The following is a 135,241-nucleotide window of genomic DNA, read 5'->3' as shown; positions in this document are numbered from 1 at the left end:
ATAGGATTGACACAATAATAATTTATTAATATTTTTGAGCCGAGGTAGAACGATTCAGTTGAGTATAGGTGTGGGCCAATACAGCTGAATCGGTGGCCAAACGATTCAGGGCCGAAACAAATACTGACAACGATTGATTAAAACTACACAGCTTTTTCTTTTATTTATTGTTATTATTATTATTTTTTTTACTTTCACCAACTTTTGCTTTCCATTTTTCAGTACCACCGATAGAAGCTACTATGTACGATGCATGACACATGTCCTCCATGCCCACATCCATGAAAGGTGCAGGCATGAAGCTGAAAGAATATAGGAATTAAGGACGGTCTTGTTCTTTTATAACAAGGGAATGAACCAATTGCTAAAGCATGCATGCATGGAACTTTCTCGCTTTCAAAAGATCTGAGACAATTCAATATAATTTGGCGATGTGGTCTCTCTCTCATATTTTTTTTTTTATTTTTTATGATGAGGATCCTGCCTATGAATAACAACAGATCAGGTCCAATCACATTGCACACTTTAGCGTGCCGCTGCACTTGATCTGCCCTCCATCTTTTACTGGGCCCTAAGGCTGACGAGCTGCATCACAGAGATGGAGGGTGGTCAGGTGCAGCGGCACACTCAATGTGATTGGAGCTGATTTGTCCCTCCTACAAATGGGGCCAATGAATGAGCCCCTCCTCTTAGTAGATCCAGGTGGCCCTAGCCCGCAAAGCTGTGATTCTAAGAAGAATCGATCCTAGGCAAGACAGGGTTTGCTATGAAGATGTACAACCAGATTCTGACTTATCTATTTGATTTAAGAGATACATTAGATTGTTCTCAAAGAGTTTATCTGAATCAAATTACAATCGATCTGATCGAGAGATGAATTAATTTTGAGGACACAATAACAAAGATGGGGGCCTATTCTAGACTCCAAATGGTACAAGTAGACCATTGATTTGTCACAAACACACAGCCCAAATCCAGCCATCAAACAAATCCTTTTGTCAAAAACGAAATCTTATTAAAATACACAAGAGAAGCCACCAAATAAATCCTTATTAATGACATTGAATATATAAGAGCAGAAAACTGCCAAAAACGTTTCTTAGAAGAATGGAGAAACCGATGAAGGTAGAGAATTTAGGGATTTGACTTATTATAGGTGATCTTAAACACTAGAAAAAGGGTTTATTTGTTGTCTTAAGCATAGTTTAAAAACTTGCCGGGTTGACCCGGTGAATCGGTTGACTCGGTCACTTGGTAAAAAACCAGGTTTAACTCGGCTTTAACAAAACTCAGCCGAGTCATGCATATATATATACATATATAATATATTTTATATATAATTACATATATTATATAAAATATAATATAAATATTATATATATTATATGTAAAAATATGATTATATATGCAAATATATTAAAAATATCATATAATGTATATTATATATAATATATTGGTAAAATACTATAAAATATAGATAATAATCATAATATATGCATATATTTATATAATTTATATAATTTATATAAAATATAAAGTGAACACGACCCTGTCGAGTCACTGAGTTGACCCGGCCGAGTGATGAGTCACTCAAGGACGAGCCCAGTGATGATTCACTGGGTTTTAAAACCATGGTCTTAAGTTTTATGCCAATTCATGGAGGCTTACGCTACAAGGATATGTTTTTAAGAAAATGTAAATATTTTTAATTCATGAAATCCAAATTCTCCAAAATAATTTCAATTCACGATGAATTGACCAAAGTGGTGAGCTTTAACAAGACACTTTTGAACTAGTGTCAATTCTTCTAAGATGGAAAAGTAAGACCTGTTTCCTAATGGCTTTCTTTTGGATATATAGAATTTTCATACCAGACTGCTGTTTATGCATGCAAATGAGAGTAAAGAGTTCCACGCCTCACAAACAAACACATAAAAGTATGGTCACTCCCATGTGGTTCTATATATATATATATATATTTTAAAATTCCCAAAGAACAATTCCTAGTAGTTTTCCACTGTCACTTCCACGCCATACCTCACTTCTCCCCCACCTAATCAACCTCCAACAAGAGAAAAAGAGAGAGAGAGACCTCTGCATGGGGACAACAGATCCGGTTGGAAAACAATTGAGTTCCTTTTTGTTTTGATGCACTTTGAAAGAAAATATAATTAATAAAGGAAAGGGACCAGAAAGAAGCAAAAAGGATAGATTGCACTGAGACATGCGCTTATGGTTTTTGTCAAGGGATGAAATTTGCCGTTTTACAAGGGGTCTCTCTTTTATATATACGCGATCAGCGGTGCAGTTTTTTTTGCTTTTTTTCTTTACTTTTAGCGGCAATCTTGACGGCCGCTAAAACCCTGGGCAGAAAACTGGACTTTTGGCGGTCAAGAACCTCGGCTAAAAGTTCAAAATTATTATTTATTTTTTTTGATGAGCTCGGTTTGGATGAAAACCCATTCTAAGATATGGGTTCCACCTCTCCATCTTGCCCCCTTGTATGACCCAAAAGGCATATATATATATATATATATATATATATATATATAGTATTGTTTCAATGATATCTTGTTTTACTAAGTCTATGTTTGGGAGCCGGGTATCCGAAACGGAGTTGGGATTCTCCGCTTCAAGTTCAATGTCCTCATCTCTGCCGACCCATCACCATCCTCATCTCTATTTTTGTATCCCTCCCAACTCCGGCTCCTAAACAGAGCCTCATTGTAGTCAAGAAATATGTGCAAAGATAAAAAGAGGTGGTGGGGGTAGGTTTGATTCATGAGTTGGGTTCTATCACGGATCCCATCATTTGAAATAGGATGTGTTCCATCATACATTCAATCCTAGTCATCCAATCAATGACTAAATGGTTCTGATGGATGGCTAGGATTGAATGTACGATGGATGGAACACATCCTATTTCAAATTAATGGTGGGATCTGTTTCCGATACAATGACCCTTGGTCGAGAGCAGATCAAGTGATCTGCCAAATCACTTTTGGCATCTTCACCATCTACAATATGCACAAAGACCATGAGATCCTTGTGAGATGAATCAATGGACGGTGAAGATGTTAAATCACTTTCTTAAAGTGATTGGACAGATCTCAGCCCATGTCCCAGAAATTTTATTCATGAAGTACTGATTCTAACCTGGTTCAAAGGGCACTCTTATTACCAGCAATTTTCTTCATGAATCATGTATTTCACTTAGGACTTGGATTTTTTAGGTCATCTCATTTTATCTAGCCATTCAATCGTGGAATGTTTTGGTAATTATGAAATATGAGCGTGTCACTTGTTACACATAGTGATGGTACAGTGATTTTTTTTTCATTTCTTGTGATCCCATCAACCGATGACTTGTTATACCTATTGATAATGCAAAGAATAAGTTTTGTCTATGCATCCCCACAATTCAAATGAGACTTTTGTTCTCTGATACATGACTTGAGACAATGCAAGTGGGATCTTATACTTCACCACCATGAGAGGTGACAAGTATCACAGCATTTCTTGCTTCTTTTTTTTTTTGACAGAGAAAGCTGGGGTTAGGCAGACCCCTACCAGTTATACAACTAATACCATTGGGATTCGAACTTGCAACATCCCAACACAAGGTGACGTGCACTAACTGCTTCTGCCAGACAAGCAGAATTTCCAACAAGTTTTGGAGGAAGCCAATCAATCAATTTCAAGTGAAATTTTAAAGTAGTTAATGATTTTTGTTTTCCAAGCCACATGTATGGCAATAACCAAGGAGAAATGTCAACATCAGCAGTAAGCCTCCTACACATATGACAAGCTGCATTCAAGCAGTGTTGTAGCCTTGCTTTCCCCTCTTTATCAATTGAATTTTGATGGATAAGATCTTGTTGTCAGTGCACTAATTTACTCTCAGTGTAGGTTTCCAAAGCATGACATTCTTGTTGCTATCAGGAATTTCCCTCATGGGGCCTTAGGCCAATGCTTGCCTTACCAAATATTCCTTGCAACTTTTCTAGGAGAAATCCAAATACATCACTTTCTCATTGAATTCTAGCCTTTGTGGGGTAAAATGTTCACATGGTTCATTTCCATGAGCTTTGAAATTCTACCATTTGATGGACAAGCTCAAAGCTCAAGAACCTACTGAAATGCCCTTACTGCCCTCGAATTTCAAAATGGAAGACGTGCATGGCCTTTGACACTCCATAAGCATCATCATGCTTTCTTAATGTTGGGCTTTTCTTTTCCAAATTTTAAATTTACGTAGCACTGCCTTCTTAGGGTTGGTGCAAACTGGAATGGAAAACCCTAAGAAGGTCAACAAATAGAGTGGTACAAATGGGCTTAGTAAAAAAAATTATTCGAAATTGTCCAAACTTGTCCAGGCAGTGCTCTTGGCTAAAGTTGGGCTGTCAATTTTAACTAGTTGTGGTCTTTAATTGGAGCCAACTTGAGTCAAGACTGGATCACTTGGCCAGTCATGTCATAACCATAATAAAGGTTGTTCCTGGCAAACCACAGAGGGATAATAGCATAACAGAAATGTTTTTGCTAATTCAAGGGTGGGTGTTTGAGAGCGGCCCTGCTTCTCGATTTAAACCATCACGTCTGTCTCATATTGGGTAAATCGTCCCGATACAAGGCAAACGGTACCATCATCCCAAAATAGATGGTCACCTCTCAATCAAGAAAGATACCTGGAGATGGAGCTGGTATAATGAGGGCTTGCTCCTACTGCTTGAGAAAAAAGCATGAGAAGCCACGTGTCTCTCTCTCTCTCTCTCTCTCTCTCTATATATATATATATATATATATAGTACGTCTGTTAAATGAGTTTTTTTGCCCTTCAGGTATTTTTTTTGCAATTTCAACCCCATAAATGTGTTGGGCATGGTCGATTTACAAGGAATCCACACTTCGATCATGTGTTTTCGATGGGAAAAAATGACATTTAGAGCCTCAAAATTTTACAAAGAATTTGGACCATTGGGTTTTTGAATCTTATAAAAACCCACCCATGCGTCAGAATCCAACATTTCAAGAGTTGATCCCTATAAAATCAAGTACACAGATCATATCCGTACAATCAGAATTTATAAACAAAATGAAAAAAAGACTAAAAAGCTCATTTAGCACCTGACATGTAAGTAACTACCTCTCTCTCTCTCTCTCTCTCTCTCTCTCTCTCTCTCTCTATATATATATATATATATATATATATATATATATATATATATATATATATATTGACTAAAATATGAAAACTAGAAATATGGGCATTTCCAACACTTTTTGCAAATCGAACCATGTGGATGTGCTTGGCATGGTGAATTTGCTAGGAATCAACCATTGGATCATGTATTTTCGATGAAAAACTATGATTTTTAATGCTTGAATATTTATGAAGATGATGAGCCATTGATTTTAAAGCCTTAAAAAAATCTTGTTTATGCATCAAATCAAACTATTCAAGAGTGGGTTCTCATAAAACCAAGCATGCATATTACATTTGTACAGTTAGATTCAAGAGAAAAGAACAAAAGATCCATGAAAATTGTGGTTCACACATTAATTAGTTTTCATAGTTTCAATTCTCATATTCCAGTGATTATATATATATATATATATATAGAGAGAGAGAGAGAGGTGTGTGTGTGGCCTTCTAGTATTTGGGTTTGGTTGTTGTCGTGAAAGATTTATGTATGTTTGTATATGTTTTATTTAATATTTGACACCAAAATTTTTGTTTAAGGTTTACTATTTTAGGAGCTTTTTTATAAATATATATTTGTTGGTATTGTAAATTATTTATATTTATTTTATTATCTTTTATTTAATATTTGATAGTTTTGTCTTGGGGTAATGAGGTTAGGTTCGATTGTACACAAGCATTCAATTAGTGTGATGAGGTAGGAGTTGACTATGCACAAGCATTTAATTAGTGTGATGAGGTAGGAGTTGACTATGCACAAGCATTCAATAAGGGTTAGAGAAGGTAGTTCGTTTTCAAAGTGGTTGACACAGGTAGTTTTGTTAATTGAATGCATAAAATATATATGAATGACCTTTTTATCACATGTTATTTTAATTAGATAAATGATATATTGGGTGGTTGGTGTACGCAGTTAATGATGACATCTGAAATTACTAAAATACATTATTGTAGGTATATTAACCTAATTGAAGATGTATAGTGGTCTCAAAACATAATAACTTTAAAGAATTTATGGCTTTGATTTCTCATAAAACCAGATATGTGAAAGAGCTATTGAGTCTTCGGTATAGTTATTCTTCAAATGAAAACAACTAACAAATACAGATAAATGTTTTGAAAAATAATCAATGTTATTTAGTGGTGATGTTTACTTGTAAGCTCACAAATTTAAACATAGAGCAGATGTTTTCGTATCTAAACAAGAAGCAGTTGAAAGTAATGTACAAAAAACAGTTGATGATGTAAATGATGGAAATCTTGTGAAGAATGTATATATATTTTAGGCACCATCTATTGAGCTTAGTCATTTGGTGAACATCCAACTATCCCAAATAGTAGGAGACATTGATGCTATTAACATGCACGCAGAAGGCATGCAGTTGCACAAACCAATTAGGGATATGGATCTTCGACATGAACACAATGAAGAACTTTCACGATTAATTGATGTTGTACATTATCAGATGATATAGAACTATGTCAGCAAACTAGTGTTATTGATCTTCATCACAATAATTTTAATAACATTCATCCTTCCAGGAGATACGTCATATTCAAAAAATGAGTGTAGTTGAGATGTGTATGCTTAGATGGATGTGTGAAAATACAATAAAAGATAAGATTCAGAACGAGGAGATACGTAAGAAGGTAGGCATTGCACCCATTGAAAATAAGATGAGAGAGAATCATTTAAGGTGGTTTGGACATATTCGGCAAAGGCCTAATGATGCTCCAGTTAGAAGGATGGAGAAATGAAAAAAGAGGTCGAGGTAGGCCTAGGAAGACATGGTTGGAGATGACAGGAAAGGATATGAATGCTTTGAACCTCACCGAGGACATGGCATTGGATAGAAATGATTGGAGGAGAAGGATTCATGTGGAAGACCCAGAATGATTTTTTTTTTGTTCATATCGCCGACCCCAATTGTTTTGGGATGAAGGCGTAGTTGTTGTTGTTGTTGTTGTTGCATCCTTCCAGGAGAGATGACATAATTAGGTACAAGTCGTTGAACATTGCAATTTATGTTTGAGATGTAAGTGTGCTGATAAATGCATATCATAAAATTTAAAAATATGATAATGTTGCATGCATGAAAACAAATGAAGTGATAAATACAATTACTTTTGATTTAGTTTATGCATTCAAAAAGTCAGTTCGTCATAGCAGTGACCACATTGACACTAGAGAATCATATTACGATTATACTATGTCAGATGATAATGACTCAGAAATGATAAAAGAGGACCAAGAAACTGATGACACGAGGCAATTAATGAAGGATGTAAATGATGCATAAATGCTAATTGGAAAGTCAAACCTATGGTATGTTGTAGAAGTTATATGAGCATTTATTGGGCAGTAAAATTGTTTTTGTTTTTATACTAATAAGACGAGACTGAATATGTTTTTATTTAATGGATTCTCGTACAATGAAGAACAATTAAAATTCATTAAAGCAAATACATCTTAGTTGATTGATGAATTACATAACAAAAAACTTAATGATAGGGACTTTTTCCAACGGCTAACAACAACCTCAAATGATAAAGACATTTTTGTCAGGCAAAGGTTTAATAATCTAAAATATTTGCATGAGTTTTTGAAAGATCATGTAATCAATAATAACTATAAATCAAAATTCGTGAGGAGCGACAAAAATTGAATGATTGCTGTATGCATGAGAAATAGCTCGACAGACTATGGGTGATTGCCACTGAAAAATTTATTACGCAAAGGTGTGCGAAGCAGCGTTCCAAGAAAATAGTATGAAATAAAGCATATATGTGGTGGATCATTATGCAACCTTCGAGTGAAAAAAATATCTATTATGTGGATTGAAAGTGTTATTCGCAAACGCTTGCACGATAACCTAAAGATGACTCCAAGAAAAATCATCAATAATATCATTCGTGAGGAAGGTATAAAAATTTGTTACAAACAAGCATGGTGTGGATGTAAACACACGAAGGAAGAGCTATATGGTTCATATGGAGAGTCCTTCAACAAACTTTCTGTCAATTTGGATCATTTGATGATGAGAAACTGAGGAACGGTAGAGTTCATTAAGACTGATAGTAAATATCAATTTAAGTACATGTTCTTATCATTCTGTCTATGCATCAATGACTTTCTAAAAAGGTATCCTCCAATTTTTATGGTAGATGGTACATTCCTAATAAAATACATGGGTATATTGTTGTTGTCTCATAATATTGATCGTTGTGGTGAAATATTTCTAGTAACATTTGTAGTTGTAAATAAGGAGTCATGATATGATTTTTTGAGTCTCTGAAGCACAAATTCAGACACTTCGACGAGTTTAAAAGATCGAACAAAATTGACTATTATTTTAAATAGGCACTGAATGCTAAAGTATGTCATGCCCCACACCTTTCTTAGATGTTATGTTGGATATTGCACGAATCACTTGACAATTTTTTTTTAAACAAATTTGATTCATCACTCAGTGCACTTTGGTGGAGTAGAGTTCGAGAAGCCATGAAACCACAATACAACTATTTTCTTGAAAAAACTGGAAGCAAGATACAACCCACATGATTATATTACTACCAACGTGAAAAAAGATGAGTGTTTGACATCTAATATAACAAAGTACTTCAATTATTGGATTTTCTTCATATGTGACAAGCCCCTAGTGCCTCTTCTGGAGAGGCTTCATCTCATGATAATGACATTGTTTGAGAAAAGAAAGAATATCAAGCATTAAATGTCAACCAGTGTTGTTGTGCCTGACGTAAAAGAAAAGTTAGAGACACAGAAGAGAAATGCATAACTATGTGTGATTTTCGTACATTGCCATTGACGTATGTACGAGGCTTGCAACCGATCTCATGGTTACAGTGTTGATCTTGGGAAGATGCAATGTTCACGTGAAGAGTGGCAAATGAGTGAGATTCCATGCAAATGTGTTTGTTAAGAATTATTTACTTTTATGTATTTATCGAGAGTTTTTAAAAAAAATGTCATAATGTCTTATGTCTTCTATGTGTATCTTAGGCCTTTCAGGATATGTCACCTAAAGAGAAACGTGGCAGCAGTAAGGGAACCAAACCCCCCAACCCGAAACAAGGATCCAATTATTGTAAGACATATAATGAAATAAGTTATGTGTGTATATAATTGGTGATACTACATGTATGTGTTTGGCCATAAAATAAGTTGATGACAACCAGTCACATAGACGTGAAGTTGTAGAGTTGCCCAGGCATGATTTCTCCATAGACACTTTGTTGGTCAGTGATGTAAGTGTTAGTTTTGCATGTTTATTTGTTTATTTGTACTCATTTGAATCTAACATGAACATATCATATATGACGATTATATAGCATTTGTATAGATTCATAAAAAAACTTATTCAGAATCATAATCAAGATATGATAGTAGAAAAATGAACAAACAAATACCATTTACCTTACTTTTTATTTTTCGATGAGTTTTTTAAAGTGATAGTTCTCATGTTTTTCTACCGATTAAGAGAAACTAATTGCTTAACATTATTCACAACAAATGGTTGAATGTCCTAATACGAAAAGAGTATGTTCTTTCTTGAAGAACCAAAATGTGTTAACCTTTTGAGGAACATGACAAAGTATGCATTGAACAACATTGCATACTTATATTTACGTTTACACCATATATGATACGTGCTTATGTCTTGAACTCGATTTATGTTGCATATCTTAATTACTCTCAACTAGGGCAATCAACAATGGGTTCTGTGAGAGAAAGTCATGAAATAAAAGAAGTTCAGGCGTTACAATTCCACGGGGACCATATATAATGAACATAAAAACATCAAATTTATTACTTATTTAATAATATCTTTATTTTTCTCTTTTATTAAGTAAAATTAATGTTAAGTTGAAGGTTAAATTTTTTGAAAAGTGTTTTGGCTACGACACTTACTCTAATTGGATGGTATGTCCTGTGAATGATATTCCTCAATAAGACAATGAATAATTACTCTACACGTGTTTAAACTCAATATATGTGTGTACATGTTAACTTTGTATATGATCGTTACATAATTGATTATGGTATATTTGACTTGATGTACATGTTATACTTAGGCAGAAACATGAAATTCAATTTCACATATGTACGTATTTACAAGTCATGTTTTGTTGCATTATAAGTTAATTAGTTGTTTTGCCAATAACCCTTTTTTCAAGCTGATGCAACAAACTATAAAAAGTGTATGGTCAAATACAAAGAGAATTTGATAAAGTAAAATGAGAAAATCTAAAAAAAAAAAGCAAAAGATGAAGCAACAAAGCAAAAATAACCACAATACAAAACAAAGGCAAGAGAAATGAAGCCAACTACCACAAAAAGTTCAGAAGCCAAACAAAAGGCAGAGGACGACAAACAAAAGGAAGCAAAAGAGGAGGCACTGGAGGACCTTGATGAGGAAGATGTCACGAAGAAAATATAAGATTTTCGAAGTCATTGTTGACAACAATCTAATCGAATGTTTTGTAAATTATTGATGTAAATTACTTTGATTACAAAGTAATACATTTTTATTGTTTATTGTTACACTTATGTAAAATTTACTTTGATTAGAAAGTTATGCACTTTTATTGTTTATTGTTATATTTATGTAAAATTTATTTTGGTTATAAAGTTATGAATTGGTTATGTAAACACAAGTTATACACAATTATATACTGACATATATATAGGTCATAGTTCACAGACAGAGGACATCTGCAAATAGATGCTTATGTTACCTATGTTCGCAAGTATAGGTAATAGTTAACAAATAAAAGACATTCGCAAATAGAAGCTTATGTTCGCAAATATAAGTCATAGTTCACAAACAGAGGACATTTGCAAATAAAATCTGCTCTCGCAAATATAGGTCATAGTTTGCAAAATGAATACATTCGCAAATAAAAGCTATGCTTGCAAATACATGTCATAGTTCACAAAACGAGTATATTTACACATAGAAGCTTATGTTCACAAGTATATGTCATAGTTATCAAATAAAGAGCATTCGCAAATAAAAGCCTATGCTCGCAAATATAGGTCATAGTTCACAAAAAGAATACATCCGCAAATAGAAACCCTTGTTCTCAAATATAAGTTATAGTTAGCAAAAGAAAGGCATCCGCAAATAAAAGCCTATATTCGCAAACATAGGTCATAGTTTGCAAAAGGAGTACATTCACAAATAGAAGTCTAATGTTAACAAACGAATGACATCCACAAATAGAAGTATATGTTCGCAAATATAAGTCATAGTTTGTAAACGGAGAAAATCCGCACATAGAAGCCTATGTTTGTAAATATAGGTCATAGTTTGCGAAATGAGTACATCCGCAAATAAAAGTCTATGTTCACAAATATAAGTCAGATCACAAAAAGAGTACATTCGAAAATAGATGTTCATGTTGCATATGTTAGCAAATATAAATCATAGTAAGCAAACGAAGGACATCTGCAAATAGAAGCCTATGTTTACAAAAGGAGTACATCCGTAAATAAATGCCTATGTTGTCTATGTTGGCAAATATAAGTCATAGTTAACAAATAGAAGACATCTACAAATAGAAGCCTGTGCTCACAAATATAAGTCATAGTTCACAAACAGAGGACATCCGCACATAAAAGATTATGTTTGAAAACCATATATGTCTCATAAACATGTTTGTTTCACCCTTTGTAAGAAAAAGCCATGTTTCCTATGAAAGAGAACCTCTTTCATAGGAAAAAACATGTAACAAATGCCCCCTAAGAAAAAAATCCTGCTATCTGGATAAGCAGACATACAAACACACCGATAAAGATTCAAATTTTTGAAGACGCTCACTTTTAACAATGTGGTGAATCTTTCCAGGTCTTAGTAACAGAAGAACAAAAAAGATTAATTGCATGCAAAAGGATGGTTTATGGTACTCAAACATAAGAACTCTGAGTCATCCATTCATGAAAACAAAAAGAGAAAAAACAATTCAAAATAACTATAACCAATCAAGATAAGCAAATGTCTCGGAGGCAGCAGAAAAAAGCTTGATTTTCTCTTCTTTTTTCTCTAAAACAAAAAAGCACCAACATCCTTCCTTCAGCTGTAGGTAGAATTTAAACCTTGCCATGTGAAAAAAAACAGCAGTTTGCGTTTGAATTCATCATGAAGTGAACAAAAAGTGAATGGGTATATCACAAAGTTAATTGCACCTCTTGCAGTGCCATACTGCCTTTTGAGTTGATGACATAAGGTCATCACTTTACGTTTCACATTTGGTTCAAGCAGATGCTGAATCTGCTCCAGACGAGGCTGCTCTTTTCTTTGCAAAGTACTCCTCAGCTCGAGCTAAGTTCTTTGCAACAGAGGGCTTCACCCACTTTTTCCGTCCAGGCAGTACAGTTAGAGTGCACCCAGCAGCTTCAAGCTTCTCCTTAGCCGATGCTGAGAAGGAACGGGCTTTCACGTGCAGCTTCGTACTCAATTCACCATCTCCTAAAATCTGTTTATCCGGTTTGAATTAGATTTGGGCAGTAAACACTTGCACACACACAACCTAGAAAGATCCTACCTATTACAGTTATCTTTACAGGCAAAGAATTGTTACAAGAAACAGGGCATGCTACATTCTCACAGGCAGTTACTTCACATATCGGGCTACAGAGTTGATTATAATTCTGCATTACTATTCTGATGCAAGTTTTTTGCAAATGATGTAGTTTAGAAGTATCAATCATTACATTATTTACATGTTTGTACTTTCAAGGGAATCTCCTTTTTTTCCTGAGGGGTAAGGGGTGTGGGTTGCTACTCAGGGAAACCACATTAACAGAGAGAAACCTGTCACACTGGAGATTCCTACCGAGTTATGCTCACTCCTCCGACAGCATAAAACCCCAAGGCCATCCCCCTTACCCCCAAGGAGACTGCAGCTTTGCGTTGCGCAAAAGGGATGCCCCCTCAAGGGGGCAAACTCATCTTTTAATTTTTTGCACATCTAATTACAAATATATCGACTGTACACAGCTACTACTCAATATGAGCTTGCCATATTAGAAATTGACAGCACTTAACACCCCTATCTGTCTTAGTAGTTACTGTATCATTGAGGTAGATCAAGTTACCTAGTTGGTGCATGTACTTTGGCAGTGAAGGTGGGAAACGTGGCATATGTAGAACTTGTCAACTTTCAGCAATTTATTGGAAAACCATGAAAGATTGTGAAACTGTCCAAACAGACCCAACCTTTATTCCATAATATCCTGTCGATTAATGAAGGCCCATCTTTTTTTAAGAAATAGACACTGAAAGACCTTAATTTATATCTGTTCTACCCTTGCTTCAAAAAAAAAACCTTATGTTCAGTAGAGGAAGGACAATTTAGAAATTTTACTATAGGCAACTTAGTTTTAAAATACAGTAACCTCGGTCAATAAGACTTACATCCCCATTCGTCTATTTCTTAAAAAAGTTTGGGTCTTAAAATGTTTACTTTTCAAAGCACAGGCCAGTTTTTGGAATATATGGTAAAAGATGGATCCTTATGTCGATACTCACTTTTCTGATTCATTTGGGGCTCAAAATAATAACACGATAGTCACCACCAAATTATTATTTTTCATAACTGAAACATGTAGTAACTTTAGGGAGGAAGAATCAACTGCTATGGGGCTTTTAAATAAACATATCAACACTTGAATCTTTGACATAAGAAAAAGGAATTGACCTTTCAACATAGGCTTGCTACAAGCACAAGAAAAGCTAAAACGACATACCTTTAAAGGAAGTCTCCTTTCCCTACCAGATGGGTTTATCAATCCCTTTGCCTTTAAGGTCTCTAGTGATACCTCATCCCCTTCTTTAAATCCTGCACATTCTATATCTTTCAAGTTCACTGGGACAAACTTAGGCAAGCCTGCATGCATACCTGGAAACCAAAGGATAGGACACGATCTTTAGCACATATAGAAAAGGTGCTGCAAATATTGTCCTTGAAATGTTTGCGTCAAGGAAAAACTCATGATATTGTGAAAAGAACAAAAATGGTTTGGGAGCATATGAGGAAATTCTCAGAGGATTTAAAACTAAAAAAGAAAGTTAAAAGATATCACAAATGAGCTAAGTCACACGAACTCGGCTAAAAGGTCGACGCACCCGCGTCGACACGCCCCGACACAGGTGCGGACATGGGTGCGGCTTCAGACACGGGGCGGACACGGTCAACTAAGTGTCGGACTCGATCAACGCACCGGGGCCGAGTCCGTCCACATTTTGGACTCGGTCAACTTTGACCGAGTCTATTTTTGTCCATTTATTTTGGTAAGTTTGTGTTGTTACTTCAATAGAATTACTTTTTTATTTTTGCTTTAAAATTTACAATCTTATTATTGTTATATATATATATATATATATAACCGTGTCCCCGTGTCCAAAAAATTTGAAATTGCTCCGCACCTGTGTCGCACCCGTACCCACACCCATGTGACATAGCAAATGAGAAACTTTATATAAAACTTGATACAATATAAAAGACCAATAAATCCACATAAAACGGTAAACAGTATGTTAAAAGAATGACATAATTTGAATTTATCATGACATTAGCATAATTTTTTTTTTTTTCAAACTTACCACAATAAAATTCGAACTGTCTCCAATGTTTATTGCACAGGTTTAAACATTCACTATTATGATACATCCACATGCTCAAGAAAACATATATCATTGTACATGATGCACTAACAGAATAATACTTGAGACTTCACATGAAATATTAATAATGGAATAATGCTCTCGTTTATCATGGAAGACCAGTCACTTTTCCAAACATCTTTGTATATGTAGGAGATCAAAGCACTCACGAAGTGTTGGCATTTTTTAGTTAAAATCTAATTAAGTGAAAAGAAATGCACCAAAAGCAGCAATCAAAATCATGATAAAGGAACACCTCTAATGAAAAATCAAAGTATGAACATCCAAATGACAACTAACACTATTAATCTGTGTGTTTCTTGCTGAATCTTTCAGGTTGGGGCAAAAGTAAACAAGATAACCAAAAAAAGTCATGATAATTTCACAAGATAAGCTAAGTTACCAAAGTTAGATTTTTCAATTATGTTGACAAGCCAAAACATGGCAAAAATTACATCAAACAAAGCAGTGCCTCAAATCACATGCCATGATTTCACCGTGCCAGAACCAACATTTCCAAATTTCCAATAACACCAAATATTTTGCTAAATTTCTAAGAGGAAAAAGGTCCAATTTAGCAAATTTATCACCTCTATATGACAATCTTAGTGCCCACTCTACACACTTCGGAAAGTTAGAACTATGATATTGGGAGAAACTAGGAAGATATTGGTCTTTCAACCCAAAACTGTTGTCATAACATTACTTCAGTCAATATGTATTCCCTATATTCCTCTACTATAGTTACTGTAGACACAAACAGTTCAAATACCAGTATGGAAGAGTGGTTAAACTGTGTCAGGAGCATTAGGTAAAATAACTTTGCCTCCCAAAACTGGGGTATTGATATTATTTCAACCAATATATATATATATATATATATATATATATATATATATATATATATATATATATTCCTCCACTAAAGTTACTGTAAAATATGTAACAGTGGCAAAACTGCATTAGCTTTCAATAAAATAGCTTTACCTGACCTCCCGAACAACTGCCCAGAAAAAGCAGACTGGCCATAACTAACTAAAGTGTGTAAGAATTAAATTCACATATAGTCTCCACGTGTATTCAGCTTCTACGATGCACACCAGTCTTCCAATTAGACAGGCAAGACTACTTCCAAAGAATTATTCTTCTTGAATGCCTAAACCTATTCTTTCATTGTGAAACAACTGATTTCCTTCCACGAACAAATTACACTGGTTTCCATGACCAAGGAAAGGAAGTAAAAAAGGTAAACCTAAGATTGAGGAAGGTTCATTAAGACATACTAACTAATGATGCATTCGATTATCGATTGATGTAAAGATACTTATGCAGTAGTAGAATATACCAATAAACTCAAAAGTGATAAAAGAAGAGAATCCAGAGACCATACTATTGTTAATTAGTAGAGTACAACACAATGTCACGATCATGATTCATAGAACTCCAGCAGCCAACTGCTGGAATTAAAAGCTGGACATAGACAGCTTAACATAGAAAATGGTTATGGAGACATGATTTTGGAAACTAAACCTCAAAATATTTTCTATTGGCATTAAATCAAGAGCTGGGCTATGATCCACACCAGTAACCAGCTAATGTTCCAATAAGGAAAACTTTAGCATGAGGAGTTGGTTGCAAAGGTGTTAAAGCAAATGATGGCAGCTTTTGTTCAGAGTAAGGCTGTCTTTGGACCATCAGTCAAAGCATGAAGCCATAAACAGATATTGCAGAAAGCAGTAACAATCCTAGGGATATTTTCTCTTCAGAACTGGATCAAACTAGAATTAGATTCTTGATCCTTTCAATAGGAGGAGAATGGTCAGAAAGTGTTTGGAGATCATGTTACTCCAGCATGGTACCTGTTGAATCATCAGCAGTCTGCTAAATGACTTGCATAGACAAATACTAGGCAGTGATTTCCTCTTCCACTAAAATGATCCTGCTTTTAGATGGACCCATATTAAGCTTCCTCTGTTTGTTGAATGTTCTACCACACAGTATTAAAACATGGTATCAGTGCACATTTAAGGAGAACCAGTTAGAACTGGTCAATTGGGATTGAGGGCTACAACAGGCATATAGAAGAGTTGTCATGCCATTTTGCTTGAACTGTCTACGGCTCATACAGAAGGCTTAGGAACGTGGTCATCAAACCATAAGATGCATTTCAACCATACATGTGAAACAAGACAAAGAAAGCAATTGCAACCCATAATACAAAGCAGAAGCTCAAAGTAAAATAAAGTAGGATGACTGGTTCGGTCAAAATGGTTAACGGATAGAGAACAGAACAGATAAGTAGGCAGTAAAGTCTTGCATTTCCAGCGTGCAGCACGGTACCCATAATATCAGCTTCTTTTACATAACAGTAAAAACCAAAAGCCGCTACTGGTCAGGTCAATCACAATTGGTATTAGGATTTAAGATTCAACATTCACTATAAGGGGAGCCGGTAACCACTCCTTATCAGATTCGCAATGTAACCCAACATGCAGAAACATTGATATCAACCTTGTTTCCACAAAGCTGGTGACTACAATCATAATTCAATAACAATAATTGTTGCTACGGATCATTATATCTCAAAATGAGACATCATAGTTTTCAGAAACCAAATAGGGCCTAAACAACGCATGTTTCGTGAGTTGCGATCTAATCATTCTTGATAGTTGGTAACATGGTATCAAGAATTTTTACTAATTAAGCAACAAGGTGATAACAGCTAAACACGTTTGAACTAAACGCCTGGCACTTCCATGTCCTCCAGCATCCATTCACTATTCACTAGGATACCACAACGAAAGAGATGAATGAACACTAATCCTAATGCTTTCTTGATGCCATAATCATGAAATTCAGCCACCGATTTCCGAGCATGGTAGAATTCAAAAAGGAAGCTAGCAGAAACTGATGAGCAGATGGAAATGGGAATGGAGAGAATCAATACCCCCAGCAATCCCTCGCAGTTTCGGGATTCGTCGGTACAGCGGCATCTGCCCGCCCTCGAAACCGGGCCTAACGCCAGGCCCCGACCGGGATTTCTGGCCCCTCATACCGAACCCGCAGCTGTTTCCTTGCCCGGCTGCAATACCTCTCCCTTTCCTCTTCTGCCTCTTCCTGGAACCAGGCTGCGGCCCCAAATTGTTGAGCCTAAACCTACCTATAAACCGAACAACCATCAGAAACAAAAATATCAACCCACAACCATTCTCATTTCGAAGAAAACCCCAACAAAATAAACTATGATAGTTTGACCAACAAGCTCAGTAGAGTAAGTCACCGAGAGGAGCATTCGTTTCAGAGGCAACGGAGGAAGAAGAGGCTTGGCAGACAACGGAAATGATAGGTTGGTTCTTCCTTCTTCTCAAAACCAATGTGGGCAACGATGGAATTGAGCTTCCCTACGATAGAGATTCTGTGTTTTAGAGAGAGAGAGAGAGAGAGCGATTGATTGTTACTTTTTTCTACCTTGAGAGATGAGGAGTAACAGAAGGGCTTTAATTGCGAGGCAGGAGTGAAGGAGGATAGTAGAGCCGCCATCTTCTTCTTCGCCTCTCCCTGCTACTAATGGAGAGAGATGAATGGATAAAGCTCTCAGAGGAAGGCAGTTATCTTGCGATGCACATCCGCAGTCAATGGGTCGGGTCTGTTGGGTAATAGACCCGATCTGAACTTAAGTTCCCAGATATGGACATGAAATGCCAACCCAAATTAGAGTTGGGTTTCAAGTCGGATCGATCCAAACCTGACTTGAGCAATACACTGGCCGGGCTTGAATATGCATGGAAAAATGCACGAGGACGCAAATGCGTAGTTCAAAACCCAGTGTTGCGTTAAATAACTAGTGGGGGTCTGCCTAACCCAAGCTTGCCTTTAAAAAAAATAAAATACCTACATTGATTCATGCCTACCACAGCTTACATGGCTTTTTGTAGGATTTTTAAAATCTTTTTATTGAATCTGATCATATAATATAGATGCCTTCTACGTGTTTGATTTTATAGGAATCGACTTTTGCATCAGATTCCAATACAAGAGTGGGTTTTTATGAGGTTTGAAAGTTGATGGTGTAAAATTGTTACAAATATGTAAGGATTAAAAAATTATATATTTTTTATCAAAAAAACACTATCCAAATGATGTTTCCTAGCAAGTCAATCATGTCAAATGCATATGCAAGGTCAAATATGTGAAAAACAACCTAGAACGCCTATGTTGGCTTGAGATAGGTAAGAAACAAAGTAGGCAGCTACCTGCTACTATATAAAGAGAGAGAAAAAGAAAGAAAGATTTGAAGAGACAAAGATCCAAAAATCAATCTTTCTTGTAATTGATGAATCTTTGTTTGATTGATCAATGCCTGATTCCCTGACATCATGATTTATAGCTAACTCTAACCACTTAAATCTCAACTCTAAACAATGATCAAATCAGGAAAGGCATCACAATTTTGTTACTCCTGTTAATTTACTGCCTTTGCATTGGCTGCTTGATGCTATAACCTCTTGCTTTTCAGTTAGCCTTTACAAATACTTAATTTGTTTACATGTGCTTTTCACTCAAGATGCTTGATTGTGGTCAGCATGTTGTTGTTGTTTTCTATTCTTTAGACCTCATTGAAATACTCAAAGTAATTTTTCTCATGCATAAATGCATGAAAGCCAGTTCAGAGGCATCCATTCATGCATTATGTATTTATTCACAATAAAATTTAAGGAAAAACATAATTCTTTATTTATTCAAGCATTCATGAGTCTCATCCAAAGCAAAATAGAACATGCATCAACCATAAGTGTCCAAGAAAAGTGAAGAAAGAAAGAAGTCAAGCATTAGTAACCAGGTTCTTGCATCCGACAATGGCGGTGGTATGCTCCCAGTATTCCATTACTATATCTAAGTCTGATGCCCATAGATATGTCCCTGCCATGGCTTCCTGAAGACTCTCATCCAACAAATCATTGGAAGACAACGTAAAAAAATTGGCGATAGCATTGATCAAGAATATAAGCAACTCGATAATATGGGTCGAGTAACCAAAGAGCATGACAGTGAAGGTGAGCCTTGGTGAACTTCACCATCTCGTAGCATGAAGAAGGCAATATGTGTTAGGTATAAGAAGGAAGGGAAGAGAGAATTCAAATATGAAACGTGGGTTGTTTTCCTTTTTTTTGGAAAAAGTGGTTTTGATGACGTGGAATAGTCCCATATTGATTGTGTTTGAGTTTGTTGTGGGCTTTATAACTCACATGTAAACTCTTACATTTGTTCTTGACAATAAGAGGTTGGGATGACTACCACACACACATGCACGCGTGTCCGCCCGCCGTGCCGGGCCGGTTCGGGTTCGGGTTCTGGTAATTGGCTCTTTAGGGCCATATCCAATCAAGACCAAAGTACCTTTTTGCCCAAAGTTTCTGTGGATATTTGGATTCTTTAATGGGTTATGAGAAATGATAACGGGTCACGACTCCTCGTAATTTGTGCCCGTTATGGCTCTTTGGATTCCTTTAACGGATCTCGACTCTTCGATTTCCGTTAACGGGTCACGTCTTCTCGGATTCCGTAACGGGTTCCTTCCACGCTTTGTAACTGTTCGTGGGTTTTAAAAGTGTGGTTAGGGTTGGGGTTACTCAGATTTGAGAAGCTCTAATTCTTGAAGAAGAGTATGTGGTTTTTCATTTCCATGTTGCTCTCTCTCTCTCTCTCTTGAGTTATCCAGAAAGGATTTTTTCTGCAACTTTGGTTCGTGGAGGTTGTTTTCGAAGGACGATCCGTCGGAGTGCACCGGTCTGATCGTCGAGGCTATTGTATCCTGGAGGAAGGACGTCGGACTCTGTTTTGCACTGTATGTGGAGGCGAATCTTCTCTAAGGGGAGTACTTTCGTACGTCTTAGCCGTTTATACAGTATTAACATGCTTCTATTGTTTATATTATGTTTTGTGCATATGTTTGTTCATTTGCATATGTCTGGATTTTGGTATATGGTGGAACCCGACATGTTTGCTCCCTGTTATGGTTTCGATCGTTTGTTGATCATGATGTTTATATTGTTATATTTCCTGATTTATATCATGTTTTATATCATGTTTTATATCATGATGATGATTGTGAAACTGTGTGATCCGAAAATCGATACAACAATATGCACTACAATAAAATACACTTTTTTGCTGGCGCACCCGAGCAGTTGCTCTAGCAAAAAGCTTCTTTTACTGGGGCAGAAATTGAATGCACCAACGGAATAGTTTTCTCTGGTGCAAAAATTACGGAGCCAATGAAAAACCTTTTTGTTGGCGCGCACTTGAGTTGCACCTGCAAAAACTTGGTTTCTTTGGCCCAGCTCCAGCCTACGCCAGGAAATCCCAACAAAAAAATGTTTTTGCTAGCACACAGTAATGTTGCGCAAGCAAAATCTTGGTTTCTCTGGCCCAGCTCCAGCCTGCACCAGAAAATCCCAATAAACTTTTGGCGAGAGAGAATTTTTTTTTCATTTCTTCCTTTTTCCCCTCTCGCTGCTCTTGCGCAGTAGTGAGTTGTCGCCCACCATTAATGACAAGAGGAGAGGTTTCTCTCTCATCTCTCATCTCTCATCTCTCTCTCCATTAGGGTTTGAGCTTGGGAGTATGCTACTTTAGGATTTGTTCTCCTACTTGAGTGTGGCTATTAACTAGAATTTCATATGCTTATTGCTTTGTTGTTAGCTAGTTGTATTACAGTACTTTGAATGTACCCATTAAACTTGAGAGCTTCTGAGTCTTAAGATATTGTGGAATTTTGTAACTTTTATAGGTTGGATCAAGTTGATGGAATGATTTTCCTATTTCTTTAATAAATGGCTTGTATCTTCTTCTTGTTCGGAATCTTCCTGTCTAGGCATCCCCAATTTTTACATGCATTGTCTCTTTTATCTTGCAATTTTGGTGCATGCATCATTAATGACTATCCAAAGTCAAACCAGTAGAAAGCGTGAAGTGTTGTGTGTCGGTCAACAAGATTTTTGGGGTTGAAATATGGCAACTGAAACAGGGTTAGAGAAATAGCCTCTAAGTGTACGGTTGTGTTATCGACATCACTGGAAACTGACATTGTCTATAAAAGAACTGCAAAAAAATTGAAGTAAACTAACGTGCAAAATTTTAGCTAACTGATCTAAAACTAAACTGACTAGTTTCTTATTGGTTATCTTGCTAACCTTAGACCATATGTTGTTAGCATAATGGAAAATCGTTTATTTTTTATTGAGTTAATTGTTACATATCTTTATTGTGTCATTCTATTATCCTTATTTAAGTTTCTGTTTGGACTAACCTCTAGAGAAAACTCCATTGTTAGAGAACTTTGTAAAAGGAGATGATACTTATAGAAATTCTAGATTCAAACGAATACCCTATATTCAAAGTATAAATTATTTTCATGGAAACAACTACTTTGAGGTAACACCGTATAGCTCTTAAATAGTCATCTATTCTACGTTATTTAAATGGAAGTATTGCTACATTTGTTTTCAATCCTGATTTGTAGGTCGTAGTCCTGCTCTCAACATTCTAAATTTTAATCACAATTGTGACTTGTAAGTAATTATAGGGCTTTCTTTGGTTTTAGTGGCATCACTTCCTCTAGTTTTCTCTTTTGTGTTATCCTCTCTGTTGGTGGTTGTCTTCTTTAATAGTGTCTTGGTTTTTTTATCAGAAGAATGATCATTTTCTCCAAATAATTATTTTTTTGTCACCCGACATTGCTTATCTTTGTCTATACAAAAAAAATCATGTTCTTATTTGTCTATATTTTGGTTAGCATTTGATTATTTACTGAAGTGTCAGAAATTTATTTGTATATTTCACATTCTCTTTAGACGGTCATGAAAAGTAGAATAGGCAGCCATTGAGTGAGGCAGTTGAAAGAAAAGGATCTTAGATGCGTATTAGCACAAGCATGACACAAAAATCACTCTCTCAAAGTTTATGCAAGAATAGAATTGAAAGATAGTGTGGAAGTCACTTCCCTTAAGCCATGTGTATTGACCATAGTTGAATATAAGATTTTGTGCATTCATTCATGTTTCTCTTGTAAGGGCAGATCCAACGTCATCCTTACTTGGATTAGAACTCTATATATTTTTTTTAAGATGAAAGTGGATTATATTTTTGATATCCTGCAATCGCAACCATATTCTTGGTTCTAATTATATATTCTATATCTGATCATCATCAGTGCTTTTGTTGTTAATTTATGCAACACAAAGTGCATTTCATTTGATAATCAATGCAAATGAGTACAATAAGTATTGAATACACAAAGGAAGTAGAGAGACAAAGAGAGAAGTTAGGGTTAAAGGAGACCTAAGAGAGGAGAGAATAAATATTCAATATTGTTATATCGTATGTGTGTAAAAATCAGAGGGTCGACCCCTTTAGAGTACATCAAAAAGAAAAACTAAAAGAAAGACTAGAATACCCCTTATAAAGTAGGGTATATACATAATAGTCTAATAAAACTACTTTACACATACTTATTCTATACAATATCACATAGACTTTCAATACTCCTCTTCAAACTTGGAAGGATGTAATGGAATCATTCCAAGTTTGGAAAGAAAAGAACTAAAATGTAAAGGAGGAAGACTTTTTTTTAACATATCTACTATTTGATTCTTTGAGTTGATATGCTCTGAAGTTATAACCATGTCTTTATAAGCACTTCTTGTATAATGGCAATCTATTTTAATGTGCTTGGTGCACTTATGAAACTTTGAATTCTTGGCAATATAAACAGTACTCATATTATCACAATATAGATGTCACATGAAATTCTCAACTCTTTTAATAGCCATCGTATTCAAATAATCTTAGCCACAACTTAAGTCATTGCTCTTTATTCAGCTTATGCAGTGGACAAAACAATCATTTGTTGCTTCTTGCTTTTCTACGAGATCAAAGAACTTCTAAGAAAAATACAAAAGCCTGTAGTAAAAAGTTGATCTCTAGTGGAGTCACCAAAATCAGCATCACAGAAAGCTCTCAACTTTTTGCCATACGAAGATGAGAAAAATATGCCACAGTGCATAAAATCTTTAATATACCTAATGATCCTGAGTACGGTTGCAAGGTGAATTGATATGGCAGCATTCATAAATTGACTCACTACATGAACTGCATGAGTTATATCAGGTCTAAATATAGACAAATATGTAAGGCTCCCAACTAACTACCTGTATAGTACATGATCCTCTAGCTGAACACCATCAGTTGCCCTCATCTTCAAGTTTGCTTCCATGAGAGAATTTATTTATTTTGAATCATCTGTTAATCTTACTTTGACAACCAAATCTGCAGCATACTTATGTTGGGGCAAGTACAATCCTCTTAGAGAGTAGATTATCTCAAGCCCAAGAAAAAACTTTAAACGCCCCAAATCTTTTATCTCGAATATATTGGCCAACTTTTTTTTGGTCTCTTTAGTCTTCTTTATGTCATCTCCAGTGATAATAATATCTATATAACGAAGCAATATACATTTTCCAAGAGCAAAAGAAGACACAAACAAAACAGGATCATGATGACTCTGTTCAAAACCAATTGACCTCACTGTTGAATAGAACTTTTCAAACCAAGCTCGAGGTGCTTGTTTGAGACCATATAGAGCTCTACGAAGCCTGCATACTCTGTCTTTTGGATCTGAGTATCCTTATGATAATTCCATATACACTTCCTCTGGTAAATTCCCATTCAAGAATAAATTCTTGACATCTAACTTCCAAAGATCCCATTGCTGCATCGGAACTACTGCTAGCAGCGTACGAATTGTTGTCATATGAGCCATAGGAGATAAAGGTTTTACAAAATGAATTCTGAAATGTTGATTGTATTCTTTAGCTATCAATCTGGCTTTATACCTCTCCATTGACCCACCTGCCTATGTCTTTACCTTATACACTCATTTGTTAATAATAATTTTCTTTGGAGGAGATTTACTAGTTTCCATGTCTCCATTCTTTTAAGCGCATTTATTTCATCAACCATAACTCTTTGACACTCCTTTCCTATTTCTTCTACATAAGATTCAGGCTCAACATATGAATGGATTAAGGCTAAAAAAGCACAATGATGAGGTGCAAAAGACAAAACAAGACTGAAGTACAAAAGGTCTAAAACTTTTACGTATCTAAGAAGATGCGAAAAAAGAAGATGGTAACTCTAAGTTTTGTTGTTGTTGTCTCATATCAGCTATCGCAGGAATGAGATCAAGATTAGCCTATTCACTTTCCTACTCTTCTATTTGATCTAAAAATGAGATTTTAATCATACTTTCATGCCTCCTTAATTAGGTTTGACAATACCTATCATCTCTAGTCAGAACTTGCTCCCCTTGACTCTCCATCCTCTCTCTCCCACCTTTCCTTTCTTCAAAGGGAACCAAGAAGGACAAGTCAGTCTCAGTTTTTGTCTTTTCTCTATACTGACAGAAATATAGCTTATTCTTCTAAAAAACATGTCTAGATACCCACACCTTCTTTCAAACTGGATCATAGCACCTTTATCTTTTTTTACCATCAGTGAAACAAAAAAAATCAACATTTTATAGCTTTAGAAGATAATTGGTCTTTGTATTTGTCAACTAGCAAAACAAAACATACACAACCAAATACCTTCAATATATCATAGTTTGAAATTTTTTCATATAGTTTCTAAATAGGGGATACGCATTTAAGTACTCCAGAAGGCATACAATTTATCTGATAAATGCTCAGTTGAACTGCATCTACCCAAAACACTTTGGGTACTTCTCCACCAAATATAAGAGCTCTAGCTGTCTCTAAGATATGCATATTTTTTCTCTCACCTACATCATTTTGCTCAGGAGTACAGGGACAAGACTTTTGGTAAACCACACATCTCTCTTGCAGAAATCTTTCAAACGCATAGCTAATGAATTCACCACCAAAGTCAGTACGCAAGGTTTTAATCTTAGCTGCAAATTGATTCTTAACCATGGCACTGAAACTCTTAAATTTTTTAAAAAGATCACTTCTATTTTTCATAAAATATATTCATACAAACTTTGTACAATCATCTATGAAAGTCGTAAAATAGGATGATCCTCCTTTTGACAAAACAGAAGAAAGACCCTATACATCTGAATGTACCAAATCAAAAAGACTTTATGATTCTCTATCGTTAGACTTGAATGGTAGAGCATGACTTTTGGTCAATCTACAACTCACACAATCTTTAACATGATTTGATACAACTATCTTGGATTTTTCAAAACTTTTCGAGGACACTAAACTTTGCAACCTAGGGATGAAAATATGCCTCAGTATCTGGTGCCACAAAATAGACTAATTCAAAATTGAAGTTCCACGTCTAGTTACAAGCACTTTTTGCTTCCTTATATCAATCCAGTTCAGGTAGTATAGATCTCTTTTTCTATGGTCAATCTTAAATTTCTTTCATGATAACTAATCATGTACAATACAACCAACATAAGAGAGTATACCATTATAGTTAAGTTTGATAATTTGACCCATAAAAATAAGATTCATAGCAAGGAGTGAAACATGATAAACTTAAGAAATATTGAATTTACTACCAGGATAAGAATCACAAATAATTGAATTGAACAAGAAGTTCCAGTTGTTGAATCTCCTACTGAACATGTTCCAATCTTTGAAGTTGTCTGTTACCCATCACTTCACCACCAACTGATTGTTCAACCTTGGGTACTACGCCCTCACCCTCAGTAGAAGCTACATATGCACCACCTCTCTTTTTCTTGAGAATGGAATAGTATTTTTTTATATGACCAAAACCCTTACAATAGTGACACTAAACCAAATTAATGTCACATCTTCCACCAAATCTTGTCTCTCTTCCTCCTATAGACCTACCTCTACCTCTTTTACTCATTTTGCCACCCATATGACTAGATATAACCATGACATTATCCCTAGAAAAGAGTGATCCAAGAGACTTTATCTTAATATCTTTTGCAATTAACTGAGCAATAACTTGATTTATGGATGGTAAGTGAGAACGATACAAAATGACACTTATTATTCCATCAAATTCTAGTCTAAGAGTCATGAGAAACTCAATAACTCTATCAGTTTCTCTGTGTTGTTCAAGTCTTAAACAAGTTTGACATGATGTGCAAGGCAAACCTTTCGTATATTTCTCATATTTTTTCTGGCCCTCCATAAGTGCAAGAGCACCCCAGATTTTCTGAATATCATAATAAAATTCTTCAATTGATTTACTTTCTTAGCGCATACTTCTTAACTCTTGAGTAAGTTGATAATGCCTTGCACAATTCTCATGCCTATAGACTTGTCTGAGATACACTCAGACTTCTTTCGCCTCATGAAACTTAGAAATGCTCATGACAATTATCTATTCCACAGACCCAAGAATCCATGCCTTGACACTCGCATTGTTCATGACCCATTCCTCTATAGACTTATTAAAACCCTCATCATAGGCCTTGGATTTTATTTTTGAACCATCCAAGTAGCCTCCCAAACCTTTTTCTACAACCACTTCTTCCATGAAATAATGGTCAATATGCATAATTAGTTTCATTCAACTTCACTAGAATAATTTGAATTTTCGCTTTCTCCATAGTTCACACAACCCCAACTACGCAATACTATGTAGCTGCACTGAAAAACAACAAACCAAGGTCCAAGATAGACAATAAGGCAGTACACAAACACAAATTTCAATATGCAAACAATTATATCCACCAAGAACCTTACAAATTACCTATGTCAAGAATAAATAAGTACCAAAAACAAATCAAAACCACTCTCGTAGCACCCAAGCATGTCTAGGTCTACACGATGTGATTTACAAATGCAACTCCACTGCTAATTTCACCACTAAAAGCATTGAAAACATTTCAACCAATACAAAAACTCAACCAAAGTGCACGATATGCCTTGCAGCCACCACAAAACAAGTGTGTTGTGATAAAAAAAACCCAATCACAACAACCAAAACACATGAAAACAATAAAAAAATATTAGCCAAAAGAATAAAAACATTGTTACCAGCAGCCAAAACACGTGATAACAACAAAAGCACTATTACCGCCTCCCATTAGGCACACCAAAAGCATGGCACAACTCCTCCAAATCACCACCTTCAACCCCAATGTTACTTTTAAAGCCCTTCTACCATAAAAACTACTTGATTATGCCCTTTTAGATGGATTAAAAACTATCAATTAGGTTAAAATTTATAAAATCCCCAAATTTGGACCCTATTTGGTGTGATTTTCAGAAAATGTTGAAAACATTCCATAAATATCATTTTTTTACCAAATAACATAATTTTTTATTGTATCAACCCTTAAAAATGAGATCAATTTGAACCTTACCTCAAAAGAAGATGAATCTACCTTCGTATGGCTGAGGTCGATGAAGTTAGCATCAACACTTGAAGGCCAGAAATATGGTTTTCTTCTTCCTTCAATCTTCACCCTTACGATCCTCTATGACTCTGATACCATATTGAATACACAAATAAAGTAGTGAGAGAAGTTAGGGTTAGAGGAGACCCAAGAAAGGTGAGAACCAATATTCAATATCACAATATTGTATGTGTGTAAAAATCATAGGGTCGACCCCCTTAGAGTACATCAAAAAGGAAAATTAAAAGAAAGACTAATATACCCCTTAAAAAGTAGGGTATGTACATAATATATAATAAAATTACTTTACACATACTTATATTGCAATATATTACATAGACTTTCAATAATAAGCTCATCCTAACTATGGTATGTATTAGTGGACCTAAAAAATTGCTTGGTTAACTGGTGATCTTTATAATGTAGGTGTTACTTGCAGAAACATGTGCTTAATGTTTCAAAAGGACATTAGCATGTCTTCTCTAGGACCTAAATAATAATTTGTAATGTATGTGTTACTTGCATAAACATGATATTTGGTGGCCCTCATATTAGTGATTGCTTGCATGTTTAACTAAAGGATTGCTATCAAAGCCAACGAGGGATTGTTACATGACTATTTAAAATGAAAAACAAAGTGCTCTGATTATCCTCTTATGCTTGACATTTATATACATTTTTTTTAGCATCCTTAAGTATAAAACTTGTGAAAAAATAAATACTATTAATTTTTATAGATTATTGAAAACCTTGCTAATGGTAAGGAGATAGATTTGGATGAGTTAGAAGGACAAGCAAACAAGGGAAGGATACAAAAGGTTTGCATTGACTAAGACTTTTGGGGTATTTGTTTTTTGGCATTTCAAATAGGTACTGATTTTGCTTCTATACCTCAGCATTACAAGATATTGGGTTTGGAGTTGGGGATATCCTCACTTGCAGATTCTATAACCCGTCGCATTGCTGGTAGAGATGCATTGTAAAGAAATTGAGGATTTTACCAAGTGAGATTGCATAAGTTTTAGGCTCTTGGTTTTAGCACAATCTTTGTGCAGTGACAATGTTGAATAGGCAAGCATGATAGATGAATATTTAGTGATGTTATACATTTCCTTAGTTGGATGCATGCCACAAACCAAAGATCATATGATATTTTCCACTTTTCTAATTTCCTTCATATATAGTGGTAACTCTTCATAATCTATAATAGGTCAAGGTGGTCTAGCTTCTACCTCTGAAACACAAGAAAGGAATTCAATGTAGAAGTGGAAGTTAAAAACAATAGATAATTTTCATCATTAATTAAGCGTGTAAAATCTTGAACTTTTTTCGCCTTGAATCTTGTTCTTGGTGTGAAAATAGATTTCTCACCTATTTTGGAAGTTCTTGGTAGATGTATTTAAACTTGATATGCTTTGACTTGAGAGATGATAGCTTGTTCTTTCTGAATCTTTTGACTTAAATATATGGCTTTTCAACTTTTGAGTGGTTTCATCACATTTGTAGAGTTAATTGACTTCTTGTTCAAGACAAATGTTTTCTCATCTAAGAAAAGTGACTTTCTTTCTCTCTCTCTCTCTGAAAATGGATTGAAGTGGTGAAGTTATATTTTTTATCTTTAGGGGTTTATTTTTCTTAGACATGCATTTTCTATGTTATCAATTGGTTTTGTAAGTTGCAATTTTTTCCCCATCTTAGTTCATTTTACCCGTTCATATATATATATATATATATATATATATATATATATATATATATATATATATATATATATATATATATATATATATATATATTCCATGATTTTGGCATCTTCATCCACACCTTAAAACCATGTTTTCTTTTATATAAAGAAAGAAGAGAGGGCCTCTCTCTATCTTTTTGTGTGTTCAATGTCCATGGCATTTACACCCATACCTTGTGGCCATCATCGCCAGACCAATGAAGGGTAATGAATGGTCTGTGTTCTGTGTTGGTCAAATTTTGGATGGATTTACATCTTGGAACTAAAAAATTTTGGTTTTTTGGGTCAATTTGAATTGTGGAGTTCTATTATAATTAGAAGTCATCTTATGGTTGTAGGTTCATTTGCATTTTTGTTAGTATACCTCAACAAATTCCACAAACTATGAGTTTTCTCGATAGAGCATAAACTATGATTTTTAGCTTTTGCGTAGTGCTTCTTTTCTGCAACCATCAATCATATGCTATTAGAGGGAGAGGATTTTTTTATTTCTTTAAGGCTAGTTTTCTTTAAGGCCATTATGAAATTTTTGCTAGTGCATAACTGCACCAGTAAAAGATCTATCAATATTGTGAAAGATCTTTGTTGGCATAGTTATGCACCAACATTAATTTTTTGTTGGCGCTATTAGTGCTCCAACAAAAGTTATATTTGTTGATGGTATAAAGTTGGGCCAATAAATACATCAACAACAGTACTTTTGTTGGCATTAATGCTAGCGCATTCGTGCACCAAAAAAGGTTTTTACTGGCGCTATTAGTGCACCAACAAAAAATGTTTTTGTAGTGATGTCCTATGTCATATCTTTTGGCTCTATGTTCTTCAAGTAATGATAACCAAATCATATGTTGCCAAAGTACCCACTATAGTGAATTGGAAACTCTTCCTGACCTCAACAAAGGGATGTGCTCATAAAACCAAATTTCAAGCAAGATTTTGCAAGCCAAAAAGAGTGGGTGTTGCCTATAAGTAAAAAGACTCAATCCATGATATAGGCAAGCCAAGACTACCATGCCCAAAGGGAGATGTTTGTCTTGGTTGAACTATACTTACAACAAATCCGCGTCTCAAGTCCATCATCTTATTGCCTTTCCCAAACAAAATCAACGATATATAGTGGAAAGAGTAAAGCTTCTATAAAGCCTTTTCTTTCAAGGGTTAATGAGATTGAGATTTGGAGTCATATCTCCAAATTCCCTATGAAGATTCCTCAAGTAAATGCAAAGAGCACCCCGATGAGTCAATTGATGCCAATAAGAATTTCTCATAAAATTTCTAAGAGCCTCCTTATAATTAAACGAACTTGTGTTAAGAAAGAATTGCTAAATAATAAGCTTATCATAATGACCCATCTCTTCACCCTTCTTTGCTCTCAACACCATTTTATCGCCCAAAATAGGGTTTCCAAACACCAATTGGGACAGGTGGTATTAATTAAACCTTTATCAAATTTCATTTCTTTCCTTTCCCATCTTCAACTTCTAAACAAAACCTAAAAGACTAAGAAGGAGGCTCTCTAGAAGTTGACACTCGAGTGAAGCGCTTACTAAATTTTATGTTGCCTGATTGACAAATATGGGTACAAGATGCTAATGATCAACAATACCAGGTTTTCAATTTTGAACGCAATTTTCTTGTATAACAAATTAAAATTATTAAAACAATCTTAGTTTAAAACCCTCAACTCATTATTTCCTTGATTTTTTTGTATAAAGCAATTAAATTGATTGATAAATAAATTTCGTTTGATAATCTAAAAAAACATCTCCTCCAATCACTGATCGAACATTGGTTGGCCTTTGGTTGGTAAAACCCTTGAGGTCTTCCCTACACTTAGCTTTGACATTATGACAAAAGATGCCACTTGTGGGTTTTGAACTTGTGACAACCTCTCAACTTGGTGACATTCATAAGTCACCCATAGCAGAGGAGTTGGAGCCCTTTTGGGCAAATAGAAACCCTTGTTAGCTTCAATAATCTCTAACACAAAAAAAATAAGCATTTTAGAGTAGACAAAACAACTTAAAAGTAGGAGCACATTTTTATGGCGAGAATGATTGTATTGTACAAACAAAATGACACATTTCCTGAAATGCTCCAAAATTTCGGATATTCTCCCCATGTCCAAAATCACAAATATTTAACTTAGGACCTTTTTACCCTTCACATGTATGAAAAGATGGAGTTTTGCAATATATCGCTTCACTCATCAGCTAGTGCAAACTCTCACTTAAATGTACAATCACATGTTTTCTTTTGCGGACCTCAAACATCCAGTTAGACTGAAACCTTGAACATCGCAAGTATCCTACCTAAGTCACATATATAATATGAACATTGCATAAATTTATTTGCGGTTAACATCACAAATATCCTACCCAGTCTGCATATATCTCATAAAGTTTGCATAAAAATATGTGTGAACCTCTAGTTAAACAAAATGTCACAACCTCACAAATATCCTACTTAAATATTTGCGAAATGATGACATATATGCATTTATCTCTATATATATGCGAATTTTTTTGACAAATATATTAAAACACCGCATATGTTGGGGATGAATATTATGCAAAATTCCTTATTTATTGAAGAGTTTGTGTAATAAATATGGCTCTTAGATACTATAAAAACCGATTGTCCATAGCCTCAAAGCTATTTTCATATAAACTAGGGTTCTTTGTGGTCCCCAACCTGTTTTTCTTTTGCCACTTTCGCATATACATACATATATATTAGTTTGCATAGAACTCACCTTTTGAACCTGTAGATGAGGAAGTCAATGACAAGGAATGCAGAGGGTTCTAAAGGGCATCGTCGAATTACACATGAATCATTGCAAGGGGAGAGGAACAATGCAGAAGGTTCTACATGGAAGTTCTTTTCAGACACAAAAAAAAAAAAAAGAAACCAAATGAACAAAAATGAGTTTATATATGATACGGGAACTCCACACAAAATAAGGAAACTTGCATAGCATTCATCACAAACATATGTGATGCATCGAAAAAATTTGCATATTTGCCAAAAAATCCGCATATATGTAGAGATGAATGCATATATGTCATAAATTCACAAATATTTAGCTAGTATTTGTGACCTTCAGTTTATGTGGAGGGTCACACATTTTTATGTGAATTTGTGAAGTATATGCAAATTAAAATATTTATGATGTTGCGATGTTCAGTTTAAGAGGAGGTTCACATATATGTTCATGTGAATTCGTAAGGTATATATGGATTAGTAGGATATTTGTGATGTTAGAGGTTTCAGTCTAACCGGATGTGCACAAATAAATTTATGCGATGTTCGCATTATATATGTGACTTAAGTAGGATATTTGCAATGTTAGAGGTTTTCGTCTATCTGAATGTTCACAAATAAGTTTATGAAAGCATGTGATTATATATTTAAGTGGGAGTTTGCATTAGCCAATGAGCAAAGCGATTTATCGCAAAACTTCGTATGTTCGCATATGCGAAAAGTAAAAAGGTCCTAACGAAGTTGGGTATTTATGATTTTGAACATTGGGAGAATAACAAAAATTTCAAAGTATTTTGGAAAAAGTGTCATTTTTATTCGTACAGTATAATCATTTTCTGTTTTTATGGGGTAACATATTAATCTTGACTTCATAATTAACATTAGCCCAAGATCAAATCGTAATAACAATTATTGGTGATATTATGAAAAAAACATGATCTTCTAAGACTTGATCTAATGCCAAAAAATATCAATGTTTTTTTAATATCGCCGATTTTTTGTTAGTGATATTATTGCATAATTATCTAGATACTTATATTTTTATATTTATTATATATTTTCCATTATATCTTATAATATCTTCTTGAGATTTTATCCAAAACTTTTTTTTTAATATCACGAGATTATCTCTTGTCAATAAGATATAGCTTCACTCGTCAGCTAGTGCAAATTCTCACTTAAATGTACAATCACATGTTTTCTTATGCGGACCTCACGAAGCTCACATAAATTTATTTGCAGACATCTGATTAAACTGAAACCTCGAACATCACAAATATCCTACCTAAGTCACATATATAATATGAACATTGTATAAATTTATTTGCGATTAGACTGAAATCTTTAACATCACAAATATCCTACCCAATCCACATATATCTCATAAAGTTTGCATAAAAATATGTATGAACCTCTAGTTAAACAAAATGTCACAACCTCACAAATATCCTACTTAAATATCTGCGAAATGATGACATATAAATTTATCTCTACATATATGCAATTTTTTTGACAAATATGTTGAAACATCGCATATGTTTGGGGTGAATATTATGTAAAATTTATTATTTATTACGGAGTTCGTGTAATAAATATGGCTCTTCGATACTATCAAAACCGATTGTCTGTAGTCCCAAGGCTATTTTCGTATAAACTAAGGCTCTTTGTGGTCCCCAATTAGTGATCCCCAACCTGTTTCCCTTTGACCACTTTCACTTATATATACATATATATTAGTTTGGATATAACTCACATTTCGAACCTGTAGATGGGGAATTCGATGACAAAGAATACAAAGGGTTCTATAGGGCATCATCAAATTACACATGAATCGTTACAAGGGGAGAGGAACAATGCAAAAAGTTCTACATGGAAGTTCTTCCAAGACACAAACGAAAAAAGCAACCAAAATGAACAAAAATGACTTTATATATGATTTAGGAACTCCACAAAAAATAAGGAAACTCACATAGGATTCATCCCAAACATATGCGATGTATCAAACAAATTTGCATATATGTAGAGATGAATGCATATATGTCATAAATTCACAAATATTTAGCCAATATTTGCGATCTTCAATTTAAGTGGAGGGTCACACACATTTTTATGCGAATTCGTGAAGTATATGCAAATTAAGTAGGATGTTTGCGATGTTCAGTTTAAGTGGTGGTTCATACATATGTTTCTGTGAATTTGTGAAGTATATGTGGACTATTAGGATATTTGTGATGTTAGAGGTTTCGGTCAAACCGGATGTGCGCAAATAAATTTATACGATGTTTGCATTACATATGCGACTTAAGTAGGATATTTCTGATGCTTGAGGTTTTAGTATATCCGGATGTTCGCAAATAAATTTGTGCGAGCTTCGTGAGGTCGACATAAGAAACATGCGATTGTACATTTAAGTGGGAGTTTGCATTAGCTAACGGGCGGAGCGATAAATCACAAAACTTTGTATGTTCGCACATGTGAAAAGTAAAAAGGTCCTAACATAGTTGAGCGTTTGAAATTTTGGACATGAAGAGAATAGCGAAAATTATAAGGTATTTCAAACAAATGTGTCATTTTATTCGTACAATATAGTCATTTTTATGTTTTATGGGGTAACATATTAATCTTGACTTCATAATTAACATTAGCTCAACATCAAATAGTAGTAACAAATATTGGCGATATTATGAAAAAAAATGATCTATTAAGACTTATCTAATACAAAAAAAAATCAATATTTTTTTTAATGTCCCAATTTTTTTGTTTGTGATATTATCGTGTAATTATCTAGATACTTACATTTTTATATTTATTGTATTTTTTATTATATCTTATAATATCTTCTTGAAATTTTTATTCACAAAAACGTTTTTTTCTAATATCACGAAATTATCTCTTGTCAATAAGATCCCCATACTGAGATTTGTGACCATGGATCAATTAGAGAAGGGGGGCATTTCCCTAAATGTGACAAAAGTGTTGGTGGATAAATATTAATTAGAATGAAAACTTTGGTGGGCTCTTCGAGAGAGAGAGAGACCTTGCCGAGGTTGGTGTTTGGTGAGGGAGAGAGTGAGACGACTTGTTCTTTACCTCACACTGTGATAGATCCGGAGAAGACCAGAGAGAGAGCGAGAGAGAGTGAGAGAGAGAGAGAGAGAGAGAGAGAGAGAGATGAAGGTGTTCGTGAAGACGTTGAAGGGGAACCATTTCCAGATCGATGTGGAACCCTCCGATACGGTCCGTTTTATCTCCCACCCACTTCCCTCCCTTTGTTCTTTCTTGCGTCTTACGATTCGATCGTTATTGTTATTGTTTAGCAACGATTGTTTTGATCGTTAGAATTAGGGCATCATTGTGCGGATCGATGGTTAAATTGATCTCGTGGAGGGTTTTGTACCCTAGCTGAATCCTGATCGTGTCATCGTACCCCTTTTGTTTTTCAAGACTTTTTCTTCCGTTGGTGCGTTAATTGGAAGACAGAATTTTTCCCGTTGATTTGTTGGTTGTGGATCGTGGGCAATCGAGTTTTTCGTGACCATATTGTTATATCGTGGAATTTGATGTTTTTTTTGTCTTGAATTGACTTGTGGGGGTTGCAGTGAATTATGAGGATCTTGATTTTATGGGTTTTGAGATAATGACGAATTTGGGGATTCGTAACTCTGCTATTATTAGAAATTCTTCATGTATTGTAATTTCAATTGCTGTTGTTGGTTGTGGTGGTATTTTGTTCTGGAATTTTGGGTGCGGTTACTTCGGTTATACGATTTTTTCCTTCACCGTGTATTTGATTTATTTTTCAATTGGGAATTTGGATTCTTTTTCGAAGTTCGGTCGTAATTAGGGCTTCCTTTTCTACTACGGCCAGTGTCACTCTGATCAGCTTGTGACATGTTTGTGGAATATATTGAAATATCAGAAAAATTTCTGACGCCGTTTCGTTCCTCCTTCACATGCTCTTGTTGATCGTGTGATTGAACTTGGCCTCCGTTTTGTTCTTTTGATTGAGTGTGTTAACACGATATGAAATATACTCAAAGAAAGCTACATTTTCTACCTTATATCTAATGTAATGTCAGGGTTAACTGGTTAAAAGTCTGGAGCCTGTTAGACTTGGTTTGTGTGGTATTTATGTTTTCTAGAATTATACATGGTAAATAGGAAATCTTGACTCCAATGCCAGACTTCACCTGGAAAAAAAACACCCCTGTCTTTTGAGCTGCGGTAACTACAATTATTAAAGTGTTTCAAGTATAAAATATTAATAAATATTAACCATTGCAAATTGAGAAGGGTATGAATATGATACAATTTCAATAGTATAGACGAGGTTATTATTAGTTCAATATAATTCTGAAAGTCCTCCCCCCCACCACCACACACACACACACACACACTAATGTTGATTTGAGGTCAAGATCTGCAAAACGATTCAGCCTTGAGTAAACAGAAAAATTAAAGGAGAGAAAGGTTATTTGTATTATCGTATAAATTTTACACACACGTCGACCTGTTGTCTGAGTGTTCACTAAAGATCTTTCCATTTGTGTATGTATATATATATATATATATATATATATATATATATATATATATTATGTGTGTGTGTGTAGGGGTGGGCAACTGGCCGGCCTGTTGGGAAAACCTCGGCCCACGGACCGCCCGTGGGCCTAATCAGGCAGGGCCGGACATATATATATATATATATATATATATATATATATATATATATATATATATATATATACGGGCCGGGCCTCCCGGCCTGTTTCCCACCCCTATATATATAAAGCTTCTAGTTCATGGCTTTGTGAGTTAGAATTTAAGAAAATGATTAAATTATAATTACCTTTCATTCAAAGGAAATATTAGTTTAAAATACATAAGGACAAACAAATGCAAATATAAAAGAAAAAATTTAAAAAAATATTTATCTTTAATTAATTCTTTAATGTTTTCCCTATTTTTTGGTCTTTTGTCTTTTTTCCATACAAACTATGACTTTGGTTTTCTACTTTTAAATAGTTTTTAGGCAATCCGTGTTATATATGTAATGCCCGAGAAAATATTGCATTTATTATTTACTTTCTTGTCGGATTGATAAGCTGAGGTTAGGCTGACCCCGACCAGTTACATCAAGATAGCAATTCACATATTATTTTTATTATTTACTTTTACACTATAAAAAGGTTGATAGTTTTTACTTTTTTGGACTTAATATGTCAATTGAAGAAAGAAGATACCGAAAAATTAAATCCTATAAAAAATGTCAATCTTTGGGAAAGAGACGTGTGCCTTGCTTCCCATTAAAGAGGTGGAGCAAAAGCCGTTAAAGAACTATGCCTTTAACACCTCTTAAAATGCGTTTGAAAACAGAGGATGGAATATTTTGCTGATAGGGGAGGGTGCTAATGCTGCCTGTTCATTTAAGATTGTACGCATTTAAGCCTCCATTTATGCTGCATTTGCATAATGATTGGACCCTAATTTGCTGTGGATGAGAACTATGAGGATATGCATGGATGATAACTTGGAGTTTATGAGGATATGCATGACTCAGTCTCTTTTAGGTGCTCCACTTTTAGTATCAGTGAATCCAGATACTATTTGGATTATTCTGGTACCTTTGTATGAATACTGAAATTGCTTTCAAAAAGAAAGAAATCAAGGTAAAAGTATAGTATATGAACTTTATTGTCTGGGCCTCTTCAAATATGGTTAAATTTGGAATTATAGACCTTGAAAATGTTGTTGCAAAAACCCTCTTAAATGTAAGTCATCCAGAATAACTCATTCCGTTTGATTCTCAAAATTCTGTGATTGGTTCTGGAGATTGTGTTTGAGTCTCTAGAGAAATTGACTGCTTAAGCATGATCATACTTATTAGTTGTCATGTGAAAACAGATTTTTTTATGAGTTATCACAATGGTTTTTTTGTTCGTATAAATGAAGGGATTTAAATCACTGAAAATGAACTTGATCTTGAAATTTATCTTTTATGCACCCTTCTATATGCATTCCACATGTATGTCCTCATGTAGTTATTCCATAGGTTTCTGATACATTTATTTTGATAGAAACCATGTTTGCTCTGAATCATTGGAGCTCCTTGGTGACTTTCATATGCTAAGCTACTAACATGTTACTCCTTGTGGCCAAGGATGGGTAATTGGTCTTGCTCTAGCTTGATGCTGAGCAGTAGAAAATTCCGAACTTAATATGGAAACATATTGTTCTCAAGGTTCATAGGGATAATATCCCATTTGATATGGATAATAGATTGATGTTGATACTTCTGTATAGTTTGTTTTCATGAATGCTGGTCTGTTCCATTTTGTTGCTAAATTGTTCCTTTTTCATACTCAGCATTTCTTTCTTTTTTGCACATGTGGCAAATTTCAATGACATTTGTGACTTTTTGGATACTTCTTTTTTTCTAGGTTGCTGCCATTAAGAAACACATAGAAACCATCCATGGTCAAGATGTTTATCCACGTGCTCAACAACTACTTATTCATCAAGGAAAGGTTCTTAAAGATGAAACCACACTAGTTGACAATAACGTTGCTGAAAATAATTTCATTGTCATAATGCTAACTAAAGTAAGTTCTGTTTCTCTTATCTGGCTAGAATATTTGGTGGCTGTTTAATGTTTGATTGTATCATGATCATAACTTTTGATTTTGACAGTCAGTTATAATTGAATTTGGGTTTGATCACTATTTATTCCTGTTTGTTATGAAGGTGTTGCTTTCATCTTTGCATAGCTTGCGCGTGTTATTGGTTGATAAAGAAAGGGGAAGAAAATATTGCCTTAATAGTATTCATTGGAAATCTGGATTTGGTGTTTGTGAAAATTCTTAATAGAAACAATAAGTGCCTCCTCTTTAAAGGAAGAAACAAGAAACCAGTATCAGATTTTTGGAGCTGTATCTTTCATATTTCGTATGATGCAAGCCATTTAGTTTCTCTTCATAAAGGAGTTGATCTTGGAAATGCCTCAAGTTTACTTCTTTATGCTGGAAATGGACCCTAACCAGTTGAAAACCATAAAGGGGGCCACCTTCTCTATTAGATGATAGGAGAAAAGATGAACTAGGCATATGCACTTTCTGCCACCACTCTTTCGTGGTTGCCTTGGTATTCCACCGTCCCAAGTACTCATCCGATATCATGGGGAGGCATGCTTTATCTGGAAGGTTCTATTTTCAAGCAGCTGGATTGCTGGAGTCACTTTTGCATTTTTTTTTCCAGTTTTTTCCTATAGTTTTTCTATTTGAACCTGACATCTGAATTGATAAAGAGTCATCCAGGGGCAAAAGGGTAGCTGCACATGATTTTCATCCCTATAGTCAGACTGGTTTGTCTTATGCCATTTGAATTTCTCCTCATCCAATTCATTTTTCCGGCATATCCTTTGCCTGAAATAAGTGATGTTCTTCTCCATCCATTGTTGTTATAATGTCATTTTAAGTGCTCAATGCCACAGTAGCATCCAAATTTCCTCCTTTTGTGTGATCCATCAAGCTATATGGAACATCACATGCTATTGTGCTGGAAAGTCTGGTCTGGAAACAATCTACTCACGAGAGGTATGGGCATATCTATTGCAGTCAATTCCATATAAACACACCTTATAGCCATCTACCTTCCGTAGCTTGCAGGTTCTTTCATATGGATGGCTTCTTCTAGGCAACCCTGTGCGGATGTTCTTGTTTGAGGCAATGTCTCATGAAGTGTCCTAGAGAAATCATCGCTCTGATTGCACTGTTAAAGCACCCTTTGCCCCTATTTTTCATATGAAAGTCATCCATGTTGGAATTTAGATTAGTAATTAAAACCTTGCAGCTTGTTTGTGAATTATGATACAAATTTCCAATATTTTGTATTGAGTAGGCCTCTTCTCACACTAATTCACATCAATAATGGAAAGTGTTGTTTTCTCGAGTAGCACTATGCTATTTTAAACTGTGCAAGTATGGTGGTAAAATTTCATGCACGGTCAATTGTTGCTTCACTCTGTGACTTGCAGTTGGGAAATTCTACAAGGAATAATTTGCACCTTTGCTCAATGTAAAAAATTATTTCTTTAACATTTCAACCTTTGCTGCATGTGTTAATAACTATTTGGGGATAAAGCATGACAAATTATGAGATTATTTTGGTTATACCATACATAAATATTCTGTTGTCTTTAAAGCAATCCAAAGAGACTAAGTATCATTGCCTGACACATTTGTTTGGCTATGGAATGTCTCTTGTTGCATAGTCCTTGTATATTGTTATGGGATGTTAGATTCTGCGGGGTAATATGTGTCCTATGTGGAGAAGACGGTGCACGTGTGTTGAGTTGATTTGATGATGTGTCCTATGTGGAGAAGACAGTGTGTGTGTGTTGATTTGATTTGATGAGTAGAATCTGGTCTATGGCTTGAATAGGGTGGAAGTTATAATTTAATCATTACAAATGCCGCTGTTTCATTAGTGGTTTTGCTCTTAATATCGTTATTTCTCTGTGGAAATCTTTTGTATGAAGTTTTGGGAGTATATTATTGTGTGATGTTGATCTCGGCTGGCTGTGCTTTCCTGTCTGTTCCCTTATGGTGCATTTGATGCATGGAGCAAGTTGTCCAGGACAACAGAGTCACACTCCTGGGGTGGGTCTCTTTTGTCCTGACAAACTGGGATGCAAGGCATCCAATGTGTTGGGACAAGTTGCCCCACATTTGCTTCCACCAGGGGGGCCATACGAAGAGGGACACAACAGTTCCTGCAGACCGTTGTGTCTCTAGATTGAAACTTACCTTTAGAGCCCTTTGCCCTTCAAATATGCTCTTTGATATGATCACAATGATCCCATAAATTTTATTGTCAGAAGAGATGTTTCATTAGCATGCAGAAGTTACATATGGCTATTGGATGAATGGGTAACTGTGACAAGAGAGGAGAAAATTATGGTCTTTCTTTGAAGTTCATACATAGGAATGGACTACTGTTGTATGAATAATTGCTTGGCAAGTATACTCTTATACTTTGAATAATACTTTGATTGATCATTCTTTTTTTCCTTCATTGTTGTTTTTTGAATTTAAATTTCATTTCATACATTGATTTGCTGATAGCAAGGAGTACACAGACACACACTGAAACATACACTCATGAACATGGCATATACATATTTTTTGATTGGCTTTGACTGGTAAATTGCATGGTTTGTTGTATTGAAATATCTATTCTCTATCTGTTCCAACTTTCATTAAATTACTCTATTTGTATGATATTCTGGACTTTTTGTTACCAGTTCCATTTCAACTAACATAACCTTTACCTTGTTATGTTTTTTTGTGCAGTCCAAGGGCTCATCAAGCGGAGCTTCCACAACTCCAGTAATGTTTTTTCCCTATTTTTCGCACAAGTTCTGTACTATTTTTGCATCTTGTCTGTATCATAGACTTTTTGAATTATGTTGATCTAATTCTTTAACTATTCAAACCTGTTAAGCATCTTCTCTGGCCTGTTGCTAGCTTATTTAGTTGGTTATTTGTATTTAGTTTGTGACATGCCAAAGGGTGGCTGTGCCCACTTCTGGGCTTGCAACCATAATATCTTGATTGTTTTGCATTAATATTGGTATCATACTGTTTAATGTAATTCAGGGGGCTTTTATCTATGTATTTTTATGTTTATTTATTTAGGCTCCAGCAAGTTCTCTGCCCTCTAATCCTTCAGCTTTGTTGTCGGCAGCTCCTCAAGCTGCTGCACCAACCCCATCTCTGTAAGTCATTTGGATTTGTTGGCGATATCTTGCTGATTTTCTTTAGGTCTTATTATGTTATTACATGTTGATGCTTGTTAATTTTGTTTTTTGTCATTCTTTCACTGGAAGCAGTGCCCCACCTGTGATCGCTCCAACTCCAACTGCAAGTGGGGCTCCGGCACCTACGCCTACTACATCATCGTAAGTTTGTGAACAAGTTCATAATATGGCTACTGTATTGATGTGCATTCTTTTGTGATTATAATTTCAATTTTGAGGGGGCTGACATCCACAGGTTTCTTGTTCCTTCAAGAATATTGTCATTGGTATCTTAGCTTGTCTAAGGGACTGGATGTGTATTTCAACCATGTAGTTGCCTACACATTTATGAAGCTGCCATCTTGTGCATGCACATAACCCGCACCACCACCCTCCTCTCTCTCTCATGCATTTGTATGCTCATGAATATTTAAGGTTAGAGTGAATATCAAGAATTCAGTATTTATCCTTGAATAAAAAAAGAAAGAAGGGTTCAGGCTAAGGCTCTTCTTCCACAACATAGCTGCGCTAGCAGGTACTACGAGCCCTCTGCCCTACACATCTAACCAGCTCTCGTTTGGTTATTTACTCTTATCTGGAGAAGGGTAACCTTGTGTACCATTTGTTCCTTTTGATGAATTTACACTGATGAGTATATGCTACCACTATTGAACATGTAATATTTCAATTGCTAGGGTTATCTGGTACATTTTTGTTGACAATGGAAATGGATGACAACATGTCCTTTTTTCCCTAGTTAATCAAAACAACCCACCTAGTATGTGTCTATGGTCTCTCTCTCTCTCTCTCCAATGCCGAGCACACATGACATGCACATGATAATCTGAGCTCTATGTGACCTACAACTTGTGCATTACTGAAATCTATGTAATTTCTATAGGTGGTTCAAATGAGAAAATATTGTTTTTTTTTAAGTGGAATGAAACAAATATTGGTTTTTAATGATTTATTAGACTCCCTAGGGGCAAGTTTTACGCCCACGGAGTTTTACGCTGCCAAGACAGCTGCCGTAAGTACGGCAGGCAAAGCCAGCAGCTAGGCCTCTGATCCTGGAGGTGGTTTCTCTGTGTAAATATCAAAAAATGATTTATTAGTCTTTATTTCAAATTTTTTATTTTAAGCTTAATTTCATGGGAAAAAGGGGCACATAGTTTAATTTTAGAAATTATCTACGTTAATTATCCAATTTTGATGAAGCAAGTTAAATATTTCTTTTATGTATTCAAGAAATGGAATTCTTAGCACATGAGATTTGGCCCTCATCTTGTGATTTACCACTTCCAATAAGGTGATAAAATCAAGAGATGCTGTCATTTAGTATCACTGGCTGATCTAATTTTGCTAAGATGTTTATATTGGTGCAATTTGGCAGTAGTTGATATTGACATTTTGTTATTTCTCTCTTCTTAGTCACTTGTGGAACATTTGCGTGATGCTAATTTGCAGAATGGTCATTTGTAGTTCCACATCAGGTTAACTAAATAAACCATATTTTGCTCACCACAAGGTGAGCAATTCTGGGAATTGAGTTACTTAGTAGGTCGCATTTTGCATGTTAGGGGAGAGCAATATGGGCAAAAAAGTGACGGTTTAGGCAAGTTTTCTAAATCTAGTTTCTTTTGCTAGCTTTCTTTATTAGGTTAAAAATCCTAGATTCTGTTGGTTCATTTACAGGATTTGATAGTCATTGTGAACTTAAGCCTAAGGGACTCTCTCTTTCATAAAGTGAAATTGAAAGGAAGGCTTGAATATGAAGAATTAGTTCAAACTTCAAATCATACTTCTCAGGGAATAGGACTTATCTTCTCTCTCTGAGATCTGATCGAGTTATCTAGATGTCCTTTTTGAAGGTCTCCCATGAACTGTGTAACATTCATATCAAGTAAACATGAAATGAAAAGGCAGAAGTACAAACCAAGGATTGACACTGGACTTAGACGAATCAGGTTTATGATATGTTTGACTTGACTGGGCCATCTTGTGCTAAGCTCCTAGCCAGTGTTGTGAAAAGCGTTGAGGCGTAGCGAGGCGCTATCTGAGGTGAGGCATAAGCCTCGAGGCGTAAAGCGTAAGCCTCAATTTTTTTTTTTAAAACTTAAAAAAACTTTAAAAATATCTAAAATTATAAATAAAAAAAATTTCTTTATTGATGAAGCAACAACCAGCAAGAAATAAAAAATGTCAAATAAATACTGAAAAAATATGAGATTAACATGTAAAAGTAACATTAATGCAACAACTTGATCTATGTAAGTATCTAAAAAATAAAACATGGGCATTCATTAAATAAAAAATTAACATTAAAGAACATCCAAACGTGATCTCAATGTCCAAACGAATATTCTAAATCTTAAAGACCATTTAGATGATCTTGTATAAGGAGGAAAGAGGATAAAGACATAACACGATATAATTTAATGCAACAAGGGAACATCCAATGAACAAATTTTTGTTTTTTTCAACAAAGGAACATCCAATGAAAATAAAATGCTAATACAAATACAACAAGGGAACAAAAAGTAGAACAATACAACAGTCTACTGTGTGCACATGCTAATAAAAACCATTCATTATAAATGAAATGCAAACGACACTCATTTCAACAATATAAAAACAAAACAGGAAACAAAAAAAGAAACCAGCTAAGGTTTTTCAACAAACACTATATGGGATGTTGTTCATTGCATGGATGAATGGCATCAGGTTGACCTCTACCATCGGAAGTAGAGGTCACGCATGGGCTGCAAAATCCATCAAATGCACTAGACGTGCCTGTGATAGCACGCTAACAGCACAATAGTGCAGAGTCGCTGATTTTCACATACACACTCGTTGAAAGGGGGGAGGAGCATCAACGATTGAGAGAGAGGGGGGAAAGAGCACACCAGACCTTCGAGAGAGGGAGAGCGAGCCGGCTCAGTGGTGGCGACGTGGGCAAGTGAGGAGTGGGAAGCGTGAGCAGGAGAGGAGAGGGAAGCACGAGCCAGAGAGGAGCTGGAGGTTGAGCAGGCGAATGTGGAGCGTGAAAATGCCTTTTTTTACTAACCTAATCAATTAAAATTGCGTGTAAACCCCTAATTTCTGGTCAAATGGGGGCTTTGACCCTCATTTGACCAAAAAATTAGAGGCGTATACGCCTCGGCTTGAGGCGCGCCTCAAGGCGTATGAGGCGCATGCCTTGAGCCTTTTGCACTTTATATGTGCGCCTCAAGGCATAAAGCCCCTCGCCTTGAGGCGAGGCGCGCTTTTTGCCCCTTGAGGCGCGTTTTTAATAACACTGCTTCTAGCAAATAGGTCTATAAGGGAGCGTTTGGTTGTGGGGACGCAGCCCGACCTCACCGGCATCCTCTCTGGCACGACACCATCCTCTTTGGCACCATAGAAGGTGCTCTCTCTCTCTCTCTGTGTGCCATTGTGTGAACCCTAACCCAATTTTAGGATTAGGGTTTGGTAAATCCGATTTTTTTATATACTTTAGATTTTAAGAGTTTTGTATTTTAATCCCTATTTTTGCAATTTATTGAGTGAATGATGCTAAATCTGATTTTTTTTATATGCTTTAGATTTTAGGGATTTTATATTTTAATCCTTATTTTTTCAATTTATTGAGTGAATGATGCTTATATGATTTTTTTTTTCTGATATGCTTTAGATTTTAAGGGTTTTGTATTTTAATTCCTATTTTTGCAATTTATTCGGTGAATGGTGCTAAATCTGATTTTTTTATATGCTTTAGATTTTATGTTTTTTTGTATTTTAATTCGTATTTTTCAATTTATTGAGTGAATGATGTTAAATACAATTTTGTGTTGGATATGCTTTAGATTTTAAGGGTTTTGTATTTTCGGATATACTTTAGATTTTTGGATTGCATGCTAAATCCATTTTTTTTTATGCTTAGAATATGATTTTTACCTTTTTTTTTTTATCAAAAAACACAAATTTTAAACATTTGTATCCAAGTTGTCCACAATGATGAATCAAACGTGGGACACATGGACAGTAGTGTTCTAACCTATGTCACATGGACACTCCATTTTGCCTTCCGTACCCCTGTCGACACACATGTCCCCATGTCGGCACGTGTCGACACCTGGACATGCCATTTTACCCTCTGTATTTATAATTATAATTTCAGTTTATAATTTTATATTTTCGGTATATAATAAATATTTTAGATATATCATATATATAGATTATATTCAGTTTATTTTGTATTTATGTGATATATATATATATATATATATATAGTCGTGTCCCTGTACCCACATTTTTGAAATTGTTGTGTCGTACCCGTACCCGTACCCAGGTGACATGGGTTCTAACGTGGTTGCGATGCAAATGCTAGACAAAGACACCATGTAATTGCCTTGGACAGGGTCAGAATAGAACAGAACATAGTGTCCTTGTCCAGCATTGTTTGCGAATCAAACACCCTCTAAATGAAATGCAAGTCAGCTGTAGGTTTTAGGTCGAAATGTAGATGGATCTTGTTTCTAGTTGGTTGTAGGTGCATATCTTAAAACACTGGGTTAAGATGAAGAACACTTGTACCCGCTGATGCAAACTTATACAAATGACGTGCATTCAGGTAAGGCCCTTTATATTTTCCTTTATATTTGGAAAAGTCAAATATCTGTCCACTGAGACTCCGTTGCTTAGCAATGTTTGTCATGCTTCTAGACAAACTCTGCCTACCTGAGTGCACATCATTTTGGGTTGTTTAAGTCCTCTCATTTGCTTAACAATGTTTTTTGTTCCATTTTTTGATGAAAAGGCCTGCTATAAATTCCTTTACTGCATCAGTCCAACTACTTTAGTTCTTGACAAAGTGACATTCTTCTTTTTCCCCTCAACTGCATTTGCTATTGTTGCATATGCTATGATTTACAGTTTTCTGTGGGTCATTGATGTTTTCACTGAATGTCGGTAATCTTTGATTCAGTCCAAATTCGGATGCTTATGGACAAGCGGCGTCAAATCTTGTTGCTGGAAGTAACTTGGAACAAGCCGTTCAGCAGATTCTTGACATGGGTGGAGGAAGTTGGGACAGGGAAACAGTTGTGCGTGCTCTGCGAGCTGCATACAACAACCCTGAGAGAGCTGTTGAGTACTTATACTCGGTTAGTGTGGTTTCATGACAAGTTCACTCTGGCAGTTGCACTGATTTCCCTGTTTCTTGGAAGGGTGGTTCTAATTGGCTTTGAATCTGTTTTTCATGGTTAGGAGTGGAAGGTAGTGTTATTTTGTATGATGCTGTTCTATTGAAAATATAGTGTAGGAAAAGGCATATTAGAAAATGCTTCAGCTTAATTGAGTGCAATTTTGCAGGCATAAGTAGAGACTTTGCAAAATGATGTTTTACATGTCTACATGAGAATTAACTCGTGGTTTACTGGGGCTGATCGTGCTGATGGATTGAATGTTCATGGCAAAAGCTCTCTTGGTTAATTGAGTGCAATGTTTGCACAAATGAGTTCACAAAATGATATTTTAATCTGACAATGGAGATAATCACGATATATTAAACTTGTTTGCTCTTTCCAAAGTTGGTGTTCATAGGGGTTGTTAGACCAAGCTTTGTTGACAACCATTGTTTTCTTTGTGCATTTTTTCCTTTTCTTTTTAAATTAGTGTGATGCAACCTTTTGAAATAAAAGGTTATAATAATCTGACTAGTTTTTTTTTCTAGTTTTGCATTATCATTGATGTTGCGTGCATCTAAAGAAATTTCAAGAATCTACTATTTCCAGTCAGAGTCAGCTATATGTATGCAGTCACTATATCTTGTAGTGACTAGTTCCTGTTATCAGTTTCCATGCTTTTCTTTTGTTTATTCTGTTGTTTCCCGAAGCTTGGTTTATCCAGGTTTTATCGCTGACTCTTGTTTTTCCATGTTAGGGCATTCCTGAGCAAGCAGAAGCACCACCACCTGTTGCTCGATCTCCTACAACTGGGCAAGCTACAAACCCTTCAGTTCCTGCACCACCATCAGCTCAGCCAACGGTTCCTACCAGTGGTCCAAATGCTAATCCTTTAGATCTTTTTCCTCAGGTACTAACTTGGAAGGTTTTAGGTTCTTGAGTCTGATGTTTTCTTTGTGCAAATTTTCTTTTTCTTTTTAAAATAGTGTGATGCAACCTTTTGAAAGAAAAGGTTGTAATAATCTGAATATAGTTTTTTTCTAGTTTTACATTATCATTGATGTTGCGTGCATGTAAAGAATTTCAAGAATTTACTGTTTCCAGTCAGAGCTGGCTATATGTATGCAGTCACTATATCTTGTAGTGACTAGTTCCTGTTATCAGCTTCCATTCTTTTCTGTCGTTTATTCTGTTGTTTCCAAAGCTTGGTTTACCCAGGTTTTACACTCGCTGACTCTTGTTTTTCCATGATAGGGCATTCCTGAGCAAGCAGAACCACCACTACCTGCTGTTCGATCTCCTACAACTGGGCAAGCTACAAACCCTTCAGTTCCTGCACCACCATCAGCTCAGCCAACTGTTCCTTCCAGTGGTCCAAATGCTAATCCTTTAGATCTTTTTCCTCAGGTACTAACTTGGAAGGTTTTAGGTTCTTGAGTCTGATGGATTTTGGAATTTGGGTCATACTAATTTTATTTTTCTTGTTTTATCTTTTTCCTATGCCAACAGGGTCCTCCAAGCGTGGGTTCTAATGTTGGGGGTGGCAGTTTGGACTTTCTACGTAACAGTCAACAGGTATTAGAATGCTGTAACTAAAAACCTCTTTATGAAATGTCAACATATATCTTACATTATGACATTATGAGCTGACACTGTTCAATTTTTTTAGTTCCGAGCCTTGCGGGCCATGGTACAAGCCAACCCTCAGATTTTGCAGGTCTTTTCCATTTCCTTCTACCTTATTTCTTGCTTTCTTCTTCCCTTTATGATGTTACATGCCACTTCATGCTCTGTTTCTCCAATTTTGCACCTTCTGTTTGATAGGCAATGCTTCAAGAATTGGGTAGACAAAATCCTCAACTTATGAGGCTCATTCAAGAGCATCAGGTTGACTTTCTTCGTCTTATAAATGAGCCCGTGGAAGGGGCAGAGGGGTAAGAAATGTGGAACTCCAACATTTGATTATCATGTTTTTTTTCCCCTGATTTATAACCTGAAGAAACCACAGCCGACGCAAAGACCTGGTCACACCTCGCTGGTGGTGTAAAACTCTGAGGCTCGGACCTCCACTCCTGGGGTCTATATTGGGCGTTGGCTTGCACAGAGAGGTGACACCTATGTCACGGGGACTCGCCCAACTGGGTGCCTCACCCATGTCGACGCGATGCGGGTGCGGCACCCGGGTCGCACCCCCACCCGATGCGGTCAACCTGACCCTGGGTGCAGTCAACACACCCAGGGTCATTTATGTCCAACTTTTGGACTATATATATAGATATAATTTTTTATATTTTTGCCGCACCCCCGCACCCGCACCCATGTGACATAGGGTGACACCCATGGGAATCGAATCTTGACCACCTGTCAAGCGGCCAAGGCTCCACCCCACTATGCCAACTCCCCTTAGGGCACAATTATCATGTTGGTTGATTATTCATTCTGATATTTGTAATTGCAAAACAGGGATCTCCTCGCCCAGCTGGCTGCAAGCATGCCTCAGGCTGTGCAAGTTACTCCTGAGGAGCGTGAAGCTATTGAGCGTGTAAGTTGCTGGTAGCTTTTCCCGTATTTTGGACTTAGATTAATGACTTATTTGAAGGTCTTCTTATGACTTGTATTCTTTTCTGTTTTATGTTGAAACCACATTAAATGTTCATGTGACAGTTACAACTAAGTCTTCCGTCATTCCATGTCATTCCATGTGACATGTATTCACCACCTTTTCAATTTGCCATATACTTTTCATTGAATTTCAAAATGCCCATTCAATCTTTTTTCATGTGTCAACAGAACAATCTCTGCATAATGTTATTCTAATAGAAGTGATAGGGTGGCAGGATGAAGTAGAAATTGAGTGTACAATGTCATGCTGCTAGTTTTACAAAAACAAAGGACATCTATGGAATTATCTGAACAATAAATTGGGTAAAAGCTGTTATATTTTCATATATGGCAATGGGAAGTTGGAGCATATCAGCTTATTTTCAAGCTCAACTGCTCAGTCACAGAAATCACCTTCCTTCTAACACCATATGAGAAAAAAATTACCGGGTGTGCACATTTTCTGTGAAAGCAAGAATGTGCTTATGGAAAATGACTTTGTGAAAGTGGCAGCATGACATTTGCCAGCTTGAATTTGGGTTCTGTTATTGTTTCCCCGTCACTCTCATACATCGTCCTGTCACTATCACCTTTCTTAATGTTTCTCAAAATCCAACTTCACTTTGTGGCTTGTAAATGTCGCATCAACATCACATTGGTGGATATGATTTTCTGTTAGGTTATGAGGATAGCATATGCTCATAGTGCATGTAAATATGAAGTGTCGGAGCCCTAAGCTGCATTAGCTGTTATGCAGATTCTTGTTTTTCAGGTGGCTGATCTTTTTTGTGTTCTCCATGCTAAAAATTTGCATATCTTTCTGGTTCATATGTTGTTTGCAGCTGGAGGCTATGGGTTTCAATAGGGAAATCGTGCTGGAGGTGTTCTTTGCATGCAACAAGAATGAGCAGTTGGCTGCCAATTATCTTCTGGATCACTACAACGAATTTGAAGAGTGAATAGTTGTATGCTTTCCCTTCTTTTATTGGATCCTCTCCGAGCCGTACTTTTGTAACGTGGATAAAAACCGGGTGTAGTGGACAGTTTAACCTTGCAAATATATATGGTTGCTTCCTACATTTGAATATTGTACATTGTTTGTGTGAATCTGAGTTTTCATGGCAATCTTCTGTTGAAGTTTGAATTTAAACTTAAGCATTCAGGGGCTACCTCACCGGATGTGTGATGTATCAACTGAGGCATGATGGTATGAGTTGTGAACGTAGCTACATGCCTATGTCCACCTGTGTGCATGCCAGGCTCATGCACATACTAACCTTAGATTGTGGCCTTCTTCTTGGCTCTGTATGATGTATGTCACAGTAGATTGGTTGAGCAAGTGTGTCGTTCAGAAGCATGACTTTGTGTAAACAGGGGTAATCTTCCGGTGTTGCATCAATCATGGGGGTAAGGTCTCTACTTAGTTTTGCAAAAACCTGGTTTCAAGAGAACCTTGGTGTAATCGGGTTAACACCCAAAACCAGGTTTTTAACCTTGAAGCATGGTTTTTGTCTTCTTTTCAGGGTCATCCAAACATATCCTTGGTGTGTTTCGGCTCATGCATACTATAGCCTTGAGGGTTCCACGCGCCTGGCTAGGTGGGTTGGCTTAAAAGCATCTAAGTTGAAAGACACTGCAAGCTCGACAACTAAGGTGTGAATCCTTGGCTGTCAGGCCAAAGGTGGGAGTACTGCTGGGGGGCATGGTGGGCCTCAAGAGTTTTAACAGCGGAGGCCCGCACCTGGGCTGTCTGGGTTTACACTCATTTCGGTTGCAGACATTGAGAACCGGGTTTTTTCCCTTGGTTGAGCCAAGAAAAACAAACTGGTACAGTATCTAAGAAGCATTAATGCATGAATCCTTTAAGAAGCATGAGGAAAGTAAAACATGAAGAGGAAGTTTAGGACAGATAACAGAGAGCTTTATCTGCAGGTCTGGTCTGCATGGATCCAAACCGGTGTTTAAGCCTGTGGGCATCCCAAGCGTGTGTTGTCTGCCATACTATTTATGCTTGTGCAACCAATTGCCAGAAAATTGAATATATTGGTTGAAAATCCTCAAAATTCTTGATTTTCAGTGGGTACATGAGGTGTTTGGATGCACCCACTTATCCAGATAAATGAGATGGGATAACACTATTATGGAATATAATGCAATTTCCTAAATTGCATGTTTTAACTGCATAAGTGGGTGCATCCAATGGGTTCGATCGCATGCCAGCAAAAAGCTAAACTTTCTTGGATTTTCATTGTTAATGCAGGAAATATGAAATCTAGAGATTTTTTTTTTTGAAAGGCATGCTGGGGTTAGGCAGACCCTCACCAGTTATTATTCAACGTATCACTGGGGTTTGAACCTGCAACGTCTCAACCACAAGGAGACGTGCACTGACAGCTCCTCCTGTTGGTAGAAATCTAGAGAAATTGGTGGCATTGACACACACCTAATGATACAGACTTTTAAGAGCTACTGTGAAATGGGGTGGATCTGGTTTGAGCTTCGGAGGAGGACCCAAATTTGAGCTTGGACCTGAATTCCATAGATCCAGTCCTATTCCTACATTCATCTCTTCCACCCAACGTTGTCAATAGGGGTGGAAAAATTTGACACGACCCGCCAACCTGCTTCTTAGGCAGGTTCGGGTTTGGCTTAAACGGGTTCGTGTCATAAACGGGTCGACCCGCTTAACCCGTTTATTAAACGGGTCGGGTTCGTGTTAGGGGTATGCCAACCCGGCTGACCCATTTAATAAACGGGTTAGGCGGGCAGGTCAACCGGTTTACCCGAAACCGTCAACCCGCAACCCGTTTATATATACGTTGCAAGGAAGATAACCTAGATGCGGTTTCCAAAAAGAATGTTTTTGCTTCTAAAGGTGCAGCAGAGCAGCTTATCATATGGTCTTGTCTATTTAATGGATAAGTTCTTGGCTCTCATTTTTTAATGACATAATAACTTATGATATTTTGTGCATTAAATGGGTTTTCACATTTTCTTTCTTTTTCTCTGCATTAAGAGTACTTATGTAATTTAGTGAGTCTTGAAGGTTCAGACTTCTGAGTTTGGCGCCTAAGATCAACATCTTTTGCTGAAAGAACGTTTGACAGGAGATGGATGATGAATAATTTGGGGTTTGACAAGAGATGGATGATGAATAATTTGAGATTTAAATTTTGCTGTTGACAGTAATACTATTGTTTGATGCAAGAAAGACATAGGCTTTTTAGATTGGAAAGTTAGAGGCCAAAGACTGAAGCACGAGGTTGTTCTTGTCATTGAGGTTGAGTGCAATGCCATCATTGCCTGAATCTCTGATTCTTTCTTGTCCTTCAGTCTTTGACAGAAATAATAAACTCAGGTGGCTCTGAGCATTTATGCTGACCATCTCTTGCATCATCAACCTATCATGGTCACTATTTATTTTATTTTTTTATTTAAATGCTACTAACTTTTGCACTGACGGTAAGGACCTACAATGCTTCATCATTACCAAAGCATTTTAACAGGCACCATTTCTTGAAAGAAAATAGAACATAATACAGATGGAGGTGTAATCGGGTCATGTCGACCCGACCCATTTATTAAACGGGTTAAGCGTGTCGTATTGGGTTACCCGTTTAATAAACGGGTCGGGTTCGTGTTGAGGTATGCTGACCCGCCAACCCGTCCCGATTGCCACCCCTAGTTGTCAATATAGTTGCAAATCGACCTGAATCGGCTGCAAGGATGCAAATGGATCAGATTCAGATAAGCTAGATACATAGAAAAGTCGGCCCAAAATTGATACATACGAAAAGTCGGAACAGCCATCATAATTTTGTCTACCTGGATCCGGTCCGTTTTGCATCCCTAATTGGTCATTTCGTATCATATCGGCCGAAAATTGATACGACACGGATGATTTGGTTTATTTTTCAGAAATGCTCAAAAAAACATTAAAAATATTTTTAACATTTTTATTATTTAATATTTTTACTGATATGTGTCATCTGCTGGTTGAAAACTGACTGATTCAGATCGATTTAGGTCATAATTGGAATTGGCCGATTCCCTTAATCGTTTTGAAAAACGATTCAATGCTGATACAGATACTGCCAACATTGCTTCCACCAGTGACAAATCTTGTTCTTAGAAAAACATCTTCAAGGCAAAATCTCACAATATGTTTAGGAAAAAGTGGCATTTCTTGGGAAAATATTGGCATATATATAATACAAAGAAAATTGGTTTATTTGCAAATATTTACAAAAAAATATTATTATTATTATTTCTTCCGGCTAAAGGAAGGGAAAACTCCCTTGTCATCGGCTGCACATTGGAAAATCTTCAGTGGTAAAAACCTATCCACCCCCACAGCTTAAAAAGTATGTTTTTATTTTTTTTATTTACACGGAGAACCATCCACAAGATCAGAGACATAGCCACGCCGGCTCTGCCTGCCGTACTTACAGTAGTTATCCTGACAAAATAAAATTCCGTGAGCTTACCCCTTCCTCCAAGGAGTCACCACCTTCAGCTTGCAATAGGTGATAAGTCTCAACTACCGTAGGAGGAAGCCCTTGGGTGAAAATAGATGAAAATTTTGAAAACTTACTGTTTTTAACATTATATTAGGCTTTCAAAATATCACAATTTTATTTCAATATTTTCAAAAGATCATACACTTTTGTTATAGTCATCTGCTGAGGTTCCCTGATGCAATAAAAACATGATATTTTCAAAATAGGAGATTTTTTTTTAAAACACCTCGTTTTTAGCATTTTATCACCATTTCATATTTATCGCGATATTTTGAAATATGACCGACTTTCGTTGCTGGGGGTTTCCCAGAAGAGTTTCAGAAGAGAGAGAGAGAGAGAAGAAGAAGAAGAAGAAGAAGAAGAAGAAGAAGAAGAAAAGAAGATGGAGGCGAGGCGTCGCGTTGGCTACTCGAGGCTGCGCGGGGACGAAGAAGAGGAGTCTTCGGGTGGGGCGGAAGTGGTGGGGAGGGACCGCCGGTTCGAGTACACGCCGAGGTCGCTGGATCGAGTCCCGTGGAAGTCGGTGACCCTCGCCCTCTTTCTCGTCTCCCTCGGCTCCCTCCTCCTCCTCCTCTCCTACTTCATCTTCTCCGGCCACATGGCCGGCAAAACCTCCCAAGCCTACGGCCTCGTCACCCTCGGCGTCCTCGCCTTCCTCCCTGGTCCGCCCCCTCTCTCTCCCTCTATTTTTCGTTCCCATCATTCTGCTTTTCGTGGTTGTTCATGTGATGTTTTTTTCTTGCTTGGTGATGTCTAAAATTGTGTTTTGTAGAGATGGGTAGGGGAAGAATCGCTTCTTCCCTGTAGATCTCGATGCTAGAGAGAGAATCGAGATTGTGAGTCTCAGATCGTTGTGGGCTTGTAAAATGATTTATGGGGAGGGGTACTCCGAATGACAGATCGCAATCTGCAACGTTGGTGTTCGATGATCGTAAATGGTTTGATTGTTTTCGTGTATGGGGATGTTGAGGGGAATCGACACGAGGGAAAGCTGTGGAGTTGTCCAATTTGTCCTTGTTGTATTGGGTATCCTCCATTGGATAAAGGGGTATTTCCTTCTCACCCTGTTGAAGGCGTGCTGCTTCACAAACGTGAATTATTGGAGGGATGGTTGAGGTGCGGCAGCGTTGGAATTGGACGGTGTTTTTTTATCAAATCCTGCAACTTTTGTCGCTTTTTGATGTTGCTTGAGGGTCAGATTCTCCCTCTTTTTTTATCTTACTAGGATGTGGTGGATTAAGATTGAGATTGGTGAAAGTTGGTGGTGGCTCAATTGGAAGGTAGCAGTTTAGCTATAGCATTTGTATCCACCATGATGGCCTTGAATACAACCCGAGGGCTCATACCATAGGATGAAACCTATTTAGATAGCGGATTGAGAAGACTGTATTTTCTATATCCCACCAGCCCCTTCAGGTAGCACCTGAGCAATATAGAGGAAGGCCTGTGCTCTTGCATGAAATTGCTCCATACGAGGTCTTTGCAACTATTGTGGACAAACACCTTTCCACTCTTCTCAAGCCTTACTGATAGTGATTGAGGGATCTCTTCTTATAGTAGACTGCAGTGTTATCAAAAACGCGCCTTGAGGCACAAAAGGCACGCCTCGCCTTGAGGCGCAACCCTCTATGCCTCAAGGCGCAAGCCTGAGGCGATTTTTTTTTTCTACAACAAGACTTCTGTGACATAATCAAAAATATTTTTGTAGGTTAATCTCATATATTTTCCAGTTATTTCAGTTATGTAATTAGTTTCTTAGTATATTACTATATTTTAACTTTTGTTGGCTAATCTTGTATATTTTTCAGTTATTTCAGTCAGGTAATTAGTTTCTTAATATATTTTAACTTTTTTTGGTTAATCTCATATATTTTCCAGTTATGTAATCAGTTTTTAGTTACTTTTATATGTTAATCTCATATTTTTTAGAATAATCTCATATATTTTAACTTTTGTAGGTTAATCTCATATATTTTTCAGTTATTTCAGTTATGTAATCAGTTTCTTAGTATATTTTAACTTTTGTTGGTTAATCTTGTTACACAACAAGGACACACATATTTACGTGTAAAAACCTCCCCTCAAATCCGAGAGAGAGAGAGAGTAAAAAACCACGGTCGCCCAGAGGAAAAACTTTATTGCTCTTTTTCGACAGTTACAAGAGAGAAAAAAAAGAAAGAATTTATACAAGGCAAGGGCGACAACCCTAAACCTAAACAAGTCGGGTCTGATCCATAAGAAACCGGGTCTCAAACTTAAGCCTAAGGAAAAAAATTCTTCCGGGGGGCGCTGCCCCCCTAAGACCCCCCACCAATGGCGGCCCCCCTTGGACGCCCCCCGCTGAACGCGCCGGGGGTAGCCCCCAGACCGCCCTCCCCCTCCCCCCCCCTCCTGTAAGGGCAAAACCTCTGAATCAGGCTCCACAACTCATCAAATCTCATATATTTTCCTGTTATTTAATCAGTTTTTAGTTACTTTTATATGTTGATTTCATATTTTTTTAGAGTAATCTCATATATTTTAACTGTTTTAGGTTAATCTCATATATTTTCTAGTTATTTCAGTTATGTAATCAGTTTCTTAGTATATTTTAACTTTTGTTGGTTAATCTCATATATTTTCCAGTTATGTAATCAGTTTTTTAGTTACTTTTATATGTTAATCTCATATTTTTTAGAATAATCTCATATATTTTAACTTTTGCAGGTTAATCTCATATATTTTTCAGTTATTTCAGTTATGTAATAAGTTTCTTAGTATATTTTAACTTTTTTTGGTTAATCTCATATATTTTCCAGTTATATAATCAGTTTTTAGTTACTTTTATATGTTAATCTCATATTTTTAGTACTTATTTGATATTTTCTATTTCTTATTGGTTGTTATTTCATCAATAAAGCATTTCTTTATTTATTTGTATTTTTAGATATTTTTTTATATTTTTTTAAAGTTTTCAAAAAAAAACTTTTTGAGGCTTACGCCTCGCCTCGGTTTTTGGTGGAGCGCCTCCCTACGCCTCAATGCTTTTCACAACACTGGTAGACTACACTTGATGGCTGTAGAAGTGAAGATCCATTCTATAGATAGTGAATAGTGACATTTATGAAGTCATTCGAGCTCTAAGGGGTAATCGTCTATCATAAAAATGTATGTGCCATTGGCTTGGCAATGGGATGGCATTAGATGCAGTGAGTCAAACCTTGAGTGATGACTTGAATTAGGGTTGACTTGCTCTCTTGTATTGAAATATTGGCTTTGGTTATGGCAGTCTAAGGAGATCCCATATGCTGTACCATTTCCTCCATGGAAATGTAGCAATAGAAGACTTCCATGTAACGAGAAACAAGTGCTAGTTAGGCCTTGTAAAGCAAAAATAGTTGTCCGTTACAACATATTTCAAGAATTTTGGGCTATTATTGGTTGATAATTGTCACTCCTTAGCAAGGATTCAGAAAAAACTTTGTACATAACATGAGGGATTTGAGCAAAAGACCAGTCAGTTATAAGTTTCCAATTCCTTGAGCATCTCAAGGTTAATGTCACGCCTTTTTGGTTCCAAGTTGCAACTTGTGGGCTGTATGTAGTTAAGCCATGTAGGCTCTAATGACAGCTTGCAAAACTGCAAAATTGGGGATTGAAGTGCCACATTTTTCCATTATGAATTCAATTCTCTACCTTTTCTTTGGTGATAGTTATTATTGGAGCAATCATATAGGAAATTTAAGAGGATTTGTGGCTGTGTTAGTGACACGTGCTCTATGCTAAAGATTGAACTTCAATTCTCTCTTTCGATTAATTTTAAGCATTGTTATGAAGTTATGGTAAAAAAATGCTATTCTTTTATTGACGTCAATTCCTGAGAATTTGTGCATAGAAATATAAACAAACATCAATATAGATCAGACAATGGGGTTGCAGATCTTGGGGAAGTGGAGCTGTGATGGTGGCATCATTGTTTTTCTTTGATCCACCTTACATGATCTTTAGCCAGAGTTGCTAGATTGAGAAGAAGAGGTGATAAGTGATATGAGAACCAGCAGTGATAAGTGAAACATTTGAAAATTTCTAAAAAGCAAGAAACATGAATCAATTTAGAAGTGAAACAAGAATCAAAGCAGAAGCGCACAAGGTATTTTATAGGAAGCGAAAAGGGGAATGAAATGAGATGAAATAAGAATCAAATCAGAAGCAAAAAAGGAGTCGAATTGATAATTTGATAGTAAGTTTTATACAATAAAAATGTACGATCCATGTTATTGATGTATGAAAAATTAAGAACATCATAAAAAATGCTAGAACTAGATAGTACATGCTACTAATTGTGCTATGACTAAATAGTTTACAGTTTACACTACTAATTGTACTATATAGCTTTAGGTTTTGACTTCTGAATATCAAAAGTGCCCTTTGATGTTGTGTCTCATTTTTTTCTCTGAGTGCATGACCAATCCTGTAAAACTTGGTCAGAATGCTGAATGAAACATTATTTTTCGTGAAGTTGGTGAAGTTTCATAGGAAAGAATAGACTTGAAAAATGTTGGACGTTCAGATGAGAAGAGAAAAAGAAGAGGGAAGAAGGTAAAGCTATAAATTGATTTTATCCTCTAATAGTTTTAACTCTTTCTAATTAAAGTTACTATTTATCCCTTTTTAAAATATGTTCTAATATATATATATATATATATCTTTTTGTAAACTAAAAGCCAAAAGCTCTTTGGTTTAAGAATTGAGATTCCCAAAACTAGGAATCATGATTACTATTTAAGGGGGTTCGAGAATTATAGAAGAAGCACAAGGGAAGCATATGGGAAGTTGTGGCGGGGTGGTGGTGGTGGTGGTGGGGAATCCATGGGGGATGTGCATTCTTGCATGTTTTTGAAGTATGATGTCTCATTTGCTTTTGAATCACCCATACCTTCATCCTTTATATGACTTCTAATAGCTATGCTTAAATTGACTATATTGTAGACAACGTTAAAACTGAGTACAATGTTCATAGATTATCAGAATGATGAACAATATCTTATCAGATTTCTTATATTATTGTGTCTGACAATTTTAGAAATGTGTGTGTGTTTTCGAGGACTAGTCAAATTTGAGAAAAATAGACCCAACCTATGTCACAGGGACTCTTCAACTAGGTGCCGCACCCGATGCGGTCAACCCAGAGTTATCTGAAGCGCCCCTATAGTAGGGGAAGCGCGCTTCCCTGATACGCGCTTCGGAAGCGTGAAACGTCGCGCTTCCGAAATGCATGGGAAAGCGTCCCCCTTTTTTGGGAAGTGCGTCCCCCTTTTTTGGGGAAACACGCTTTCCATTTATGGGAAGCTTGGGAAGCACGCTTCTCCCACGCTTCCCCCTCGCTTCCCCCACGCTTCCATTTTATTTTTTATTTTTTTTCTTCTTTTTTCGCTTCCCCCTCACTTCCTAGGTCACTTCCGATTCGCTTCCTAGGTCGCTTCTGGTTCGCTTCCTAGGTCGCTTTCGAGACGGTTCGTGACTCGCTTCTAAGTAGTCCCACGCTTCTCGTTTCCCAAATTTTTGAAAGTGCCTCGCTTCCCGCTCCCGCTTCCCGTATCGCTTCCCGCTCCCGCTTCCTCGACTGGCAACCATGGGTCAACCTGACTGTGACTGCACCCAGGGTCATTTATGTCCAACTTTTGGACTTTATATATATATATATAATTTTTTATATTTTTGCCGCACCCTTTAACCCAAGTTTTTTGAAAGTGCCGCACCCGCACCCATGTGACATAGGACCCAACAATATAAAAAAACATAACTATGCAACGGGTCGACCCATGCCTTGTTTCATGGATGGGTCGACCCTAAGCTTGGTTTGGCTGTGACATGGCTAATTGCTTGGCCAATGGCCCATCCGTAGGCCTATGTAACCGTGACACGTCTGTTCGGCTGCCATACCCCTGTCGACACACGTCAACACGAGTATGGGTACTAGGAGCAGTGCCGGTACTTCACGGGTTGGGTTCTGCACTTGTGCCGGGTCGGGTCTAATGCAGACCCGAACCTTAGGGAAAAAAAGCAAAAGAAAAATCACTCCCCCCGAAACCTGTAATAAAATGGTGGTCTTCAACAAATGCACAAATAACTCACAAACAAGTGTCTATTGGAGACACTACAAGCATGACCCTTGAAAGGGTATAAAGGGAAGAACACTTGAAAAATAAATAATACTTTATTCATGAACAAAATGCTTAAGAAGCATAGTACTTTATATTGAAGGGGTTCACCCCTATATATACAAAAAAATGGGAGAGAGAGGAGAGCTCATTTTGAGCTCTCCAAAAAGAGACGTTGGATTCCAACGTCTCTTAATATAGCTGTTGGACTACAGTCCAACAACATTTATTATTATAGCTGTTGGACTATAGTCCAACAACATTTATTATAGCTGTTGGACTACAGTCCAACAGCTACTTGCACAGTCAAGTTCCAACAGGAACTTGACTGGATCAAAATATCTAGTTTCTATTGAACTAGATGCTAAAAAAGAAAATAAAAAATATAAAAATAAAATAATAAAAGAAAATATAATAATATTAAATAAAAAATATATATATATATATATATATATATATATATATTGCAGTTTACATTTTATCACTCCCCTTCAAACTTACGGTACAATGAGCGAAAGTTTGTCTAAGAGGAAGTGAAATCTGGGAGCAGCGAGAGGCTTGGTGAAGAAGTCTGCTAATTGATATTCTGATGTAACATATGGCAGATCAATGGTTCCATGTAAGTATTCCTCTCTGACATAGTGACAGTCCATCTCAATGTGTTTAGTGCGCTCATGGAATGTCCGGTTGCTTGCAATGTAGATCGCACTTTTGTTGTCACAACACATCTTTGAAGCTTGTGTTGCTTTAGCTCCCATATCCGCTAGCAATCGTCTGAGCCAAACAACCTCCATAGTGGTGGTTGCCATGGCTCTGTATTCAGCTTCGGTGGAGGAAAGAGAGACTTTCTGCTGCTTCTTGCACCTCCACGAAATTAAGGTTTCACCTAGGAACACACAAAAACCAGTAGTTGAGTGTCTATTATTGGGATCACCTCCCCAGTCAGCATCAGTATATGCAATTAAATTTAATGAAGATGAAGCAGACAAGAAGAGTCCTCGTGAAAGAGAGGATTTTAAGTATCTAATAATACGCAAAATCGCTCCCATGTGCACGGAGGTGGGAGCATGCTGAAACTGACTGACTGTATGAACCGCATGAGTTATATCTGGCCTAGTAATGGAAAGATAAGAAAGAGCTCCAACAAGTTGTCTATAAGGAGTAGGATCATCAAGAAGTTCTCCATCATCAATTTTCATTTTAACATTGACAACTATTGGAGTGTCTACTTTCTTATCATCTGTAATTCCAGACCTGAAAACGATATCAAGAGCAAATTTAGATTGAGATATCAGATACCCCCGAGGGGAATAAACAACTTCAATGCCTAAAAAATATCTTAATAAACCTAAGTCAGTCATTTCAAAGTGAGTTTTAAGAAGAGATTTGATATTTGCAACTCCCTGTTTGTCGCCTCCGGTGATGATCATATCGTCCACATAGAGAAGAAGAATAATGATGCCTGCATCAAATTTCTTAACAAACAAAGCAGTGTCAGTTAAACAAGGTTGAAAACCAATATCAAGCATAACATGACTAAATCGGTCATACCAGGCTTTTGGAGCCTGTTTAAGACCATAAAGAGCTTTTTCTAGACGAAGAGCTTTACCCTTAGGGATACTAATACCAGGTGGGGCTTCCATGTATACTTCTTCAACGAGATTCCCATTCAGGAAAGCATTTTTGACATCTAATTGAAAGACAGGCCATGTTCTAATGGAGGCCAAGGCTATTAAAGTTCTAACAGTGGTCATACGGGCCACAGGAGCAAATGTTTCTTCATAATCGATACCATACTCTTGGGCATATCCTTTTGCTACTAAACGAGCCTTATATCTTTCCAGGGTCCCATCACTTTTGGTTTTGACTTTGTATACCCACCTACAACCTATAGGTTTCTTACCCGGAGGAATATCTTGTATCGTCCAAGTATTGACCTTTTCTAGTGCATCCAATTCTATTTTCATGGCTTCTATCCATTCTATATGATTTTTTGCTTGAGAATAGGATGATGGTTCAACATATGATTGTATTAATGTAATGGCGGCCCTATACGTGGGTGAAAAAGATTCATAAGACACAAATTTTTCTGGAGGTTTAGAGATTCTAGACGTTCTTCTAGGTGAGACTTCAGAGTATTTTTGTAATGCACATGGAAGATTTTGCTCTCTACGTCTTGAATATTGTAGACTAACATCCCTATGGATTTGCTCTTCATTATCATCATTTTCAACAACAATAGGACTTTGATCATTGTCAAGGTCACATCCAACATCACATTCATTGGATTTTGAAGTTGGATCAATTAAAAACGAGTATTCAGTGACATCCTTGGATTTTTCAAATTCAAAGAAGCTTTCTTTTTCCAAAAAAGATACATTTCTTGACACATATAATTTGTCATTTTGAAAATCGAAACACCTGTAGCCTTTTTGATTATCAGCATATCCTAAAAAGGCACATGGGATTGCACGAGGAGAGAGTTTATCATTTCTGTTGGTGAAAACAAAACATTTGCATCCAAAGACTCTTAATCTAGAATAATCTGGAGTTAAATTAACAAGCTTTTCTATTGGAGTTGTATTCTTTAATGAGGAAGATGGCATCCTATTAATGAGGTAGGTGGCAGTTAGGACCGCTTCAGCCCAAAAACTTTTTGGAACTTGATTTGCAATTAGCAATGTCCTAGTAGTTTCCATAATGTTCCGATGTTTGCGTTCGGCTAGGCCATTCTGTTGTGGAGTGTGTGGACATGATCTTTGATGTGTAATACCATGTAAATTGAGATAGTCTTTGAATTCGTTGGACATAAATTCTCCCCCTGAATCAGTGCGAAAAACAGAAATATCATTTTGAAACTTATTTTTAACCATTTTATGAAATATTTGGAAGTTAGCAAAGACATCAGATTTATGTTTAAGAAAATAAATCCAAGTATGTCTAGAAAAGTCATCAACAAAAATGACATAATATGTATAACCACCTTTGAAAATAACTGGTGCGGGGCCCCAAACATCCGAATGTATTAACTCAAGTGGTCGTGAGGAAACAAAAGTTCTACTAAGAAATGGTAACCTTTTCATTTTGCCAAGAATGCAGTCTTTACAAGAAAAATTTTCAGAATTACAAAATTTTTCCAAACTTGGAAAATATTGAATTTTAGACATATGAGGATGGCTAAGCCTTTTGTGCCATAAATCCAATTCTAATTTCTGAATATTATAACAAAATGCATTCTTGGGTAATTCCAAAAAGTCCATGTAATAAAGTCCTTCTCTATGGCCTTCCCCAATCAGCTTCTCTGACTGGCGATCCTGTACCCAACAACCATGAGAAGAGAATGAGATATTACATCCATAATCAGATATTTGCGAGACAGATAAGAGATTCAAATTAAGTTTAGGGATATATCTAACTTCTGGGATAAAAAATCTTTTGGATTTTTGAAGATTTTCAAAACATCCTATTCCTTTTACTTCGAGAGATGTGCCATCGGCTGTAAAAACCTTTGACACACTTGAGTTATTTTTAAGACATTCGGATAGACTATTAACATTTGGGGTCATATGAAAAGAAGCACCAGAATCTAAAAGCCAAGGAAAGTTACCTGGACCAGAGAAAGATGCAACTGCCGCTCCAGTTGAGGCTTCGGTTGAGGAGGATACCCCTTTGAGAAGAGGTTGAAGGATTTCCATCAGTTGAGCCATAGACACAGGTGCATCTTGATCTTTTGACTCAGATTCAACAGATGCAACTCTTTTTTCTTCTCTTCTTTTTAACTTTGGACATTGAGGCCTATAGTGCCCCGGTTCATGACAATGATGACAAATAACTTTTCTTTTATCAAAGTCGTCGTTTTGCCTTCAAAAATGAGGCGGCTTGTAAGTACGAGTATGATTCCCCGGTCTAGATACAGCTAAAACGGAGTCATCATCAACTTTTGGAGTACTTTTTCTTAGTCTATTTTCCTCCATAGTGAGCTCTTCTATAGTATCAACAATAGAATGAATTTTTCCACGATGTAAAAGGGCTGATTTGGTGGATTCAAACTCCGGCCTTAGACCATTCACAAATTGATAGAAATGTTCCATATCGAGTTGCTTTTGGCGAAGCTCGATGTCTTCGGCACAATGCCATTTGGGCTCAAGAAGAGCCAACTCTTCCCAAAGTTCGGACAACTCATTATAATATTCTCGAATAGTTTTATCTTTTTGAGTCATTGTCCGAACTTTATCTTGTAAATTGCATACATGTGCAATATCTTTAAGGGAATACATGTTTTTGAGGTATTCCCAAGCCTTATCGGCATGCTCAAACTTAGCTAGACTAGAGCATTTTTTAATGTCAATGCTATTGATGAGCCATGACATAATTTTTGCATGCCCTATCCTCCATTCTTTCCATTTCTTTTCATAAGTGGCTAACACCTTACTCTTCTCTTCTTCCGTTAGAGGAACCTCTTTATCACCCTCTTTCTTGGTAAGAGATAGTTTAGGTTCCAAATCGGAACCATCCACTATACCCCATAAACCTTTTCCCCAAATGTGGTGCTTCATAATCGAAGCCCACATTACATAGTTAGTATCATTTAGCTTCATAGGAATGATGGTGATCTTATCATTGTCATCCATCTTTTACAAGGGTAAGAGAGGAATAAATAGGAGAGAGAGAAAAATAAAAAGAAAAGAAAAAGAGTAGACAAAGGAATAAGAGAGGATACAAAACCAAAATTTTTTTGTAGCACAAGTTCGCCTTTCTTCAAACAAATCTTCTTGAGCCAAGAACAAGGTGATGAAACACCTTTTGTAAATGTGGCACAGAAATCGAGGCGGAAGCACTTCAAGATCTAAGGATTTCGTAGCTCTGATACCATGTAATAAAATGGTGGTCTTCAACAAATGCACAAATAACTCACAAACAAGTGTCTATTGGAGACACTACAAGCATGACCCTTGAAAGGGTATAAAGGGAAGAACACTTGAAAAATAAATAATACTTTATTCATGAACAAAATGCTTAAGAAGCATAGTACTTTACATTGAAGGGGTTCACCCCTATATATACAAAAAAAATGGGAGAGAGAGGAGAGCTCATTTTGAGCTCTCCAAAAAGAGACTTTGGATTCCAACGTCTCTTAATATAGCTGTTGGACTACAGTCCAACAGCTACTTGCACAGTCAAGTTCCAACAGGAACTTGACTGGATCAAAATATCTAGTTTCTATTGAACTAGATGCTAAAAAAGAAAATAAAAAAATATAAAAAGAAAATAATAAAAGAAAATATAATAATATTAAATAATATATATATATATATATATATATATATATATATTGCAGTTTACATTTTAACAAAACCCTCAACACTCTCTCTGGTCTTGCTCTTCCACACCTCATAGGTTCTCGTCTTCCCCTCTCTCTCTCTTGGCAAATGCAAGGTCACTTGAGAGAGAGAGAGAGAGAGAGAGAGAGAGAGAGAGAGAGTACCTACCTCGTATGGGGTCCTCCTCCTTCGTATCTCAATCTTAATCGAGAGAGAGGCAGTGGGAATGGGGTTAAATAACCCCTTCCCTTTTATATTTTTTCAAACACACACACATTTTTAAAACACCCTCTTATTTAAAAAAAACCATTTTACCACTTCTTCCTCTTTTATATTTAAAATGTTATTATTTTTTCTTTCATTTAAAAATGTTATTATATATATATATATATCACTATCACCGATATCGTTGATATTTTGAAAATATTGCTATATTATTGGCTATTTCAAAGTAGCCTATAATATGGGGAATATATCACGATATTTTCAAAATATCGCCTGAAACAAAATATCGTGATATTATCGTGATATTTTTTGAGAAAAAATGTTTTTTTTTTTTTAAATTTTAAGTTTGCATTTCCTATTTTTTTCTTTTATATTTTAAAACCTTTAAAACATGTTTCTTTATGTTTTTGAAAGAAAAATAATGCAACACTTTTTATTTTCTTATCTTTTTTGTCGTTATTTATATTTTTTTTCAATTTTTTAAACTCTTGAGATTTTTTCGAGATTTATCAACTTTTGAAAATCTCTTTGAGAAATACCCTCACCGAGAAATTACCTTTAACGATACAGGTGACTATATATATATATATATATATATATATATATATATATATATATATATAAAATCCATGTCCTCGTACCCACATTTTTCGAACTTGTTGTATCGTACCCTCTGTACCCACACCCATACCCAGGTGACATAGCCGTGGGCCCATGAGCCTAAACTAGGTAGGCCAAGCTAGGCTGGCCTGTGGACCCTGACCATTTTGCTTGGCTCTTTCCACAATGTTTTCAATGAATCACTTATCCAAGATATGGTGTTTCAACCTTGATGACACGAATTGAAGACACTCTCATCTTCCTCAACATTTCCTTGGCAATGTTAAGCCTAGACTCAAGGAATACATAATTTATTTACTACCTAACAGTTCAATAACACATAACTCACCTTGTTTTACTATCAGCAAACTTCAAAGTGATGTAAAGCTGAACTCACATTGGATTGCCTATAAAGATTTGTATTTTGTAGACAAAAGCCAAACAAGATCTTGATTTGGATTACCGTTTGAAAATAATCTTTATTAATTATATTAAATTATCTTAACTTCGCACAATAGGGCCTTTTAGATGGGGTGACACAAAATTTGGAAACTTAAAACAAGTTCCACCAGGTTATTAAAATTGAGACTCCAATTTTTTTAAATAATAAATTAGGCAACCTAAAGAGACAACTTTAACAATGACTCAAACATCCCTTAAGGGTCAAGAAATAACAAAGTACAAGGAAAAACTAACTAAAAAACTACTGAAATTGTCAAATTATTAAATAGTTGCCTTTTTTTTAGGCAAGAAAGCACATTTTTTATTATTTAAAAATTAATATGTAAGAAGCAAATACATTGGTGACACTAATAGATGTGGGAGCTAACAACTTTCAATAATATTAACATGCAAATATTGAAAGTTAAGTATAAAATAAACGTTATTAAATAATGATTTATGAAATGTGGATGAAACTATTGAAATATGCAAATTTTGTTTAATATTTTTGAACTACAAAAACTCCTATTTAGATTTTGATTATAAAAGACCAAATAAAGAACATGATTTTGTGAGACCAATGGATAAAAAATCGTGTAAATCGGAATCTCGAACTATGAGATTTGAGTTTTGAAAGATGACTGCACACAATACATAGTGCAAGATTCTGTTCGAAAACTAACAATAGCTTTCTCAAACTATTCTAGCCATGAAATATCATTATTTGAGATCTACTTATAAAAGAAACAGAATAAAGTTCAAGATCTTTTGAATCCAACAAAAACAAATTTTACATGGATTTGATGTTTGAATGCTAGGATCCAACCTAAAAAAACTATTGTCTATTTACCTAAAACTTGTGATTAGCCTTTTTGACACCATGATCGTCTCTTTTAGATGTTACTCTTGATTCTATGACTGAACCAAAATAAGAACACAGAAATAATAAAAGCAGAAACACACGTAGAGGAGGTCGATCAACAATCTTGGTGACACTGACAGTTCAATTGGATGTGAGTTTTTGGCATACAAAAAGTTTGGTGTAGATCTTACATTTATAGCATAGTCACCTGTATTGTTAAAGGTAATTTCTCGGAGAGATTATTAATAAGTTGATAAATCTCAGGAATATCTCGGGAGTTTAAAAAATTGAAAAAATATAAATAGCAACAAAAAAGCTAAGAAAATAATAAGTTTTGCATTATTTTTCTTTCAAAAATATAAAGAAACATGTTTAGGTTTTAAAATATAGAAGAAACAAAAAAATAGGAAATGCAAACTTAAAATAAAATTTTTTTCTAAAAAAATATCACAATATTATTGCAATATTTTGTTTCTGGTGATATTTTTAAATTATCGAGATATATTCCTGATATTATCGGCTGCCTTGAAATAGCCGATAATATCGCGATATTTTCAAAATATCAGTGATATCATTGACAGTGATTTATAGGGAAGAAGAAACTGTACAAGCTAATTTACTGGAAATCGCTTTTTTGGATCCAGAAGAGCCGTGGCACCTAAGCACACATGTGGCTAGGACTAACCACTAACTTTTCAATGAGTTCAGGTCCTATCAAACCTTGAAAAGTTATTAGATTATCTGAAAGCACTCATAATCTTTGGCACAGCTTGAATGGATGGATCATGTGTGAATCTTGGTCCATGCCATTTGTGATTGAATTAATCACATGACATAGTACTGAATAGTTCAAGATCTGTATCCACTCATGTTTCTGGCTGGAATGATTACGATGCCAATTATTTATACATTTTATTTGATTGAGTTTTATATTTTTCTATAATAACCCAGGTGCACATGGGTTTTGGGCCAATTGTATCTAAATTAGTTCAATTTTTTCTTTATGATCCATTGTGTATGTCATCATATAATGGTTTTGTATTTTAAGACTACTTTGAAGATTTTAGAACCAATGACTATAATTTGTTTGTGTATGTGTTTACTGATGGACCGTTAAGATAAGGTTTCCTATGATTGTATGGAGTTTGGATACCCTATTATGTTGTTTTAAAGCCTCACCTAGGACGAGGATTGGGTAGAGAGAGGAAGAAAAGAGGTGAGCTTAGAGGCTGTATTGCTTCTTCCTTCCTATCCATCTAGGATCTACTCCTAACCGCAGGTGGATGCCAAAAACTTGTGTATAACTGAGTTTGTTGATTAATTCTTTTATTATTTTAGTGCTCTTTTTTTGGTTCAATCACAAAATCAACATTAACATCCAGAACAGCTGATCGTGGTGTCAAAAGGCTAATTGCAAGTTGTAGCTTTGGATCAACAGACCTAACAGTCTTTTGAAGTCGGATTTTTTTGTTTTATATTTAATTTTCAGGAATTTCATCTTAATATTATTGAAAGCTGTTAATTCCTCTATTCATTTGTGTCATTAGTGTATTTACTTTTTGCATATACATTTTTAAAATTTCAAAATTATTCTTTCCTGCCCAAAAAGGGAAACTAACTCTGTAATACTTTGAATTTTTGGTTTGATTAGTTTTCCCTTGTTCATTGTTATTTTTAAGCATTAAGTTAAGGGATGCTTGACTGGAGTAATTGCTAAAGTTGTCTCTTTAAGTTGCCTAATTTGAGTGAATATATCTGGAAACTTGTTTAAAAAGGATTGTAAACTGAGGTTTATTAATTTGGTTAAATGTGTACACTTCTTTTAAGTTTTCGAAACTTGTATGGCTCCAACTAGAATGTCCTATTGTGCTAAATTAAGATAATTTTATTTAATTCAATAAATAAAATTTATTTTTGAAATGTCAATCCAAATTAAGATCCTGTTTGGCTTCTGTCTGCCAATCTCTACATTACCGACCAACTATAGAGTGATGAAGAGCTGAATGCATGCAAGTGAGCAATCTTGTGCTTCAATCTCTTTTTCATCTTCTGATTCCGATGGGATGCTTTCTTCCTATCCACAAATTTCCACATAAATTGGACTAAATGCATAGTTCATAAAAAGATAAATACCAACAAAAGGGTAAAGGAAAATACAAAATAAAAAGCTCTTGAGAGAGAGAGAGTGAGAGGCCGAAGGGGTGTGCCGATGCCAGAAAATGCCAATCACTGGAGGGGAGGGCCAAGGGAAGGGAGGACTACGAATGCCCAAAACCCAAAGGAAACTGCTAAACCATAACTTACAACACTAATATCTTCTCCTTGTTGTTTTTTTTCTAAATTTTATTAAATTTGATATATATTACTATATACGGGCTGAGCCACCCATTCCAGCTTGCACGTCAGCCTACGTATGGCATGCCGACAGTAGGCCTGGCCAAGCTTAAAATTACTGTCCCAGGCTTGTGGGCTGCTTGACCTGATGCCCAACTCTAATAAAACTTGTGTTTTGACAATAATGTATTACTATTTATAAAAATAAATAATGCTAAATATAAATTGTTCAGATATGGATATGGATCTGCCTTGACATACTTATGATAAATGTGGATGTGGGAGGTATATCCGTCGCGCCCTACCCTTAGTTGTCAAATGCGGCTCCTAGGCGCAGCCCCACCACCTGGGCGACTAGGTCTGGGCGGTGGAGGCCTTATATTACTGCCTAGGCGCCTGCCTAGGCTGTCACCGGCAAGGCTTTTTTTTATTTTATTTTTTGTGAAGTTTTTTTTTGAAGACCATTTGTTTTCTTTTCCGAGAAGAAGAAGAAGAAGAAGAAGAAGAAGAAGAAGAAGAAGAAGAAGAAGACAATATATATGTTTCTTATTATGTTTTTTGTGTTTTTTTATTTTTTTATTTTGTGTACCGCCTAGGCTCCGCCTAGTGCCTATGACAATTAAGGCCCTACCCTTATAAGTGGAGAACAAGGGATTATGAACTCAAAACATTTCCTTTTGTGATGACAGGCTAGCCACGAAGTCATGTGTGTTTGGTAGTGATGTCAATGTCATGTGGATAAGTCAATGTGCTGAAGTGCTTTTTAAGGATAGACAAGATGTGTAGGTTTTCATATACAAAGTAAACACCATTCTTGCATATTCATTCTTGTGGTTGGTTTAGCAGGGAGATAATGATGCAAAGCGACCAGATCAGGTATGTACCACGTGACCAAGGCATGGCTAGGGAATCCGATCCAAAGGGGATGGACGATCGGACCCAGGAGTTGGATCCGATCGCAGCTAAGGTGCATCGACGCAGGGACGTGATCCTGCGTACCTACTTCAGACGAGGAACAACCCAGAACGTCACTGATCCAGCTCCAGAATGAAGACGTATCGGGTCCAGGATCGGACCCGAGACCTGGGTCCACTAGCAGTCTTTAAAAACCCTCTTCTAGGGTTGCGTGAAATGGAGAATCTTTAACATTGCAGCAGTCTTCTTCTATTTTTCTGTCAGCATTTTTTTTTTGGTTTTTACTCTACTATTGGTCTTTATTTCATTTATGTCCATCCTATTGTTCGATTGCGATTCATATTGAAATAAAAGCAAGTACCATCGTTTTCGGTGGACATTCCTCTTATTTTCTGCACATCGCACGACCGTGAGAGTCGTGCCATCATTTGCCGTAATCAAGTGCATCGAAGCCGATCCCCTCGCTGGATCAAAGTGGTATCAGAGCTCCAGCCCTCCTCCATCAACAGCATGGCACAAGAAGCGAGGAACGATCCTACAAGTGGGAACGAGCGAGGGGAAACCTTCAGTCTGTCCGTGCTACCGTCTCGCAACCGGTACTTCCTCTCCATCCAGGTTCGGTAGAGGCTGCGACTCACACAACCGGTACCCTCTAGTTGAACCAAGAGATCACGACAGGACACCCCCACGTCGCGGGTGCGTTACCGCCCTGGCCTCGAGCCACGGGGGTTGCGTCGCAGGCTGGACCGGGTCTGCAGGACCCCAGCGTCACGTTGGGTCCAGCCACAGGCCTGGGTTCGTGGCCTCGAGCCATGGGGGCTGCGTCGCAGGCCGGACTGAGCCTGCTGGGTCCAGCCGCAGGCCTGGGTTCGTGGCCTCGAGCCATGGGGTTTGCGCCGCAGGCCGGGCTTGGTCTGCAGAACCCCAGTGTCACGCTGGGTCCTGCCGCAGGCCTGGGTTCGTCAGCCCGACCCGGTAAGGACCCCCCTTTCCCTCCTGAGCCCGTGCGTGGAGGCCCTGTAGCAACATACCCGCGAGCGGGAGCAGGGGGACCCCTGTGGATGGGTTCGAAGTCAAGAGGGTCCAGACTGGACTTTGTGACAACGGGACCCAGACCCGGATCTCGGGGACCATCCTTTGGGTCCTAGGGAGCGGGTTTGAGTCTCAAAGCCCCATACCCGACCTACCCAGTTGGGTTCGGTTCGCGGTTCGCCCCGAATCAGACCCAACCCACTACTTTTGAGCCCCAAAATAGATCTGATACCAATCCAAACCTATATCGGACCCGGACGGAGCCCTAGTTTGAATTTTTGCCGGGTCAAAACCAGACCCATCTTGTCATGGATCAAGGATCGAGTTCAAACCAGGCCTTCTCACACCACAACTCGATCCATGATCCTACCTATCCCATTCTGGGTCTGACGAATAGCTTAGATCTTGACCCGATCCCGATCCAATCGGGTGAATCATCCTAGTATTACCCCAACCAAACCCAATACCCGTACTAGACCCATTCCGTTAACCCATCCCCGATCAAAACCCAGTTTCATACCCGACCCACTACCTCCAAACCCATATTATCCCATTTCTACCCACCTAGAGCCCGAGACTCGACCAACCCGTCCACCTTTAGTAGGCCCTTCTGTTATACCGGTGCCACAACGCCGGCCACAGATGGTTCCCACCCACGGGCAAGCCAGACCGAGGCAGTTTCCAACAGCCGCCGTGCAGATTCAGCAGGGGTCGACGTGACCTAAGCGCCGACCACACGTCGTTGGAGTTCGTCAGCACCAGCATCTAGGTGAGCAGGACCGCGAAGAAGGTGATGAAGCAGTGTTGGATGACGATGCTTTCTGTAGCGAGTATCTTGCAGGAATGGTGGAAACTCGTCAGCAGAGAGCACCAGAGCACCCCTCCACCTACGGGGTGAAGCTAGACCTTCTGAAGTTCACAGGACGATTCGATGCAGAGCAATTCTTCGACTGGGCCTATGCCGTACTGTTTTTCTTCGACTACCACACTGTAGCGGAGCACCGTCGTGTCTCTTTAGCGTCCACCCGGTTGAGAGGCCTAGCGCAGACATGGTGGGTTGAGCTGCAGAGGTCGAGGGAGCGATAGGGACTAGAGCGCATACAAACATGGGAGGAGATGCAGAGGTTGATGCATTCCAAGTTTGTGCCGTCAAACCACGCTGAGAGAGCCTACAAGGAGTACCTGACCCTGCGTCAAGGCACCCGTATTGTGGCGGAGTACACTGCTAAGTTCCATCGTCTATCCCTGCGAGTGCAGATCGAGGAGACCGCCCGCCAGTAGGTCACAAGGTATATTTCTGGTCTCCGTCCTACTATTTCTGATGATTTCAGTTGTGTCACAGTCGAGTCATTGGATCAGGCAAGTAGTTATGGCATGAATGTGGATGAAAAACTAAAAAAGAGGCAGGAGTATAGTCTCCCGCAGTGACCAGTCCAATCGACCCAAGTAGAGTTTCCCAACCAGGGGAGCGAGCTCCTCTAGGAAGGAAGACTCAAAGTCCACTCCTAGAGTAGATCCTAGCAAATCCGACCAGTCCGGACTCGCGTACCATACCAGATCCAAGGCCAAGCCTAGTGAGTCTACCATTCGTTGTTTTAGGTGTCAGGAGTTAGGTCATGTCGCGTCCAAGTGCTCCACAGTGAGCAAGAACACCCATTTCGTCGAGGGTATTTGTTGAGTCAACGTCTGATAGTGAAAGTGAGGGTGAGTCGTTGGTTGAAGGAGATGACAAGAGGGAAGTCGTAGAGTTCGACGACAACGTCGAAAATTTATTGTCTATTCGTCATGTTTTGACCGCACCCCGAGAGTTGACCCCTGCAAAATGATTGCGGAATAACATTTTTAGAACCCGGTGCAACTGTGAGGGGCATGCATGTGATGTTATAATTGATACTGGGGCGTGTGAGAATATGGTGTCCGAGAGTGTCGTGTCTACCTTGAACCTGAAAACAGAGAAATTGTTCCAACCATATAAGATGGTATGGTTCAAAAGAGGAAACGAGGTTCCTGTCACCCAACATTGTTTAGTTCGGTTCTCCATGGGGGAGCATTACCACAATGAGGTGTGGTGTGATGTAACCCCTATGAGTGCGTGTCACATTCTTTTGGGACGTCCCTGGCAGTTTGATCGCAAGACCATTCACGATGGCCGTAGGAACACACTCATTTATTTTTAAGGGTCATCAAATAGTCCTTCTCCCTATCAAGAAGACCGTTTTTTTCACTGTGGATAAGTCTGAGCGAGTTCTCCGACTCGCGGGCCTATCTTACCTGTCTTTCTTGAGCCATTGTCGGGAGGATGGTTATTGTTATGCCCTGGTGGCTAAGCCGTCGATGAGTACGTTGTTGCCCGTTTTCGCGGACATCGCGCCCCTTGTTGAAGAGTTTCGCGACATTATGCCAGACGACCTTCCTGATGGTCTACCTTCGTTGAGGGTGGTGAAGCATTCCATTGATTTTGTCCTGGGGTCGAGTCTACCTAACTTCCCTGCGTATCGCATGAACCCCTCCGAGCATGCGAGTTATTGAGGCAGGTTTAGGAGTTACTGCAAAAGGGTTTTATTCGTGAAAGTGTGAGCCCTTGCGCAATACCCGCCCTGCTCACTCCTAAGAAAGGTGGGTCCATGCGCATGTGTGTCGACAGTAGAGCGATCAATCGCATCACTGTCAAATACCGTTTTCCCATTCCTCGGTTGGATGATATGTTTGATATGTTGGCCGATGCCTTTATTTTCTTCAAAATTGATTTAAAAAGTGGGTACCACCAAATCCGTATCCGGGAGGGGGATGAGTGGAAGACGACATTCAAGACACGTGATGAATTGTATGAACCAATCATGCCATTTGGGTTATCAAATGCCTCGAGTACTTTCATGAATATGATGACCCAAGTGTTGCGTCCTTGTATAGGGAAGTTTGTTGTATATTTTGATGACATTTTGATTTATAGTTCTTCTTTGTCTGATCATTTAAGTCATTTGCATCAGGTCTTAGAGATTTTAAGGAGGGAAAAGTTGTATGTCAATGCCAAAAAGTGTGAGTTTATGACGTCAAGTGTTGTATTTTATTGTGTCGTCTGATGGAGTTAAGGCGGATCTCGCCAAAGTTCGTGCGATTGTAGAATGACCTACCCCAAAGACTATAGGAGAGATCCGTAGTTTTCACGGGTTAGCAAGTTTCTACCGTCGTTTTGTGAGAAACTTCAGCACCCTCATGACCTCTATCACAGACTGCCTAAAGGGTACTAGTTTCCATTGGACGTCTGCCGCGGGAAAGGCCTTCACGCTCATCAAAGAGAAAATGACTAGTGCCCATCTTAGCCCTTCCTGATTTTAGCGCAGTCTTTGAGGTTGAGTGCGATACCTCTAAAGTGGGAATTGGTGCAGTCTTGAGTCAGAACCGCAAGCCCATTGCTTTCTTTAGTGAAAAGCTGAGTCAGGTGTCAGTACTCCACTTATGATGTCGAGTTTTATGCTGTGGTACAAGCTCTTTGTTATTGGAGGCATTATCTCATTTATAAGGAGTTTGTCTTGTACACGGATCATGAGGCGTTGAAGTATTTGAATAGTTAAAAGAAGTTGAGTGCTAGACATGCCAAGTGGGTCAGCTTATTGCAAGAGTATACCTTCACTATTCACCATCAATCAGGTATTCTGAATAAGGTAGCTGACGCACTTAGCAGGAAGAATAGTCTTTTGATGACTATGTCAGTGCAGATCATTGGGTTCGAGCAATGTAAGGAGTTGTACCCAACGGACCCTGATTTCCAGCAGGTCTGGGAAGGGTGCCTCTCCCCTAATAGCACAGTTGACCCACAGTTCAGTATACATAACGATTATCTCTTTCGAGGTAATAAGTTATGTATGCCTGCCTTCTCTCTTAGACTTCAATTGATTTTCGAGTTACATGAAGGGGGACTAGCTGGGCATTTTGGACATGATAAGACGTTCGCTCTATTAGATGAGCACTACTTTTGGCCCAAAATGCACAAAGATGTTGTCAAGTTTGTTCAAAGTTGTCGAGTGTGTCAAGTGTCCAAGGGTCGACGTCAGAATAGTGGTTTGTATACTCCGTTGCCCATCCCTGAGCGGCCCTGGGAACATGTGTCCATGGATTTCATTGTGGGTCTTCCTAGAACCTTGTGACGTTTTGATTCCATCTTAGTTGTGGTTGATCGATTTTCCAAGATGACTATCTTTGTCCCGTGTAAGCGAACCACCGACGCCTCGTTAGTAGCCTCGTACTACTTCAAGGACGTGGCCCGCTTTCATGGATTGCCCCACACGATCACCTCAGATCGTGACACGCGCTTTATGAGCCATTTTTGGACATCGTTATGGGCCTTATTGAAAACCAATCTCCAGTTCAGCAGGGCATACCACCCACAAACCAATGGCCAAATGAAAGTTGTGAACCGCACCCTAGGGAACTTGCTAAGGAGTCTAGTTGGGAAGAATGTCAAAACATGGGACCTAGTATTGCCGCAAGCCGAGTTCACATATAACAGTTCCATCAACCGGTCCACGGGCAAGTCTCCTTTTCAATTAGTTTATGGGCGGTCACCAACCCATGTAGTAGATCTAGCACCTGTGTCTAGTCTTCCGGACCCAGCCCCAGATGCATTTGATGCTGTTGAGTACATGCGTGATATCCACAGACAGGTCCGAACTAAACTTGTTGAAAGTTACAAAGCCTACAAAGTTTTCGTAGTCCAGGGTCGTCGTGATGTTCAATTTCAAGTTGGTCAGTTAGTATGGGTTTACCTGCGTCCAGAGCGTTTTTCAGTGGGTACTTATGGTAAATTGAGTCCTAAGAAATATGACTCCTACAAGATCCTCCGGCGATTAGGTCCGAATGCCCTACCTCCTTGAACTGCCTGAAGATTGGCACATCTCGCTTATCTTTAATGTGTCTGATCTATATGCTTACTGTAGAGACAAGTCGTTAGAGCCGACTTCTTCTCAACTAGGGGAGAATGATGCAGAGCAGGACCGGATCAAGTATGTACCACGTGACCAAGGCATGGCCAGGGAACCCGATCCAAAGGGGATGGACGATCAGACCTAGGAGTTGGATCCGATCGCAGGTAAGGTGCGCAGGGACGTGACCCTGCGTACCTACTCCAAACGAGGAACAACCCAGAACGTCATCGATCCAGCTCCATAATGAAGATGTCTCGGGTCTAGGATCGGACCCAAGACCCGGGTCCACTAGCAGTCTTTAAAAACCCTCTTCTAGGGTTGCGTAAAATAGAGAATCTTTTACATTGCAACAGCCTTCTTCTATTTTTCTGTCAGCAGTTTTTCTTTTGGTTTTTACTCCTCTACTGTTTGTCTTTATTTCATTTATGTCCATCCTATTGTTCGATTGAGATTCATATTGAAATAAAAGCAAGTGCCATCGTTTTCGGTGGACATTCCTCTTATTTTCTGCACATCGCACGACCGTGAGAGTCGTGCCATCATCTGCCGCAATCAAGTGCGTCGAAGCCGATCCCTTCACTGCATCAGATAATGAAAAATTTATGGAAAATGAGACACTTTTTGTATTTCTTTTGCTTATATTGTTGTTATTCACTATTCAAGAATTAAATAATAGTTTGTAAAATTGTGAGAAATGTGGTTGCTTGATTGGTGAAGGTTAGTAGCTCATCAAAGGGTCTAAAGGTTCTAATTGTGTTGTGCCTATCCCCCAACTTAACTAAAACCCGTCTCTCATTATATATATAGGGTTTATATTTAATACAATGGATTGTAGGTACAATGGAATCTCACAATGCAAGTTGTTTTGACTCAATCTAACATTGTAGATGTGTTCAGCATGCTTGATTTAGTGGGAAACGACCCCTGGATAATGGTTTTTTGAGTCAAAAAATTGGGGCATTTACAACCATCCATTTTTGCATCACCAGAAAAACCTGTACAGATCGGATTCCAGTGATTCAAAAGCCTGTTCCCACTGAAAACTTGTAGATCACATTCATAGGGTCTAAAGAGTCTCCCTCCTCCCCTCTACTTGTATAAATAGGGGTGAACCCCTCTTGTAAATTTAAAGCCTTTAAGGCTCACTCTCAATAATGCTTTTTAAGCATTTTGCTCATAAATAAAGATTTATTATTTTTAGTTGTGTTCTTCCTTTTATACCCTTTTATGGGTTTTGCTTGGAGTGTCTTTCTAGGCACTTGTTTGGTTGATTCAAGTGCATTTGTGGAAGACCACCATTTTCTTACATGGTATTAGAGCTACGGAATCCTTAGATCATGAAAAACTTCTGCCTCGATTTCCGTGCTTCTTGTGCAAATGTGTGTTATCACCTTACTCTTTCAAACAAGTGTTTTGTCACTTGAAAGGAGTGTTTCATCACTTGCCGAAAAGTGTTTTATCACTTTATTTTTGCAAAAAGTGTTTCATCACTTGCAAAAAGTGTTTCATCACTTACAAAAAGTGTTTCATCACTTTATTATTGGCCTGAAAAGTGTTGTATCACTTTATTTTTGCAAAACGTGTTTCATCACTTTATTATTGGCTCAAGAAGATTCGTTTGAAGAAAGGACTTGCTACAAAAATTGTATTGTATTCTCTCTCCTCCTATAAGTGTCTCTTGTATTGTTTAATCTCATGCATTATGCATGAGAAACACTTATTCTCTTTATCATTATATATATTATTATATATACATATCCTTTGGTTATTCTCTTTGGATTCTCTACTTTAAAATTTACGATATGCATTTGAAAAATAGTAGCCTCTTGCTAAACATGTTTTCTTTTAAACAACTATTAAAATCTTGTGCGTAAGCATATTTTTTTCTAATTATGCATAAAGAACATATAATTTTAAATGTTTTGTTGTATACATTTGGTTTTATCGTAATGATTAATGATTCTAGGTACATGGAATTTAAAATCTTTAGAAACTTGGATGATGTGTACTTTATGCTTTCTTTAAACTCTTTGGTAAAATCATGGATATTTTACATACTTATATTTTATTGATTTCAATGATTGACTATTAAATGTGTCTCTCATTATGCAAAATTATTTCTTTGAAAAACAATCTCTATCAATTATGCTTGAAAATGATCCTAGATATTTGTGTACACCTCATAGTAAATTTTCTTAAAAGGACTTATTGTCTTTCCTTTAGAAAAATTATTAGATCCTTTGTCTGAAACATACCTTGGTGCACATGCCTCTTGAATGATGACTTCAAAGAATTGATTATGTTTAAACATACAACAACAACAACAACAACTACGCCTTCATCCCAAAACAATTGGGGTCAGCGATATGAACCAAAAAAGAAATTCATTTTGGGTCTTTCACATGAATCCTTTTCCTCCAATCATTTCTATCCAACGCCATGTCCTTGGTGAGGTTCAAAGCATTCATATCCTTTCCTATCATCTCCATCCAAGTCTTCCTAGGCCTACCCCGACCTCTTTTAACTAATATATTTTCCCATTTCTCCAACCTTCTAACTGGAGCATCATTAGGCCTTCGCCGAATATGTCCAAACCACCGTAAACGATTCTCTCGCATCTTATTTTCAATGGGTGCAACACCTACCTTCTTACGTATCTCTTCGTTCCGAATCTTATCTTTTATTGTATTTCCACACATCCATCTAAGCATCCGCATCTCAGCTACACTCATTTTTTGAATATGATGTCTCTTGGCAGCCCAACATTTGATTATGTTTAAACATGATTCTTGAAAAATGTTCTCTTATACTTTTTCTCATTGATAAGATTCCTCTTTTGCCTTTTGGCGTTTATCCCGTAGTGGGTTTGTGCTTTATGCACATTAGGTACTTATGATAGCTTGGTTCTTTGTTGAACATTTTAAAGTCACCTCTTATTCATTAGATGATAACTCAATGTGTCAAAATAGATTGCATTATGATAAATGATTTCATAACCTTTTTTTGGCTTCACCCCTTAGTGGGTGTGTGTACTCACACTTTATGTGCATGTTTATTGGTTCATTAAGAGTGAGCTTTCGTGAGCTTCCTCTTCTTACATGATATAGAAATTTCATATGCATTATTTGCTTAATGTTTCATGATAAGTCCTTTTTGGTATAAATTGAAGAATTGATCGTGATTAAGCATAATTCGTGTTTATGCAAAATTGTTGTTATAAAGCATATTGTTGTGATTGATTATATTGAACCTTTGATTTGATTTTTCAAATCGGCCCTCTTTGTTAAATCACCTATTTGGAAAATGATTTTCTTAAGTGTTTATTATCTTTTTATGACATTTATATTTGTTCATCGCAGGTTGTTATTTAATGCATCATTTATTTGGCCTTATTATTGTTATATTAGAGATGTTTGTTGAGGTGAGTTATGTGCACCTCGTATTATGTCATTTTAGATTGTCAACTTGTAGTTTGACTCTAAAATGACTTGTTATGTGATCTCTAATTATGAGTGTGCCACTCATTTATTTTGGCCATTGATTTTATTATTGATGCTCTTAATTATGTATACCTGTGATGGATGTCTAAAGATTGAAACCATGGTGTTTCAAAATGTGGATTAAATTGATAATGATTGCATTAATGTGTTTCCACTACAAGCTTTCTTACTTCGGTTGTCTTTTTCCTTTGTATGTCTCCTATCTAAGTGTCATTATATGTAGACAAGAGCTGTTTATTCACACTTTCATGTGTGGTTTTTAACCCATTGTTGGTTTTGTATTCTTGTTCTAGTCGCTAAACATACTTGTTTTTTAGTGTCATTATATGTAGACAAGAGATGTTTATTTACACTTTCATGTATAATTTTTAGCCCATTGTTGGCTTTTATACTTTTGCTCTAGTCGCTGATACACTCATTTCAAGTATCATTATATGTAGACAAGAGGTGTTGATGCATACCTTTGTGTGTGTGTGTTTTTCTCTTTAGTAGCATGTTATTTATGCTCTTGGTCTAGTCGCTGATACACTTGATATTTGAGGTTTGGAAGACTAGGAGATGAATTGCTTGTGATGGTTAAACCGATGCTCATTCAAAAGATTGTCTAAATGATTGATTAAAATAATCTCATGCATCTTGCATTACATTGTTGAGGTTTGCAAAAGGTCACTTCTTGATATTTGTGAGAATGTAATTTTTCACAGATTGGAGTTGATTTACAAATTTCATTTCTTCTTCCTTATATAAGTCTTTTTAAATCTCTCATTGAAACTTCTAAATCTTTTGTGAAAGATATTTAGAGATAAAGACTTCAAGCTTTTTTCGCATGATCTTGATATTATGATTTTTTTTGTATCCCCTTAAGGGTGTTATAAGTATGTTTCTTACGTAAACAATTATGTATTGTTATGATAGGAACAATTGGCTCATAACTAAAGAAATGGGAGTTGCTATATGCATTTCTACCGATAAAAATAGACATCTTTTCATTATTGTTGTGCATTGAACATGCTTTAACTACATAATGCATATATATGTGTGTTATCATGGCATGATTTCATCTTTGAGGGATACTCCAATTGCTTTACTTAATATCTAATGATATTCATTTTTTTATAATATATTTTTGCAACTCTTGGGATAGAATAATTTCTTTTGTATTTGGAGACTTCTCTTGGTTTGTTATTTCTGTGCAGGATCTTTAAGATATGATACCTTCGATAGATCGTGGAGATAACCAATGACGGAGCTTGATGATGATCTTCGATAAAGGCATTTTGAAGACTTATATCTGCAAGAATTTTCTAAGATGCCATAAAGATGAAGATTTCTCTTAAAGACTCTTGAAGACTTGAACTTCTTCCCAAGATTTTTCTTTTTATTTCCAAACTTTCGGGACAACTTTGCCCGTCAATTTTGAGGGATTGTTAAAATGTAATATACATAGTATATATATAATAATATTATTATATATATTTATTTTATATTTATTTTTATTTCTTTTTCTGTTTTTCGGTATCTAGTTCAAATAGAACTAGATCACCTTTAGTTAGTCAAGTCTTAGTCAAGACTTGACTTAAAAAAGAAACGTTGGACTAGGTCCAACGACTCTAAATAGAGCCGTCCAACGACTCTTAAGAGTCTTTCTCCTCCCCTCTACTTGTATAAATAGGGGTGAACCCCTCTTGTAAATTTAAAGCCTTTAAGGCTCACTCTCAATAATGCTTTTTAAGCATTTTGCTCATAAATAAAGATTTATTATTTTTAGTTGTGTTCTTTCTCTTATACCCTTTTATGGGTTTTGCTTGAAGTGTCTTTCTAGACACTTGTTTGGTTGATTCAAGTGCATTTGTGGAAGACCACCATTTTCTTACATAACCCATATATATATTATATGTATTTATTTATTAGTGACCATTAACAAGTTCGCCACATCTTCTTAAGCCAAAGTTGAAGTGCCATGGTAGCTTTTCAAATTGATTGTCACCAGATATATAATGATCACCAAGGAGCAAAGCCCTAATATAATGTGGAGTATCATGTTGTAGGAACTGAAGCAAGCTGAGCCTCTTGGTGCACAATTAAACTTTTTATGTAATCCAGCTGAATAGCTAGGTCTCAATGCATCGGAAAACTAGTGAAGCCTAAGCTTCTTCTGAGAAATTTGGTTTGTTACCGGGCTTACATAAATATAAGGATAAGCTCAAACACAATGTTGTGAAAAGCGTTGAGGCGAAGCGAGGCACTCCAACAAAAACTGAGGCGAGGCGTAAAGCGTAAGCCTCAAATTTTTTTTGAAAACTTAAAAAGAAACTATAAAACATTATCTAAAATTACAAATAAATTAAAAAATGCTTTATTGATGAAGCAACAACCAACAAAAAATAGAAAATCTCAATTAAATACCAAAAAATGTAACCACCCAACATTACAATGATGTGTTACAAGCTAAGTCACACGGACTCGGCCAAAAGGTCGACGCTCCCACGTCGACACGCCCCGACACGGGTGCGGCTTCGGACACGGGGCGAACACGATCAACTAAGTGTCGAACTCGGTCAATGCATCGGGGTCGAGTTCGTCCACATTTTGGACTCGGTCAACTTTGACTGAGTCTATTTTTGTCCATTTCTGAAAATTAATTTGGACTCATGTTCGGATCCGAACCCGACCCGACCCGGATCCAAGACATTATCGGGTTGGGGCCCGACCCTTAAGAGGCTACGCAGGGGGAGGGGAATACCCCCCTCCCCCCCCCCCGCCCACACACACAAATTCTTTTTAAAGAAGTCGAGGGTTAGGGTCCTCTCCCATCCGACCTTCGGCAGACCACCGACGACCCTCTCCCACCGCCCCTTGACCCTCCCTTTTCTCTCTCGTTTCCTGGCCACTCGGCGCCGACAGCCCCCGACGCTCCTTTCTCCCTCCTGCTCGTCGTATTTCGGCAGTCGACACCAACACCCCCCTGCGCCATCTCTCAACGTTGGCGACACCCTTTTTCCCGGCCACCTCTCTGGTAATCTCTCTCTCTCTCTCTCCCTCTCGTTGTCTTCTTCTTCTTCTCCCTGTTTGCGCATACGAGGGGCCGAGTCCCTCCCTGCCATCCCGTTTTCGCAGGGGAGGGGCCGAGCCCCTCTCCGGTGCCCCATTTTCATAGGGTAGGGGTTGAGCCCCTCCCTGCTGCCCTGTTTCCATAGGGTAGGGGCCGAGCCCCTCCCTGCCTCCCCGTTCCTTCTATACACAAGGGAGGGGCCGAGCTGCAAGGGAGGGGCCGAGCCCTTCCCTATGCGTCTCTTCCCCCTCCCCTCTTCGTCCTCTCCTTCATTGCTGGCAGGCAGGTTCTGCCGGCCCTACTTATTGCAGGACATGCAGGGGCTCGACCCCCCCCCCCCCCCTTTCCTGCACCCTTTGCTCGCAGAGGAGGGGCTCAGCCCCTCCCTGCGCCTCTTATTCCGCAGAGGAGGGGCTCGGCCGCTCCTCATGTTTGCTTCGACAGGCGAGGCCGGGCTCGACTTGTCAGGCGAGGCCGGGCTCGACTTGTCAGCCGAGCCCCTCTTTTCCCCGCCTTCTTCTGTGTCGGAAGGCAGGGCCTGCCGGTACTCCCGTTAGGGCTGCCTGGGGCGAAGCCCCTGCCGCCTTGAACCTATTCGGCAAGGGGCTTCACCTCCCCTTGTTGCTCGTTTGCCTAGCATGGCAGGGGCGATGCCCCTGCCATACGTGGGTCTTTGGCAAGGGCGATGCCCCTCTGTCGATTGGGGTTTTTCAGCAGGGGTGATGCCCTTGCCCTGAGCACCCTTAGGTAGGCAGGGGGCTTTGCCCGTGCCTCTTTTCCCTGTCGCAGGCAAGGCAAGACCTTGCTGTAATGAGATATTGCGGAAATATAAAGAGTGCTTATAAGCACTTACAACAATGAATAAAAGAGACAATATCACAAGTCCACTAAGGGACAATACAAGCACAAGCCTTTAAGAAGGCAACAATATAAAAAGCCTCTTATTGAAAAGAGAGAGAGCTCTCAAGAATGAGAAATATACAAGGGGTTCACCCCTATTTATACAAGAGGGAGAGGAGAAAAAGGGAAGCCAAAGGCCTCAAAAGAAGAGCCCAAAAGGGGGCTCCCATGCAGTCGTTGGGCGCCTCCAACGACTCTATGGTTGGAGCCCCTTTTGGTCCTTAAAAAGTACAAAAAAATAAATGTAAAAAATAAAAAGGAAAAATACATTTTAACAAAACTCGAAAATAGTTGTTTTCTAAAACAACTATGTGAAATTACAAAAATACCCCTATCGGGTATTGATGTATATATATATATATATATATATATATATATATATATATATATATATATATATATATGAGGTACATTTTAACACCCCCCCTAAAACTTTACGGGGAAATGACAGAAAGTTTGCCAAGAAGAAACATGAAGCGAGGAGCCGGAAGAGCTTTAGTAAAGAAGTCCGCCAACTGATATTCTGAAGTGACATACGGTAGAACAATTGTTCCTCGTAAGTATTCATCACGAACATAGTGGCAATCCATTTCGATATGTTTTGTATGCTCATGGAAGGTATGAGTGCTTGCAATATAGATGACACTCTTGTTGTCGCAACATAATTTTGAGGCTTCCGTAATATCAACCCCCATGTCTTTAAGCAGACTGCGAAGCCATACAAGTTCCATTGTCGTGGTTGCGTGGATGATAGTGAAACTTTCTGCTGTTTCTTACATCGCCAGGCAATCAAAGAGTCCCCTAAAAAGACACAAAAACCAGTAGTTGAGACTCGATCATTAGGATTACCTCCCCAATCTGCATCAGTATAAGCAAGAAGATTCAATGAAGAAGAGGAGGATATAAATAGCCCTTTATTGATGGTATTCCGAATGTAGCGGATGATCCGGAGAACAACACTCATATGCACAGTTGTAGGACCATGCTGAAATTGGCTAGCATGGGAGATATCTGGTCTGGTGATGGTTAAATAGGTAAGAGACCCAATGAGTTGTCTGTAGGGTGTGGGGTCTTCCAGAAGAACCCTATCCTCCAACCGTAATTTGGCATTAATAACCTCGGGAGTCTCTACTTTTTTGTCATCAGAAATCCCAGACATAGAACAGATATCTGCAACAAGCTTCATTTGTGACAAAATATATCCTCGAGAAGAGTATGCAACTTCAATTCCAAGAAAATATCTAAGAAAACCTAAATCAGACATATCAAAATTATTTTTTAACATATTTTTAACATCAATAATACTATTTTGATCATTCCCAGTGATAATCATATCATCAACATAAAGTAACAATATTACGATACTAGTACTTGCATTTTTAACAAAAAGAGCAGTGTCAGTATAACAAGAGTGAAATCCTAACTTTATCATGATATCACTGAAACGATCATACCAAGCCTTAGGAGCTTGTTTAAGGCCATATAATGCCTTTAAAAGCCGAAGTGTTTGACCTTGCTTAATATTAATTTCGGGTGGTGGATCCATGTAAACTTCTTCACTTAAACTTCTATTTAAAAAGGCATTTTTTACGTCAAGTTGATAAATAGGCCATTTTTTGGTTGATGCGACAACTATTAAAGTCCTGACACTGGTCATTCGAGCTACGGGAGCGAATGTTTCTTCATAATCAATGCCATATTCTTGGGAGTATCCCTTAGCGACTAATCTAGCTTTATATCGTTCCAAAGAGCCATCACTTTTAGTTTTAACTTTGAAGACCCAACGACACCCACTAGGTTTTTTGTGTGGGGGTAGATTAACTATTTCCCAAGTATTAGCCTTTTTTAATGCATTTAGTTCAACTTGCATTGCTTCAACCCAATGTGGTATAGATTTAACTTGATTATAATGAGCGGGTTCAAAATAAGAATGTAGGGTTATTAAACATGCCCGATAGTTGGGGGTTAAGGAATCATAGGATACAAACCTATTTGGGGGTATTGATATTCTAGAAGAATGTCTAACTTGTGGTTCCTCAGTAGATTCAGAAATTTGAGAGTATTTTTCGAGAGCACTAATAGGATTTTCTTGATTTCTTCTTGAGTAAACATTCATATTTGTATTACTATCATTTGAGGGTATTATATCAAGATGGGACGCCTCACATGTATCTTCTATGTTTTCAAGGAAATTTTCTTGTATGTCATCAATAAGATCATATAAAAATATGTAATCAATTTCATTTGTTTCTTCTATTTTATCAAAACCGTTCTCTTCTTCTAGAAATGTTACATCTTTTGAAACATATAGTTTATCATTCTTAAAATCATAACATCTATACCTTTTTTTATTTTCACCATATTCTAGAAAAACACATTCAATTGCTTTTGGAGACAACTTTTCTCTTTTATGTAATAGGACAAAACATTTGCAACCAAAAATATGAAGACGATTGAAATCGGGTGAAAGTTTAAAGAGCTTTTCATAGGGAGAAGCATTTTTTAATTTAGAAGAGGGCATTCTATTGATTAGATAAGTCGCGGTTAGAACGGCTTCGGCCCAAAACTTCTTTGGAATATTTCTAGAAACAAGTAATGTTCTAGCGGTTTTTATAATGTGCCTATGTTTCTTTTCCGCTAGGCCATTTTGTTGAGGGGTCCTAGGACATGACTTTTGATGGCAAATTCCATTTTGGGTTAAATAGTTTTGAAATTTGTGAGATAAATATTCGCCACCGGAATCGGATCTCAAAATAGATATGTTATTTTGGAATTGATTTTGAATTTTTCTATGAAAATCTTTAAAGAAGGTAAATACTTCCGATTTATGACTAAGAAAATAATTCCAAACATACCGAGTAAAGTCATCAATAAAAGTAACATAATACGAATAGCCCCCTTTAGACATAACCGGAGAAGGCCCCCAAACATCCGAATGCACCAATTCAAAAGGTCTTGATGAAAGAAAAGTTCTAGTTGGAAATGGAATAGACTTCATTTTTCAAAAAATGCAATCTTTGCAATTAATTTCTTTTTCCTTACAAAATTTGTTTCCAAAAAGAAAGAGATACATTTTGGAATAACTTTGATGACCAAGTCTTTTATGCCAAGTTTCCATGTTTTTTTCTTGGACATAAGAACAAAAATAATTTGTAGGGAGATCGAGATGGTCCATATAATAGAGGTCTCTCTTTCTATGACCTTGCTCAATCCGCTTCCCGAACCGGAGATCCTGCACAAAGCAACCATTAGATGAGAAAGATATTTCACATCCATGGTCAGCAATTTGGGAGACCGAAAAAAGGTTTAAATTTAGTTTGGGAACAACTCTTACTTTTGGAACACAAAAATTTTGAGAATATTTAAAAGAGCCAATACTTGAAATTTTTAAAAAGGTTCCATCGACCATAGAGACACAAGAGTCCTTTGAATTGGTGCAAACATCAATAAGTGCATTTTCATGGGGGGTCATATGAAAAGAGGCTCCGGAGTCAAGGATCCAAGAATACGTACCGGGTGATGATGTAGAAGCAATAGCCGCACCCGATGTGGAGGAAGAAACTTTTAGAATTTGTTGGAGAGCCATAGATATTTGCCCAAGAGTTTCCTTGAGGTCATTGTTCTTGCCTTCATCTTCTTTGGTGGTAGTTTCTTCAGGAGAGGCCACCTTAGGCTTGAAAGTTCCGTTAAGCTTTGGGTAAGCGGGTTTAATGTGACCCGACTCATAGCAATGATGACAAACAATAATTTTTCTTCCTCCATTGTAGTTTCCTTGTTTCCCAAAATGAGGAGGTTTATAGGTTCTTACATTGTTACCCGGTTTTGATACGACAAGTACTTCATCAACATGCTTACTCATGCCAAGCCTTGTCTCCTCTTAAGTGATTTCGGCAATAGCATCCTCAATAAGAGGAAAAATAGATCTATGGAGAAGTGAGGATCTCACTTGCTCAAATTCGGGACGTAGCCCAAAAAGAAATTGAAACAATCGTTCTTGTTCCATTTGTTTTTGTCTTAAATCAATATCTTCCATAGAAACCCATTTTGGCTCTAAAAGAGCCAATTCATCCCATAGTGGGTTTAGGGCACTATAATAGTCTTGAATGCTAGAATCACCTTGTTTGGTGGTTGTAATCTTTTCTTGCAAGAAATATGATCTTGCAAGATCCTTTTGGGTATACATACCCTTCATAAAGGACCTAGCCTCATTGACTCTACGAAATTTAACTATATTAGCACATACCTTAAGCTCAACATTGTTCATGAACCACACAAGGATTTTCGCGTGATTGCTTTCCCAATCTTCCACTTCTTTTTGATGATTTTCAATGGCCTTGAGGCGAGCATCTCCTTCAAGAGCCTTTTTTTGACCTCCTTCGTTCTTCGTGAGCATAAGCTTAGGTTCCGGAACGGTACCCATGACAAAACCCCAAAGTTTCTTTTCTTTAAGATTATTTTCCATTGCCGATGCCCACATCATGTAATTCTTTCCATTGAACTTGAATGATAGGTCAATCTTTGCCTCCATGATGTTTCCAAGAAGTGAGAAGAGATCCATAAAATATGAAATACACGAACCACACCTTTCCTTCAAGAATCGAGTGACTCTGATACCATGTAATGTGATATTGCAGAAATATAAAGAGTGCTTATAAGCACTTACAACAATGAATAAAAGAGACAATATCACAAGTCCACTAAGGGACAATACAAGCACAAGCCTTTAAGAAGGCAACAATATAAAAAGCCTCTTATTAAAAAGAGAGAGAGCTCTCAAGAATGAGAAATATACAAGGGGTTCACCCCTATTTGTACAAGAGGGAGAGGAGAAAAAGGGAGGCCAAAGGCCTCAAAAGGAGAGCCCAAAAGGGGGCTCCCATGGAGTCGTTGGGAGCCCCCAACGGTCACATTTGTGACCGTTGGGGGCTCCAACGACTCTATGGTTGGAGCCCCTTTTGGTCCTTAAAAAGTACAAAAAAATAAATGTAAAAAATAAAAAGGAAAAATACATTTTAATAAAACTCGAAAATAGTTGTTTTCTAAAACAACTATGTGAAATTACAAAAATACCCCTATCGGGTATTGATGTATATATATATATATATGTATATAAGGTACATTTTAACACTTGCCTCCCTGCATCTCATCCGGTAGGGGCTTCGCCCCTGCTGCTCAGTTTTTCCAGCATGGGCAGGAGCGACGCCCCTGCTAGGCGCTCTCTCTCCTGCTGCGCAGGCAGGCGCAAAGGGCCCTTGCCCCTTCCTACTTTTTCGATTTTTCCTTTTTGCATACTATTGTGTTGCAGTTTTTCAGCAGGGGGTGGAGGCCCCTGCCTTGCAGTTTTTTGGCAGGGGTCCGCCCCCTATCTCTGTTATTTTCTGTCAAGCACACAGTGAGAGGGGTGGAGCTCCTGTTACTATTTTTTTGAAGTGTTTATTAACTTTATTTACATATTTTGGTGCGTACTGCATACAATTTTGTGTTCAGTTTTCAGTTTCACTTTTCTTTTTAATTTTTAGATATAATGGTGAGTTCTAGTGCCAGTGTCAATACAATTGGTTCAAGTTCTAACTCTGAATTAGAAGTTTCTCAACCACTTTGGAAGCTTGTTATAAAAGGGATAAAAGCTAGTGGTGGTGGTGGGAATGTGCAATTTCTTTGTAATCTATGTAAGACTGCTTTCACGGGTTCTTATACGCGTGTGAAAGCACATCTTTTGCATATTCGTGGTCTAGGAATTAGGCCATGTTTTAGGGTGGACAAAGACTTGTTAAAACAATTAAAGAAAGAACAAGAGAAAGCTGAAAAGAAGAAAATTGCAGAGATGAGAAACGATTCGATTAATCTGCCTTTTGCTATTGCTAGTGATGAACAAGAAGAGCTTTTGAAGAAAAGAAAGATGGAAGGCAATAAAACAATACAAGGGTCATTCAAAAACATGGCAAGAGCAAAAATTGATAAAAAGATTGGTCGATTCTTTTACTCAAGCTAAATTCTTTTTAATGTAGTTAGAAGTCCATATTGGAAAGATATGATTACATTTTTGGATAATTGTAATTTGAGTGGTTATGTGCCTCCTAGTTCAGAAAAACTAAGAACAATCATTCTTGCAGAGGAAAAAATAGAATTGAAGACTTGTTAGAGACCCAAAAATTTGCATGGAAACAATATGAAATGTCTATTGTTTCTGATGGGTGGACTGATATACAAAGGTGACCATTGATAAACTTCATTGCTTACTTAATGGGCCATTTTTTTGAAAACTGTTGATATATCTGGGGAGTATAAAGATGTTGAATATTTAAAGAGATTATTTGTCGAAGTGATAAAAGAAGTGGGTAAAGAAAGTGTGGTGCAAATCATTACTGACAACGCTCCAGTTTGCAGTGGTGCATGAATGAATTTGGCAAGTGTAGATACGTATTCATATATTTTTTGGACTCCTTGTGCAACACACAATTTAAATTTGGCACTTAAGAGTATATGCAATCCATCAAAAGATGATGCACATGCACGTGAAATGTGTTTATAGATTGAGAAAATAGAGCATGATGTTCGAAATATTAAAAATTTTGTTGTAAACCATCATCATGCCCTTTCTATATTTAATAGGCATTCTGATCTCAAGTTACTGAAAGTTGCTGAAACTAGTTTTGCTTCTCTCATTGTTACGATGAAAAGAATTAAGCAACTCAAGAATGCATTGATGATGATGGTGGCTGATAAAGATTGTGATTTTTATCGTACTGAAGATGATGTTAAGGCTCAAGCTATCAAAAAATGCATCTGTGATGATTTTTTGTGGGATAAAATTACATATTTTATTGAATTTACAGAGCCTATTTGAGAAATGCTGAGAGAAATTGATAGAGATGTACCCATGCTTCATAGAATTTATGAAATGTGGGACAATATGATTGAAAAAATTCAAGGTATCATTTTCAAACATGAGAAGAAAGATGTTGCACTTGATGATTCCGAATTTTACAATCATGTACATTCAGTTTTAGTGAGAAGATGAGATAAAAACAATACACCTTTGCATTGCATGACACTCTTTCAATCCAAAATATTATGCAAAAAAATGGTTGAGAGAAGGTCTTGGTCGTGTTTCTCCAAATGAAGATTCTGAGATATCAAGGAATATAATGATATGTTTGGGAAGACTTTTTAATGATCCTCATATGTTTAAGGTTGTAAATAGTGAGTTTGGAAAGTTCTCTACTGTGAGATTTGATTCTTTAGCAACACTTATGGCAAGGGACGAGAAAAATCCCCTTAATTGGTGGGCAACATATGAATCAGAGACACCAAATCTGCAATGTCTTGCAATAAAGTTGTTATCCCAATCTGCTACATCATCGTGTTGTAAAAGAAATTGGAGTACATATGCTCAAATTCACAACATTAAAATAAACAAACTCACTAGTAAAAGAGTAGAGGTTTTGGTTTATGTTAACTCTAATCTACGATTAATTTTTCGCCGCACCAAAGATGAGTATAGGTACTTTTTTTTTCTTTTGTATTCAAAGTTCGTATTTAAATATTTGTATTCAAAGTTTGAAATTAGATACTAAGTTAGTCATATTTTGATGCAGTTGTGGACCATCCAAGTATTGGGATGTAAATCCAGAAGATTTTGACTTGAAGGGAGAACATGATTTACATAGGATTACCTCGATCCTGTTCTTCCCTCTAATTTAGATGATGAGATAGATTTATGATAAGTTTTGTTGTTATTATACTCACAAGCTTCTTTATGTGTTATATTTTGGTAAATTTGTGTCGTTACTTCAATAGAATTACTTTTTTATTTTTTGCTTTAAAATTTACAATCTTATTATTGTTATATATATATATATATATATATATATATATATATATATATATATATATATATATATATAGCCGTGTCCCCGTGTCCAAAATTTTTGAAATTGCTCCACACCCGTACCCGCACCCGCACCCATGTGACATAGATTATAAGTCACCTTAGCACCAAAGCATATAGATTATAGAATATATGAGGAACATCAAGGTGTGCATTTTCTTTTTAATGAGAGAGAGAGAGAGAGAGAGAGAGAGAGAGAGAGTACCTGTCGGCCTCTTCTTCTTCTTCTTGTTCTATTCAGATGAGAGACTACAAAAGAGAGAGACTATAGAGCAGAGACGAGAGAGCAGGGATAGGGAGAGCAGAGAGACAAGAGAGCAGGGAGACGAGGGTAGCCATCGAGGCCTCCTCTATTTACCCCCAAAATTGGGTCAAATGAAGGCTTTGACCCCCATTCGACCCTCATGTATATGAGGCATGCGCCTCATGCTTGAGGTGTGCCTCGCCCTAAGGCACACACCTCATAGCGTATGAGGCGTACGCGTCAGTCATTTACACCTTAGGCTAGCGCCTCAAGGCACAAAGGGCCTCGCCTCAAGGCGAGACATGCCTTTTGCGCCTTGAGGCACGTTTTTAACAACATTGCTCAAACATGTACATCACCAGTATTCAAAATTATAGACAGAAACTGCTGGCTTCATGTTGACTCATGGATGTTGTGAAATGCCTGAAGAGGTAGATTGCCATCTCACATGGTTAAAATATTGCCCAAAGTTTTTGTAAATAACCAGTTAATTAAATTTTATTGCAAATATCTAATTGCAGTTCTTAAAAGTGCTAATGTTGTATTTTGGTGCAATTCCAGGATGCTAAGGCAATTGATGTCATTGATTTGTTCTTATTGCAGGATTTTATGAGACAAGAATAGCATATTATTCATGGAGAGGTGCCCAAGGCTATAGATTTTCATCCATCCCAGACTATTAGTGTAAAAAGTTTCGTCTTTGAGCTGTACTGTTATCGTAGAATATTTCATGTAATATCTTAGTTGATTTTATTGATAATTTCATTTTCCCTTTTGATAAAGTCTACTGATGCCACCTTCTGCCAGCTTATAATTTCACAAGTACAAAAAGTTGGTCAATGGTCAGGAGTTTGATTTGATGCTATTTGTCATCCTGATTGCTCGAGCTCCATCTGAGTGTTTTCAGGAACACCAATAGGTACACTGGAATAGTATATGCACCAAAAGTCACTTCTGGGCATTTGGCATAAAACCAGAATATGTCCTGCTTAATTTGAAATGAATTGGCAAGTCTTTAACGATATTTCTAAGGGAAACTGCTTATTCTTTTACTTGAGAACTCCAACCATTTTTTTTAGTGGTTCAGAAATCTCTAGATAATCAAAATGGGAGTACCACTATGGTAAATATGAATAAGCCTGTGTGCTACATGCAGCTGGCAATTGTCTACTCATCGAGTCATGGCAAGTGGAAAGTGGTTGGCTTGATCAATTTTGAGGGCTAGCATTTCACATTGGGAGGGAAATTTCCATGAAGTTAGACAGCATCTTTGGAGTACTTACAAGATAACATTGTCTGCCATCAACTTGAAACTAATGGCAATCATGCATGAATAGGTTCAAAGAAAAATTGCATTCTGGCTTCTTAGGGTTAGTTCTGAGAACAATGATATAAAAAATGAGTGGCTGCTGGAAAACACACATAAATGGTGGTGGTGATCATGCATCCTCTAAAAGAAAAAACAAAGGGTCCATGTGGTGCATGCTATGAGACAGTCCATTGATTTGTGTTGGGGGTCAATGCACATATTGCATATGGGTTTGTGGCAGTTATGTGTCTGATAATCGTGGGCTGGTATTTCATTTGTGGTTGATGATTGCTCCTATAATTCTTGATGCTACTTACCTTTAGCAGCTTCGAAGTTGCATAGGTTTTGTTTCTTAGGGGAATAAGTATCCAGTGTGACCTAACAACAATATAGCCAGAAGTCAGTCTTGCAGTGATGTGTGATAATAGTGCATTTTTTTCTTCCAGTGACACCATTATGTTGGACCTTCTATGCATATGACAATCCTTTTTTAGGTAGTATTAATCCCAAGGAGTCTTCCAACATCAATATTCCTCAGAGCTCGGTTATAGTATTTTCTGATGTATCTTTGCTATCTAGACTGCTTTGATCAGGTAATTTCCAATTGAATGCTCATAACATACAAACCTTGAAAAATTGGCAGTCCTAATGCAATTCTACTTCTGTTTCATAGTGGATGGTCTGGTTTGCTCTGGCAGTCTCAGAAAAGTAAAAGTGGTGTCCAGCCATTTAATCCTCAAAAGAGAGATGTTCATTCCTGAGTCCTGACACTGTTTCACTTCAATTATTTTATAAAGAAATCACACTAAATTTTTGGTAAAACATATTTATAGCTGCAAGCGGGCAATTCGTTTTGGCTATGGAGCCTGCTTAATTGTTATTGTTTTGACATATTTCTGAGAACGTTTTTGCTGTTCTATATGATTTACATGAGTTGACAAGAAACTGTAGCTAGAGTGATTGACAAAGGCAAACTGTTTGTTACCATGGTTGATGATAGCAATGATCCTAGATCTTTGGATGACTGTGATGGTGGTGTGATGATGGTGATGCCCATGAAATGATGGTCGTGGGCGGGCACTCAAAATCTTAAATGTCTACTATGCCATGTTTTTGCAAGGGAAAGTGGTGTTTCTGCCTGTGGCCTGCTTTACTCTCCCCGCTTTAACCAGCAACGACTTGCTGATAACACGAAAGGGACGTATATTCACCCATTTCATCTCAGATCAACAAACAACAGGTCTCTCTCTCTCTCTCTGTCTCTCTCTCTCTCTCTCTCTCTATATATATATATATATATATATTGTTAAACAAACAAGACAATGAGGCACAGAAAGAAGGCTTGGCTATTCTTATTCTTTTCTATTTTTCCTTTTTTCCTGATTCCTATCAAGACAAAGGCACGTGGCTTTTCGCTTTTCTGCAATGAGTTTTGGTCCAATGGTTTTTAAATCTCTGCTCAATCATTCATGCATAATATTATATTCAGTGATACAATAGAGATTATGATCAAATGGGGCCTTCATGTTGGGCTCCATGCCACCATCCATCCACTAACTTGGTGCTACATCTGATGGTATCAAGTTGCATTAGATATCTAGTTTTTAGTTAACTCTCGGTCTATCTTTAAAAATTTGTTGTGATTCTTGGTAAGGCCTATTGTTTTAGAGGGTTATGTTGTGCAGAGTAGACCAATATGAGTGCATTTCAATTAGGCACTGTTTGAGGTTTCAAACTCGATATCCTTTTTCCTGTATCACGACAGGTTGCTTTGTAAGGAATCATGATATGTTACTGTATATGGATTGATACACGTGCGAATGTTAGCCCTATTTGTGCCCCTCAATTAGAATCAAAGAAGCCAATTTCTGAGTGGAAAGGGTTGGACAAAAGGAGTTGGAAACTTATTCTCTAATTTTAAGCAGTGGTTCTCAGTCTCCGGAGAGAGAGAGAGAGAGAGAGAGAGAGAGAGAGAGAGAGAGAGAGAGAGAGAGAGAGAGAGAGAGAGCTTTTTCTATGGAACAGAACTTTCTGTTGAAGGTGATAGTGGTGATGGAGATCGTGGTCAATACCATGGGCTGTTAATCATGGTGATAACAATGATCTTTTATATTTTAACTAGGGTGATGTCATATAGTATTACCATCAACAACATGCCTTAATAATTTGTGATCTCTTTTTAGGCAAGAGCTTATCGCCAAACGTTTCTTCTATTAAGACCACTTGGTTGCAAAGCTTAGACAAAATGCCACGGCCTATTTAGCTTCACCATTCTTTGAAATCACAAGTATATAAAAGCCAAAATAACTCACTTTATCCTACACGGGCTTCGCACACTTGGTAAGGGGGTGGCTTGATTTGTCCTAAGATGAAGATTCATCTTGGGTTCAAAACCTGAAGGATGAATCTTCTGTGCAAGCTAAAAGCACAAGGGAAAGCTTTCCCGGTGTGCAAGGGGTAAGAGTATTCATGCAATTTCACAGAGGATGCCAGAACAGGGTGAAAGTGCAGTAGGATCAAGACAACGAGCACTAGAGGGAGGTGAATAGTGCTTATAAAAAATCATTTGCGGAATATTAACAAATTTTGCAATTTGACAAACAATCACACAAAGGAACACAAGAATTTATCCTGGTTCGGTCTTTCCCGACCTACATCCAGTCCCCAAGCAAAACCCGTTTGAGATTTCCACTACCAACCTTTTGTAACTACAAGATTATACACAGACCAAATCCGGTCCCACTTCCAGTAACACACCTACTGAAAGCAAACAACTCATTTAAACCAAGGAGTCATTCCTTTTACATAAAATAAGTAACAACTTATAATACAACCTATGAGCCTTTCTTTTGAATGCAAATGAGATTCAATTGGCTTTTGAGGTTGTTGAAATACTCTACTCACGAATTCACTATCTCTCAAAGGAATTTGAGTGAAAAACTGAAGTGAAAATATCACTTGAGTGAGAAACTAAATACTTGAATGAATAGGAGTGAAAAGCAAGAAGTAATTCAATTGGATTTTATTTTTTTGAGTGTAGAATGCACTCATATTTATAATTGAAAGTTTCCATACGTTGAGGGTATGAAAGAGTGTCAAGACAGTTCATTTTGAACGATCAAAACGTTTAAAAAATGAAAAGACACACCTTTTTGAAGTTTTAGGAAAAACGAAAAAATTAGTCGATTGAAACAGTAGTTAGTCGACTAATAGTTAGTTATTAGTAGACTCACAGTTATCGTCGGTCTACTGATCTGTTAATCGAGCCGTTTGAAAATCTGAATTTTTGAAACTTAGTCGACTAGAGATAAAATTAGTCGACTGATAATATCATCAGTAGATTGAAAAACCTTTCAGTCTACTGCTGCTAAAATCTTCTAAAAAACATACATTCTGTCCGGTCGACTGATAAAAGCATTAGTCGACTACTGCTAAATTTTCAGAAAACACATGTTCTGTCCAGTCGACTGATAAAACCATTAGTCGACTACTGTTAATTTTCTAGAAAATAGACATTCTGTCCAGTCGACTGATAAAACCTTCGGTCGACTAATTTGACAAAAATGACTTTTTAGAAAATATGGTGCGAAATGATTAGTGGACTGGTAAGTCTATTGGTTGACTAATAAACACGAAAATTTAAGAAAAGAGTTTTAGTCATGAGGGGTTCTTTTAGAAAAGTTTTTCTAAAGACTTTTCAGGTAAAATGCAACCCAAATATGCACTCTAAGTAAGGCTCTTACAAGAATCTAAGACTTTTAATGAATTTAACATTTGCACACTAATCTTCAAAGATTCTTCATCGAATTCTTCAATGTCTTCATTGCCTTAGCTGAAATGCAGTTGATTTCACTTGCTTATTATCAAAACCTTGTACTAGAAGTATTATGTACGGCTTCATTGTCGTAACACAGGGTACAATAATCTGTGCACCTCTGGATGACCAAAAAAATCGATGGATTCTCCTTGACATAAAAAAAAATCTCTTGAAGAATGCAAATTGAATGGTATCACACTCGTGGCATTTTTAACATACAAATGACTAATTTGGATGGTTATGATTGATGATGCTTAGTGGATTATTTCTACCCATATGCTAGTACTTTTTTTTATGCTAGTATATTTTGGGCAATATTTCTTTTTTGAAAGGCAAGCTGGACCTCTACCAGATATCTCTTAAGCCCCATGTGGCAGAGGGATTCGAACCTGGGCCTTCAGCTTGGCACAGGATCCCGCTTACAACATGGGATACCACCTTGGTGGTGCATATCGAGCATTGTTAATATACCATAATATCAGCATTATTTGGCCCTACCACCAATAGCAACATGGGTAGAGGATAATTTAGTGAAATGCCTCCACATAGGGTGAGATCATTACAACAAGTGTACCTTTTTCTTGTATTATGAATAAGCTGTGGTGGCTCAAGAGAATGTGTGTGGGATCCTCTCTGGCTGTCTGATCTATTTTGTGAAAGATCCACTCATTTTGAGTATTGTAATCTTAAAAATTACTAATGTAACTATGCACATACTAGGAAGACAAAAAACAAGTCATTTTTAAAAAAATCTTTCTGCTTATGGAGAAACTAGCTTAAGGTAAACAATAAAATATACCCAGCATTCGTGTATGGACAAAAATACACCAAGACGTACGTAATTATAATAGATAGTTCCTGTTGCTAAGGAAGTTATAAGGATCATTACAGAGGTTTTAGCAGGCATCTCTCTTATATGTCACTAGAATATGAGAACTAGAAATATGGGCATTTCCAGCATTTTTTTTGCAAATCCAACCATGTGGATGTACTTGGCACGGTGAATTTGGTAGGAATCAACCATTGGATCGTGTATTTTCGATGAAAAATACAATTTTTGAATGCTTGAATATTTATGAAGATTATGAGCAATTGATTTTAAAGCTTTAAAAAAATCTTGTTTATGCATCAAAGTCGGATGATTCAAGAGTGGATTCTTATAAAACCAAGCATGTAGATCACATTCATATGGTTAGATTCAAGAGAAGAACAAAAAATCATGAAAATTGCTGTTCACACATTAGTTCTCATATTTCCAGTTCTCATATTCTAGTGACTCTCTCTTATATTAATTGCTGGATGTCTGCCATCTTTTTGATGACTAAGGAAAACCCTCACCAAGAACTGGGTCACTTAATGGGATGGGACTGCTTCCCTTATATAATGTCATGAGTCTTCTAATAGCTCCAGCATGAAATAGATACCATATCAGCGTTCAAAAGAGAGAGAGAGGCATCAATGGGTCGGGTTTGGTTTGGACTCTGGCCCTGACTTTTGGGTATGGTATCGGGTTTGGACTTGGGTTTAATCGTACCCACCACAAGAAAAACCATACCCGGACCCGATAAGAACTACATGAACCTTTCCCAGTAAAATAATATATATTTTTTTTATCATTTTTTACTTTGATAAATTGCGCATCTTAATCGGAACTTGGGTCAGGCCCGAGTCTGGTATAAAATTTCACAAACTATATCATGTGCTAATACTTTGAAACCGCCAGACTGAGGCCACATTGTCATGTACCAAATACTCCCGCAGAATATTACTGTGGTAAACCATGAATATTTTACAGTCATCAATGTAATGCATTACATGGTAACCAGGGTTACTTAATATAATTAATTATAGGATGCTAATGTCAGTGAGGGACTCAACACAAAGAAATCTGTATCCGTTACATTGATGTGATGTCCACATTGCTTATAACCGTTTATGGCAACCAAACCTCAGTGCTCTATTTTTCAATCAATGTTGTCTCCATGCTATCACCGATTCACCTTCCACCAAGAACATAAAGAAATAAAAAAAACTTCCCAATTTCTGCCTTCTTGGATCGGACAAAAAAACCATACAATTCAACTTTTCATAGTACCACAATTGCCCTTACGAGGTCAACGGGGCCCAATAAGATTTGGGGGAAAATTAGTGATATAGCAACCATGGCACTATTGAAAATACAAATGGAAAGCGTCTCTTTATATTTTTCCTTGTACGGCTACAATAACTTCTTTTTGACAGGCAAGCTGGGGTTAGGCAAATCCTTATCACTTACACAACTGCACCAATGGGTTTTGAACCTGCAACGTCTCAGCACAAGGTGACGTGCATTGAACGAGAGATTGATGGCATTGTCATTTTTTTAAGTTGTTGATCTCAAAGGACATACATACACTTTCAACATTGGGTGTATGTGAATCTTTCTTGCTTCAAACACGCCATACACTGATAGGGATGTAAAAGGTTCAGATTTGGATAGGATGTGGTCAATGCCAGATTCAAATGTTGCCTAAATGGATTCAGATTAAGATTTGGACTAAGATGGTGAAAACTAATACCAAATTCCTTTTTTTTTTACATGTAATAGAATTCGGATATCCATCAAATCTTAATATCTATCAGATTAGGTAGAAAAAAACCAAAACCGTATTCACATTTAATTATAATCGGATATGGTTTTAGTCTGACTAAACAAAGTAAGATTCAGTTGAATATGAGATAAAATCAGATCCATTGACATCCTTATATGCTGATGTAGGGAACGGCAATCCTCATCATCATCAACATATCTGTTAGGGGTGACAAAACCTGACACGACCCGCCAACCTGCCTCTTAGGCGGGTTCGGGTTGGGCTTAAGCCAACCCGTTTAATAAACGGGTCGACCCGCCTAACCCGTTTATTAAACGGGTCGGGTTCGGGTTGGGGGTATGCCAACCCGCCAACCCGGCTGACCCGTTTAATAAACAGGTTAGGCGGGCGGGTCAACCCGCCAACCCGACCTGCGAACCTGAGAACCCGTTTACCCGACCCAACCCATTTAATAAATGGGTTGGCGGGTCGTGTCGGGTTACCCGTTTATTAAACGGGCCGGGTTCGTGTTTGCCACAGCCGACCCGTTTAATAAACGGGTCAGGTTCGGGTTGAGGTATGCTGACCCGCCAACCCGACACGATTGCCACCCCTAATATCTGTCATGATCATTGTTGCTAGCATTGGCATGAGGTTTCCTAAGCAAAAAAAAAAAAAAGGAAAAATAAACCCAAAGGGTTCGGCATAGTGGGATGGGGCCTAGACCGTTTGACGGGCAGTCTAGGTTCAAATCCCATGGGCATGAGCCCCTACGTAAGCCAAAGCTTGGTGACTCCCTGGGGTCAAGAGGTAAGCCCTCAAAGTTTTACACTGACATGGACAGAGACTGTAAGTTCGGCAGGCTAAGCCAACACGGCTAGGTCTCTGCGCCTGGATTAGTTTCTCCGAGTAAAAATCAAAAAAAGAAAAAGGAGGAAAAAGGAATGGGTGCTGGGGCGGGGGGGGGGGGGGGGGGGGGTTAAGAAGCAATAGGGAAACATGATGTGGTGGGACGAGGTGGATGGCCCCTGAAATGGGACATCATGTCCTTCATTTGAAAGACCTACTTGTAGTAAATACATGATGCAACACAATAGATGTATCTCTTCATGCGTAGTGTGGAGGGATAATGAGAAAAAGGAAAGGTGGGATATCTGCACTCTTGTCTCTTGTCACTAGCTTTTGTTTTTCTATATTTTAGTTTTGTTTTCTATTTTGTTCGGTTCATGGGTTCAACATTTTGTTGATCTTCATGAGTGATAATGTTGATCTTCTTAAGGCTCTCTCTCTCTCTCTTCAACAGAGAAGCGCACAACTGGCTCTTTCTTTTCTTTAATTGCTGTACATGTGAAAAAAACAAAATCAAAACCTTTGGTGTAATAGAAATTTCTCGGTTTATGGATACCAATTATGAATATTATGCTGATAAAAAAATATGGTATTATTTCTTTTCCGTAAAAGTAAAAGGTGTTATTTCTACAGTAATTTTCCATCCAAATTTATGTATCAGTACTATCACTCATTTTCATTACCAACAAAACCATGTACTGAACTTTTGGACAATGCATCGAGGAGACTGAATGAGACATAATGCTTACTTTTATCTATTGTTTACTTCTCTGATAAAGACCCTTTACGTAAATATTTCCCAAATCCATAATGACTTTTAGCTTTATTTACACGCAGGCTCTTTGTAGCAGTTGCGAGTGTCTAAAAAAAGAAGCCTTTGTAAGGAAAGGCATTGTGACATTCTAAGGCTCTGTTTGGGAGCCTGTGTTGAAGGGATTTGCAAGGAGTTGAGAGATGTACAAATACTCGATTCCAATGGAACTGGTTTTCAAGGGAGTTTTGGATACCTATATTGTTTGAAAGCACTAGTAAAGAATTCTGACTTTCAACTCCTCTTGCTTCTTTGATTGTTTGGAGACTAACTTGACGTAACATGAAATTTGAATAGCAAAGAATATGGATATAGCCGGATCAAAGCTAATGGACACAAATTGTGATCCAGTTCATGGGATGTGAATCTCACAATAGAATCATGAAAAAATGAAAGCACCAGCAATGTTTGTGATTATGGTCTGAACTCATAACCTGACTCATCCTGGGTTAAGCTGGTGCTGGCCAATATCTACTATCCCTCATCCTGTAAGAGATGCAATCTAGCAGGATCCAAGCATGGAAACCCGATCAACTAGAGCTATTGACTAAACATGCTTAAGATTTAGAACCTAGATGATTATGCAACAAGCTTGAATGTGGTTCCAAGCGAACCCAGGCCTAACCTTAAATAGCTTGTGCAAACACACAAACTTGGATCAATCGTGGAATAGGTTGAACTGTTTCAGCCAATTTTCTAAATGGGTGTGAATCTTTTAAGGCAATCCTACAGGTTGCAAAGGATCAGTTCTGTATCCTGTTCCAACCCAGGATTTTAATGTATTATGCATAACAATAGTGTATGTTGACATTTGACAACACCCACTAAGGAAATCTGATCCAATCCAATATATATGGGTGCAGGACCGAGCCATTCCCAACTTGGGTCAAACAAATTTTTACTTTGTAAAAGATTCTTTAAAAATAAGACATTGACCAACTTTGGTTCTATGAACTGTACGAGAGGGGTTTTGATTTTAAACGGAGTTGCAAATACCTTCTAATTGTGGAGGATTTCAAAGAGAGTACAAAGAGGGATCTGGGAGCCTCTGATTATGTGTTTAAAACCACAGTTACCACCAACTCCATATCCCAAACACTTCTCAGAGAAGTTGGGTTTCATCAAACTACTATAACTGCCTTCTGAGTTCGATTTTCTTCGGTACCATCCTCCCAAACACCGGTACAGATACTGCCATGAAAATTGGTTTCAAAGTTCATCATTCTGGTTCTCCTTCTTGGCAGGTTATCACTTGGTTAAGAAAGCTAGAGAGGAAAAATCATGGGGTCTTTTACCTACCACTATTGACAACAAAAGATAAAGAGCATAGATTAAACTTTAAATACATATGTATCTGTAAAATTTACTCCATTATTTATCTGCTTTAAGCGAGTTGAAAAATAAAGATTACTAGCCCATGAGTGCTTTGCTCATCCGGTAGTTGTAACATGTGAATGTCATCTAGCTGAAGGGATGTCACAAATTCAAAACCCACAGTTGCATGTTTCTTGACGCAAGGCAGAAGCTAGGTGTACCCTCTGGTGAGCAAGGGATGTTGATTTGTAGCATGAATGAGTTCAAATGAGACCCACATGTGCCACATGAGAGTTCTTTTTTGGACTCTTCTTGTGTCTTTTTGTTTATCCACATGAGGTGGGATTGTAAACTCAAAAGGGAACATGGGTTTCTTAAGCTTTAAAAGAGGAGAATAGAAAGAGAGGGTGTGCGCCTTTTTAAAAAAGCGGGATGTTTCCTGGCTTCAGAGAGAAAGAGTTCTGTGATCTCTAGGGTTTTGGGGCTTGAGAGAGAGAGAGAGAGAGAGAGAGAGAGAGAGAGAGAGAGAGAGAGAGAGAGAGACGAATCAAAGATATCAACATTACGACCGGTTCAACAGCCGTTGAAACCGACAAACAAGACAAAGAACACATAAGCCAAAAATAGATATAAAATACAGATAAAAACCGAGGCGATCAGTCTGGATCCGGGGGAGGCCTTAGCGGCAAGTGGCGTTGAAGATCCGGAAGGCATATGCGTAACGATGCGTATACATCCGCCAAAATATAATTTACTAACTTGTTGAAATTAACCGGGGTCTGCCTGAAAATAGCATTGTTGCGCGACATCCAAACGGCCCACCAGGAAGAGAGCAACCAAGTTCTCCAAATGATCCGCCAACTTTTAGAGAGAGAGAGAGAGAGTGTTCTGTGATCTCTAGAGTTTCGATAGGAGTGTGAGAGAGAATGCCAATTTTTCTTGATGAAGGTGAGAAATATCTTGGGTTGCATGCATAGATCCTCTTGGTGGGTTGAACAACAAGTACAATTTTTCTCATTTATGACTTTCTTTATTCTCTCTTATATCGGTGATTGATTATATTAATAAAGACTCTCGATACTCTTCCTTTAAATGTAAGCGATTTTGTTGAACCATATAAAATCTTCTTGTCTTGTGGTTATTTGCTTATTTGTTGGCTTTATTGTGATTGTTTATATTTCTTAATCACATCAATATTAGATCTGATCTACTGTGATTCGAGACACAAACCCCAAAATCACATCAAGTGGTATCAAAGTGATGAAAAAATTTGACCTTCAATTTCAAAATCCCTTCATTTGCAAGTCTCTTTATTCTCTTTTCAGAGATATGACCCAACCTTCGATATCAAAGCATGTAGGACTTATCATTAATCATGCTACATTTATTTTGAATCAATGCGTATTCAGAAGTCAAAGACTTCTAAGTTTGGATTTTCACGTTTAATGTATATAAACCATCATAAACAAAAACAGAACCAATTTCAATTGAATTTTTGTATATTAATAACTTGAAGTTTTCAAATTTAAAACAATATCCAAATTTATCCAACCTTAAAATTGAAATTAAATTTCTACTATATGATAGAACATAAAAAATATCATGAAGATCCAAATCTACGTCGGTATCTAAAGTGAATCTACAAGTCTCAACACCCTTCACATGCGAGCGCATCATGTTCCCCGAATAGATGCTCTTCTCATGCATTGTTGACTCTCTTTTGTTCAAGAACGACTACAAACAGTTGACAATATGAACAATAGTTTTAGAATCAATCCACTAGCTACTTTCAGGAATATGTAATAAATTACATTCATGAGAAACAAATGAAAAATTACCTTTCTTTTCTAATCATTTCTTATACTTTATGCAATCCGCCTTTTTGTGTCCCTTCTTCTTACAAAAGAAGCACTTTATGAGAGCAAAATCAGGTTGCTTGTTCCGAGATGACTTTTCTTCTGCTGACTTCTTCCTAGCATTTTTCTTAAATGTATTTTTATTTAGTCTTACCTTGGATCTATGAGAAGCCATATGCGCACTTTGCACCTTCTCTCCTTTCAATATCTCTTCTTTCTCAACACACTTGGACATAAGTTTATTGAACATTCATTCATCATTATGTGTGTTGTAAGAGATCTTAAAAGGACCATATTCCATAGGTATTGATGCCAAAATTAAATGCAGTAGGAATGAGTCAGAAATGGTCAGCTTCATGTCATTCAGCTGAGACGCTATGTTCTTTATTTCCAAAATGTGATGGCGAATATTACCCGGTCCAAAATACTTCATAGATATGAGTTTTGACATTAGGGTACTGGCCCTAGCCTTATTCGAACTGACAAATTATGCTTCAATAGCACTCAGAAATTTCTTCACTGTCCTGAATTGCGTGATAACACTGCTAATATTCTTAGCCACCTTAGATTGCAAAAGCAATAGGCTAAGTATATTCGAGCGCTCTCACTTCTCAAAGGCACTCTTTTGTTCAGTAATGCTTTGATCTGTCAGAGTAGCATGCTCATTTTTTCTTAAGGCCAAATCCAAATCCATATGCCCTAATATAAAAATAACAGTTTTTTTCCAATAACTAAAATTAGATCCATTAAGAAAATTGATAGTATTCAAGCCATCTAAAATCACAGAACAAAAAACTACATGGCAAAAGACATGTATAAAAAAAAAGTATATACGAGACAAACCTGATGAAAAAAGCAATAAATAAAAGGTCCTTAATATGCTTATTTCTGAGCGAGTGTAGGGGGTCATCGAAGTCCTACTTTGGTAAGAGCTCCGACATGCTTTATCACTACGCCTACCGACCATAGCTAGTAAAACTAAAGCTCATGTGAAGTTAGACCATCAACACATGGCACCTTTGGATACACATGCGTAATGTATCTCAACACACTTGCTTTATTTTATCTTACTTAAATTCCAAACACGTTAAAACTCCCTTTGGTGCGCTTCGACATTTCATGAATTTAAGTACAACATTAATATTGGATAAAACTGTATGATAGAATAAAAAACTGACAACATACATGCATCAAGTTACTTTGGTAACATGAATTCACTAACTTATCTAACTATCCTTGATTCTAATATGAGTCATACATAATGCATGCATAATCACAAATAAAATGCATAAAAAATAATAAAAGCAAGCTTAAATGGGTAAAACCCAAGGTCCTCAAGCAAGAACCAATTTGAAAACACCCTGAACTGGTCTGAAACAGCCTCGAGCCGATCATCCAAGAGTCTGAACCGGTTCTGAACCTTATAAACTGGTGTTAAGTATGAATAAAAGTTCATAAAACCCTATATTAGTATGCCAAAATCCCTGTATCTTCTTATATTTATGAAAACATGGTTTTAGCATCTCAGAATCGGTGAAAAGCTGGAAGAAACCGATTAAAAATGGCTTTGAGCCGGTTCCAAAAAGGGCGGTATCAGTTTTTGATCCGATTCATGCCAAATAGTGTCTGGACCGTACAGATATGGGTCCAACCTGGTTTAAACAGGATTTGGGTCTGACCCGGTCTACATGGGTTAGACCCAGACCTGAAATCAGTATGGGTCCGAGTCCAATCCAAATGAAACGGCAGACCCGATCCACCCAAAATGGGTTTGGATCGGGCCTGTCACCGGGTCAGAATACCAGACCCGATCCGGGTCCACTGTTAAAACAGAAACCCGAGGGTTTTTGTTTACGGTTTTAGAGAAACCGAAAAGGGTTTTCCTTACCCGGCCTGTCGGCGACCCACGTCGCCTGCCGACGACCCGCGTCGCCTACCGATGACCCATGTCGGAACCTCCATCGACCCCAACGTTGATAACACAACTATGACCCTGAAGGAAACCCCTTCCAATGAAGGGGTTCCATCAACTGCCAGTCTATCTAGATACCAGTCAACCAAACGTCATGGAGGTCCGACGATAGTGGCACTCCGGTGATGGATTTTTGCTGCGAGCGACGCCCAACAAGAGAGGTAAAACAAAAAAGAGAAAAAGTTTTATTTTTTCAAAAGGCCCTCAGATGCTGCATGTCGCCGGACAATGAAAGCAATCTCTCCCCCCAGTGACATCCCGCGGTGACCCCTCGGTGCTAGCAAACCTCTCTGCAACCCGATGGTGCAAGTAATCTTACCAATCCCTTATTTTTTTTGATGCCGGCGATGGTCGTCCGGTTAACCGACGAGCCACGTTGCTCCACGGCGATGGCCTGCCAGAAAAAATACTGCACGACGACAGTCACATGCAATCGGCGACCTGCGTCGGCTGTCAGCTACCAGCATCCAGTGCCATCGACAAAATCACCGACGGCCACTAGCTTCCAAAAGCTATTTCGACGACAAAGAAACAATAGATATTTGATCGGGTATGCTGAAAAACGTTGTCGCCCCATGGCGAAAGTCGTTGGAGTCCAGGCGACTGTTTGTTGAATATAGTCGAGCCACGTCACCCCATGGCGACAGGCTCAACCTGATATAATCGCCCAACAACGACAAATACAGAAAAAAGCTAGCAGGCCGACGTAGCGGAATGCACGGTACATGGGCCCATAACCCAATGTTGGGATGGCATGTGCACAAGAGAGACGAAGAGCATACCTGATGCGGTCATGACTGTCCGGTAATGGCCGACGGTAGACCGGTTGAGCATTTCTGAGATATTCGTCTCCCTAGCCGATCGCTACCCTCAATGAGTGCAGACCCTTCAGCGATGGTGAGCCGGATCCAATCCCAGAAAATAAAAATCACGTATGATTTTCCCTTAGTTTTCTACTTTTTTTTTTCACACATTGGGGTTTCTCATCACTACCCCCTTTTATAACTTTAACTAGGGAACAATTAAGATAATTGTTCCTCTAAATAGTAGGGCTTATTGGATAGGGACACCTCTAGAGGAGTCCTTATACGTGGGTCACTCCTACTTTACGTCGGTGACTCCAACATTTGATTCTTTTCATTCGTTTGCTGTGCATAGACTTTCCCATTAACAATTGTTTATAAAGAGTCCATGAGAGGGGGTTTACCTAAACACCTTGTGTGTTTGTGGTGCTTTGTCTCACTCCTCCCACTGTGGTACTTGGTGTATAAATTGGTGGCCAAGGCAGTGTTTTGATTTATATTCCAAAGGCTATAGAAGAGCCATGGCTGCTTTTTGGCTCATTGTGCTTTTATTGGTGGCTTGTTTGGTGATGAGAGCTCTAGTGGAGACCATCTCTGTCTACTGGTTTACTCCCAGACGCATCAGGCAATTCATGGGAAAGCAAGGAGTCAGAGGTCCTCCGCTACGGTTTTTAGTTGGAAACCTTTTCCACATAGCTTCTCTGCTCCAACAAACAACCTCTTCTGACACGAGCTTTGTCAACCATGACATCGTTGGCAGGCTCTTGCCACATTACGTTCAATGGTCTAAACAATATGGTAACCATAATTGAGAACAGACAGCAGAAGAGAATTACCTATCTAGATATATAAATATGCATTTGATTCTGCTTTTCTTTTTCAGAAACCAACATGGTCGATCTTGAATTTGTTTTTGCAAGCAGGAAAAAGGTTCATATATTGGTGGGGTGTTGAGCCCAGGTTGTGTCTATCAGAAACAGAGCTGATCAAGGAGCTTCTATCTGCGAAAAACAGCCAGATATATGGGAGATCATGGCTGCAACGGCAAGGATCAAGGCACCTTATTGGTAAAGGTTTGTTGATGGCTAATGGTGAAGATTGGTTCCATCAACGCCACGTAGCAGCCCCAGCATTTCAAGCAGACAAGCTCAAGGTAAGAAAAGCAAAACAGAGTAGAAATTTACATAAAAGGAAAGACACCCACAAGTTTTTTTGTTTTTTTTTGGTTATTTAGCCGAGTTTGTTGGATTTTGGCTTTTGTTCGCAGCGGCATATAGGGTATATGATAGAGTGCACCAAGTGCACACTGCTGAGCCTTCGTTCAACAGTAGAGTTAGGCCAAACTGAAGTTGAGATCAGTCAGTACCTGAGCAGACTTGCAGCAGACATCATAGCTAGGACAGAATTTGAAAGCAGTTATGAGAAGGGAAAGAAGATCTTTGATCTCGTTACATCTTTGCAGCTTCAATCTTCTAAAGCTACCCAGCATTTATGGTTTCCTGGTAGCAGGTATCTCTTTTGTCCCTCAACTTCTTTGATAATATACCAACTTTTTTTTTTAAATTTTAAATAAATAAAGTCCTCTGAAGGAAAAATGGAAATGAATTCAGCTTTATACTTTCGTCTTTTGTAGGTTTTTTCCTAGCAGATACAACAGAGAGATCAAAAGGCTCAAGGCCGAAGTAGAGAAGCTATTGTTGGAGATCATTCAGAGCAGACGTGATGGAGTTGAGATAGGGAGAAGGGATTGGCACGGAAGTGATCTGCTTGGTCTATTGTTGGCACAGGTGGAGAATAAGAAATCCAACTTCAACTTCACTGCACAGCATCTCATGGATGAATGCAAGACCTTCTTTTTTGCAGGACATGAGACCACTGCACTGCTTCTCACTTGGACAATCATGTTGCTTGCTTGCAATCCTTCATGGCAAGAGAAGGCTAGAGAGGAAGTACTGCAAGTATGCCAAGGGTCACTCCCTTCTGCAGATCATCTCTCAAAGCTCTCCTTGGTGAGATTTCTAAAAGACCCAAATGTCCTTTTTTTTATTTTGTTTTTTTCCTACCAACTTCTGTCAAACAAAAACAAACTTGCTACATCCAAAGTGAATTCATCTCTTTCTGATCTGTTCATGTGGTAGGTTAGTTGGATTCCCCCTTCGGAGATAAGGGGGACTTGACCAAGGGGGGGGGGGGGTTCTGCTTACCTGGCAGGTGTAGTTAGTGCACGTCACCTTGTGTTGAGACGTTGCAAATTCGAATCCCAATGGTATAGTTGTATAACTGGTATGGGTCTGCCTAACCCCAGCTGTTGCTGTTGAAAACAACCTAGTTGACAGGATGTCACAAGTTTAAAACCGAAGGGGCGTCCCTTGCTACAAGGTCGAATCTGGGGTACTCTTCCGTAGGCAGGGGAGGCCTAAAGAGTTTTAACAACCGAAAGTCTGCTAACGTGCAAAAGGAGAGCTTTCTCTTGGCCTAACCAAAAAAAAGAAAAAAAAATTTAATTTGCAACCCTTCTACAATGACGGTGACGATGACAGTAATGGACTGTTATGATGCTTTATCACTAGTAGATGGTTATCAGGTGTATCATCACCTAATCCTCTCCAATGATTTCAACACTGAATTTTGAATTTTTTTGCAACCGGGTGGGTGCGGGGGGTAAACCCTACAGCATTCGAACCCGAGACCCCTTAGTTATGATAGTGCCACCTATGATCCAGCTATATCATTGGACCCCTTGAATTTTAAATTGTTATTGAAAACCTAACTTAAAATGCATGTGAGAGAGAGATTCTGAGCTTTTGTTTTGTTTATTTATTTATACAAATAATTTATTAGTTCTCTGTCTGCAGAGAAGGAACTGCATATGGCCAAATTGCTTTTCATTAGTTGGGGTGTGTGACATTACTCTCTTGATGTGCAGTTGGGCATGATACTGAACGAGTCATTGAGGCTGTACCCTCCTGCTGCACTTTTGCCCAGACAAGCATTTGAGGACACAAAGCTGGGGGACCTTAACATCCCAAAGGGACTGTCAATATGGATCCCTGTGCTGGCCATTCACCACAGTGAGGAACTGTGGGGGAAGGATGCCAATGAGTTCAATCCTGAAAGGTTTGCTGGGAAATCATTTGCACCTGGAAGGCACTTCATGCCCTTTGCAGCAGGCCCTAGAAATTGCATAGGCCAGGCCTTTGCCCTAATGGAAGCCAAGATAGTCTTAGCCATGTTCCTCTCAAGCTTCAGCTTCACACTCTCAGAAAATTACAGGCATGCACCTGTTTATGTGCTCACTTTGAGGCCTAAACATGGGGTGCACATCTACTTGAAACCGCTTTAAGTCTTGATGCTTCAAAAAAATAAAAAACAGTTTTGGGGTTTTCTGGGTGCAAGTGGCGGCATGCATAGAAGAGAGCAATGTATAGAGCTAGCCTCTTTATGATTCTTCTTTATTATTTTTTTCTTTTTTCTTCATAGGTTAGCCTATATATGCATTCATCAGTAGGCTTCTAACTAGGCACCAGAGAAGAGATCTTATAATGAATGAGAAATTGGTGTTGATCATAAAATTGAAAAATGGAAAATGAGAAATAAACTCAGTTGCTGTTCTTACTTTACAGAGGAATGACTCTCTCTCTCTCTCTCTCTCTCTCTCTCTCTCTCTCTCTATATATATATATATATATATATATATATATATATATATATATATATATATATATATATATATATATATGGTTGGGAGACTGATGCAGGGTTAAAGTGGGTATGAAGAACTGAGTTATGATCTACATATTAGATGGTAAACATGGTCACAAATATGGGTCTCGGCTATATCTCGGCAAGGCAAATCTCGGGATATTATAGGTTTTCCATATATATCGAGAAATTCTCAGAATTTAAAAATTAGAAAAAATAAGAAAAAGATATAGGTTAAGTGAAGAATCCCTAATATGATGGAAAAAATATGATAGCCGACCTAAATATGCAATAATTTGATTTTTAAGTATTGCATTACACTAGACATTCTAGAACTAGCAAATCATGAATATGACCTAAATGGTGGCAGTCATGATATTATTGTGATATTATCAGGATATCTAATATTTTCAAAATATTGTGATATTATCATGATATCTAATATTTTCAAAAATATTGTGATATTTTAGCTTTTAGACCGTCCTTTTATTATAAATATTTAATATCAAGATATTTTCTAAATATCACCTATATATGTCATGACTATGATGTTAAATAAGGCTAAATTAAGAATATAGAGAAAAATAAAATAAAATTACAAAAATAAGAAAATTCTCTTAATAATCACTCCATTACCTTGAATTCATTCTCTACTATAGAAAAAGTGAACTCTAATTCTGATATTGCTAAAAGATGGATCCAATGCCTAGCTAAAACTCAAAACCGAAACATAAAGGATTCATATATTGAAAATCGATCCAAACAGATCCTAAAGGTCCAAGACACAACACATCTCGCTTCTAATCCCATTCTTGGTGTTTATCTGTTCAATTTTGATTGTGATGCAAAGCTGACAAATCTTGGCTGCTTACAAGGGGTCCAAATCACAAGCTATGTAATGAAAATGATGGGTGAAAGAAAAGATAAAACAGGATATCTCAAACAAAAAAAAAGTGCATCATCACTCTAATATACTCTCTCATCCTTTTTTTTTCTTTTTCTTGTTATTTTTTTTTAAATATTTAAGCAAAGAAACCACCCTCAAGATCAGAGACCTAATGAGCTGACTTTGTCTGGCCTACTTACAGTAGCTGTTACTAACAAAAACAAGGACGTCTCAAATCAACAATACAAATGGCAGCCACATGGAAGGGATGCAATATTTTAATCTTTTCAAAGTTATTTAAAAAATCATGCTTACTCTTCATGATTGTAAACTTAGCCTTTATTTTAAAAAGCAGATCCTTTTTAGTATATATATTTTCCACGAGTGGGTTCAAGTTTAGCTCAAGAAAATCTAATCACCATTTGAGGAGCACATGCACGCAAATATGGTTTGAGTGCCATTACTTTAAATCATATAAAGTCAAGTGATGAACCCCATTGCTTTATTATTTTCTTTTCGAGGAAAGGTAAACTTAATTTTTATTAATCAATATAATATATAACTCATGACGATGAGGTATCAACCCGAAGCTTAACAATAGGGTGTCAACAGGCCAACCAAACCCTATAGGGTCTGGGTATGGTCATAAATAAGAAGACCCGATTAAGGCCTGGGTTCGGACTTGAAGGGCCGATTCATACATGGATCCGGGTATAGTTTGTGAAATTTAATACCAGACCTGGGCCCAACTTGAGTTTCGATTAAGACCCACAATTTTCAATGTAAAAATGACAAAAAATATTGTTTTATCAGGTATGATCCCGGTCTGATTCATGTACTTCTTAACAGGTCTGGGTATGATTTCTCATATAGTGGGTTCGATTAGAGTTGGGTTACCATACCTGAAAATTAGGGCCAAGTCTGGTTTTACTGGGTCCAAACCAAACCCAACCCAACCCGTTGATACCCCTACTAACAAAAAGAGTAGGACAACTGGCAAAGATGAACCCAATTGCTTTAAAATTATCACAACTACCTACTACCTAACTCTTAGTACTGGATATTCAACACTATATACGCACAGAAATTATATTTTATCATACATTATTAACACATGAAAACACTGCCAGAGAGCAGATCACGTTCAAGGGAAGATGGATAGAAAATTGTCCAAGGCGCCTTGATACCTTTCATCGTAAAAATGAAGGGAAGCTTTCTCCGGTTGACAGAGTGGCAGCGGGTTTAGGGAGAAGGTGCTGACCCCTTCGTCCCAAGTTCATGAGACAGGATCAGATGCCATCACATGGCACACTTTGAGTATACCTCTGAACCTGACTACCCTCCATCTCCTTTTGATCCCCACAACTGACACACTGTCATTACAGAACGGTCCAAGGTCCCTTGAACCTGATATGATTGCCTCTTCTGACTATCATTTTCTTTTTTCGAAAGAGAAAGCTGGGGTTAGGCAGACCCTATCAGTTATACAACCATACCATTTGGGGTTCGAACGTGCACTAGTAACTGCTCCGGCCAGACAAGCGGAGAGCCGGTTGGTCTCTTCTGAATATCATTGGTAAATTAGAAAATGAGATGTTCTTTGGAATGAGTCAGGTACACGCACACAGGCGCAGATCAAACATGGTGAATAAACATATACATGATAAAGCTCAGTGTCAAATAATAATGCTAATTGCCAACATTCAATTTGGCAACTTGAAAAATTTTATATAACTTTTGGCAATAATTAATACACACACACATATATATATATATGAAAATAGAAACCTACAAAATACAAAATCACTAATTTTTTTGAAATTTTGATCCTATAGATGTGTTCAGTTATAAATCGATACTTGGATCATGCGTTTTGGATGAAAAAATGGTAATTGGAGACACAAAAATTTATGAGAATTGTAGGCTGTTGCTTTTTGAAACCTTATAAAAACCTATCGATGCATCTGAATCAAATGTTTGAAGAAGTGATTCCTATAAAAACAAGCATATAGATCACATCTGTATGGTCAGAATTTTGAAAAAATATTAGAAATTCATGAAAATCCAGTAGCATGTTTCATTTAGTAGTCTTCCATTTTTCACACACACACATAGGGGTGGCAATCGGGTCGGGTTGGCGTGTCAGCATACCTCAACCCGAACCCGACCCATTTATTAAACGGGTCAGCTGTGGCAAACACGAACCCGACCCGTTTAATAAACGGGTAACCCGACACGACCCGCCAACCCATTTAATAAATGGGTTGGGTCGGGTAAACGGGTTTTCAGGTTCGCGGGTCAGATTGGCGGGTCGGGTTGGCGGTTGACGGATCGGGTTGGCAGGTAGGCAGGTTGGCGGGTCGGGTTGACGGGTTGACGGGTTGGCGGGTTGACCCACCCGCCTAACCCGTTTATTAAACGGGTTAGCCGGGTTGGCGGGTTGGCATACCCCCAACCCGAACCCGACCTGTTTAATAAACGGGTTACGCGGGTCGACCCGTTTATTAAACGGGTTGGCTTAAGCCCAACCCGAACCCGCCTAAGAGGCGGGTTGGCGGGTCGTGTCAGAAATTGCGACCCCTACGCGCACACACACACACACACATATATATATATATATATATATATATATATATATATATATATATATATATATATATATATATAGAGAGAGAGAGAGAGAGAGAGAGAGAGAGAGAGAGAGAGAGAGAGAGAGAGAGGAATGAAAACTTATCTGCTAAAAAATAAGCCAAACCTACCCAATGAAAAACTTTTGGTATTTTTTCAAAATTCTCAACATGATTAATTTATTAGAAATCAACACTTGGATAAAAAAATGGTATTTGAAGTCTGGAAAATTTATAAAAATTGTACACCATTAATTTTTGAAACTTATAAAAACCTATCCATGCATCCAAATCAAATGATCCAAAAGCTGATTCATATAAAAACAAGCATATAGATCACATTAGTATTGTCAAAATTAAAAAAAAAAAAATCAAAAATCCAATAAAACTTGTGGTGGGTGGGTTTATATATATATATATATATACCCGAGTCGATTAGACTGAACAAACCAAAATTTGACAAGCTTTAGGTTTAGGTTGAGTCTAAAATCCAGAGCCGTTTCAAAATGGGTTGGCTCTAGGTATGAAAAATATATACCTGAAACGAATTAAACTTGATCCCGATTCTATAACATGATCCTTACGGTTCTATGTAATTTATAGCTCGAATCCAAACCTGATATGTACCCAAAACCTTTTCATACCCAACCCTTTTTCAAACCTATATAAAAACTGCACATGAACCCGAACCCTTATTTGACTTGACACCCAAACCCGAACCTAATGTACACCGATTAGGAGAAATTTAAATATAATTATGATCAATCCAATAGGTCACATTTATGATAAGTTTTCTGACTATAAAAATAAAAAAATCATAATAGAACTTAATTACTTGTATTAAAACTAGGGGTGGGCATCAGGCCAGCCCCCCGTTTAGAGCTCAGCCCAGTTCTTAACAGGCCCAGGTTTGAAGAGCAGCCCATGATTTGGCCCATTGGCCCAATGGGCCAATGTGAAACAAGCCGGGTCTGGCCCAAACCCAACTAATTAGCGTAACCAATTAGTTAAATAATAAATAATTAATAAGTTCTTATGTACTTAACTAATTATCTTTCTAGTTTTCATAAAATTAATGCAACTAATTAGGTAAATAATAATAGTTACCAAGTTACTATGTAATTAATTATTTTTAAAAATTTTATATTATTAAAAATTAATAAATAGCTAATGGGATCGAGCTTAAAACCTTGACCCAAACCTGGCCCATGGCGGGCCAGGTCGGCTTGTCCCATCACCCGACCAGTTGCCGACCCTTAATTAAAACAAATCCACCCATTTATACTAAACCTAATAGCTAAATCAATTAACTCGTGCAAGCCTACAACCTTAATAATATCTAGACCCAACTTGAATAGGAATCAAATCTAGACTCAACCCATTTAGAACCGGCCCATTTTTTTCTTCAACCTGTTAATCCACATGGGTTTCATCCATATCCCCACCTGAACCAAGATTCAACCAAAAATAGGTTGTCTGGGTCTAATTGTTAGATCCAATTAAAGAACGGGTATTCTGAAGAGCCAAACCATTTTGACCTGACCCAATTTACATCCAAACTTGTTAACCCATATGGGTCTCCAATTTTGCCCATACCCAAATCCAAACCCAGACTTGAATCAAACTGGTTTCGGTCTGAGTTTAATTTTTAAACCCAACTTAAACATGAACCAATTCTGATCTGGTTATACCCCTAATCAAATCTAAAGTCCCAAATGCTTGTAATGTGCGTGATTTGTGTATGGAAAGCGACACCAAAGACCAGCACATCATCCACAAACTGCAGCATGAAAAGGTTTTCTAGGTCCAGGATATTAAGATCTTGAATGAAGCCCCCTGAGACTGCGTTCCAAAATAGCACATTCAATGATTCTCCAGTTAAACATGAGGGCAGACAGGGGACATGTCTGGCATAGGCCTAGGGATGACAGTGGACCGGGGAAAATGAGGCCTGCCTCGCCTTGCCCCGTTTGGACAGGGAATGGAAGACATGAACCAGAGATGAAGGTTAAAATCAAAACCCGTGTGGGGATGGAGGCAAAGATGAATTTGATGCATGCATTGGCGGTGGCCAGGAAGGGGTGACCTAAAATGATGGGGGTCTGCCGTTTATCATCCACTCCCTCCATATGTAAGATGATGAAGTCAACATGAAAGTAGAAGTCTTCCACCTTTACTAGAACATCTTCAAGAATCTCTCACGAGACCTTGACAGAACGATTTGCCAGCTGCAGGGTCATCGGTGTCAGATTTATCTCTTTTAATCCGAATTTGTCAAAAAGAAACCCGGCAAGATATTCACACTTGCCACAAGGTCGAGCAAGGCACGCTCAACAGTGATGTCTCCTATGACACACGAAATAATAGGAGCCCTGAGTCCTTGAGCTTCAGAGGAGTTTGGTGATGTAACACCACACTCATCTGCTCCGTCAGATAAATCTTTTTTGGCACATGGAACCTCAACTTCCTCTTCTGCTTACAAAGCTCCTTCAGGAACTTTGCGTATGTAGGGACCTGCTAGATGTCATCTATCAATGAGAGGTTTATCTAAATGTGCTTGAATATCTCAAGCATATCTTGCATGTTCACTCTCTGCTTGTTGAACGACTTCGATCTCTCTAATGCCCGAGGAAAAGAAGCTTTGGGTATTTAAGACTTGGAAGGCTTAGATGGGGAAACCCTCTCGCTTTCCTGAAGTATGACGGTAGGGACTGATTGCTTTTTACTAGATCTCTTGCTTTCTTCTGTAACCTCCTTCGACTGGTACTGCTTCCCACTCTTAAGGGTTATAATCGTTTGAGCCTACTCTTGATGGACATTTATCATGTGCAAACCATGCATCGACTTCTTACCCCTAGGGTTAACCAACGACTAGCTAGGTAATGCCTACTCGCTTAGCCTGCTAAGCGCCTCATCGAGCTGACCCATTTGTGTCTCAAGTTTTGTAATGGAGTATGTGTGAGAACTCAAGTTCGTCTTGAGGTCCGAGAAGGCCTGCAACATCTTGTTCTCAAAGGACTGACTAGAAGCAACCTCTTGGGACGAAGACGGACTATAGGAGGACTGGGTTGGGGGGTAGTTCGATCGCTGAAAACTAAGCACATAACTGCCTTACCTGGGTTGGTTCTGAGAAAAGATGGGGGTTAGACTTGAGAATTTCTCTACAAGAAATTAGGATGATTACACCAATCCGGGTTATAAGTATTGAAATATGAGTTCGATACGGGATTGATTAAACCTTGCGCCATCTGAGCTTGTTCCTAAACAAACTCAGGATAATGTGGTGCCACGAGACAGTCAAAGATATGGTGTGTTGGGCTGGCACACAACGCACATACCTCCAAACAGGGGTGAGGCGGGGCCTGAGCGGGGCCCTGTTATTTCTTGATCCATTGTCATCCCTTAGAAGGATTGGGGGCAGGGCTGGGCAAGGCGAAGATCAAGACAGGAGCGGGGCAAAGGGAAAGCATAAGTCCATCCCCACCTCAATCCCCGCACTGGTTTTGATTTTAACCTTCTTTCATTATGGCTTCCATCCCCGTAACATGTCCTTCATCCTCTCTTCGTACGGGCGAGGCGGGGGTAGAGCCCAGTTTCCCCCCTTCCACTGTCATACCTAGTTTTCGCAAATAATTTTGGTTTTGCTCCAATTCCCCCAAAATTCTTTTGAACGAGAGTTTTGGCATCCGGCTATTGATCCACCATGATGGACGGTGATTTCACTATGACCTGACAAGCGGCAGAAATCTCTCTCTCTCTCAACACCGCACCCTCTTTGTTGTTTGACCAAAACAATCGTGTGCTTTGGGTGCAATGCAACCAAGGGAAAGGGAATGAGAAGGCTCTACACTCTAACCACAATCGGGAAAACCCTCAGACAAATCAATACGAATCCACCACCATCCATGAATTCACTCACCATCGCTTCCTCAAACTCCACCATGCCCCTCAAGACTGTCTGATACCCTCTCTCTCTCTCTCTCTCTCTCTCTCTCTCTCTCTCTTGATTGTTGAATGGTTTTTCTTGTTGGTGGTGTTGTAGGTGAAGGTGTCCATTAAGGGGAGGGTGCAGGGAGTGTTCTTCAGGGATTGGACGGTGGGGAACGCCAAAGAACTGGGTCTGAAAGGATGGGTCAGGAACAGGAGGGATGGTTCCGTGGAGGCACTCTTCTCCGGGGAACCAAACTCCGTGGAAGAGATGGAAAAGAGGTGTCGACGTGGGCCGCCTTCTGCGATGGTCACAGCCCTCAACGTCTACCCTGCTGATAACGAAGACCCTGGTCAGGCCTTTGAGACGAAGCCCACTATATGATGATAAAATTCTCTCTCTCTACAGTTTTTTTTCATCTTGGTTGATTTTCATACCTGAATCTAAACTCTAAGTTTACTCAGAACTTGTATGCGAACCTTATGATAGAGCACCAACAGTTTGCAAAATAAAGCACAACATTCTATCATAATTTTGAATGGTATTATGCTCTTGCTATGTTGCCTCGTATTGGTTCATCAGAAAACTGCAGCTTCTTTTATTCAGTTCTTTGGTTGTACGTACTTGGTTCACATTTTACCTTTTATTTTATTTTACGTCAAGGGATTGTACCCACAATAGCACTATATGTGGATGTTACTTTGTTGCTATCTATCCATCGGGAACTATATGTGGATGTTACCTATTTACAGATTGGGGTGTATCAAAAGTGGGTGTTGGAGAAAGGAGCAGTTACCATCTTGCCAAGTTATATTGTGAGAAATCTAGTGCTTGCACATCAATAAGACAGCAGAAAAAGAATTGATTCATCAATGGAATATCTTCATCATCACCTACACTTGACCTACACAGTTTTGCCGTTGTAGAAAGTTCACTCTTCACTAGATTCATCCATCTCTATTGTTTCTAGCCCCTCCATATTATGCACCTAATTCATCTTTCCGGGATTCCCATCCAATTCCCAAGCCCCACTAAACACCCTGCTGAGCGCCCTTAAAAGCTTTGGCAAAGTGGGCACCTGCAAGACTTTCTGGATCCCTCCCCTGAATAATGACAAGAAAAGCTCGGCTGTTATCAGCATCCTCTCTAATAAATACTACCCCTTCATTAGAATTTTGATTGCCTGGAATATCTGCATCATTTTGTGAGCTGTTTTTTGTAACTCAACCTTTATAAATGTTCTTACTACCATACTTTCTTCCACTGAATTGGTTGAACCTTGATAGAATCCAAGCTCATCAATATCTGTCACTTTAGCCTATGGGAATAATAATTTCTGAAGTTTCCCATTGCCCTTTTGTTTCTTTCTGCTCTCAGTTCTTTTAACTATTAATGGTTTCTGAAAGGTCACCATCTTCTTCATATGCATACCAGCTTTCTGGTAATTATAACCGCATAGATATTCTTCTGTTCTCTGCACTGTTTTCTTGTCCTGTTTCTGCGTTTATTGTTTGGTACACAATTTCTGGTGCACTTTGTTGCCAGTGCTGGCACTCTGCTGCTGCTTGGACGCTCTCTTTGTGATATGCCTGTGTGGATGCTCTTCATTGTCACCCAATGCATTGAGGTCATCCACCTTGTGGATGACTTCCCCAGTCTGGGGAGAGTCATGCTTTTGTGTCAGTGCAGTTTCAGTTTCTTAAGACTAGAACTTTTTCCAATGTATTCTATTGCAGCGAATCTGATATTTCTCTCTTCCCACTTTGTTGGCACCAGAGCTAACCATTTGAGTATTCTTATGAGCATCACCATCCTATCCTTTTGTTATTGACAGAATTGTTGCCATCTTGTTGGTTATTGAGGATCTGTGAAGATGAAAGGTAATGTTAGTTTCTGAAAATATTCATGCAATTCTTATGGTGGAAAAGAAAAGCTATGTAAGTAGAGGTAGAAGTATTTATGAAAAAAATAGCGAGAAGCAAGTGGAACATCAAAAAAAAAAAAAAATTCCTGATGACATGCTCAACATAACTTGAATACAAGACGTGAAAGCACCAACATATATGATCTGTATGGTCCAAGTACAGGTCTACATTGTTCTGAAATGCCATCCCAAGTTGAAAATCTAGTAGGATCATGAAAAGGCTGCTTTTAAGTATTATATGCCCCTCTTCACTGGGCACATTTGGCAAACAATTTTCATCAATTTCCTATTTGGTATCAATAAAACAAGCCTTCAATTCTTTATTCTTGTACCTCTAGGGTGATAGAATGAAGGTGTGGATTTTCTTCATTTGTTCAAGAAAAGCCGGAACCATTATCATTAACCAACCTCATCTGATGTTCTTTTCATACTGTACGGATGAGAAGGCCTTGATTAATCACAAATGAGATATATGGCCTTCCAAAAGGTATTGGAATTTCCTGAACACAATCTTACCATCTTCCCTGGTTATAAATTGGACCACCAAACTATCAACATCATCTCCCCTGGATATAAAGTAGACCACCAAACTTTCAACATTTCCATCCTACTTTGGGCTGCTGGGTTAGAAGAGGCTTAAAATTTGGGACTGATTCTCTCCAACATACAGATATCATATTTGATCACATAAAACTAGTTACATCCTATTTAGGGCTGTTGGGTTTGAAAAGGCTTAAAATTTGAGTCTGATTCTCTCCAACATACAGACCTTATATTTGATCACCTAAAACCTTATTACTTTCTCTTCTATCAATTTCTACTCATGAAAAAAGTGGATTTATCTCTGTAAGGTCCTTCACCAAGATATAACTAAAAGTCTGCTAATGTTTTTGCAATACTATAGGAATTCTCATAAGTCTACATTGCCACTGTGTTGAACTAGGCCATATATAACATCATTATGTTACCATGTTGATTACCATAAAAACATAGCTGGTACCTTAGAAGATAATTTAACTTTCAAGACAAACCATGCTAACATCCTTGCCATCCTAAGAACAGAGAACAAGCAATTTATCACTTCATAAATCCATGGTACTGTTAAGTTACCATAAATATACATTCTACCATTAGGATACCATATAGATTAGCAAGATGGAAGCAGAATGCTGGTTCAATTTTAGTCATGAGTAGTAGCAAGCTGTGGGAACTGAACAGATATCAAACTACATGACCCAAGTATGATGAGAAGAGACTCATTACTGCAAACTTAACTAATCAAAGACACATGCCAAAGAGGTGAGGACAAGGCTGAAATAAAATATGCACAATGAAATGGTGCTACCTCTATTTCTCTTAGATCTCTTCCTTTGATGTCCAGCCAGCACTAGTATCTTCTCACAACTACCATTGTTCAACTTCTTATCTGTCACATGGGTGCGGGTGTGGGGGTGCGGCACTTTCAAAAAACTTGGGTGGGGGGTGCGACAAAATATATATATCAAGTCCAAAAGTTGGACATAAATGACCCTGGGTGCGGTCAACGCACCCAGGGTCAGGTTGACTGCACCGGGTGCCGCACCCACACGCTCACCCGGTGCGGCACCCAGTTGGGCGAGTCCCTGTGACATAGCTTCTTATGCATATAGAAGATGAATTAAATATCATATCGCATAATAGACCAGGTTAAGATATCTCCATCTCTAGGTTATAAATATTTCCAGGAGAATAGATGATTGAATTACAAAATTTACATGCTTGAGGGGAGCTAATGTTAGTGCTGTACCCGTGCCAATGACATGATACCCTGTTTTGAGTTTTTGAATGCAATCATCTGCTGAAAATATATGGCCCTCTTTATAAATTCTCTACAAGATGTCAATGCATGGTAGAAAGGTTATTTAAAAGTTGTGTTGTTTGCAACTCTTCAATCACATAACTTCCAGATCATTCTTGAGCATTTCATTTCTTGAAATGCTTGATCAGAAGCACAGGATACCAATAAATTGCCATCCAATGAAATTCTTTAACTATTGGTTTCATCATAGAAATTACGGTAGATGGTGATGGTTACATCAGGTGTGCAAAAGAAAAAGGCCATCAACTGAAGTGCTAATTTAAATTACTGAAGCCAGAAGGAAAACCAACCTGATAATGAATAACGGAGTTGCAGTTCTTTCATCATTTTCTAGAACCCATTTATAGCAGGTCAATCATGACATGAAAATGTTGTTATGAAGATGACCATCCTTCCATAATGTATCATAATCAATAGCACCAAGACTCTGGACTCAACGAGGGACTCTGGCATTTCAATGTTTGCAGTCCAAGGCAAGTCCTATACAAGTGAGAGGAGCTCTCTTAGGTCACCTTTGGAAGTAAGAAAAAATCTCATATGAAAACAAAAATTTACATGTGAGAAGTTCTCATGTGAAAAATTCTCTTTTGATTGTGTGACGTGAAAATTGAGTTGGAAGAGAGAGCCCGAGAGAGAGAGAGAGAAGCAGCTTGTCATATGAAAAGTTTATCTTCAGAGATGGAGAAATTTTTCACATGAAATACTTGGATTTTTTAGAAATTTTTTCATCTGAGAAATTTTCTTTTGTTTGGAACAACTGCAAACATTGTGCCTTTTTTCTTTTCCACTCACATTTTTCCTATCATTTTTCCACTTTCCAAACGTGCCCTTTATACTGCATTCACATCCTACTCAAGTCTAAGGACTATGCTATTCCTAAACCGAGAGATCATTTTCAACTTGCCATAATCTCCAGAAGAATAACCCATGCTCCTGGTTTTTAAATTTTAATACAAATGACTCATTTCATGCAGTAGGGTGTTCTTAAGTCTACACTTGTCTAAGGTGAAGCAGAAGGCTCATTAGGGGTCAGTGGAAATGGAGTTTTATGCTGCCGGAACAGCGATCGTTAGCACAGCAGGTTAAGACAACGTGGCCAGGTCTCTGATTCTCGGTGTGGTTTTTCCATGTAATAAACTGAAAACATATAAAACTAAAACAGAACCATTTTCAGAGGCAAATTTCACAGCAATATCAGACTCAACTAATCAAAACTGTAAAGCATTGCTGAATCAGACTAAATGGTCATCAGTTTCTCGGGTATCTGGACGAATTACCCATTGTTATCCTTTTTTTTTTATAATCTAAGGGCAAATACCTCCCCCCTCACCACATTGGCTAGCCTCCGGTTGGTAAAACCCTTGAGGTCTCCCCTGCCCACTGGGGAGTACACCCAGCTTCGACCTTAAGCGACACCACTCATGGGCTTCGAACTTGTGATGTCTCGTCAACTTGGTGACATTCACAAGTCTGCCCCTACCAGATGATCTGAGCCCTTGTGGGCTACCCATTGTTATCTCTATCCAATTCGCCAGTCAATTTGATATTTGGATCCTTTACCGAATATCTTTTCTGTCCTAGGCCGATTGGCTGCTCTCTCTCTCTCTTAGGTGGACTGGTTTGCTAGTCTGGGTAGTGAGGGTCTAAGCTGGTTCGGTTGGGTTGGGACCAATTTCTTCATTCCCATCTCTGACTTGGTTTTGTAATTTGGACTCAACCTGAAGTCCGATTTGGGTTTGGACTGACTCCTTCGACATTCCAAGCTATAGCATAATGGGTCTGGTCTAAGCCCATTTTGTCTGGAAATGGTACACTTATAACTTAGCATGGTCTGCAATTGGATCCAAAAATTAACCTCTAAAAGCTAACTTGGACCCCTCACTTGGTTCAGGATTATCCTACCAACTTACACCCCAATTGGGTTATCAACAAGATCCAATTTTAAATTCAGCTACAAGTTATCAATCAAGTGCTAAAGTAGCCAATTACGACCTACGTCACAGATATTGCCAACATTTAGAAAATATCACGAAAATGCAATTTTTTTCAGTGGCCAATGATATACCCAAAAATAACTTCAATTTGAAAAATGCATCTATCTTGAAAACAAGTCATTTTTAATCCATCATTGACACAATAAAAAAAATGTTGGACATATTTTTATATGCTTTACATTATATATATATATATATATATATATATATATATATATGTGTGTGTGTGTGTGTGTGTGTGTGTCATTTTCCCAAGATTTTCTTAAGAAAAACTAGAGATTTTTGAAAATACGATGAGATTTCTCACTATGGTTTCAACAGTAAATTGCCTAGCATTAGTGTAGCGACCTCATACCAGGCTTGGGTATTTATTCTGCCTACCTGATAGTAGGGCTGCAAATGGATCGGAAATGGGTCAGATCTTGATAGATTTGAATCTAAAAACAAAATGTACAATATAGATCAGAATATGAATCTGGATCCAAATAAGATCTTATATGGTAGATTTGAATCCAGATACAAACCACATGTTGTAATACCTGGACCCAGTCAAAAACAATAAAAACTAAGCTACTCAGAAAAATGAAATCGGATCATAATTTGATGTGGATTCAAATGAGATCTTATGTAAAATACTGATCCGAGAGTCCATTCTGAATAACAAAATCTGACTTAGCGAATACAAACCCGATCCATATCCACATTCAAATCTTATTAGAGGGATCTGAATCCAGAATTAATGTGTCAGATTTGGATCAGATATTTGACCGTATCCGATCAGTTTGCAGTCCCAACTGGCTTGCCTGCTGCATTTATGCAGTGTTTGATTTTGTGAACTGATGTTGCCAACACACACCACAAAAGTGAATTGGTTGTATAAAAATATACAAATAAATTGAAAACCAAAAATGGGTTAGATACAGATAGATGTAATAATGCATACAAATAGTTAAACAACCAAAAATAGGTTAGATACAGTTAGATGTAATAATGCATACAAATAGTTAAAAAACAAAAAATGGGTTAGCGATAGATAGATGTAATAATGCATGGACTCAAAATGATGAACTTAAATGGATATGGATCTGGGGTCAACCCAAGTGGGACCCTTTACATATCCTACTTTTGGACCTCATCACTTTCAAGTGCATTTATTCCCTGACAATTTTCCAGGCTAAGAGGGTTCATTGTTTCCACATGATGTGCACTTTCCCACTATCCATGCCTTTAGTTGAAATTTCAAACAGGATTCCAATTCAACAATGAAATTTGTTGACTTCTAATTTTTGAAAATCTCTTAAATCTTCAAAGTGAGGCGATTGAAGTTCTAAAGAAAGCACTCCAAACCCCAATGCACCTAGATCTCAATCTTCAAAAGCCAAGATCTATGCCACTTTGCTCCAATTAGTGCATGTTGGGACACCAATAGCTAAGGGTGGTAAACGACGTAAATGAAATTAAACATGGGTCATTGTGAACACCCTAAAATTTTCAAAAAATCTAAAAAAATTCTCTTTTTGCCCCTGACCTCCAGCTTCTGAATAAATTGGGTTAATCACTGATAACATTTCATTTATTTCTCGGATTCACTGAAATCTAGGCTCAATTTTTGTATCTGACCCAATCCTGGATACAGATCTAATTTTGAGACTGAATCTCTTATTTTTCAAAAAATCAATTTCCTAATATTTTCTCAGAGGTTTTTCTTAGTCAAGATCAGAATTCTAAAGTTTTACTAAAAAATCTCGGACCCAGAGCCATTTTTGAAATCCTAGTCCTGAAATTAACCCGATGTTTTCTCAAAAACCTCATTTTAGAAAATCTTGAAATATTTCAAAAACAAATATTTTACCTTTTAAAGACCTCGTATGGACCATGTCTTGTAAAAACCTTTGTGTCCTCCCCGTATTTTAGATTGTCCTTCAAAAACTTAAAAGAAAAGCTTTCAGAAAAAGGGCTCCACCCTGGTTTTGAAAACTATCCTTAAAGAAAGACCACCTTTCTGAAAATTTCCGCAAATTGATGGATTCCCTTTGAAAAAGCCTCTAACGACCGACTGTTATAAAAAAACCCATTGCGGGTCTTCTTTCCTCATCGCCTTCACCCCCGCACCCCACTGCTTCTTCACGATCATCCTCTCTTTCCCCATCCTTCCCTTCTTCTCATTTATTCCATTTTTGCTGAATCGAGAGAGATTTCAGCCCCTGCAACAACGAATCTGGAGAGTTCCTGCAATTAAGAACTGAAGATCGACCGCCTCTTCACCTCTCCACTTTTCTCTTTCTTCACAAACCGCCTTTTCACCCCAGCATAGCTAGCTCTTCCTCCTCTCTGCTTCCCCATGTGCACTTCTTCGCGCTTTCCTCTGGATCCATCCAATCGTCTTCACCCCTCCACTTCACGATTCTTCTTTTCTTCATCTTCCGCCTCTTGTTTCTTCTCCTAGTTTTTCTTCATTGAGTGAAGTAAGTCGACCCTACTACAGAAGCACCACCGAGGTAAGTCTTCCTTCCTCCCTTTTCTAATTTTCCGTGAAATTTTCTTTTCTTTACAAGGTGTATTCGTTTTAAATTTCATTCCTCTTCAAAAAAAAATTTGTGTCATAAGGCATAGATGGTAGGGTTGACCTGCATATAGCAGCGTCGACCCACCTGTTGCTATAATAACGGAATCTTTGATTCCAACATTTGTTTTATTTCCTTTAAAATTTTCTTAGTTCAAGCAATCTGAATGATTAATCGATTTGGCATACCTCTATTCCATTCCCCTTTCTTCTTTCATTTTTTATTTCTCATGTTATTTCTTTTCTTATCTTTTTGGTCTGCATCTGATTCCTTGTCTTAATAACATTTTATTATATCTTGTTTGGTTTTGCTCACATTGTTTCATTCATGTTCATCGTATCATACTGTATCACCTACTACATTGCTATTTAACTTCATTTGATTCATGGGACGTCCATCGCTCTGTCCCTGCATTCTATTGATTTTCTGAATATTTGTGTGTTCTAAATAATACCACGCCCTTGTTTTCCTGAGATCGAAGGTCAAGTTGATCCGGGGCAGTGCGCATTCCCAGCAAGGTTGGTCTGAAGGAGGCCGATCCCTTCAGACATTCAGGAAACTAACAGGATTACAGATATCATGGGGTTAATGACAGCTTGCCCTCAGGAGGGATACCATGCACATTCTCAACTCTTCCCCTCAAGATGTGTTAGTTTCATTTTCTTTAGAAAGGATTTGAGCATAATTGGGTTTATTATTTTGGCATCGTATCATCTCATCACCATTATAGTATATCATCTCCCAATTCTCGACAATGTCCCTCTTACTTTATAGCTATTTAGTCTTTCATTTTCGTATGGCATCATATTTTTCTGTTAAAACTTTTTCTTTAATGCACCTGTGCTTTGTTGCTTCAAGCTATTTATACTATCTCAACGATACCTTTTGGGCATTTGCTTCCACCTATGAAGATGGGGAAGGTGTGGTTGCCTTTTCCCCCTTTTTTTCTGTCCAGCTTGCTTTTGATCCCATAAAAATAGCTTCTAAGGATGATATACTGTTAGTATGGCATCATATAATCAGAGGATGTCGTGATGTGTGGGTTCAATAGAATAAGAAATAATAAGAGTCATGCAGGGAGGTTTGTTAATATGATTTCAGGTGATCTGTTACTATCTTCAGTAATGGTTCATATTTTTCAAAGATTCATGGATAGTGTCTTGGTCTGAATCTCCAAATAAAGGAAATGATATTGTCGGTTTCTCTTCTTAGATTTACTTCCATTTTAATGGTAAGTTTTAACATCTGTTATATGCTTCTTTTTTGGATCAGATCTTTTATTTTAACATTTTAAACTGCCTCATCACAATTATGCCTCACCTGGTTTATCTTGTATGCAAGGTTTCATTGTAGATCTCATTTTTAGTCATCCCCCGATCAAATCCATGTCATGTACATATCCACACCATTCATCTCTCATTTTCATTGCATCCCACACCCTCCATACCATGTTTCCCTCAATGTTCGGCAAGTTCAGCTGCAAATCTCCACAGCAAAATTTCCAACAGCTTCAAGTGCAGGCATAACAGTGACTGCAGATGCTACTTCAATAGCTGATATTTTTTCCTATAGGAAGATGGTGACCGCCAGTTATAGACGCTCTAGGAGGGAAGTATATCATGAGGGGGTGCGACCAAACTTTTGATTGTCAGATTTGCAGATCCGAAGAAGTTAACAACTGGAGATTCGAGGTCTGGACTTTCGTTTGGGGGTCTGGGTCTTGGCCAACAATTTGAATTACCTTTGTTGGATAGGCCAATACCCAATGTTGGTGGCCAAATGGGATTGAAGACACTACTCAACTCTAGACATCCAGAAAATCTAGGAATGCATTCATCTCAGGTATAACCTTTTGGTCAGCAACCATCACCATCCTCTCCTTCCAATCTTCAGAACCATGTCGTACCATTGTCGTTAGTGGCTACTTTGAAATATTCAGGGCTTCCAAGCACGTCAGCTATAATATCATCCTCATTCACAGTTCCTCTTTGTGTTTTACCTGAGACTCACTCCCCACCTTACTTCATCATCCACCATGGCCAAATACACCTTCACTATACCTGTTGCTCTAGATCCATTCCCTGTTTCTGGATTCAAAAGGCCCATTTGAGGTTGCAGGTTCATAGACTTTCAATGATCTTGCAAGGTCAAGAGATCATGGCCTTACAGAGAATTTTTGCTGATAATGAATCTAATAATGCCTAGAAGTAGGTTATGCAGTCACATCTACACGATAAGGAGAAAATGGTTGTTGCATCTTCATTCAGAAAATTATGTCTTGAGAACCGGTCGTCACTGTTCAGGCCTGAATCTTTCTTACATTGATCGGTCGTCTGGTTTCTGGACTCCTGCTGATGACATCCATGGCTTTGATGCGCCATTTGTTGATCAACCTTGTAAGGAAAATAATCCTCTAGTGAGTCAAGTTTCAGGCGCAGGGAGCTTCTTGGCCTGTAGTGCCTCCCAATTCATTGATAAGGGAGCCAAATACAGGATTGCCAACAAGTGACTACCTTACCAGAAACCTGGGGACTTTCATATGCAGTAAACCGAGTAGATGTTCTGCTCCACAATTAAACAACAAGAGGATAATTTTCTATTACCTTTAGCACCATCTCCACTTGTAAGTGTATCTTCATCACTTCATTCTTCCCTTTTCTGCACTATTTTTTTTTCATATATCACCACTTGCTAACACCTCCAGTACCTTCACTGTGTCTTTGCCACAACACTTTCACTGCACTCTCACAGCAACACTTGCGGCCCACCTGCAATTGTGCTTACAACCACTTACCTCCACCAAACACTTTCCCAACAATCACTTGCTACACGTGCTATCCATCTATCACTATCAGCATCTTCACTTTGCTGAATCTCCACCTTTTTACAACAACACCACAACATCATTTGTTGTAATTTACACATCATCATTCACTTAGTTTCATCATTCCATGCAAATATCATTATATTTTGGTGTAAGTTGTATCTTTACTATCGACCTTCAACACCTTCACTGCACTGTTCATGACATTCACACGGCAACCTACCTGCTCCGCTTGCACCTAGCACTGTTGCACCCTCATAACACTCAGCACCTCTGCATCAAGCATTATAAATTCTCATTACATTACATACATACTTGAGTTTTTCTGGCAGCATGTATATACTTCACATATAGCATATTTCCTGCATTCTTTCATTTGTATATGAATAATGCATGCATTTCTCCACTTAGCCATATGCATACCATGACATCTTCCATTTGCCTCTGTATTTTGCAATCTTGTTCTGTGTTAACTTTGTTTTGCAGGAATATGCGGAAATTGTTAAATTCCTGCTTAGATTAGGATTTTTTTTGTTTCAAATTCAATTTAAAACTTGTAATAATTAGATCATAATGAGAATTTTTCATTTTCTATATTAGATTAGAATGTATGAGCATGTAAATATTACCTGTTTCATATTAATTTTCTCTTTTATTTCAAAAATTTACGAATGAAAATATGAATGGCACGTGCACCATTCTAATAAAAGCTAATTAAATCCTAAGCAAATGACCCATATTGATGGCCATAGTCAAAATGTGGACAATGCTTAGGATTCTTATCTTTTATGGAATACCATTGGATCCACACTGGACCCCTTTAAAAAATCATCATATTTTTCTAAATATTTTCTTATTTTATCAGAGTTTAACTTAAAATTAACTTAAAATATATATCAATGGCCATAGTCAGGATATATTGAGAGTTAATTTCATTTTAAACTCTATAAAGGCACCAAAATATGTTTTATTCTCTATCTGAATTTAAATATAGATTATTATATAATATATTTTATGGCCATAGTCAGAAATGTATTATGTCTTCAATCTTATTTCAGTTCATTTAAAGAATGAAATATGCTTTTCAATATTTAGTTTTCAAAATTCTTTAATTCATTTCATCATTTAGGATAGAATCACATCATATTTTCAAATCATTTCAATTTTTTCTTCAAAAATCAAGTGATTTTAAGACAATTCTTCAAATATCTTCTTCATTTCTCAAATCAAATTTTTAATTCTTATTCATAAATTCAAATTCATCTTCCTATTCTCAATTCTATTTTACTTTAAAATTCAAAAATAAAAATCAATATTCTAATTTCAAAGTTCAATTTAACTTTGAAATTCTGAATTCATCTCTAAATTCAAAAATTCAATTTCTAACTCAAATCAAATTTCAGAGTTTAATTCAACTGTGAAATTCCAAATTCATTTTCAGGATCAAGATTCAATTTCAAATTTGATCCAATATTCAAATTCAACTTTGAAATTTCCTAATTCGTCTCTTGATTTTAAAATTTAAGTTTGAAAATCAGGTTTCATTCTTTATCCTTCTTTCCAATTTCAAAAATCGATCTAGGATCTCTCATATCAAATTTCAGGTTTCATCTGGATTTCCAAAATCCAATTCTATCTTGAAATTTCATTTGGATTTCTCAAATCGAATTCCAAGTTGCACCTAGATTTCCAAAATCCAATTCTATTTTCAAAGTCCATTTGGATTTCTCAAATCCAACTCCATTTTCAAAATCCATTCCCAATTCTAGATTTCGGATCCAACTCCATATTGGATTCCAGATTTCAAATCCAATTTCATCTAGGATTCCAGGTTTCAAATCTAATTCTATCTTGGATTCAGATTTTCAAATCCAAAACCCATTTTCCAATTTGATTTCCAATTCCAAATTCAATCCCATTTCCAAATCTCACATTGATTTTCAAAACCGGATTCCAATTCCAACTCTATTTTCGAAATTCACTTTTTCCTAAGTCTAAATTTAACTTCTAAATTCAGTTCCTGTTTTAGGTTCTGAATTTAAACTCAAGATCAAAAGATTCCTTGTCAAAATCGATTTTTGAGAATCAAATTCAAATTCAAATTCAAAGTTCATTTTAAATTTTGAAATCTCATTCTCACTTCAAATTTTACCTCAGTGCCAAATTCTCCTTTTTGTCTTTATTTCTTCAAATCCAAGAGCTATTTTCAAATCTTTGATTATTTCAAGACTTAGAACTTAAAGTCTCTTTCCAGATCAATTTCAAGCTCTAAGTTAGATTAAAAAATCTTCAACTTTCAAAAACCATTTATTTACCATATTCTCAAATTTATTTCAAAATCATTTGAAAAATCTCAAAATTTCTAAATTACTTTCTCAAAAGTATGCATCTCTGCATTTGCATTGCACAAGCATGATTCTTTGTGCTTTCTTAGACTTAGAACAAATTCTTAGACAATATTTAGGCAAAGCAAAAGGCATAAATTCGATTACGCCTGGTAAAGGTGCCAGGAACGGTCGAACATCGTACCTACGAGCGAATCTTGTATCCTGATTTTTCCCACAAATTTTCAAAACGGAGGCAAGTAAATTTTCAAAATCTTTTCAAAATTCAGGTCGAGTGAGACCTCTGCAAAAGAGTTTCTCTCTCTCATTTCCTTTATTTTCTCTCTTTTTTTTCTATCTTTTATTTCCCCTTCAAAAAGAGAAATAGAGGCTAGAAAAGGGAATGAGAAGGATAAGAGAGAACCAAGAGAAAAAATTTTGCGATGATCATAGACATCTGTGCTCGGCTCATATACAGAAAGTTATTGCTCAGACTTGGCTTGTCTGGTTCATGCGAGCCCAGCCGAGCTGTAGCTCGCACGAGCCTGAGCTAGATGAGCCAAGAGACCAGCTGTCTCATTAAGTAAAAAGAGCATCCTTTTTATGAGGTCCATAGTCAAGGGAATCCTAACCATAGTACCATCTCGGTTACTAACACACTCATCTAACCTTTAAGCTGCCATTTGTTTTTTTTTTTTTTTTATGTTTCATGCCAAAATCCTATATAAGCTCATCTAAATGAGCCCTAAGCCAAAACTCCCATTATTCGCGCTCAGCTCGGTTACACTATATGAGCTTCCCTTGGCTCATCTTGCAAGCCAATTTGATAGTCACAAACAAATGTTAGGCAAGCCGAACTGAGCCGAGCCAGGATCAGCTGCTCGGTTTGTTTGCCAGCCCTACCCATACTCTTTTGTGGTTCTCAAGATTTGGGTGGGTTCATAGAAGAGCTTCCCAGTTTCCACGCCGCGTGATCCCTCCAGATTAACAATGACCACTATTTGATTGTTAAACATTCAATTGCGACCATGGTCGTCAACAATGCCCAGTTTAAAGACTTGATGAGACAAACTAACTTCTCTATGATGATAGAGATTGTGGGCTCCCTGTGACAAGGAGGAATCATACGTACAAGCCCATAAACATTATGGGCTTGGGTGTCAGTGACTCCACCCAGGGTTTACCTTGCACGGGACAGGCCCATTCACGGCGAGGGTTTCTCATCATAAAAAAAAAAAGCATGAAATTCTCGGAGTTTTACGCTGCCAGAACAGTGATAGTAAGTAGTACAGCAGGCAGAGCCAGTGCAGCTAAGTCTCTGTTTGTCACTGTTGAAGGCCGTTTCTCGGTGTAAATATAAAGCATCAGTGTCACTGTTTGTCTTCAAGTGCCATCACATGGCAGGATTCCAAAAACCACACCAAGGACACCATGTCAAGAGCACATCACAATTGAAAAGGCCAAGTAATTAACCACTACCCAACTAAACCCAATAAATTGGTTATTACAGCACAAGAAGCCACATGCATGCAATATTGCTTGTAACCTTCCATCTATGTTCAGGACTCATTGTTGATATGCACACATTTATGAGAGGAAACTGACCACACTACTATGACTTGGGCAAGTCATAGTAGTATATATGGTTGAGTTGCCGGCATGGCCAGCGGGTTGGTTGTGAGGGCGTTGAGATGAAGACCCCAGATCAAACCCTGCTAGTTCATGGGTGTGTATGTAACTTTCAAAGGTTGGCCATGTAAGGCAGGGTGGTCATGGGGCTCCACCCGGGGCTTTCTTCCCTTTGGCTCATCATCATCAAAGAAAAAAAAAACTATGACTTGGAGCCTTTACATGTGGACGTACAAGTGATCACATGAATGACGCCGAATGGAACAGCTGTAAGTAACTGAGGGATCTTGGGTTCGAATCCCATAGGGGTTAACTTAGAGCTTGCTTATAGAAAAAGTGTTCAATCTGGATAAATTTAGGGTTTGGATAAGAACCAGTTAACTAGGACAGTGTGTCACTATAATTTTGATAG

General features: G+C 37.6%; 5 protein-coding genes across 6 annotated transcripts; 4 read left to right on the top strand and 1 right to left on the bottom strand.

Moving 5' to 3' along the window:
* Window positions 1–12,231: 12,231 nt before the first annotated feature.
* On the bottom strand, window positions 12,232–18,497 carry LOC149812402 (large ribosomal subunit protein uL15c-like). The gene is made up of 5 exons (XM_089992805.1): window positions 18,358–18,497; window positions 18,170–18,290; window positions 17,837–18,049; window positions 13,974–14,125; window positions 12,232–12,700 (listed from the first exon to the last, which is right to left on the bottom strand). Exons 1-5 carry the CDS (start codon window positions 18,427–18,429, stop codon window positions 12,479–12,481), a joined length of 780 nt encoding a protein of 259 aa, XP_089848931.1. The 5' UTR covers window positions 18,430–18,497; the 3' UTR covers window positions 12,232–12,478.
* Window positions 18,498–35,814: 17,317 nt separating this feature from the next.
* Window positions 35,815–51,448, top strand: LOC149812401 (ubiquitin receptor RAD23d-like). Of its 2 annotated transcripts, XM_089992803.1 has the most exons (13): window positions 35,815–36,044; window positions 39,248–39,409; window positions 42,158–42,193; window positions 42,503–42,582; window positions 42,697–42,765; window positions 47,570–47,747; window positions 48,526–48,678; window positions 49,023–49,175; window positions 49,278–49,343; window positions 49,438–49,485; window positions 49,593–49,702; window positions 50,232–50,310; window positions 51,212–51,448. In XM_089992803.1, the coding sequence occupies exons 1-13, from the start codon at window positions 35,979–35,981 to the stop codon at window positions 51,326–51,328; spliced, it is 1,317 nt and encodes a 438-aa protein (XP_089848929.1). In that variant the 5' UTR covers window positions 35,815–35,978; the 3' UTR covers window positions 51,329–51,448. The 2 variants fall into 2 exon arrangements, with proteins under 2 accessions (XP_089848929.1, XP_089848930.1); XM_089992804.1 differs by lacking the exon at window positions 49,593–49,702 and having other exon boundaries at window positions 35,816–36,044.
* A 3,769-nt stretch (window positions 51,449–55,217) lies between these two features.
* On the top strand, window positions 55,218–94,050 carry LOC149812400 (uncharacterized). Its single transcript, XM_089992802.1, has 2 exons — window positions 55,218–55,551; window positions 93,872–94,050. The coding sequence occupies exons 1-2, from the start codon at window positions 55,272–55,274 to the stop codon at window positions 93,949–93,951; spliced, it is 360 nt and encodes a 119-aa protein (XP_089848928.1). The 5' UTR covers window positions 55,218–55,271; the 3' UTR covers window positions 93,952–94,050.
* Window positions 94,051–109,090: 15,040 nt separating this feature from the next.
* LOC149812399 (cytokinin hydroxylase-like) lies at window positions 109,091–111,912 on the top strand. Its single transcript, XM_089993640.1, has 5 exons — window positions 109,091–109,367; window positions 109,493–109,722; window positions 109,837–110,078; window positions 110,203–110,578; window positions 111,496–111,912. Exons 1-5 carry the CDS (start codon window positions 109,091–109,093, stop codon window positions 111,910–111,912), a joined length of 1,542 nt encoding a protein of 513 aa, XP_089849766.1.
* Window positions 111,913–119,546: 7,634 nt separating this feature from the next.
* Window positions 119,547–120,317, top strand: LOC149812398 (acylphosphatase family). Its single transcript, XM_089993483.1, has 2 exons — window positions 119,547–119,740; window positions 119,827–120,317. The coding sequence occupies exons 1-2, from the start codon at window positions 119,618–119,620 to the stop codon at window positions 120,094–120,096; spliced, it is 393 nt and encodes a 130-aa protein (XP_089849609.1). The 5' UTR covers window positions 119,547–119,617; the 3' UTR covers window positions 120,097–120,317.
* The last annotated feature ends 14,924 nt before the right edge of the window (window positions 120,318–135,241 follow it).

The sequence above is a fragment of the Nuphar pumila genome, chromosome 17 (assembly GCF_984573655.1).
Source record: "Nuphar pumila chromosome 17, dmNupPumi1.hap1.1, whole genome shotgun sequence".
Lineage (NCBI taxonomy): Eukaryota > Viridiplantae > Streptophyta > Magnoliopsida > Nymphaeales > Nymphaeaceae > Nuphar > Nuphar pumila.
Note: the sequence above shows the minus strand (reverse complement) of the source record. Positions and strands in the feature narration are given on the sequence as shown.

What these genes read in the sequence shown, in the direction of transcription:
- LOC149812402 (XM_089992805.1), bottom strand. Translation starts at nt 18,429, where the DNA reads ATGGCGGCTCTACTATCCTCCTTCACTCCTGCCTCGCAATTAAAGCCC. An exon ending in TGAAACGAATGCTCCTCTCG is followed by an intron (nt 18,050 to 18,169) that starts GTGACTTACTCT and finishes TTCGGTTTATAG; the next exon opens with GTAGGTTTAGGCTCAACAAT. An exon ending in ACTGCGAGGGATTGCTGGGG is followed by an intron (nt 14,126 to 17,836) that starts GTATTGATTCTC and finishes TTTGGTTTCCAG; the next exon opens with GTATGCATGCAGGCTTGCCT.
- LOC149812401 (XM_089992803.1), top strand. Translation starts at nt 35,979, where the DNA reads ATGAAGGTGTTCGTGAAGACGTTGAAGGGGAACCATTTCCAGATCGAT. An exon ending in GCTGCACCAACCCCATCTCT is followed by an intron (nt 42,583 to 42,696) that starts GTAAGTCATTTG and finishes CACTGGAAGCAG; the next exon opens with TGCCCCACCTGTGATCGCTC. An exon ending in CTGTTGAGTACTTATACTCG is followed by an intron (nt 47,748 to 48,525) that starts GTTAGTGTGGTT and finishes TTTCCATGTTAG; the next exon opens with GGCATTCCTGAGCAAGCAGA.
- LOC149812400 (XM_089992802.1), top strand. Translation starts at nt 55,272, where the DNA reads ATGGAGGCGAGGCGTCGCGTTGGCTACTCGAGGCTGCGCGGGGACGAA. An exon ending in CGTCCTCGCCTTCCTCCCTG is followed by an intron (nt 55,552 to 93,871) that starts GTCCGCCCCCTC and finishes TTCTTATTGCAG; the next exon opens with GATTTTATGAGACAAGAATA.
- LOC149812399 (XM_089993640.1), top strand. Translation starts at nt 109,091, where the DNA reads ATGGCTGCTTTTTGGCTCATTGTGCTTTTATTGGTGGCTTGTTTGGTG. An exon ending in TTATGGTTTCCTGGTAGCAG is followed by an intron (nt 110,079 to 110,202) that starts GTATCTCTTTTG and finishes CGTCTTTTGTAG; the next exon opens with GTTTTTTCCTAGCAGATACA. An exon ending in ATCTCTCAAAGCTCTCCTTG is followed by an intron (nt 110,579 to 111,495) that starts GTGAGATTTCTA and finishes CTTGATGTGCAG; the next exon opens with TTGGGCATGATACTGAACGA.
- LOC149812398 (XM_089993483.1), top strand. Translation starts at nt 119,618, where the DNA reads ATGAGAAGGCTCTACACTCTAACCACAATCGGGAAAACCCTCAGACAA. An exon ending in CCACCATGCCCCTCAAGACT is followed by an intron (nt 119,741 to 119,826) that starts GTCTGATACCCT and finishes GTGGTGTTGTAG; the next exon opens with GTGAAGGTGTCCATTAAGGG.